The sequence below is a fragment of the Rhododendron vialii genome, chromosome 11a, assembly GCF_030253575.1.
Source record: "Rhododendron vialii isolate Sample 1 chromosome 11a, ASM3025357v1".
Lineage (NCBI taxonomy): Eukaryota > Viridiplantae > Streptophyta > Magnoliopsida > Ericales > Ericaceae > Rhododendron > Rhododendron vialii.
Genome location: NC_080567.1, coordinates 33839468 through 33983646, shown reverse-complemented (window position 1 = coordinate 33983646; position 144179 = coordinate 33839468). Strand labels below are relative to the sequence as shown.

General features: G+C 37.8%; 6 protein-coding genes, 2 long non-coding RNA genes and 3 pseudogenes across 11 annotated transcripts in view; 7 read left to right on the top strand and 4 right to left on the bottom strand.

Annotated features, from left to right (window-relative positions):
* LOC131307266 (disease resistance protein At4g27190-like) overlaps nucleotides 1-2836 on the top strand; it is an 11620-nt gene extending 8784 nt beyond the window's left edge. Inside the window, exon 3 of one of the 2 annotated variants that reach the window (XM_058333683.1) lies at nucleotides 1-2836. This exon is cut by the window's left edge and continues 109 nt beyond it. In XM_058333683.1, coding sequence (XP_058189666.1) covers nucleotides 1-2783 — 2783 coding nt within the window. In that variant the 3' untranslated portion in view covers nucleotides 2784-2836. The other variant, XM_058333684.1, reaches the window with a different exon arrangement.
* A 124-nt stretch (nucleotides 2837-2960) lies between these two features.
* Nucleotides 2961-4758, top strand: LOC131307274 (uncharacterized). Its single transcript, XR_009194061.1, has 2 exons — nucleotides 2961-3936; nucleotides 4453-4758. It is a non-coding gene; the product is annotated as an uncharacterized LOC131307274 (long non-coding RNA).
* A 6168-nt stretch (nucleotides 4759-10926) lies between these two features.
* Nucleotides 10927-12298, bottom strand: LOC131307273 (uncharacterized). The gene is made up of 2 exons (XR_009194060.1): nucleotides 12054-12298; nucleotides 10927-11870 (listed from the first exon to the last, which is right to left on the bottom strand). It is a non-coding gene; the product is annotated as an uncharacterized LOC131307273 (long non-coding RNA).
* A 4603-nt stretch (nucleotides 12299-16901) lies between these two features.
* On the top strand, nucleotides 16902-17874 carry LOC131307148 (probable WRKY transcription factor 46; annotated as a pseudogene).
* Nucleotides 17875-22675: 4801 nt separating this feature from the next.
* LOC131307270 (hydroquinone glucosyltransferase-like) lies at nucleotides 22676-24343 on the bottom strand (annotated as a pseudogene).
* A 17571-nt stretch (nucleotides 24344-41914) lies between these two features.
* Nucleotides 41915-43700, bottom strand: LOC131307147 (uncharacterized). The gene is made up of 4 exons (XM_058333555.1): nucleotides 43355-43700; nucleotides 43260-43313; nucleotides 43107-43169; nucleotides 41915-42981 (listed from the first exon to the last, which is right to left on the bottom strand). Exons 1-4 carry the CDS (start codon nucleotides 43698-43700, stop codon nucleotides 41915-41917), a joined length of 1530 nt encoding a protein of 509 aa, XP_058189538.1.
* A 1727-nt stretch (nucleotides 43701-45427) lies between these two features.
* Nucleotides 45428-70033, top strand: LOC131307272 (disease resistance protein RUN1-like). Of its 2 annotated transcripts, XM_058333693.1 has the most exons (5): nucleotides 45428-45555; nucleotides 50643-51192; nucleotides 52783-52852; nucleotides 53872-54197; nucleotides 69596-70033. In XM_058333693.1, exons 2-5 carry the CDS (start codon nucleotides 50708-50710, stop codon nucleotides 69921-69923), a joined length of 1209 nt encoding a protein of 402 aa, XP_058189676.1. In that variant the 5' UTR covers nucleotides 45428-45555; nucleotides 50643-50707; the 3' UTR covers nucleotides 69924-70033. The 2 variants fall into 2 exon arrangements, with proteins under 2 accessions (XP_058189676.1, XP_058189677.1); XM_058333694.1 differs by lacking the exons at nucleotides 45428-45555; nucleotides 69596-70033 and adding an exon at nucleotides 47839-48086 and having other exon boundaries at nucleotides 53872-54723.
* A 25-nt stretch (nucleotides 70034-70058) lies between these two features.
* On the top strand, nucleotides 70059-72111 carry LOC131307146 (disease resistance protein RPS2-like). The gene is made up of 4 exons (XM_058333554.1): nucleotides 70059-70316; nucleotides 70420-70632; nucleotides 70684-70943; nucleotides 71235-72111. Exons 1-4 carry the CDS (start codon nucleotides 70059-70061, stop codon nucleotides 72109-72111), a joined length of 1608 nt encoding a protein of 535 aa, XP_058189537.1.
* A 10135-nt stretch (nucleotides 72112-82246) lies between these two features.
* On the top strand, nucleotides 82247-98291 carry LOC131307145 (disease resistance protein SUMM2-like). Its single transcript, XM_058333553.1, has 7 exons — nucleotides 82247-83279; nucleotides 89386-89608; nucleotides 91383-91434; nucleotides 91661-91859; nucleotides 93967-96931; nucleotides 97417-97509; nucleotides 98141-98291. The coding sequence occupies exons 1-7, from the start codon at nucleotides 82247-82249 to the stop codon at nucleotides 98289-98291; spliced, it is 4716 nt and encodes a 1571-aa protein (XP_058189536.1).
* On the bottom strand, nucleotides 86319-87976 carry LOC131307271 (hydroquinone glucosyltransferase-like; annotated as a pseudogene).
* LOC131307267 (disease resistance protein At4g27190-like) lies at nucleotides 91064-140519 on the top strand. Of its 2 annotated transcripts, XM_058333685.1 has the most exons (5): nucleotides 91064-91176; nucleotides 119343-119892; nucleotides 121736-121805; nucleotides 130597-134397; nucleotides 140228-140519. In XM_058333685.1, the coding sequence occupies exons 2-4, from the start codon at nucleotides 119420-119422 to the stop codon at nucleotides 133438-133440; spliced, it is 3387 nt and encodes a 1128-aa protein (XP_058189668.1). In that variant the 5' UTR covers nucleotides 91064-91176; nucleotides 119343-119419; the 3' UTR covers nucleotides 133441-134397; nucleotides 140228-140519. The 2 variants fall into 2 exon arrangements, with proteins under 2 accessions (XP_058189668.1, XP_058189669.1); XM_058333686.1 differs by lacking the exons at nucleotides 91064-91176; nucleotides 121736-121805 and having other exon boundaries at nucleotides 119753-119892.
* Nucleotides 140520-144179: the final 3660 nt, after the last annotated feature.

Below are 144179 nucleotides of genomic sequence, written 5' to 3'. Positions count from 1 at the left end.
GACCAAAGAAAGAAGTTCAAGTTTGGCTCGCAAATGTGCAATGGTTTAAAGACGATGTGCAAAGGCTTGAGCAAGAAGTAGTTGGAGAAACAACGAATGTCTCCTCGCATATACGGTTGGGAAAGGATATCGCCAAGAAGATTCTAGAAGTGCAAGAACTCCAAAAAAAGGGCAATGATTTTAATAGTTTGATGATTGATGAAGATACAACTGGTAGACTGTTGCAACCACTAACGGAAGATTTTGTTAAATTCACAAAGGCAAGGAACACAGAGAACATTTGGGAATGCGTGATGAACGATGACGTTACAAAGATTGGTGTTTATGGAATGGGGGGCGTTGGCAAAACAACCACCATGAAGTACATTCACAATCGGCTCTTGGAAGAAAGAGGCAAGTTTGATTATGTGTATTGGGTCACTGTATCTAAAGCATTCGATATTACAAAGCTACAGAGCGACATAGCTAATGCTATGAATCTTGGTAATTGTCTGAATGATAAGGATGAAACAATAAGAGCATCAGAATTACATGCAGTGCATGACCGACAGAAAAGGTACGTCCTTATCTTAGATGATGTATGGGAGAGATTTGATATGGACATCGTGGGTATTCCCGAACCGAAGAGATCTAACGGGTGTAAACTTGTGCTAACTACACGATCGTTAGAAGTGTGTAAAAGGATGCAGTGTACACCTGTAAAAGTGGATCTTCTCACAGAGGAGGAAGCGCTGACTCTATTTCGCAACATAGTTGTTGGAAATGACACGGTGCTTGCTCCAGATGTGGAAGAAATTGCAGCTAAAATTGCCGAAGAATGTGCTTGTCTGCCACTTGCAATTGTTACATTAGCTAGAAGTTGTCGGGTACTGAAAGGAACCCGTGAGTGGAGAAATGCACTAAATGAATTGATCAGCTTGACGAAAGATGCCACTGATGATGTAAGTAAGGTTTTTGAGCGACTGAAATTTAGTTATAGTTGCCTAGGAAATAAGGTTCTCCAGGATTGTTTCTTGTATTGTTCCTTGTATCCTGAAGACCATGACATCCCTGTGAATGAGCTGATAGAGTATTGGATTGCGGAGGAATTAATCAGTGATATGGATAGTGTAGAAGCACAGTTGGACAAGGGTCACGCTATATTGGGAAAACTAACAAGTAGCTGCTTATTGGAGAAGACCTACAACAAACACGGACAAGAATGTTTTAGGATGCATGATTTGATCAGAGCTATGGCTATCAGAATAACAAGTAGTCCTCGATTCATGGTAAAAGCTGGCGAGAGAATAAAAAGTGTACCAATTGAACACTGGTCTGAGGATCTTGAAAGGATTTCCTTCATGTATAGTTTGATAAGTGCACTTCCAATTACACCACCTGACTGCCCTCGGCTTACCACCTTACTTTTGAATATCAGTCATCCGCCAATGTTAGAAGTGATTCCAAATTCTTTCTTCTCCAATATGCCTTGTCTTGGGGTATTGGATTTGTCCAGGAGGAGAATAATGTCACTGCCAGAGTCCATCTCCAACTTGGAGAATTTGCATGCATTAATTCTGCGTTGGTGTAGCCAATTAAAGAATGTGCCGTCACTGGAGAAACTAAAGGCTCTGAAAATGTTTGTACTGACTGATAGCAAAATTGAAGAATTACCGGAAGGTATAGAAGAATTGGTTAATCTTAGAAAACTCGACCTCTCAGGTAATAAAATACTAAGGACGTTTCCTAGCGGGAAGTTACGCAAGCTCTCAAAACTCCAATACCTTAGAATTGACAAGACAGGAGTAGAAGTGTCCACAAAAGGTCTCCTGTGCTTGCGTCAATTAAAAGTTGTCGCTGTCCACTTTCACAATGTACAGGAGCTTACCAGGTATGCGATATCTCAGCAATTCCAAGGGTTGCAGAAGTACCGTCTTATAGTGGGAGAAGAACGTCGTCTGTTAGAAAGAGGTCTGAGAAAAGGGTTTAGTATCAGTTATAAATCTGTACCTTTTCGAAGTGTAGTAGATCAGCTAGTGCTCCCCGCTGGCATAGAGTCCTTTGCGGTTGCTGGATTCCACGATCCCATTAGTTTATCAACTATTCCATGGTTCAAAGATGCCAAAGATTTACGTAAATGTTCAGTCAAATATTGTAACGGGTTAGAATCCATCTTTTCGTCATCTACCTTTTCAAAAGATGGCCAGATCTCTCTAGGAACTGTCGAGTCATTTGATTTGAAAGTGTTACCCAGATTAAGGGTACTCTTTGACGGGATTGCGCCACCACACATCATTTACTTCAAACTAAAAGAATTGTCCTTCTATAAATGTGGAGCTGTAAAGAATATTTTCCCTGTCCAGTTATTGCAGAACTTCCCAAACCTCGAGAAACTTGCTGTACGATGGTGTGAGAATGTGGAGGACATAATAGTCGAAATAGTAGAGATGAGTGATCGGGGAAATCATCAAGATTATAGCAACTCAATCAGTCTCCCAAAACTCAAGATCTTAGATCTAGATAACCTACCAAGACTGAAGAGCATATATAATGGGGTGATGGTGTGTCCATCTATAGCAAGAGTTCAATTTATCAAATGCCCGATGGTTAGGAGACTGCCTCTTTCGCTGCATATGGATGGCGAGCAAGCAACACCACCACCTGCTCTCAAGCGCATTACTGTACAAAAAAAATGGTGGGAGTCTCTGGAATGGGATGATCCCCTCACCAAAACAATTCTTCGGCCTTTTCTTGATAAAGGTAAATATCATTATGTCGTGTCTTATTTGAAAGTAGTTGCATAATTGGTGTAGTGGCCCCCATGCAGCTCTTTGTGTTGTGTTTAACCCAACATTGATTGGGCATTGTCAGAGTGATCTGATCAATGATTTTTCAGAATAGACTATTTTTGCTTTTGTTTTGGCATCAAAACCTTTGTAGTTCAGTACATTGTAGTAAAATTTATTTTTGCATGTTTTCGGTTGACCAAAACTTAGGCATGGCATGCAACTTGTAACTTTCCTTAAGAAAATACAAGTAGTTGATTCGTGCAATCCATGAGACTTTTTTTTTTTCGTCAGGTAATTTTACATGTTTATATGTAAAAATTTCTGCATGGTATTGTTGATAGTTGTAACTTGTGAGTCTTGTGATGTGACTCTACTTGATTTCTAGTTGATGTACTTTAATAAATCTTAAGCCACTTGTTTTATGTTTTACCTTACATGTCTTAGTCATTACACGTGAACTTACTACTTTCATATGTAAAATGAAAAAGATAATATTTATATTCTATCATAATTTCAAAAAATGCAGAATAACATTAATTATATCAAACACCAAAGTTGTTCAAAGTTATGAGAAAATCATAAATACACATACATGCATTTATAATGAACATGTGAACACATTCGCATATAATTCCTTATTCTTTTTAATTTATGCAGTTACAAATTAGTAAATTACTAAAAGGATTATTTATTGAAAATGTAATGACCAAAGACTAAATTTTAAGTAGTAAAAAGGTGCTTTGTTACGTGTATATAGATTCGATTGCTTGTGTTGCTAGAGTGTGTCTTGACTTGAACATATATTTTTATAGAATTAAGGTAATTTCAAAAGTATGGTTCAGTCACTGAAAGATGAATCAAGCATGATCTATACTTGTTTATACAAGTCCCATTTGTTTTTACCTTGTTATATATCATTTCTTGATATTGGCAATGAAATAGTAGCTCGTCTTAAATTATGTCTTGGATTTGTTAATTTTTAACTCTTACTGGATTCCTTTCCTAGGCTAGCTATGACCCTCCGGACTCTGATGACGATTATTCTGAGGACTGATGATGATTATTCTGAGGACTCTGATGACGAGTTGATTGATCTCAACAAAGTTCGACAAATCTGGTGATGCCCTTTCATCTATGTCTTCGGATTTGATTCATGACAACAAATGAGGTAAGTGACCTCTTACCACATCAGCCATAATCTCTTTGGAAAATATTTTGAATGTTTGAGGTGTGAAATCTCCAATGATGTGTTATGAGAATGAGGTGTCCTACTACTTTCTTGTGTTTATACTTTGTGAGGACGGAACACAAGAATCCCCTTAACATTGTGATTAGCATAATTATTTGTAAACCGGTGGATTCTTGCTACTTTTTTATCAAGACAGATGTAATATGATTTAGATCGTCCTTATCAAGTATTGACAAATAAAATTATTTCTTTTTCCCTTGAACAAATAACACTGTGGTTTTGACCCCAATCATGGGCTCATGCAGTTTGAAGAAATTTAGATACGCACGTCCAATAATGGAGTTTTGATTTGTATGTATGGAACTATTTAATTTGTTCTCTAATGAATATTGAATCCTCGTATTGATCCCAACTCATTTTTTCTTTAACTTGGCCAAACAAGTTCTTGTCTAAAGTTGCTTATTGAATTGGTGCTTTTGCTTATTTCTTAAACAGATCCAATGGATGGTGCTGCACGGGTTATATATTCTTGGGTTATAGGATTGAAAGAACAAGTTATTTCGAATTATTCAGTGGGGACAATAGTTTGTTTTTGAATCGCAGATTTCTAGTGTGCTATAATGGTGACAATTGATAATCATGATATTCGGTTTGTGCCAGTACTTCAATCTCCAGTTGTAGCATGTTCTAACTTTTGACTCCTCCTCTGCTTTGCATTCGGGTATTGTTTCTTAAAACTTTATGTAGTGTAAATTGTGGGATTATTCATTGAGTTTTTTTCACGATGTTTTCATTGTTTCCTCTCCATGTTTGTGGTGGCGCTCTCTGATTTAGTGATTTACTGAACGAGTGGCAATTAAAGGAGCTTTAATGTTAATCATATGAAGCAGAGCAGAAAATAATTATCAATCTCTTGTTTAGGAATAATAGATCTGTTTTTGTTTTGTTTATTTCTGTTTTTTCTTCTCGCGTGACAGATTTTACGGAAACATTTTTATACCCTATATGTGCTGCTAATGACATTCATGAAAAAAAAAATTGGGGATTGGAAGCCGTAGTTGTGAGGGTTGGCTGCCGGTGTTGCAGCTGGAACAGAGCAGGAAAATCAGAGCACGGAGGGCTCTTTGTCCATCTAGTACCTACGTGGTGCTTTGATGACAGGCTCGCCTTTTCGGACAGTAGTTATGGCTCAAACCGAACATTCCACAGCGGGTCGAGAACCCTTATGGTCACACCAAGGGGTTGCTACGCTGGTCGCCCCTTCTCACCTTTTTTACCATTCAAAAAAGGAAGAAGAAAGCAACTCACATATTATTGTCTTCCTCCTTTCTAGAAAGGTACTATGCAAAATGAGAACTTAAAGAAATGCCTTTTGACCAAAAAATTGAAAATTTTTTCTTGCAAATTGTTAAATATCAATGAGTTCTTTTTATTTTTTGAACAAAATTTAAGTTTTCCTTTATGGAAAAACCTTTTTAAAATCCCCGTTTGGTTAGTGAAAAATCTTTTTAAACGGGGGAGTGTTATCCATAGAAATTTTAGAAAGTAAAACAAAAATATACCCTGGCAGGGATAGACTACAAATTGCCGACTATATTTGGAATTGTGCTATGCGAAAAGCCAATGGGGCACATATCTTGCACAAATCTTTTGGCAGGATTCATCTCGGATCCTGCAAAGATTATTCAAATCGTTCATTTTTAAAAAAAAAAAATTACCGAGGATGAAACTTAAGAACTCCCATTAGCTAGCATTTGACCAAATTGGAGAGGCCTTGCCACCTCCCCGGAACTGGGGACTGTGCTGTGCAACTTCGTGCTGCACAGCGTGCTGCGCACCCACCGGCGAGGCCTTGTCAGTATCGGTCCGACGATCGGAGACGTTAACCACGTAGAGCTCGTCGAGTACTATAAGTGTACCAAAAATCAACTCGATCAAATATCGTTAAGTGCCTCATCGGAATACATATAACTTGAAAAAAAATAAATCCTAATAGATACAAAACACTGGATCAAAACCACTGAATCCATTTTTTTCAAGTTATATGTGTTCGGATGAGGCACTTAACGATATATGATTGAGCTGATTTTTGGCGCACATGTAGAACTCGACGAGCTCTACGTGGTGAACGTCTCAGATCGTCGGACCGATGCCGACAAGGCCTCTCCGAAGGGTGCGCAGCACGATGTGCAGCACGAAGCTGCACAGCACATTCCCCTAGTCCATATTATTCATTCAGTCTTCTGTTTTTGTCCTCTTAGTTAGATACATGCCAAGTCGGGCTGTACACCACAAATATACCCTACCCAATCTTTGTTTTGTTTTTTTTTTTCTTCTTTTTTTGCCCTTATATATTATCACCTTTTTCTTCTTGATTTTATTCGATACCCTTACACACCTTTTCAATCTTAATTTACGTGATTTCTGAATGATTCGAAACCGTTCAATTCGCAGGGTCGTTAAGAGGAACATGTCTATTTGAAAAACAACAACCTGATCAGATGTAGTAGCTCAATCTCCGTGTTCTTCGATGGCTTCTTCTTCAAACTCTGAATTTGATGTAGATTAGATTTTAGAAAAATTGTAATTTCTTAGTATTTTATTTTACAGTTTTAGTTTTAGTATTTTGTTAGGAATCTTATAATTTAGGATTGTTAACATAGAATTATTTAGTTTCTTAATTTAGGTTGAGTCAGTTTCCTATTTTATATTTTCTTATTTTACAAGAATTAGGGTTGCTGCCTAATATTTTTATTCCTTTTTAATTCTACGGTGGCTGCTACTATATAATAAGATTGTAGCCATTAGGGTTAGGGAGTAGTTTAATTATTAATGAAAAACGAGATTTATCTCATTATTGTGTGTTCGTAAAGAAAGTACCTTTAGTTCATACTTGTTCGTGATTGTCCTTGTTGCGCATTTTTCTATTCCAACACGCCTCCCTGCATCAGTTGGTATCAGAGCCTGTGCTCGATTCCGGATCATGGTGCTACAAAGAGTTCGTTATGGTCGTTATGCTGCTGCCGAAGATGTGTACGAACGAAGTAAAGCTGCACGAGAAGCACGAATGGAGGCGCGGTTCCAACAACTTGAGCAGCGTGTGATGGATGTGATTGGCGTCCTAACCAATCAGGTGGCTGCCATGGCTGTTGGGGGGAATCCACCTCGCTGTCGTCCTGGTCAACCTCGGTTTTCGAAAGAGGAGGAGGTATCGGATGATGTTTCTATCACCAAACCTTTGGCTGGTAACCATCAGTCAATGGGGAGGACAAGGGCGGTCAAGGTTGTTAATCATGATTCGCGACTTTGGGAATCTGGTTTGAAGATCAACTTTCCTAAGTTCCAGGGAGGAATGACACCGGAAAAAATCTTAAAGGTTAGTGTAGGAGAAAAGAAAGTCATAGAAGAAATTCTAGTAGAGGCAGACATATGAGACTTTCTCGACGATGTGTTAGAAGAAGAATTCGATAAAATATTTTTGGACAATAATTCGTCATCGTTTTAGCTAGAAATTGATTAGGAGTCACCTCCAAAATTTAATGAGTATGCAGATTGTTAGGACCAAATTACGAAGTCTTAATTGTATTGGCAATTGCGTATGACAAAACACATAATTTATATCAAATTGTAATTTTATTATTTTTAATAGGCTAGTAAGTCTGTATAGGATTAGAGTGGAAGGAATCTCTTTATTTGTAATTGAGAATGAGCGTATTGGATAAAAAATGAGATTGACTACACCGGGACGATTTTTGGCGAAGACAGGTCACTAGAGGAATTGATCTGGGTATCAATCGGATTCTACCGATTTTTAAAAGAAAAGTAATGTAATAAAAAAGGGGCTAAAATAAGAGGTCTAAATATGGACATGGCCTTTTCTTCCTAGGTTTTGGACTTTAGTCTTATAAAAGAGTAAGTTTCAGAAAAAGAAAAGAGGGCGACATACTACACATATATATTCACAGCTTATAAGAAAAAAGGTGGCCGCTGTACATGTACGAAGAAAAGATGGAAGCAACAGGTTTATTTGTGTGCTATTCGTGAAGGAATTTCTATGAGTTTATTGGAGGGCTTGTGGACTCAAGGCTGTTAGCGATCAAAATCATTGGGTGCGGTGTACGTGTGCCTCCGGAGGTAGTACTTAGAACGTTGAGAGGATTTACTTCGTTTGGATAGATATATCTGTAACTGCACAATAATTATAGTGATTTGATTCCTTCCTGTGGTGTTTACCCATTCTGGGGTTTTCCACTTATATCTCTGTGTTATGGGTTTGATTGCTTGCGTAGTTTTTGCTAGTAGCATTATTTTGTGATTCGCATTCATATTGTTAGGGTTTTTAAGGATTTTTAAGGAACCCTGATTTTTCACAGATGATGAGTTTGAAATTTGTCAAGCTAACGTTATTGAGGATGTTCATATTGCAATTCAAGAAGGTGAAACAGTTGGTAAGATCCTTGATGGTAGTGATGAAATAGATTCTCCTGATTCAAGTTCGTCAATTAGTAAGAATTTTGCAATATTGAAAATTTTTGGTTGGGTTGATAAGGTTAAAAATCCCATATCACATGAAGTTGAAATTGCTTGAGGTAATCAATTTGTGAATCCTTTTTGGGAATATATTGAATTTGTTGTGAAGAAGAATATTTGGATTACATACGTCGAGAAAATTGGGAAGAAAATTCTTTCATTTTATTTTTCAAGACTCTTCTTTACAGTTTGGATTCGGAAAAATTAATCTGAAGTACAAGATTGAAGCAGACATGATTCGGCGAATTCGACTTTATAAACTTGAGAACGAGTTTTTTCAAGCCGGGGAAAATGATGCAGATTAGATTTTAGAAAAATTGTAATTTCTTAGTATTTTATTTTACAGTTTTAGTTTTAGTAATTTGTTAGGAATCTTATAATTTAGGATTGTTAACATAGAATTATTTAGTTTCTTAATTTAGGTTGAGTCAGTTTCCTATTTTATATTTTTTTGTTTTACAAGAATTAGGGTTGCTTCCTAATATTTTTATTCTTTTTTAATTCTAGGTAGCTACTACTATATAATAAGGTTGTAGCCATTAGGGTTAGGGAGTTGTTTAATTATTAATGAAAAACGAGATTTATCTCATTATTGTGTGTTCGTAGAGGAAGTACCTTTAGTTCATACTTGTTCGTGATTGTCCTTATTGTGCGTTCTTCTATTCTAACATGCCTCCTTGCATCAGAATTTCAAGGTACATACAACATTTTCTTGAGCTTTAGGGGCTTCGACACCTGTAAGAAGTTCATTGACCACCTCTACGAGGCTTTGAAGCGAGAGAAGTTTCAAACATTCAGAGATGATGACGAGATCGAGAGGGGTGAGATCATCAAATCTGAGTTGAAGAAAGCTATTGAGAACTCAAGGATGTCGATCATCGTGTTATCCAAAAATTACGCTAGTTCGACGGCGTGCATCTTTGAAATCCAGACGATTAATCTCGAACAATGAAAGACGTCGGATCATATGATTTTGCCAGTGTTCTATGAGGTGGATCCATTGGACATTAAGGAGCAAGCCAAAAATCTCGATTTCGGAAAAAGAAAGTGATGACGGTTGAGAAAGTCATGGGATGGAGGGTGGGGCTTAAGGAGGTTGCGAGTATGGCTGTGATGGGTCTCGATTTCGGAGGAAAGAAAGTGACGGTTGAGAAAGTGAGGGGATGGAGGGCGGCGCTTAAGGAGGTTGCGAGTATGGCTGGAATGGTTTCCGGAAATCTGACTGACGGGTAATTTATACATTCAATCCTCTTTTCTGAGCAATGCCTTTTTCTTTTCTTTTTTTCTTTTTCCTTTTTAATTTAACGGAAAATGAATAAAACTTACTGTGGAATTTCTTCTCCATAGCATCGTGAATTCGTCATACAATGGCTGCAAAAGGCAGTTTTTTCTTTTTTCTTTTTCCTTTTTAATTTTCTTTTCTTTACAACAAAAGACAATTTCATTAATCTCAGATACGAAAATACAAAGATTAAAAGGACTCAAGGTAAGAAACGTATACCACCTAGAACCAAGAATGGCAAGACGCCAATTAAAAAATCTAATTAAGAACTCCATAGAAGAGAGAAGCCACAAAACTAACCGTCTAACCCAACACCTCAAATACCTCCAAAACAGAAAAACACCACCCAAACCTGAAAAAAATAAACCCAATTAATCCATTTTCTGCCCTCCTCTGTCCACATTGTTCTATACCGCTCATCATCGATTTCCTCCAATTGAGCAATCTTATAACTTCCCCTTTGTCACATCATAACCCATTCCTAGTGACTTGTTTATACTCCATACTGCTTGAGTCTTGTTGAGAATGATTATATTTCTATTATTGATCCCATTGGACGAAATAGATAAAGAAATTGCAGTCGTTGCTGATCTAATAATAGCTTCAGGTTTGTGTCTTTATATTTCTGCCCCCACCGACGATTTCCTTAATATATACCCATCACCTCATCAATTGAACGAACTTTTCTATTGCCTTTCTTCCCACCATTTTTGCTGGTTCTTGCTATCTTTGAACCCTCCACAGTAGATGAACCCAACACCACAAGATTGTCAATATCTTTGTCCCAACTTGGGCCGGCCCTTAATTATCCTGTGACTCTCTCTCTCTCTCTCTCTCTCTCTCTCTCTCTCGTGTGGAAATAATTTTCCTAAATAGATTGCATAGTTGTGATCAGTCGAGTTAATATTGGTACTCCTGACGAAATGCTTAAGTTCCTAGATCTTTTTGTGGGTAGTTGTGCACGGCATTTTTTGTTAATGGTCTTACTTTTTGTATCTGGGCAGTTTCCTCTTCGTACCTTCTTTTGTTTTTTTGATATACTCCTAACGTTAATTAGGAAGTCAGGGTAAGTAGTCATGTTTGGATATTTGCATGGTGAATTGACTGCTTCTTTCAAATCTTTTCTGCAATATATATACGATGCTTCATTTTCTATATGACTGAAACTTTCAGGTATGAAGCCAGGTTCATTGACAAAATTGTTGTTGTAATCAAACGAAGCCAACTGGCAACCATCTAGTAAGTATGGGGTCTTCAACAAAGCGTGTTTAATATTCGTGGCTAAAAGCAAAGGCGTCGATCTGCACTACCATTTGAGAGGGTGCAAGCGAACCCTCTCGCCTTAACAAATACACTTTTTTTTTTAATGTGGACCTGCTCAATCACCTGAATTATGGGTAGCTCTCTTGCTTCAAGAATCCAACGGTGGAACTCCTCTATATTTGAGGAGAGATGACCGTACCGTATTCCCTCAAAATATACTAACGCCCAACGGGGAGGTGAAAACTGTTGAAGCCACTTTGCAGCTTCAGAAGAAACCTCCTCAATTTCTAGCAATTTCTCTTTGAAACCACTTGTAGTGGTGGACTATGCAGCTTTCCACAAAAGATGGACAAGCCTAGAATTCTTGAACTCTTTCCCAATGCTTTCACTCAAGTGCCGCATGCAAAACGCATGAGAAGAAGGGAATTTCCTTTTTACAGTCTGCAATACCCTTCTGACCATCCAATAAAAACGTAAGCTGTGGGATCTTCTCCGAGTGCACCTCCAGGGCTTTGAGTAACTCTGACAAGAACCACATCCAGCTCTCATCAGGTCACTTTTCACAATACGCAGTTCAAAGTGTTGCGCAATTGCAGCTTCTTTAATTGCACTCCGGAAGGCCTTGACATCAGGGAACTCTTGGCCAACCACAAAATTGTGATCATCCATGAGCTAACACATCAATTGAAAGCTCCTTGTTTTCAGCACCACGGCCTCCAATTGTTCCTTGCCCAGACGACCAATGATGCTTTAAGAGGTACTTTTTAAGAAATGGATATGCAGGTCAGACCTGAAACCTTCTATATGAACTTGGAAAGATATATGAGCTGGCATAACACTGAAAATAAGCATAAAGGAAACGGGATTACAATCCGGCATGACGAACATGGTATGTCAAAATAACTTATCTGTACATTTCATTACCTTATCTCTAAATTTCATAACTTGGATCATCAAACTAATTTGGTAACACTCAGTGTCACAAGACCCAAAGTAACGTGCATACTAACAAATTTTATACCTCTAAAATCACGGGATACAAGGAAAATGATTCAATATTCTCAGGAATTGTCAAGTGGTGCTCCACTGGGCAAAAGCAAAACCACCTATCCCTCTTCTTCTTTTGAGCCTAGCAATGAAGTGTGATTGGTCAATAATGTGAGAACCATAACTTTTATGTTGGTGTTCTGCAAGACAAAATAACAAGCGGCACATAATAATGGTGACTGTATTAATGCCTGAAGGCCACCAAATGACTTCTCGCGCACGACATGTCACGACCCAAAACCTACCTTGGAAGTCGTGACCGGCCAAGCGGGTGTTAAGCCGCCGAAGGCCTGCACATATTCTAGTTTAGGGATTTCTCACTTATCATTGTCAATTTAAACCATATAAGCAAAGTATGCGGAAGCGTAGAATAAATAACATAATCCCAGAGCTTCTAAGTGTACAAGTATAAAAATTACAAACCATTAGACTACGCATGATTCCTCACGGTTATTCTAGCACCTCATTCAGTCCACAACTTGCTATCTGCCTTAACTTGAAAAATTGGAAAAGGTTTTCATAAGCCGAAGCTCGGGTGAGAAACGTATACTAAGGTTACAAGTTTGACCATGGAAATACCCCACATTATAAAATAGTTCAAAGCAACAATTCAAATATTTCGTTGACCATCCAGTACATGCATTTTTGTTTGAAAGCTCATTTCTTCAGTCCAAGAGATGGACCCTTTTTATTTCATTTTTCTTTCAACTTTTGCACATTTAAGCGATAATAGCATTCAACGGTATTTTTGCCAGTCGGTTGGGAAGCGACACCATTGAAGAGTGGTAAGATATCATTACCCAGTGATGCCTGGCTGTATCTCCTACCTTATTACTTCACGCCACTAGTATCTTTACCCATCCCCTAGCACTCGGGACACCGTTTGAATGAATCATATTATCACAAGCATGCACCAGTAACAATTTCAGTTTTCAAAACATATTGCCATGATCTAGTCTTTAACCGTAACAAGCAAGATTTATAAACAAGCCATCGCAAGGATTTCTATTTAACAACAGTAATTAAACCAAGTAAGAAGCTCAAATCCCACATTTTTTGCATATTCAAGCAATGGCATTTTATTCCAAAAATTTAGAAAAGACATGTAACTAAGGTATGCGTAACTCACCAAAAAAAAAGTAGCGTTTAGCTTAGCGTGCGCCCAGTACTAGCACCTAAACACAAAATTATATTGGTATTAATTATGAATCATACTCCAAAATTAATTAACTTAACACCTAATTAAAAAATGATATAGTGCTTTCAACTCACGGGGCCCAATCATGAATTAGCTCATTTAATTAATCTGAGTAATAGTATTACGAATTGGGGCTGTTCTTACATTAGTTTAAAGGTTGAGGTACGTACTTTTTTTATACCAGTTAGGGGTCTATCTGCGAACATCTGGAAACGCTGGACAATAATTCTCTAATTGATTTTCAAGGACCTAATTGTTTCTCTTACCAAATTTCTAGGGACAGAAGTGCAAACATCCAATTCGTTATCAAAACTCCATCGCTTCTAACAAGCGTCAACCAACGGCAACTGGGACCTTCGAAATAGATTCATTTTTGAGAGCTAATTTGCTCATAGCATGAATTATAAGGCAGCGACTCTCGAGCCCGAAACTTTTACTGGAAAGAGTAGTTTTGCTTAGTTTTCCAGTGGTGCGAGTGTATTTTGTTTGTGGGTGTGATCGAGTTAATATGAGTTTTATTTACTCAAATATAGTACAATGTCTACTACGAGTAGAAAACTGCTACTGTTATACAGATTAGAGGATGAGAAAGAAATTACCGAGAGAGGAAATTGCGGCGAGATCGAGCGGTACGTCAAGCGGTGAAATCGGATGGAAGGTATAGGTACAGGAGGCGGTGGTCTCTCTTTACCATTTCCTTTTTATTCTTTAGCTTTATTTGTCTTTTAAATTGTTAATTAATTCTAATGGGAATATATATACATCGGTGGGGAATTCAAAAGCTGAATCAGGATATCCATTTCACCCATGCGTGCCACATGTCACCACAAAGCACCACGTCGCACCACGTGGCGCTTCGCGCCCGATCGTCGCTATTCTGGTCCGTTCGCGTACAAATTCCGGTCTCCAAAAATTCTTATAATTTCAACATATAAACAAATAAAAATATGAGGATCATCATAGCGGTGTTGGATTTTTAAGGAAAAATCCTAACATAGAATAACTCGTACTATGTATCAGATGTAACTCAATTGTCCCTTAGTATTTACAAAATTAAATCAAAATTCACACATTCATTTGGATCACGATACACTTCGCGTAGCCTAACTTACTATTAGAATTAAATTAGAGTGTCGAGTTTCTCTTCAGATCACGTGACTAGAATTTTAAAATTCAGGATTTTACACAACACCAATGTCCATATGTAATCAAAGCCTAACACCTTCACTTCTTTCACTAGGCGGATTGTATTATCTCAAAACACATACGGCCGTCAGCCATATACACGTGCACAGTATAGGCACACAAATAAATCAAACCCAAAGGCCAAAACTCAAATTTACAGCACAGTTTGGTTTGCTGGAATGAAGCTAGAATTGATTAGTTATTCCCTCTGACCCTTGGAATAGTTCTGCCGTTTGATTCGCTCTAAACAAAAAAATAAACATATACTAACTCGTAGAATCATCCCTCAACAATTTAGGTGAATGGTCATTCAACAGGGAGGTCAAAGAATGACCATTCAATTCCTTCCCGAAACAAATACAAGGATTTCCTGAGAAAACAAAAGGTTATGCTTTCTCACCAAATCCCATCATTTTTAGGTGAGAAACAAAACTCGTGCATTTGCACACATTCCTCATCATTTCTCGCCTATTTATCCAAACAAGTCGTGAGGTTCTCCTTTCTATTCTTTTTCTTTTCTCACCAAACCCCTCGATTGAAGGTTACATGTCCGTGGGTTTCAAACACTGTGATGCAACACATCAGACAATTTCAAAAGAAACTCGCGTAATTAATCTGAACGGAAAGAAGCATTACAGCAAGTAAACGCACAAAATAGATCTCATATGATAGATCTCAATTAGTTTTATTATACAAAGTTTTTAAAATTTTTAAAGACATTGTAGATTGAAAGATATTAACATTTTAAAAGTTGTATTAGAGACAAAACCGGACTATTAATTTGGAACGGAGGGAGTAATTAACAGCTAAAATAAGTACAATCATTCGCTTCTACGATTGAGATAAGCTTAACATTTATGAAAACAGAGCACGCTAACCACAATTATGAAAAGATAATGACCACTGCTAAAGAGTGTATCGCATAAGAAACAGATTAGCACCGAAAATCTAGCGAGAAAGAGAAGTCGTCGGTGCGAATCTTGTACTGATCTTATAAAGAAGTAACACTAGAAGAGCCTGCGGTAGGGGAGAGAGAGAGAGAGAGAGGCCGACGGGGGATTCCGATCCGATGAAAGATTTGGGTTGATTAGGTCATATCGGAGTTCAAATTGTACTGTAGGGTGTTCCTGTCATTGACAAACAAATTAATTTATGCATATTGGATTTGGACCGCTGGTTCAGTCCAGACTCCAGATCACAACCGAGATTTCACTACAACTTAGTGGTATTTACTATAAAAAAAAAAAAAATTGATTTTCACATTCGCTTTTTTACATATATATTTTTTTAGTATTGAAAATGTTTGTGTAGTATTTTTTTATAAAAAAAGGAGGAGAGATATAAAAAAAGATTGTGTAAAAATTAGTTCCCTTACTATTTAGTGGGGTCGTTCACACTAAACTAATAGTATTTTTTTGTCGACAGTTAAGTTGATTTTATTAAAATAGAATATTCAATAGTATATTTTTTCTACTAATACAACAAATTTTCTACAACTTATAGTTTAGTGAAAATAATTTGGCATTTATAGACTATAAGAAATAGTTCATAACTTAACGCTTAATGGAAACGCTACGGAAAAAGTAATGAGTTGAATTCAGGAATGTGTTTTATGGAGAAAGTAATGAGATGCAAATATAATCTGCCTTATCTATGGCTGTATTTCCTTTATTTTTATTTTTTTTTTGAATGACCAAATGAATTTTTATTAATCTTTGAGTGAAGAGATTTTCCAAGGTGACAGAAGCTTCCGTTTTTGCTACTTTTTGTTTTTTCCCATTTTTGGAATCAGGAAAAGTTCGTCAGTTTGACAATTGACGAACTGTTCCTAAAAACCAAGCTATGACTTTTCGGGTTTCTGAAAATAACCCGCTTTCAATTGTCAAAATTTAAAGAACAAAACAATTTTCAAGAGTGCTTTCTAAGGACTGTTTGGTGGAATGGGTGATCACTTAATAACATATGGGACCTCTTCACTTATTGCCAATTGGTTTTGAGATGGATATAAAGTTTCTACATGGTATCAGAGCGGGGCCCGTTCCACTCCATATTTTAAAAATTAACAATCCACACCCCACGATGACAGACCAGCAAAAAGGCTGCACGATGATAGGAACCAAAAGTGGCCACACGTGACAGACCTCAAATGCGGCTGCACGTGAGGGGGGATGTTAAGGAAATAGAATCCCACATTGCTTGGGAGTGGAATGAGTGATCACTTAATAACATCTGGGACCTCTCCACTCATTGTCAATTGGCTTTGAGATGGATATAAAGTTTCTACAGTTATTATGGATCACTAGCTTATCCTGCTTTCTTTGACTTTGAATAAAGAACTAAAATACATTACGATGTAGATGCAAAATAAGCAAATAAACAGTGATAACCAAACGGATCCTCGTTGTGTTATTAATTTTGCTTTTAAAAACATGAAAGCTACCACAAATTTTATTTTCTCTAAAACGAAAATTGTTGTGTTGCAATTGCAGAGCATATTACCGGTGCACTCATCGCCACGTACAAGGCTGTTTGGCAACAAAGCAAGTGCAGAAATCAGATGCAGACCCTTCAATATTTGAGATAACATACAGAGGAAGACACACCTGCATCCAATCACCAGCCTTGGCATCAAGTGGAAAGGAATTTGCCAAACAGAAGAAAGATCAATGCCAGCCTCACCTACTAGAAGAAAATCAGATTCCATTATTTAACTTTGAAACTGGTTTTAAAACTGAGGATATGGGTATAATGGAGGAGACTTTTCCTTCATTTTCCTTTCCTTCTTCTCCCAGTAAATCCCAAAATGTTGAAACCATTTCCTTTCCAGAGCCTCTCAAGGAGAAGAATTTCTTCGGTAGTGATTCCCTGGAATTTCTCTCATTGTTGGAATTCCCCATTGACAACTTTGGATTTGGAGAGGATTTGCAGCATTCGGGAATCGGAATCTGATTTGAGTGAGATTATTTCAGCTCCCACTTCAGTCACAAATTCTCCCACTGGAAATTTGGACTTCTTCTCCCTTGATCAAGTGGACTTTGATCCGAATTTCCAATTCGACACTTCTGAATTCTTCAGTTGATGCCACGGAGATTCATCCTTCCAAAATACCCAGAAAGATAGAAATCAAGAGTGGCATCCACTTAACTTTCTTGATCCTAGCCGGCATCGAAAGAGAGAGGAAAGACTGTTCATACGAGTAATACTATGATGTTGGTTCAGAGAGTTTTACTTTGGAAGTTGTAGATGTAGTTGGGGATGGATAATATGTAATTTCTAAGTCTAGAAGTTTTGGTTTCTGCTTCTTAGCTGAGAAGATTAGAATCTCTGATAAACATTTTGGAGTGAGGGCCATTGCCCATTGTATGAAGTTCTAAGTACTCAATGTAGTGAACTCGTCTTGATTCTAGTTAAACTCATCACTCTAATTACACGGACTTCTAAACGAATAAAGTACATGTGTCAGATACTCAACAATCATATAGAACAAAGTTATGAGACACGTGTACATTTTTAGGTGGACATATAAATAGAAACATGTTTTGTGAGTTCAGTTTACCTTGTCAATGGTCTTAAAAATCTTGTACTATCTCACATGAAATGCTCCAGCTCCATAATACTTCACCCCGAAAAATAGAAGGAAATAAAGCAAAACAACCCGAGTAGAATCAGAAATCCAACACTTACGTATTCTGTACCTCATATATGTACTCGGGTTGTTCACTCATTATGAAGATAGATCATACCCAAGTTTCAAGCTAACCTAAGCATACCAACAGACCGGATTATGCATTCAATTTGCACCACACTACAACACCAAAGGGCTATAGCGAGGATTTAGTTTCCTCACAAAAGCACCTGATTTCCTCGCAAAATGTATTAGTGAGGAAAAATTTTGTCGCCAGTTTTCCTCGCTAAAACACTGTCGCAAAAAGTATTAGCGAGGAAAATAAATTCCTCGCCTAATTTGACGTGTTGCAAGGAATTTTTTCCTTGCTAAATGCTTAAATTCCTCGCTAAATGTTTTCCTCGCAAATACCATTTGTCGTCAAATAGGCTACGATTATCAATAGGCGAGGAAATTTTTTCCTCGCTAAACAAAAAGAATCCCAAAACAAAAGTTCTCTCCGCGCTTTTTGCAGCTGCTGGTACTCGAACCTTGGACCTCTCCCATAAGACGCGAAGCAACTACCAACCACGCTACACTGTACTTTCTGTGAAGTTGGTGAAACTTTATTTATATATTATCTCTTTCACCACTCCAAATTAATTTTTTCAACATTAATTTTGGCCTTTCTACTTTTTGTAGTTTTATAGTGTCTGAACTTTATTTGAACAAGTTAATTTTTTGCTAGCACAACAATTTTATCTGACAACTTTTGAAAAACTAATAATATGTGTTATTATTCTCATTTTTTTATGGGATAATCCTAACTTTTATGGAATGAGATTAATTTTGTCGTCATAAGCTTGAGATATATTTGAACGAAAAGTTAGGGACAAAGAAAATTTACCTCAGAGTGCCCCGAAAAGAGCAACTAGTGGTTGAGATTCAGTTTGATGTGTGGAACCTATATATCAAAGTGAATCTCAACCACTAATTGTTATTTTCAGGGTAAATTTTTTTTGTACTTAGTACTAATATTTTAATATCAGATTATGAATAACAAGAAGCATCACCCTCATTTTCTAATTTTAAAAGTGAGTTTGACCTTCTTTTTTGCCAAATACAAAGGGTATTATAGACTTGTAATTTTTTTCATCATCGCTATAATAATATGAACAAAATTTATAAATATTCATATAAGATCATCCTAAAAGCACTAAAGACAATACTTTTTTAATTTTTTAATCTTTAATAAATTTTTTAAAATTTTAAATTGCCCCTCTCTCTCTCTCTCTCTCTCTCTCTCTCTCTCTCTCACACACACACACACACACACAAAATATGTATATGTATAAATAAAAGTATCCATGATACTTACAAAATTGCATTTGAAATTAATACTTAACATATTTATCTGGTTATAAAGGAATGCCATTACAATCACCTAAGTTGGTTTAAATAAAAATCAACAAACTATTTATAGGGGGAAAAAAAATTACAGCATGAATGCACAATACATATGAAATAGTGTATTTTTTGTGAAATAGTGCATTTTTATGTAGATGTTTTGAAAATAGAATTGTGATGATCCAACTTTGAGATATTTTAAATACAACATCAGTAACTTAAAATATTTTTAACTTTATCTTCTGTTGAGTTTTTCACTATTATGGAAAAAATCATCGATACCTACACTTCAAGATATCTTTCATTGCTAATTAGAATAAGAAAAGTGACAAATACGAGGTTTCTTCACCAATTCAATGCGATTGGTGATGAAAACTATTTGTTCCCTTTTAACACTTTTTATTTTAATAAATTTCATAATGGTATAGTTTATTATGTCATACCGTCGTGATATTACAAAATACATAGGAATATAATTAATAATAACTTATATATAAAAAAAATGAATCCTAAAAAAGGTGACGAAATATTTTCTCGTTAAAAAGTTACATTTGGCGAGGAAAAATATTTTCTCGCAAAAAGGTTACATTTGGCGAGGAAAACAGATTTTCCTCGCCAAATGTAACCTTTTTGCGAGGAAAATTATTTTCCTCGCTAAAAAAGGCTTTTTGGCGAGGAAATTTGTTTCCTCGCTAGAAAAGGCGACGAAATTGAATTTCCTCGCAAATAATATACTTTTAGCAAGGAAATTCAATTTCCTCGCCATATTTCCTCGCTATAGCCCATTCGTGTTGTAGTGCCAAACGAACGGAAATATTGGTTGAGTGGCCAATCCAGTTGTGCTGGCTAACTCAATTGGAAAGGCCAATTATGCATGCTGGTGTACAAGTGCTATTCGAAAGCCCAAACCAGTTCCCAGTGGGCTAGGATGGTGCCTTGGCCACAGAAACTAACAGTAAAAGAGAGTCGCTATGACCCATCAATTTGAGCCCTTCTGTTTTAATTTTATTGGACCAACCCATCTATACAATATGGAGTAGCAATTTTTGAATGGAAAAATGACGGTCAAGGACATGTTTTGATAATTAATACCCGCCAAGGACATTTTACCCATTAACAAATGTTCTCAGCATGTCCTTGGCGGAAATTAATTATCAAAACACGTCATGGGCCGTCATTTTCCCTTTTTGAATTCTCTATATTTTGGACTATTGAATTTGTACATATTTTTTGTATAGCTGAGATTTACGGATAGTAAGACTAGAAATATACTTGGAAAGAATGAATATTTGGAAGAAATATTAAAGAAAAACTAAAATTAATGTTTCCTAATCTTATTCTGATTCCTTATTTTTGAATTTTCCTTACTTTCTTAACAGTTATCAATAAAAAACGATTACCATGATCTAGGGCTGTCTTTCTCTCAATCACACGTTAATTTCAAAACGGATTCCAATTTTGAATCCAAAACTACTTTCTCTCACACATACGTTTAGCTCTCTCGCTTTCTCGCCCTGTCATTTTTTGAAATGTATTCAAATTGCTAAATATTTAGTTGGTTGAGTGATTGAGGGGAAAAAACTGATTAATTATATATTTGGTTATTTGATTCATTGCAATATATTGGTGGTAGCAAATGTATTTATTTTGTTGCATCTTGATTCTAAGTCATAGTTTCACATTTGTCTTCATCAAGTTGAAAGTTGAAAGCCAACGAAAATATACATGTGCATGTGCTTCAGCATGGGAGTTAATTTTCTTATTTAACTTATTTTTCTATAGTACATAACACAAGTGTATAGGGCCCATCCATACTTAACAAAAGACAAATTGCAATGGAAGATTACTTTGATCCAACGGTTCAGGCTCATTCTCCTTCTTTCAGTAAAGTGCTCATATTTTTTGCACATATTATACAATTGCGGTATTAGGTGGTGTAGTGGAACACGGGGTGAAGGGAATACCCCCTCCACTTTTGACTGCCAAACGGGTTATAAGGGTAGGTCACAGGTGTTAAAAGGGGATAACACAACACCCCTTTACAATACCCCATCCAAACAGGCCCTCAATGTTTCATGCACAAGAACTATGTTCGCTTTGAGTCTCTAGATCCAAGCCTTTTTCTCTCTATGCACGGTCCCTGATGAGTCGGTTTCTGGCATGCTCGGTCTTGCGCACCTACAAGTGAGAACTTAACACTGGTGTGGTGTCGGCCAACACACCCTCTAATGCGATTTTGTGTCCTAATTTTGTTTGCCATTTTTGCATGACTTCAATTTGATGCTTAAGTTAGTTTTGGGAAATGCTTCAATATAACACCCACTACTTTTGAAAAATGTTAGGCCTATTTTTGCTGAATGTTATGTCTCCTTGTGTAAAATGGTAGCATAACTTATTTTGGTGAATGTTACTATGTCTTTTTAAGGTTAGGGGTGCATATGGTATGCATCTTTATAAGTGTTATGCCTATTGAGGCAAAAATGTCACGCCTCTTTTTGGTGAATTATTGTGCCTTTCTTTTATTCGAAATGTTACACCTCTTTGTGATGAATGTTACGCCTCTTTTTGGTAATCATTATGGGTGCATATCATATTGTGGCTTTGACCCGTGCATATCATATTGTGCCTCTTTTTGATAAGCATGTTTATAGTTATCAATTTGGCAACCGAAATATGGGAAATACAACAAATGCTTTTCTTCAAAAAGGGTCGCTACTCTCAGAATAGGAGTACATCATATGCCCAAAGCGAAGTCATGATTGGCTAAATTGATCATATGATTGTCATCATTTTTGTCTAAAGCTAACTAATACTTGCAAGCTTTTGGCAAAGCCTTTCAAAATCAAAACCACGATTAGTTATTTAAATCTTAAATACGAGGTATTTTGCTTCATGCTACAAATTTTCTCAGTGGATGATACATTGACATATACTCCCTCCGTCCCACTTTGTTTTGCCTGTTTTCTTATTGGAACGTCCCAAAAAATTATTTATATTTCACAATCTATAATATTTTATATTCAATATGAATCTTGTTTGATAGATCTCAATTTATTTTTTTAAACAAAATTTTTGAAATCATAAAAAACATAACAGATTGTGAGATATAAATAATTTTTTGGGACGTTCCAAAAATGAAATAGAAGCAACAAAGTGGGACTGATGGAGTATTAGATTTTGATTTTATAAATGCGATTTGCAATTTTCTTTTTCTTCCTATGTACTATCAAACTAAAAAAAATTCTAACAAATTAAAAGAATTCCAAAGAAGATTAAAGAGGTCATTTTAGAAATAGAGCCAACATGTAGACAGACACTAATGATTTAACCTAATCAATTTTCATTACTAATCTTGTTCTTCCACTTCTGTGCCAACTCAGCGAGTGACCTTGTCGAAGACCCTTCAGCGCTTAGAACCCTTTCTGCGGCATCTTTTAGGTCTCTCATTCGGGTTTGAACTTGCTTCCCTTCCTCCCCTTCCATTAGACCCTTCACGACTTTGGCAATCTCAACACGTCCAATTATACCGTTTTCACCAACCTTCGGCCTCAATGCCACTTTTACATCCTCAGTCAACATCGCAGCATTCATCTTCTGCTCCGCATAAAGTGGCCAAACGATTAACGGAATGCCATGAACCACGCTCTCTAATGTTGAGTTCCAACCACAGTGTGTTAGGAACCCTCCGGTCGAGCGATGGCTAAGGATTTGAGCTTGTGGTGCCCAAGATGGCACCAGTAGGCCATACCCCTTGGTCCTGTCTACAAACCCTTTTGGTAAAAATGCAAAAGGGTCAGTTTTGGTTTGGCCAGTGAAGAAAGTGGAATTAGCAGCTCTATCACTTGGACTTCTAACAACCCATATGAATCTTTGTTCACTCATTTCCAACCCCAAGGCAAGCTCATTGAGCTGATCATATGAGAGGGTCCCACCACTCCCAAACGAGATAAACAAAATAGAGCCAGGTGGCTGATTATCCAACCAACTCAAACAACCCGACCGGTCGTCCCCGCTACCCGAATCCATCTGTATGAGTGGCCCAACAGGATAAACGGGCGGTTTTCCGGGTTTTTTCTCTTGCAAAGCGCCAATTGCCCCACCTTCCAATTCCTTGAAGCTATTGACCATAATACCCTCAGCCAAACCGTACCGTTTTGTGTGACGAATACCCATTTATAGGCCTCATCCTTTGGGTCCTGAACCGGGTCCAGCAAGTCCTTCCCGTGGATCGGTATGCAACCCGGAATCTGAACCGGGCCGGGTAAATCTCTATACTGCAAGAAACAGAGGAATCAAGCTCTGGCAAGTAAAGGAATAATGACAAGGCCATGGCCGGGGATGGGAGGAAAATATAGGGAGAGATTTGGAATTCCATAGCTATGTCAAAAGCATCGGTACCGAATAGATCAACGACGAAGGCGACGACCCGGTGACCCAAAACGAGTGATTTTATCTGGTCGCGGAGGGAAGGGAGGGAGCGGGTCACGGAGAGGGAGATACGGGTCTCAATCCGAACGTCGTCGGGCAAGTCGTCGAAGTTGACCGGAGAAAGGAGAACGTGCGATATGCCGGCGGGGGTGAGAGATTCAAGAAAGGATTTCTGGGCTTCGGGCAACGGGCCGTCGGTTGGGATCAAGAAGGTTGCGGAGAAGTTGTGAGTCAGGACGAGTCGCTTGGCGAACACGGCGAGTGGGATGAGGTGACCCATGCCGGGTGAGGGAAGTAAGGCTATGTGGGGTTTTTGCTCCATTTTTGTTGGTGCTTCCCACCAAGAAAGATGATTTATTTTGTGTGTTGAAATGAAAGGTTTGTTGGAGGAGATGAAGTGGTGAGAGGGAGAGAGATGCAATGGTGGTTTATATAGGCATTATGAAACGGGATGATGCTATGGTGTTCTCGGTCATTTTGGAGATACCATAATTTTTAGCATAACAAAATCATTATGAACATAATTAAAACCCATTACAAGCATAACAGAACCCAAACAAGGCATAACCAATAAATATCCAAAAGACCAACTAAGGCATAACCAAGTTATGCCCTGTTATGGTTCTGTTATGCTCGTAATGGTTTTGATTATGCTCATAATGGATTTTGGTTATGCTCATAATGGTTTTGTTATGTCAAAAGTTACGGTGTCCCCAAAATGACCGGAGACACCGAAGTCATTCCCTGGAGCTTTTGATTAGACTTTTTTTTTTTGGTTTTGGTTTTTGCTTTGTTGTGGTGATTCATTGGGGAATGACTTCGGTGTCCCCGGTCATTTTGGGGACACCGTAACTTTTGAAATAACAAAACCACTATGAACATAACCAAAATCTATTATGAGTGTAACCAAAACCATTATGAGCATAACAGAACCATAACAAGGCATAACTTGTTTATTATGCCTTGGTTGAGTTTGGTTATGCCTTGATTGGTTTTTTGAATATTCCTTGGTTATGGCTTATTTGGATTCTGTCATGCTTGTAATGGATTTTAGTTATGCTCATAATGGTGAAGTTATGTCAAAAATTACGGTGTCCCCAAAATGACCGAGGACACCATAGCATCATCTGATTCATTGAAGGGGGTGTGTGGGGAAATGCTACGGTATCCACCCACTGTTAGGGGACACCGTAATTTTTGGCATAATTGACCATTATAAGCATAACCAAGACCAGTGATATGTATAACCAAAACCTTATAAAGGCATAACTCTCAAAATTTCTAAAAATTCTGGGGATTTTAGGGGTTATGCATTTATAAGGCCTTAATTATACATGTCATTGATTTTTGTTATGCTTGTAATGGTCAGTTATGCTAAAAATTATGGTGTCCCCAAACGGCGGGTGAATACCGTAGCATCATCCAGGTGTGTGTATGTATTTATGTAACTGAAATGGTGGTGGAGTATGTAGTAGTAGTTGCAAAGTGGGGAGATTTGGGTGGTTGGCATTGGGAAATGATATTGACACTCTAAAAATTAATTCAAGTATTTCGAAAAACAAAAAATAATAATTTTAAAATTACACTAATTTTAAAGTGCCTTAATCAATTTTTACTGCGTAAATGATTAAAAGTATCACATAAACAACCTTACTATAGCACTCCGGGAGAACTGAATAATTAACGGCAGTCGTATACCCAGGAAAAAAACAAACAGTTAGGCAGTCGTAGACTGGTCCTTAGAGCATCTCCAATCCAACACCCTCCAAATCTCTATTTGAGAGGATCAAATTAATCTATTTTATTTGAAAAGTAGATTTAGAGGATTGTACTATTTATCTCAATTTCAACCCAACACTCTATTTCTCAACTCCAATACATATTTGGAGGAGATCCTCTATTTTTTCCTTCATCCTCTATATTTAGAGGATCAAAGTTCATCCTCCCAAATGGAGGAGAGTTTTAGAGGATGGGTTGAAGAATATTTTTCCTCCAAAATGAAGAAATGGAGTATGGGTTGGAGATGCTCTTATAGCCTTATAGGTAGGGTATGGATATTCGAATCTCACGGTCACGGCTTGTAAACAGATTGGCATAAGGTTTGTTTATTTGCTTAAAATTTTACCGAATTTCAACTTAATTGGGTCCAGCTTCATTCCATTAACTGATAAATAAATAAAATATCATACTCCCTCCGTCCTTAAATAGGTGTCCGACCTAGATTTTACAAAACATGCATATTTTTTATTAAAAAATTTAAATTTTTTTCACAATTTAATAGAACTCATTACTATCTATTGATTTGTGAAAAAAATTTAATTTTTTTAACAAAACAAATGCATCTTTTTGAAGGCCTAATTTTGCGTGCCGGACTCTTATTTAGGAACGGAGGGAGTACCAAACAAGTCCTTTATTTTATTCAATTGTTGTGTCTATTTTATTACAGTATTATTCATAACAATACAAATTTTTCCTTCATATATCTTTTTCCACACATAAAAAGGATAAAAATGTAATATTATATGAACAAAAAAAAAAAGAAGGTAAATGCATTTGGATAAAAGAGGAGTGTCAAAATCAATTCTAAAAAATCTACAACTTCATTATGTTGAAGCTTTTGCTAGTATTTGTTAGCAAGGACGGATTCAGGAATGTTGTTTAGTGGGGACACCTTGTTAATCATAGTGACAAAATTTATTTTAAGATCGTATATAATTAAGGGATGCATTATAAACTACAAAAATATATAACACATACTTTCGCTTAAATTATGTAAAAATAAGTACAAAATCTCTGACAAAATTTGAGAGTGTGTTTTGCACGAGCATTGACAAGTTTTAGAATGATCGATATAGTTTTATTAATGATATTATTTTAAAATATTGCTATTATCAGCTCTCTCTGGTTTTAGGTATGAGGGTTTTAATTTCATTATCTCCCCCACGATATTGAAAACAATTTTGGATTGGGTTGCATATTATTCATGCAGTCTTCTGTTTTGTTTGGTACTCTGTAAACCTATTGTTTTGTATCTAACTTGGTGACAAAAAACACCAAAGTTTCTTCCTTTTGTCTGTTGCCCGTTCAGACAAATAAGCCACAATGGCTTATTTTTTGTCCTTATTCAAATTTTTTTCGTATCACTTGGCTTATCATCAATTTTTTGGGGATTATTGCATCCTCATGACAAAAAGAATCTAAAAAGTAAAAAAAATTTGATCGAAATCCAATTTTTTTTAATAAAGACGAAAAAATTGGCTTATTGGCTTATTTTTTGTCTTTATTCAAAAAAATTAGGTTTTGATTGAAATTTTTTACTTTTTAGATTCCTCTCGTCATGACGAAGCAATAATCCCCAAAAAATTGACGAGAAACTAACAAATGCGAAAAAAATTTGAATAAGGACAAAAAATAAGCCACTGTGGCTTATTTGTCCGAACGGAATAGTTACACCACAAATATACCCTACCCAATCTTTGTTTTTTTTTTTCCTTCTTTTTTTGCCCTTATATATTATCACCTTTTCCTTCTTGATTTTATTCGATCCCCTTACACACCTTTTCAGTCTTAACCTCTTTGGGTTTTAGTCCCCCATGCACACACACAACCACGTTAAAATTAGATACAAATCCAACGTCCATGAAAAGCTGCCATTCATACAAAAATATAATATACCACCGCCCTTTTCTCTCTTCATGGTCCATAAAGAAATCTAGAACAAAGAACAATTATTTTTCTTGAGACGGGGTGTTACAAAACTTCTGGATTGCAATCTCTCATTCTATTGAGAGATTGATAATACTCGATACAGTTACCTTACTCTCTAACTAACTCACATCCGCCAACATTGCCAAAGATTTCCTTTCTAACTAAGTCAGTTATTCCTATTTTCGTTTCATTTATTTATTTTTTCTTCTCGCGTGATAGATTTTATGGAAATATTTTTATACCCTATATGTGCTGCTAATGATATTCATGAAAAAAAAAATTTGGGGATTCGAAGCCGTAGTTGTGAGGGTTGGCTCACAAATTAAGGCCAACCTTTTCCTCTTTAGGCTGCTGGTGTTGCAGCAGGAACAGAGCAGGAAAATCAGAGCATCGAAGGAGTTCTTTGTGGCGTGTGCCTTATAAGGGTGAGTGGGGCTTAAGTGCTGCTCCCTCCCGTACATGATCCGTCTAAGTTCGAGTCCCACCAATCGAGGGATTAACGTGGAGGGCCCTTTGTCCATTTAGTACCTAGGTGGTGGTATTGTGACTAGCTCGCCTTTCCGGGCAATAGTTGAGGCTCAAACCGGACATTCCTCCACGGGTCAGGAATCCTTATGGTCACCCAAGGGGTTGCTACGCAAGTCAACCCACCAACCGAGGGATTAACGTGGAGGGCCCTTTGTCCATTTAGTACCTAGGTGGTGGTATTGTGACTAGCTCACCTTTCCGGGCAATAGTTGAGGCTCAAACCGGACATTCCACCACGGGCCGGGAATCCTTATGGTCACCCAAGGGGTTGCTACGCTGGTCGCTCCTTCCCACCATTTTTACAGTTCAAAAGAAGAAGAAGAAGGAGAAGAAGAAAGCAACTAAGATATTATTGACTTCCTCCTTTCTAGAAAGGTACAATGGAAAATGAGAAATTAAACAAATGCATTTTGACCAAAAACTTGAAAAAAAATTCTCGCAAATTGTTAAACAGAAAAATATGCCCCTGGCAGTGGTAGATTTCAAATTGCCGACTATATTTGGAGTTGTACTATGCGCAAAGCCAATGGGGCACATATCTTGCACACAATTTTTTGAGGGAACCATCTTGGGTCTTGCAAAGATGATTCAAATCGTTCATTCATTTTAAAAATTACCGAGGATGAAACATAAGAACTCCCATTAGCTAGCATTTGATCATATTGGCCAACCTTCAGTGATCACCCAAAATTCACCGTCAATGGAGGGGAATGCTAAAGCACTGATCGACATGGTTAATGGGCATTCAGTCATATACCAAGAGGTTGATGTTTCAGTCTATGATATTCAAGAATTTCGAGCAATGTGCAACTAGTTTGGATCGATTTTGTTCCAGTTTATTCTCGGCGCAACGGGGATAATGTTGCCCATGAGTTAGGGAAGAGGGGCATGGGGATGGGGAACGGTTCTGTTTGTTCTTCTGTTCCCCTTTGTGGTTGTGATTTTTTGAGAAAGAAGAAGCACGACAATGATTTTTGCGACCGTGGTTCTGCTTTGTTCCTTTTTCCTTTCGTTTCGTTTCATTCCCGTTAGTCCTCCATACTACCTTCACCCCTCTATAGCTAACCATGCAGGTGTGGTTTTGATGTTCTAGGAATCTATCGTAACTAACCTCAACATCACTATCAGAACATGCAGATAATACTGTTCTGCTCTTCACTCCCCTCAGTTCAAGCTCTAATACATTCCTGCTTCGTTTCCTTTGCTGATTCATAGAAGTTTCATTTTTCTTCATTTTCGTTGACTTGGCTCTTCAATATATAATCTAGGGTTTAGACGGCAAAGGAAGGTCTTCTTGGTCTGTAGCATCATTACCAATTATCTTACTTTCGTTATTCCTGCAACTAGTTAATCACTGAAAACCACCATCATTATTAATTATCAGATTTGCTAATGTCATGTTGATTTTCAAATGGTATCGATCCTAATTGGTTGAATGCTTAATTAAATTGACAATTCAACTCTATCGATTGTCTCTATCAATAATTTAGTCGTCTCTTCGGTTGGCATCGATTGATCGACCAATCTTTATTAACTACTACTATCTATCTTCATCACTACATAATGTCATTCGAATCAAATTGTTTATTAATTGTTTAGGATTCTTCACTGAATTGATCAATCTAATTTCGATAATTACCAATGTTAATCCAAAATCATTTAACCATTTTAGTCTACTTTATCATAACAACTATTTGGTGACACACACTTATTGATGAAAAACTGAAGTAGAAGGTTGAGAATAAAATCTGAAGGAAAAACTTGTAAAATTATCTTTTTTCATGGCAAGTGATTTTGTTTAGATTCTTGTTTTTCTTCCCCGCCCCTCAAGACTAATCACAAAAATAAAAGAATGAATTTCAACAAGTTTAAAAACACAAATAACCTAATTTATAAAATTTTATTGGGAGATTTAGTGGGTGGTCCAGTATAACAGTTTTCTAAACCTTCGGGTCCACAATGTAATTTTGTAATACATCCAGTCCCCACGCGAGTCGAAAAGACAAAAATACCCCCGTTTTTTTTTTTACAGCAATACACTCTGTAACTTTCTCAAAATCAATCGACCTACTGTTTATCTGTTCACATCGGAGAAGAAACGACTACGCTAGAGAAGAGACGACTACTCACATCGGAGAAGCTCAACGGATAAGCTCAACGGAGAAACTCAACAGTTGGTTAATCTCTGCCTAGAACGCAAACGTCTGGCCATTCTCTCTCTATTGTTCCTCAGAAATCGAGTTTTTCAAAACCTAGAGACAAGACGTATCAGGTAACAGTTAGTTTTTGAAAATCGTGATCTTTCTCCGTGAACTCATCAGCAACTCCTACGATTTAGGTTTTTGAGTGCCTTTGTAGAGTTTAGGTTTTTAGGGTCACATTTTAGGGGTTTTTAGTGCTTTGTACGGTTTTGAGTTCCTTCCTTAGGGTTTTACTCAACAACTGCTATTGTCAACAATGTAGATTACCTTTTGGCGGATTTGAAGCTGAAAAATTCATCGTGACATCTCTGAATTTCACATTGTGCAAACTCTTGCAAGCCTTGCTGTACTGACAGTCACAATGAAGAAGAAAAGTATGTATAATAGTTTTAAATTCAGTTTTCATTCATCATTATGTACACTATGCATCAGCAAAGTTTGTGTGTAGATTGGAAAGTTTATGTGTAGACTGCAAATTTGTGTCTAGATTGCAAAGTTTGTGTGTAGAGTGCAAAGTTGATATCTAGACTGCAAAGTTTGTGTGGAGAGTGCAAATTTTGTGTCTAGAGTGCAAAGTTTGCGTGTAGAGTGCAGAGCTTGTGTCTAGACTGCAAATTCCATCAGCTGTCCCAAAAAAACTTTGTTTGTAGACTGCAAATTTTGGAATTTACTGAAGTTTGTGCTGCTTTTTTATTCTTATGTTCTTCTTTGAGATACATAGCTTAATGTTTTTCATGAAGGGAGAACACACAAGGAAAACTCATATTCTGTCATTTAAAGCAGTTTCGTTGGAACGAACTTGTTGTGCCTTAAGGTGAATGAGAATGAAGGACTTTCACTTTGATTAGTCTTAGTATTGAGAGAAGAAGAGTTTAGATAAAAAGTGTAGATTTTGGCCCGATGAAGTATTATGATTTAGGGAGTTTAATGACTTTGAGGAGAAAGGAGAATGTTACAAGTTCTTGCTTACTAGGTGGTTAGTCTTACATTTCTACTTCCACAGGTTAAAAACCCATTTAATCTAATTAGTCTCTCCCTGATTCAACACTTTGAACTTGGCTTGGAAAATTTTCAACATTTGATGCCTGCCAACAACACAAAATATCAATATTGCATTTAACACTGCCAACAACATTTGATGCCTGCAAACAACAAAGCCGGTCATTTAACACTGTTAATCAATATTGCATTTACAAAGATACAAAACTACAATTGCTGCACAAGTATTCTTTTCATCGATTGAAATTTTGAACTATGGACCAAGTTTTACACATCACAATTTCTGTCGTGTCCTCAATGTGTGCCTAGAGTGTTCCCAAATCCCAGTAAAACAAGTACAATTAGAACCTAGACACTTAATTTGGCGTGTTTGACGTGTGTCAAGAGAGTGTCGTGTCCATATCCGACGCGTGTTAATAATTGAACAAAATTGTAGAACGTCATTTCAATCCTCCTCCTCCTCTGTTGGTTAACAGTGTTAATTGAACAAAACCGTAGAACCGTAGAGAAAGTATTATTCCAAACGGTATTATGAAATTTCATTAACCAGTGTTAGAGAAAAGGGGCAAGAGTGCCAGGCAATTAATACTGTTAATTAAAGGAGAAAGTTATATCATACTATTAATTAACAGTGTTAAATGACCAGCCTGAATTGATAGCCCTTTTTTTAAATGATCTGATCTTCTCTTTTGTAACCATTGGGATTGTGTTGCTTGCAGTTTCTGTTTAATCTTAACATTTTTTCTTTCAAAACTCTTGATTAATTTTTGAAAACACTTTGCGATATGCAGTGCTGTAATATGGAGTTCTGAAGCTGACATGCTACACATTGAAGTTGAAGACATACAAAATCTGTTATTTGAAGATGCAACATCTAACCGGGTAAAAATATTAAGACGCTTTTCTTTTTGTGTGTAGACTGTTTGCCTAAACTTGCTCTCCAATACAAAGCTAGATGTAAAAATCTTGACGCGCTATTCTTTTTGTGTAGATGTAAACTGTTTGCCTGAACACGATCAAGGGAAGCCAGCTGGTGGATTGCAAGCACAATGACCCGGTTCAAAAGTACGTATTTCAAAACATATTATCTGTAATTTTACCAAGTTGCATAGTTCTTTGAGTGGTTGTCGTTCGCCAAAAGACTTCTGCAATGTCGTTAATTTTAGGGGGTTTGCATAAGACATGGCGAAGATCATAGGCTTGTGAGGGTTTGTAACAGTGTTAATTAAGTTTCATTCATAAAAATGAGTTATATGCTATTTTGTTGTTCTATTTTCTCTGAACTCCAAATTGGAAAAAAATTTCTCTCCTTCATTCTCATCTATAAGAATAGGGATTTGCCTATGATATCAGGTTCCTATCAAACTTAAGAAATTCCCATTCAGTCTGTAACTTGACCTAAGGACTCTTGTTATGATCTCGGGTTTTTGTGTAGTCGTGGCATTTTTTTTTTTTTACGTACTATCGTTCATCGCATGGATCCCATTGATGGGCTATCCACATTTTTTTTTTCACAATGTGGCCCTGTTAATTGAAGTGATGGGAGAGGTAAGATTGGAGATATTAAGCGTTGAGAAAGGTAAGCTTCTTTGTAAAGGCATACGACTAGTGATCAAACTTACTTAAAATTGAGAGGATTTGGAAGACATAGAAATGGCTATGAAATGGTTAACATTATTACAGACTTGAATTTGATGTTTTAGTTTGGAATCTGTCTCATATGTTGAGTTATTAATTTGCACCTTGTGTTATTTGTAGCACTGTCATGCACCCATACCTGAAATTCGACAGGGCATGGGATCAATTCATCGATTTTTTTAACTGAGTTATGTTATGTTTCACCACTGATTTGATTTTGTGCGTGTAGACTTTTTATTATGCTCTCACAAGATCTCCTTTAAAACTATGCAGAGCGGGCAAGGAGAGATCTACATTCAAACAGTAAAAAACCAGCAGAAGGATCAGATTCACAACAATATGACTCGAACTTAGATACACCCGGTGTGATCAAAACCCCAACAACACAAGCACATGTGTACCAGTTGAGGCAAAGAAGGGGTACGCAGCAAGGCACACCAGTTGAAACTCAAGCAAACCAGCCCAAGTTAGTTCCATCTGTTACCATCAAAATCCCAGAAAAGTCTAGAGCAAGAGGAGCAACACAAACTCAATATGAACTTAGAGCAAGATCAGAAAAACAGTTAGGAACAAACATCGAAGAAGAAGGATTGATAAGCCGGTCACAACCGGTGAAAAAAAGGTCAAGAAATGTGGTTGAAAAAGAGAGCACACAACAACGAGTAAGCTTGAATAGGTCCAACTTGCAGGGTATGATTAGATTGATTGGAGATACTGAATTCAGTCCCAAACATATAGCTTGCTTCAAAAAAACACCTTTTTGGTTATTAATTGAAGCAATTGTGAGCAAGAAGTTGGTAAGTAATCATTGCAGAAAGTTTGATGAAGTTGTTGTGAAGGTTATAAAGTCCTATGATGAACGTACAAAGAGTTTTCGATTGGGTGACAAGAAAGTGAAGCTCAAGGATAATCATGTGAAGTTGATTTTGGGAATATGCTGTGGAAATGAAGAGATGGTAGAAACAAACATCAGCAAAGGAGACACTGCATTAGCTAAGAGGTTGTGCATCAAAGAACCAAGGTTAACAACTACAACAATGAAGGAAAAGATAAAAGAACTAAAGAGTAGCAACAAGCCAGAAGATATTGAAGACGTTGTCAGATTGTTCTGTCTTTTCCTTTGTTGCACATTGCTCTTTTCGACAAGTGGAACAACGGTGAATTGGTCGTTTGTTTATTACATGGAAGACCTAGCAAAGGTAAAACAGTACAATTGGGCTGGAGCTATTACGGATTATTTGATGAAGTCCATTCACAAAAATCATAAGGAGGTCAATGAATTGCATGGATGTTCTTTGCTTTTAATGGTATGTGCTGATCTTTACGATTTCATTATTATTATGGATGGTGCTATGTGATATCTGAACATGCATTACTAAATAATTTTCTATTTGTAAAGTGTATTAGAATATATCTGAACATGCATTACTCAATGAATTGCCTAATGTACTTTGATTATTGGAGCCCCTCTATTTGTAAAGGAAATTAGAATATATTTTTTAAGGTCATTTCTGTGATTCTGAATAATGCAGTTTTAAAATTTAGAACTTTCAGCTATTATGGATTTCTCAGTGCTAAACTATGGCATTTCTTTTTGCAGTTTTGGCTTTGTGAGCAGACTAAAGTTCTACAACAAATGAATGCAGATGCAGTTCCAAGATTACTTAAATGGAACATTTCAGAGCTTCGGGATGTACTTAGGGATTTTGATCAATTGAACCAACTTCCGGCTGATCAAGTAATACTTAGTTATTAATCATTATGTTATCACCATTAATTGTTAATTGTCAGTATTAACTCCTTTTCTGTCTGAAAACACTTAAAATTCTCTTTGACACAAGTTAGAATGCCAAATTGTGTTTCACAGGTAAGTGATACCAAGTTACAAGAAACAGATAAAGAACAAAAGATCTACAACGATCTTGGAAGTGAACAAGAATGTGGAGAAATAGAACCTCTTGAACTGGAGGTTGAAAAAGTAAGAATGAGTGTTGATGGTGAATCTCCTCAACAAGCTAAAGGTTCTAGAGAAGCAAGGGTTGAAAAAGGGGCAGATGAAGGAAATGGACAAGGGCTAGATGATTTTAACACTCCCTCCAACCCGTCATTGGAAGTTGATTCGCCAAGGTACAAGTCCACTATGGTGCATGACAGCATTGGCCTTGAATCACGAGAAGAAGCAAAGGTTGAAAAAGGGGCAGCACAACTCAAACAAGATGTCACATCAGAAAATGGACAAGGGCTAGATGATTTTAACACTCCCTCCAACCCTTCATTGGAAGTTGATTCGCCAAGGTACAAGTCCACTATGGTGCATGACAGCATTGGCCTTGAATCACGAGAGGATCATTTGTCACGAACAGATTCCGGTTCAACATTAGTTCCAAATACCTATAATGAGATATCGTTGGATAATATTTGTGGAACAATATTGCACCAATCAAAAAAGGATGCAATTGCAGTTATTGATGAACTGAACAAAAGGATTGAACTCTTGGAGAAGGAAAAGAAGAGCATGGAGAATGAAATCTTGGAACTTCATGAAGAAAAGCAAAAAACTCTTCAACATCAAATGGAGGAAATTGAAATTCTGAAGCGGGAACTTGAAGAGAAGGATTTATACATCTCCAAATTATGCAAGAAAAACGAACCCCTTGAAAAACTCTACAAGCAGTATGAGGAACAAGTTCAACATTATGAAACACATGAGTTAACACAAGGATATAATGTTGAAACGGAAAGACAAGTGCATCAAGTGACACAGAAGGCCACATTTGACACTATAAAGGAACTGCGGGAAGAGAGAGATCAGTTGGAGGGGGAATTGATAAACATTAAAGTTCATGAAGTGACACAACAAGTAAGGGCTGAAAAAGTGCTTCAAATTTCAAAGAAGAAAAGTCCACCATCAAAGTTTAAGAGAGTGAAAGAAAGAGATGATAGGAAGACAAATTTCTGCGAGAACTATGTGTATGGAAAGTTAAAGAGGAAAAGTCCGCAAGTAGAGTTTGTTGATGTAGACGACTTGCAAGAAACTTCTTTGGCAAATCAAGTGCGAAAGCCAAAAAAGAAACTGAAGGACTTGAAGAAGTGCAATACTGAGATGTCAAAACTCATTCGTGGAGAAACTTGGTTGGCAATTGAACAACTTTGGAAGACAGGAAATTCTAGGTAAATTTACCTTTAAAACTATTGCATGTTTTTAATTTGAAATGTTTATATTATGTTAATTGACAACATGACTAAGGCAAAGCTAAGTTGGTACCTTTTGTGTTCTATATCTATTGCTGGTGTCTTGTGTGTCCTATGTCCTATTCTACCTTTTGATCGAGCTGCTCTCATGAAGTGTACACCAAATGACAAAGTTAGTGTGTCTTGTATGTGTCCTGTTTCTTGTCCTATTATTAACAGTGTTAATAATTGAACAAAATTGTTGAACCTCATTTCAATCCTCCTCCTTTGTTGGTTAACAGTGTTAATAATTGAACAAAACCATAGAATTCGTAGATAAAGTATTATTCATCTGTTAATGACTTTTGAAAACAGTTTTCCATGGAGTTTCAAACCTGATATGGAGTCAGTGAAGCAGGGTCAGTGATCAGGGTAGTGAAGAATCTGATCACTACCCTTTGCTTTTGCTCTACTTGTTAGTGAAGCAGGGTCAGTGATCAGGGTAGTGAAGAATCTAAAAGGTTGTTGGGATTGTCATATGGCTATAAAGATGATTTCAGAATTGGAGGGGAGAGAGATTATTATTAGGGACAATAACAGATTGCATAGTTTTAGCAAAGGACAGTGTTCTTGCAATGACTACTGGTGAGGTTAGTGGTGTTAGTTTTTGACCTTTCAAGTTCTGCTATATGGCTAAACTGTTGTATAGTGACACAATTCAAATATAAGAACTTACTTTCATTTTAGTTAATGATGGGTGGATGGATCTGTTTAGGGATTCGGAAGTGGTTGGCTATGCTCCTGGGATATCTGATCACTGTGCTTTGGTCTTGACTATTGTTCACAATAAGTTTAAAGCTTGTCCTTTCAGATTTTTTAATTTTTGGATGAATAATAGTAGGTTTCAAGATATCCTTCACTCTTCTTGGAACATTACTTGTGGAAGGAATCTGATGGAAAGGCTCAGTCAGAAGCTTAGGGGCCTTAAGCCTGTTCTTAAGGCTTTTCATAAACAATACTATAGTAACCTCAGTGGGAGAGTTCAGGCTGCTCTGGTCAATCTATCTAAAATTCAGAGTTTGTGCCTCAGATTTGCTCATGATCAAGCTTTATGTGACCTTGAGAAGGATTTGGTTCAACAATTCTATGCTCTTTCTAGTGCTGAAGAGGCCTATAAATAGCAAAAGTATAAAGTGAATTGGCAGGCTTTGGGGGATAAGAATACAAAAAAAATTCATCAAAAAATGAATGCCCATAGAGTGAGGAACACTATTCTTAGCTTGGTAAGTGTTCAAGGTGTTACATTGGATAACCCTGCTGATATTGAGGTGGAAATTCTTGGGTATTATAAGCACCTTTTGCGGTCTCCATTTAGCTTTCCCCTTGCCTCTTTTTGTTAGTCATGGAGGCTTTTTCTGCAATTCTGCTTTCTAGAATAGCTCAAGGGGGGTTCACTTATCATCCTAAATGTGCTGCCATCAACCTCTCCCATTTGGCCTTTGCTGATGATATGCTTATTGTTTGTGGGGCCTCTAATGCATCTTTTGTGACTATAGACAGCGTGCTTAAGGAGTTCTATTTGTTTTCTGGGTTGCAACCTAATTTTGATAAAAGTGCATGTTTCTTTGCTAGAGTTGGGGATGAGTTGAAGCAGGGTTTGAGGTCTATTTTGGAGATTCCAGAAGCTTCCCTTCCTGTTAATTCATAATGGAATTTGGAGATGGCATGGAAGCAGATCTATAATTGTTAGAGATATCGTTGCTAATATAAGAACTTACTTTCATTTTGCAATTTTCCATGGAGTTTCAAACCTAACATGGAGTCAGTGAAGCAGGGTCAGTGATCAGGGTAGTGAAGAATCTGATCACTACCCTTTGCTTTTGCTCTACTTGTTAGTGAAGCAGGGTCAGTGATTAGGGTAGTGAAGAATCTGAGAGTTTGTTGGGATTGCCATATGGCTATAAAGATGATTTCAGAATTGGAGGGGAGAGAGATTATTATTAGGGACAATAGCAGATTGCATAGTTTTAGCAAAGGACAGTGTTCTTGCAATGACTACTGGTGAGGTTAGTGAGGTTAGTGGTGTTAGTTTTTGACCTTTCAAGTTCTGCTATATGGCTAAACTGTTGTATAGTGACACAATTCAAATATAAGAACTTACTTTCATGTTTCTTTCAAAACTCTTGATTAACTTTTGAAAACACTTTGCGATATGCAGTGCTATAATATGGAGTTCCGAAGCTGACATGCTACACATTGAAGTTGAAGACATACAAAACCTGTTGTTTGAAGATGCAATATCTAACCGGGTAAAAATGTTAAGACACTCTTCTTTTTGTGTTTAGACTGTTTGCCTGAACTTGCTCTGCTATACATTGCTATATGTAAAAATCTTGACATGCTATTCTTTTTGTGTAGATGTAAACTGTTTTAATCATGTTTCACTGATAAAAAAATAAAAACAGTGTCTAGATGCATATGTAAATGAGCTCATGAAAAACCATTCTGACGTTGTGCCGAAGTTTGACTTGAATACTCCAGTACCGAAATCATTCATCTTCAGCAGCTTCTTCCTGGTAACAAACTAAAAGTTTTTTTAAAGAATTGTATTTTTCACATACACATTGAATACTCCATTACTGAAATCATTTGTTTTTGTTTTTGTGTGCAAATAGGACACGATCCGAAACAAAGAGCAAAACAAAGTGAAGGCAATGCTTGGAAAAGTAATGAGAAAATCTGTAGGGGCAAGATTTCTTATTTTTCCAATACTCATTCAATTCCATTGGACATTGCTTGTTCTTGATAAAGATGAAGGACGTTGGAAGTTTTACAACTCTCTTAAACGTAGAAGTGCAAAAGATGAACATTGTAGTGCAACAATACTCTTGGTAAGCAAAACTTGCTAATGAAATATCCTACTCTTAACTCTAAAAGCACTTCTTAAGAGCTGCACATTGTTTGTTTTCTTGTAAAATAGAGGCAAGTTGTTGCGGCATATGTCAACATTGACCAAAGAGAACCCTGCAGAAGAAGTATTACTGATGAAGTGGAGATTCAGCAAAACTGCCCCCAACAACCAATGGGAAGGAAAGTATTGTTTATAGCTTTTTATCCAAAAAAACTCCAAATACTATTAATTCACAATGTTAGTTCCTTATCTTAATTAACTGAATTCTAAATTCTTGCAGTGTTGATTGTGCGATTGTCGTCTTTTCGATAATCAAGAAGTATCTATCAAATGAAGACCAAACAAGTAAAATAACAAAAGAAGAATGCAGGAAAATCAGAGCAGACTTGATACATTCATTCGTGCCCTGTTGAGTATTCTACTGGTGTATTAAGTCTCCCTTGCCCATTCCTTTTGACTTTTAATTTTTGGAACTTGCAACTGTTAGCAAGGTTAGAAAGGTTTAATTCCTTGAACTTTCAACTATTAGCATGTGTACTTCTGTTTCAATGCAACTTTACCAAGGCTTAGTAAGGTTTCAAGTTCTGCATATACCTTTTTGTCTCAAGTATAAAATGTAATGTACTATGTTTGTGTCTGCTCCTTCCAATGTATGGCAAAGCTAAGTTGGTACATATTGTGTCCTTGTGTGTCCTGTGTCTTGTGTCTAATGCACAATTGATGTGTAAGCTTGAATTTGCTGCAAGTTTTGTTTGGATTCATTAACAGTGTTAAATGATCAGCTTTCTTTTCGAAAGAATGGGTTAACACTGTTAAATGACCAGTGTTAAATGACCAACTTTCTTTTCGAAAGAAATGGTTAGATTTAACACTGTTAATTAAAGGAGAAAGTTATATCACAATATTGATTAACAGTGTTAAATGACCGGCTTTCTTTTGGGTTAGATTTAACACTGTTAATTAAAGAAGAAAATTATATCACAATATTGATTAACAGTGTTAAATGACCGGCTTTCTTTTCGAAAGAAAGCGTTAAAAAGCGTTTGGTGTGTAAGGAAGAATAAATTAAGAGTGCAATGCAACTAACACTGTTAATTAAAGAAGAAAGTTATATCACAATATTGATTAACAGTGTTAAATGACCGGCTTTCTTTTCGAAAGAATGGGTTAACACTGTTAATCAAACAGAGAATGGTATATGACCATGTTGATTACCAGTGTTAAATGACCAACTTTCTTTTCGAAAGAAATGGTTAGATTTAACACTGTTAATTAAAGGAGAAAGTTATATCACAATATTGATTAACAGTGTTAAATGACCGGCTTTCTTTTTGAAAGAATGGGTTAACACTGTTAATCAAACAGAGAATGGTATATGACCATGTTGATTACCAGCGTTAAATGACCAACTTTCTTTTCGAAAGAAAGGGTTAGATTTAACACTGTTAATTAAAGGACAAAGTTATATCACAATATTGATTAACAGTGTTAAATGACCGGCTTTCTTTTTGAAAGAATGGGTTAACACTGTTAATCAAACAGAGAATGGTATATGACCATGTTGATTACCAGCGTTAAATGACCAACTTTGTTTTCGAAAGAAAGGGTTAGATTTAACACTGTTAATTAAATGAGAAAGTTATATTACAATATTGATTAACAGTGTTACATGATCGGCTTTCTTTTCGAAAGAAAGCGTTAAAAAGTGTTTGGTGTGTAAGGAAGAATAAATTAAGAGTGCAATGCAACTAACATTGTTAATTGATGGAGAAAGTTATATCATAATATTGATTAACAGTGTTAAATGACCGGTTTTCTTTTTGAAAGAATGGGTTAACACTGTTAATCAAACAGAGAATGGTATATGACCATGTTGATTACCAGTGTTAAATGACAAACTTCCTTTTCGAAAGAAAGGGTTAAAAGCGTGCGGTGTTTGACCGAGGTTTCAATTGTCGTCCTCTGTGCTTTTCGAACAATCAAAAGTTAGGGAAGAATAAATTAAGAGTGCAATGCAACTAACATTGTTAATTAATGGAGAAAGTTATATCATAATATTGATTAACAGTGTTAAATGACCGGTTTTCTTTTCGAAAGAATGGGTTAACATTGTTAATCAAACTGAGAATGGTATATGACCATGTTGATTACCAGTGTTAAATGACCAGCTTTTTTTTCGAAAGAAAGAGTTAAAAGCGTGCGGTGTTCAATCACAGTTGCAATCATCGTCCTCTATGCTTTACGAGTAACAATCAGGTGCTAGGGAAAAATAATAGCTACAGAAAACCTTAACAAAGAAAAGGGGCATGACTGGTGTGTGAGGAAGAATAACTGAAGAATGCAATGCAATTAACACTGATAATTAAAGGAGAAAGTTATATCACAATATTGATTAACAGTGTTAAATGACCGAGAACGAATAATTGCACATCATTTGCACCAGAATAAATAATTGAAGTAACATCCACCATACCAATTTATACGAAGATAGCATAACCAAAATATACAGAGATGACCAACATAAAGTTTCATAAAACTGAAGACACTCATAAACTGCATAAAAATGAAGACACTCATAAACTGCATAGTACTAAAAATCTTCTCAACCAGTATCGCAATACTCGACTTATTGGAAACGCAATGTAAAACTAAACAAACTCCCAGTTTATAAACTTTTGTGAAGAAGAATGCAGAAAGACTTTAATGTGTCATTCTAAGAATCAACTAAGAAGAGGTTCCTTGCAAGTCTTTTTGTTGTGCTTCGCAATGGTCCCGCACCTAAGAACAATTAAGTAGTCTCTTTACTTGTATGGATATGAATTCCAACAAAACAATGTACTATTAAAAATGTAAAGAATCAATCATCCGTAGCCCCTTTGCATGTCCTGCGGTTGTGGTGAGAAAGCTTATGGCACCTCGCACATTTCATTGGCCTAGCAGAGGATTGTTCTTCACCCCTAGAACGAATGCGCTTTACGCAAGGTCTTCCAGCTTGCCTCCTATTTTTTGGAGCTTTGATAACCCGAGTACTTCCTTGTGTGAAGTCAGGAATATCCATAGCTAGAATTGGATGGATATTATCTTGATATGTGAGCCGATATGCCTCAACATGATAAAACGGATCAATGTAACCAGCCAAGGATCCTTCCGCTCCACAAGTCTTAACTAACACCGTTGCAGCATGAGCACATAAGAAACCATTGTATTGCCAGGTTCCACAAGAACATGTCCCTTCCTCAAGATTTACTAGAACAGCAGGTACAGATTTCACCTCATACAAGCCGGTTTTTGATTTATAAACCCTCCACGACCTCCCCTTGTCAATCCTCTTAGCTAACTTTGCATCCATGTCCGGACAAATCTGAGAAACCCAACGCGATGCTTCTTCTCTTCTACGCGACATTTGAATCATAATTTTGGACCTCAACTCTTCAACTAAATTCATTATCGGCATAAGCTGTGCATCAAGTATCCAGTTATTGAAGGACTCAATAGCACTAGAACTCATCTCTCCGTATCGATGCCCTTGAAAATAAGCATTAGTCCAATGTTGTTTTGGAACACTTGCAATAAATGTCTTGGCCTTATCTCCCCCATGCTCGTAGAACTTAGCCTCACATATCATATAAGCTGATACCGATGGAGCATAAGCGATAGCATTAAACAATTTAACCAACCTATTTCGATAACCCTTTCGAAACCGTCCAGGGAAGTGATCCTTCAAATTGAATTGAAGATGATACAAACAGTAAGCATGATGACAATCAGGAAAAACAGTTGGTATGTTACTCACGAGACCATGGTTGCGATCACTAATGAAAGTAATAGGCCGTGTAGACAAGATAGTTTTTAAAATCCGAAGAAACCACAACCAATTACAATCATTTTCTGCATTCACAATAGCAAACGCCAGGGGAAATAAACCTGTAACACAAAAAAGAATCCCAAAACAAACAAAAATAAGATGGAACTCCACTTAGATGTAGTTCTAGTTAAAGAAACATTAATCTACTAAATAAAAATAAATACTGATACAAAATTTGACCAACCCCAAAATGTCACACAAAGTGCCTGTCTAGAGACAAGGTGCTCACTTCTCAGGCCAACCATTACTAGAATAAAACAAAAACCGCGACCTTTTAAAACTATGGAAAGCTGACTGATATGTATGAAAACAAATAGATATGGATATATATGGAAACCTAGGTTCTGTCTTATACCAATCATAGAACAAGCAGATAAATAGATATGAATATCTAAGGAATACATTCAAAATAAAAAATAACACAAAAAGTACCTTGATCTGCATCTTTTCCTGTGGCAGCAAAAAGACACCCCTTGAATCTGCCTTTGAGATGTGTCCCATCAAGGCAAAGGAATGGTCGACAATGATTAAACCCTGTGATACATGCATTGAACGACACAAAGAGCCTCGAGAATTCCTTGCTGACAGGATCAACTTCAAGCTTTAATAAGCTCCCTGGATTTGCAATTTTGGCAGCTTCAACGTACCACCTCAACTTATCAAATGAACTTTCATAGTCTCCAAATATTTCCCCCCTAGCCTTTTCCACTCCTAACCATGCATGGTGGTATGATAAATCCAAACCGTACTTGTCCAGAAATAAATCCAACAGATCCATAGGTGATGTGTTATTCTTTTTCTAAACCATACTAGTAACCTCACTAGCAACTAAACTAGATGTCACCCGTTTATGTTTATTCGTTCGATAGGTTGAACCACAACCATGCTCGTTTACCAATTTCTTAATCCAAAACTCTCTGCTTGAGCGATCCAAAATGGCATGCACATACCATCCACAGCTAGAAATCGAACACTTTGCAGTCACACGATAATTGTCATTTTTAACAAGATCATACATAAAACCATTTTCAATAGCATATCGCTGCAAAGTTGCCCTAAACTCCTTCACACCACCAGTAAATACTTGCCCAACCTCATATATCAAGTTGGCCCAACCCGTTGTCAAGTACCTAGTTTCAGCATGGCGACAAAATTCCTCCAAAGGTTCTTCTCTTTCAACAACAGCGACAGCACCACTAGAACTACCAACTTCTACTCCACTACTAATACTTCCAAGTGTTCCTCCACTACTAATACTTCCAACCGTTTGTCCACTACAATATTTAATCACCTCAACCTTAGCATCTATTCTATCAGTAGTAGGATACAAATACAACATATTATCAAAAGATTCTTCATTGTCAAGCTCACAATCACTCCCATCCAACACATATGACAATGAGAAACTACCAATGCATAAGCTGTTCCATCTATCACAAATCTTTCTTAAAACATGCTCCAATCGAATGCCACCAGATATCCTCACAACAAGAACCTGCGATACATACCTACACAGCAATATTTTGGTTGTATCCATCGCACAAAAAAACACACCTACAATGATATTTGTTTGATATAATCAGTCGATTTGTAAACTATCTAATGCCTCAAAAACACTATTTATACTCATAATATTCAAACAGATTTCATAAACAGCCTGGTGTGTGTTTAATAATCATTTACAGTCTAAATGCAAAAAGTGACCATGTCCAAAATCCTTAAAGCTGCAGTGTGAATTCTCCAATCTGCAGTCTAATTTTTTTTCAAAAGTGCGTAAGCCCTAGGTGCTTAAATTTGCAGTTTATATTCTCCTTGGTGTTTGTGATCATCTAATCTAAACTCTGTCAACATTGAAAGCACATACCGAACATTCAACTCAAAGGTACAATAAAACTTACATTATCATCAAAGGCATAAAACAAACGTTATCATCAAAGTCACAATTGAACATTTAATTACAATCAAAACATTTTCTGTAATCGATTAGAACAAATTAGAACAAAAAGAAATCATCAAAAAACGAACCTTTTCGCAGATCGATTCAGTTCGAGCTCGGATCAACAGAGAAAAGGATCCTGTGTCTTGATCTAGACTGCACGAAAGAGGTTGAACAAACTGGTGAGAAATCCTGATCGATCTACACTGCGCGAACTCTATCGCGATCTCTCTCTCTCTCTCTCTCTCTCTCTCTCTCTCTCTCTCTCTCTCTCTCGTAATCGTCGTTTATGAAGTTGGACCCGAGGAGTTTATTAAAGAAGGGGCAATTTTGTCCCACTAAAAAATGAAGTTGGACCCGAGAACTTAAAAAAAAGGATGGGCTGGACTAGAAGTGTTGTGGAAAAATGAGATGGACTGGGCCTGTTACAACAATTTTTTAAATTTTATTACTCCAAACTAGTGTTGACCAACAAGATGAGCATAAATCGTCATTTGTTGCTTCTTTGACTCAACAACTCTTCCTTCCTTCCTTCTTCCAACTAATTTACATTTCCCATCTCCTCTGTTCAAACACATTTCCCTCATACTTTTATTTCCCTTTCCTTAAATTTTTTTTTTCACTTTCTTCATCCGATATTTGCAACCACGTACCAGTACAAGTTAATTGCATCGATCTGTTGCTATTTCGCGACCAAGTAAGACAACTCTTTATTTTTCACTTTTGGGTTCAGTTTTTCCCGCATCCCCTTAATTTGTCTATGTGCTTGACTTGTGTCAATTGTGTGTTGAATTTTTTGAGACGTTAATTTACGTGATTTCGAAAACTATATGCATTTTTTTGGTAAAAATGTCTTCCTAGGTTTATCTTTCAAATTTTATTAAGCTTAGTTATTTTTTTGCAGTTTGATGTTTGAAACTAAATTTGCAATTTGGGTTGATCAATTCTCATGTTGTGTATGTTATAAGGATCTAAATTCTGATTATGAGGATTTTCATGCTTGTTTATTTTATTTTATTTTATTTTATTTTCAATCGATAGAATACATCATTTTATACAAAATATGAATAGTACAAATCCGGGACACTAGATTGTTATATTTTTCTCCTCAAGACTAATCGCAAAAATTAAAGAATGGATTCCTTCCTCCTTCCTTCGTTTTTCCAACTAATTTACATTTCCCCATCTCCTCCTTTCAAGCACATCGTAAAGTCAATCTAAGTTGCAATCCTCATCTCCTCCAGCACAATTTAACTGCATCTGTTGCTATTTCACCACAAAGTAAGACAACTTTTTCTTTTTCACTTTTGGGTTCAAGTTTTCCCCCCTATTCCCCTTTGTCTATGTGCTTGTTTTGTGGTGAATATTTTGAGAGAAATTTGCTTAGATTTTTTTTATTGATCGGCAAAAATGATATTTTATTAGAGGGAAAGGAGAAAGGGATTTCAACCAAAGGTTGGAAAATACATCCAGTTGGGATGAAGCGTAATCTCTTAAAGGGTCAAAGCCCAAACTCCTGAGGGGCTACAATGCCCATATATTGTGCTTAGTTATGTTTTTGCAGTTTTAAACTAATTTTGTGATTTGTGTTGACTTCTTCTGTTAAGGAATCGGGATTCTGATTATGAGGATTTTCATGCTTGTTTAGTTTAGACTTAAATTTGTTTTATGTTTGTGGCAGAACATATCTGGCTATTATCAACTCTCTCTGGTTTTAGCCTTTAGGTACGAGGGTTTTATTGTCATCCCCATTTTATTGAAAACAATTTTAGGATTGGGATGCGTATTATGCAGTCTTTTGTTTTGTTCTGTATACACTGTAATTTGCCGCAGGTTCATTGTTTCTTCTTTTCCTTTTTTTTTTTCTTGTTCTCTTGCTTGTGTTTTCCGAAAGCAATATAAAATTGCTCTCTGTTTGTGGCATTACCAAAAAGTAGATATTGTGCGAGAAATTAAACCACGAGGTGAAACCAAGTGCTTAGCGTGGTTCGGTCCAATATGGGACGGCCTATTTATACACCTCTGGAAGGTTTTGTAACTTCCAGAAATGAATTTGGGCCTTCAATTCACAGCCTTGAATAGGGTAATTCAATACACGAAATTGCCAGAGTGAATTGGTGATTGAAATCTGTCATAAACAACACTTTAATTTATGGGGCAATAACTTGCTGAAAAATACTGGAAATTAGATCGAGGAAGTCGTCCAGGTACAATGAACCCGAAATCGGGATCCTTCGGTTGCCTCGGTGACCCTCCGTGTGCCCCAATTTCCATTCACTAATCTGGAAATTTCCAACACCACATATATTTGATGTTTCGGAATAGATTTTGTGTATGAATCTTTACACTTCCATATGTTTTCGTAGTAGCCATTTTTTAGTTTTTATCGACATCAGACTCATCTAAATCGAATTGGCCATAAAAATTCCGTTATTCCCACAACTAGTTAACTGGTTATCTCTAATTAATCACCGAAAACTACCATCATTATTAATTATCAGATTAGCTAATGTCATGTTGATTTTCAAAGGGTATCCTAATTGGTTAAATGCTTAATTAAATCAATATATCAACTTTCATCGATTGTCTCTATCAATAATTTAGTCGTCTCTTTGGCCGGCACCGATTGATCGACCAATCTTTATTAACCACTACTATCTATCAGTACGCAATGTCAATCGAATCAAATTGTTTAAGCATCTTCACCGAATTGATCAATCTAATTTCGATAATTGTCAATGTTAATCCAAAATCATTTAACCATTTTAGTCTACTTTATCATAACAACTATTTGGTGACACACACATATGGATGAAAACTGAAGTAAAAGGCTGTGAAAATCTATCCTTTTTCATGGTTAGTGATTTCGTCTAGATTTTTGTATTTTTTTTCCCTCAAGACGAATCATCACAAAAATAAAAGAATGAATTTCAAAAAGTAATACTACTACAAGTTTAAAAAACACATGCAAATATCCTAATTTATAGTAAATTTATTACTCTAAACTATGCTGACCAACAAGAGGAGCAGAATTCGTCATTTGTTGCTTCGTTGACTCAACAACTCTTCCTTTCTCCTTCCTTCCTTTTCCAATTAATATAAATTTCCCCATCCCCCCCCGTTCTACTAACACATTTCGTCATTTGTTACGGTTTTTTTCACTTTCTTCATCCGATATTGGCAAGCTCCGGTACAATTTAACTGCATCTGTTGCCATTTCGCGACCAAGTATGACAGCTCTTTCTTTTTCACCTTTGGGTTCAGTTTTTCCCCCTCCCCTTAATTTGTCTATATGCTTGACTTGTGTCAATTGTGTGGTGAGTTTTCTGAGACGTTAATTTACATGATTTCGAAGACTATATGCACTTTAGTCGTAAAAAGCGTCATTCTAGATGTAGCTTTCTAATTTTATTAAGCTCAATTGATTTATTTGCAGTTTGATGTTTGAAACTAAATTTGCAATTTGGGTTGAATTCTTCTGTTATGTACGTTGTAAGGATCAAGATTTCGTTTATGAGGATTTTCATGCTTGTTTAGTTTAGATAAGTTCGTTTTATGTTTTTTGGCAGAACATATCGGTCTATTATCAGCTCTCTTTGGCTTTAAGTAGGAGGGTTTTAATGTCAATATATATATCCCCCATGATATTAACAACAATTTTGATTTTTGGATTGGGTTGCATATAATTCATGCAGTCTTCTGTTTTGTTCTGTACTTTGTAAACCTACTGTCTGTATCTAACTTGGTGACAAAAACACCAAGAGTAGGAAGAGCTTTGGTGTTTAATTTTGTCAATAATTGTTGCCTTAGTTAGATCGATACATGCCAAGTCCGGACTATTGGATTGGGATGCATATTATTCATGCAGTCTTCGGCTTTCATATAGTATGATTTTTCCTTCTAAACCTACTGTCCAAAAGTACCCTTTAATTCAAATTCCACTTGTCACTTGAAATCAAGATATAAGGGTAAAAAGTATTCCATAGGACATTATTCTTGGGGTTTTCAAAATAGACAATAAATTTGGGACATTTTCATAGTCCAAAAGTAGACAAATACCATGGGACGTAGGGAGTATGATGTGAACCTATCAATTCCACCATTTATTTATTTGCACCCACTAGAGTTTCTGTGGCGCCGTGGCAGTAAACACCCAGTTTCACTCTCTTCCTCAATACAGGATCTAATTTTCTTAAATCCGAGGATAATAATTAATTAAACCTAAGTTCTAATATCAATTTGTAGCACCCACCATCAAATTCTTAGATCCACACCAAAAATATATCCTTCCCAATTTTTGTTTTTGTTTTTTTTCCTTTGAATATCATCACCTTTTAATTTCCATCTTGATTTTATTCCCCTTACATGTCTCTTCACCACATTAAAATCAGATACAAATCCAACAACCATGAAAAGTCGGCATGTGTCCATTTCAAGCAAAAATATATAATATACCAACAGTGTACCCCTTTTCTCTCTTCATAATTAATAAATAAATCCCCCAACACAAAGAACAACCATTTTCTTAAGAGAGGGGTGTTACAAAAACTCAAGGTTGCAAATATCTCTGTTAGATTTCTTGGAAGTTTCCAACCTAAAACTAATTAGCAATAGGTTGAGTAGCCTCTAAATTATATTAACTAAGTTTGGATGACTTAGATGAGCGATGTGGGACAAAGTCTAACACTCTCATTCAATTGAAATCAATGACATCAATGCTAGCTAGCTCCTTAAAACAGAGAATGCTCGATATAGTCACCCCGACTCACCTTACTTCCTAACTTAACTCAGGTGTTGCACCTGTAACTGTAACGTTGATATCCTTTAATATAGGTGACAAGTTCAAGTTCAATGATCCTTAGGGTGCGTTTGATTGGATGGAATGGAATGTGAATAGGAATAAAATTAAGAATGGAATAGAATTGGAGGAATTGAGAATGGAATAATTATTCCTATTCTCATGTTTGGTTGTACTTAGGAATAGTCATTCTCATCTCCAATGGAATATTATGATAATAGCAATTTTTGGAGTGACAACAGTAATTTTTAGAGTGATAATAGTAATTTTTGGAGTGGCAATAACATTTTTTGGAGTGGCAATAGTAATTTTGGAGTGGCAATATTAATTTTTGGTGTGGCAATAGTGAATGTTGGAGTGGCACTAGTAATTTTGGTGTAACAAAGAAATGGAATAACAATTCCTTAATTTTTTTTGGATAGAATGACAATTTCTTTACGAAGGTGAATAGAGATTCCATTTGGAATCATCATTTCATTATTCAATGGTGAACCAAACATTGGAATAAGTAAGTCATTAGAATGACTATTTCATTCCAATCTTGATTCCATCCAACCAAACATACCCTTACTTAATCTCTTTTCTTTTCTTTACTCCACCACCTAACCACCTCAAACTAATGGAAATGCAACTTCCCATTTTCTTTCCTTTTGTCTAAATCTAACACCTTAATATAAACAAAATTTGTACAAAACACAAAGTTCAAAGTCTCATTTTCTTAATTTTGACCTCATGCTTCCTAAAAATTTCATTCTACTCATACATTTGGCATTGGATTATGTGTTTTGGCCTCCTTTATCATAGCAAAAATAAGAGGAGTAAAAACTCTTTATATAAAAAAATATAATGAATAAAACCTCTTGGTGGTAGGTGTATATAAACTTTCTTCCCCCTCTCTTCCGTCTCTGTTGTTGAAGTTTTTATGAGAATTTTGAGAGATTAATTTACCTGATTCCTGAATGATATAAAAACCGTTCAATTCCCAGGGTTGGTCAAGAAGAACATGTCTGTCTGGAAAAAAACATCCTGATCGGATGTCGTAGCTCAATCTATGCGTTCTTCGATGGCCTCCTCTTCGAATTCTGAATTCAAATGTAGTTACGACATTTTCTTGAGCTTTAGGGGCTCAGACACCCGTACAAAATTCACCGATCACCTCTACGAGGCTTTGAAGCGAGAGGGATTTGAAACATTCAGGGACAATGAAGGGATTGAGCAGGGTGAGAACATCAAATCTGAGTTGCAGAAAGCAATTTGGAACTCCAACATGTCAGTGATCGTGTTATCGGAAACCTATGCCACTTCGAAATCGTGCTTGTTTGAAATCCAGACGATTCTCGAACACCGCAAGAAGAAGTCAGATCATGTTATTTTTCCCGTGTTCTATGAGGTGGAGCCGTCGGAAATTAAGGAGCAAGCAAAACATCTGGATTTCAGAGGAAAGAAAGTGACGGATGAGGAGGTGAAGGCATGGAGTGCGGCGCTTAAGGAGGTTGCGAGTATGGCTGGGATGGTTTCCGGAAATCAATCTAACGGGTAATTTATACATTCAACTCATTTTATTACTCCATTAGCGATCTTAGTACACATATTTGCATACACCCATCCGGATATAGAGATACGCTCATTCAAGGCAAGTGAATCTCTTTTATTTTGTGGGATTCATATGTATTGAATGAGGGATCAAATCTCTTGTACAAACTATGTACACAAGTTATCGAGCTATCTGTTCACAATATTGGATGCCCCTAATGCTAATGCCAATGCCACTCCCAAGTCAAAGCATGCATCCCATCTTCCCAAGAATTCAATTGGAGCAGTTAATTAATAATTACCCATGCATCTTTCGGTCTACAAGGCACCACACCATCGTGTCTTTCGTTTACGTATCTGTCTTATGGGAGAGCATTTCTCCAGTCCTAAGTGATTGATATCTGATTAACATGAATTATGACATAGTCGATAGATTCAATAATATCTATAAAATGAGAACTGCACATAATCAAAATGAGTAGAAAGGCCCGAAAAAGGGCAAAGTTGGACTTCAAAACAAAGTTGATTTTTTGAACTTTTTGGTCTTCAGAGGGCTTTTTTTTTTTGGACTAAATTTGTATTGTTCTCTTAGATGAGAGGATCGGAAAAAAGCAAAAAGAGAGAGAGAGAGAGAGAGAGAGAGAGAGAGAGAGAGAGAGAGAGAGAGAGAGAGAGACCAAACTTAATGGAAAGCATTAAATATTAAAACAAGCAAAATAAACTTGTAATTAAATTTTGATTTTTTTAATTGATTGGTTCTCTTATATTTTCTATACAATTAATAAAACATATTTCTATACTTATTACAAACTTGATACTGCAGCAACATACAAAGAGAAGATGCTAAAGAAATTTATACAGTATTAGTTATTTTGGAGGTAATGGTAGATTTGTATGCTTGTTACATTAATTAGGACTTTTTGTACTCGAAGTAACGCCATTTGGCCTAATTTCATGGGAATTAATGCAGAATCAGCTTGATAATAATTTCAAAAGTAATGTCAGAGCATTTTCCTAAAGAACAGGAGAGGTTAATGTATTTGTCCGGACCTCTGGGAAATCACTGTAATTTACCTATATCAAATTATATACGTTCGTCTAGATATAACAGGAGAGGTTAATGTATCGTGTGCGCTTAAATTCTTATGTGACTAACTGAATCATTCAATTCCAATTTACCTCCCCTAGCTTCGACGTGAAATTATAACAACTAATTATGAGCAAATTGCCGAGATTAATCCAGGATAACGACGAAACTACTGTTAGCTTCCCACACAACACTAAATTAATGATTGGGGCCCAATATGTTAAATGTTGTATAGATTTTTTTAAATATAATTATTGGTTTTCCTAAATTGGAGGTGGCCATAGCCCACCTTTGGATCCGTCTCTAGTTGGGAGTTGAGGGAAAGTAATGCTACTCTTGACCAAATTCTTGAGTTCATAGTAGATCTTCTTGACATGCGTGGTTGTGTGTGGGGACCTTATATAATTTGTGTACTAGTTTTGGTATGTGCATGGAAATTTGGTTTATTCTTTCAAATCTTTTCTAATATACTGAGCTTCATTTGGCATATTAAATTGAAATTTTAGGTCTGAAGCGAAGTTCATTGAGGAAATTATTGGTGTACTCAAAATCAAGCGAGCTGACAAGCACCTGAGAGTAAGTATGGATATTATCAAACAAAGTGTGATTGTTTGTAGCTAAAAGATAGGTTAATCGGTGGTTGCATTCTTTCCTATGTGGCAGTGGTGGAATAGATACGAGGGCAGTTGCTAAAGTTGTATACAATTCGAAACATATTAATTAATAAGTCAAATAGCGTAGCAAGGATTTTTATCACAAAGGGGTCGAATTAAGAAATATAGATTCTTATTGACAAAAATACACTTTCATTATATACATTCTTTTCATCCGTGTATAATACTCTAGCTACATAAAGTGTTGTGTGTTTTCTAGTAACTAGAACAATCAAATATCTTATACTCTATTCGATTATGTCTTGTTGAACAATTTGGAGAAATTGCTAAAGATCAAGGTAATAAGTTGAATTAAAGACCAAACTTAATTTGAGACTAATCACATACTTATATCCTTAGTGTTTAAGTATACAAAATTTGTTATCGGGTCCCTTGTTAGCCTTAACACACCTCTCCCCCTGGATATCATGCGCTGCTTGTTTTAATCCAAATGTTGAAGACGTTGCCAAATGACCAATGGACTAGTTTTTTTTTTGGAAGGATAACTACTTTAAAATGTTTTTTATGGAAAGAGAGCGCTAAAGTAAACAATGTTGATGATGGATGTTGGAGGTTGGAGGTTTCCTCTTGTCCTTGATGATAGGGATTAAATGGTACCAATGTTTGCATTAGCTGGCCAACAAGATTGGTTTTTTTCAAGAATTATCATAACCGTCAAGAAATAAAATTCCACTCATGTTTTGGGAGTATGCAGCTCTGTGGTTTTATTCTTTTAAAGCTAGTGCTAGAAGGGAAGCAATCAATTGTAAGGAAAATATGGATGAATTTTCAAGCAACATAATTGCTTCAGGGTCATCGTTACATTTTCTTTCTCTTTGATTTCTTTTGCAAAATAGAATGAAACCATCAGAATATTAGTGGAGTACTCTACATGCAGATTTCCTCGTGACCACAATCCTTTGCTATTTTTTTTGTTTGCAGGATCTTGACGAAAACATGCAAAACCTCAAAAGAAAGGTAGAGTACTTGAGCGGTCAAAAGAATGACATAAATTCACAAATCAGCAATAAGAAGTGCTGGCTAGGGATAAGACCAAAGAAAGAAGTTGAAGTTTGGCTCATAGATGTGCAACGGTTTAAAGAAGATGTGCAAAGCCTTGAGCAAGAAGTAGTTGGAGAAACAAATGTCTCCTCACGTATGCGGTTGGGAAAGGTTATCGCCAAGAAAATTCTAGAGGTGCAAGAACTCCACAAAAAGGGCAGTGATTTTAATAGTTTGATGATTGATGAACTTCCAACTGGTAGACCGTTGCTCAGGTCATTGCTCATGTCATTGGTTTATTTGGGTGTATGGTGCTTTGTTATCTATAAGATTGTGTCCCTGTCTGTTAAGGAAAATCAAGTGGACTGATCGACAGTTGATATTCAACTGAACACGTTTCAGAGTAAGCGTCATATACTGATCGTGGGCAAAACAGTTAATGCAAGCAGGCAGTTGAAGCAATTACAACATTGGAAACATGTGAGATCATGGGGAAGTAACCGCCTCGTGCAGATAATGGAGCAATAATAGGGAGCATGGAACCACCTAATTTAAATCGAAGGAGGGAATTCCATCTGATTTGAATTGCAAGTCGATGACAGCCTATAAATACAAGAATAGAAGACATTTAGAACCCCCAAATCAATCGCCCAAAGGCTTCTACTTTTATCTGTACTTTACATTTCTTGCTCTAGGAGTAGCTTGTAATTTAACTGTCTGTTCGATTGTGTTCTCACCGTCGATCGATTTCTACCTCGAAGGATAGTAAAGTCCATTTTGTTGTTCTTCTTTCATCTCCATTCACTTCATTAAGTTTGCTTCCAGAGAAGTCCTGAAATACGGCAAGGAATCAAACTCCACCACCACAAACATCCACATTCCAGCACGCTCAACAATCCTTAGTCGATTAGTCGACTACAAGTAAAAAATACTCCCTCCGTCCCAATTTACTTGTCCCAGTTCTATTCTAACTGGATTAAAAAACTAGTTATATCTTTAAATTGGTAATGAATTTTATATCCAATATGGATCTTGTTTGATAGATCTCGATTTGTTCTATAATAAATATTTTCAAAATCACCTAAAATATTATAATTTACAAGATATAATCAATTGAAAAGTGGCACGAACTCCAAAAAGTGACAACTAAATTAGGACGGAGGGAGTAGACAAACAATTTTGGCGTTAGAAGGAGGGCCCTTACTAATTTGGAAGTAATGGCACCAGTAACAAGGAAACAAGGCGACCGACCCGCAGAGTCTCAGAACGAAGGCCTGGAAACCCAAAACGATGTGATACATCCTGAACAAAGGATGCCAGAAAATAGCCAAGGGAATGGCTTGAATGCACCAACGGATATACAGAGCCTTTCCAGGCAGTTGGCACAGGTTTTGTCTAACCCAGAAGACGAAGCGGCACAGGAATTGATTACCCTAATGAGAAGGGTAGTTACGCCCCCATCCGTCATAGATGTTGATGCACATGGTGTAGTCCATGAACAATTACAATCTGGAGATTTGCCTAGACAGGTCCCTCAACAGGTATATTCAAACCCAGCATTTGACTCAAATATAAATGTGCACAGCCGACCATTTGTAGGTTCAGCTGCTCTACGATCCACAAGAAAGCCAACTAGTTTTTATCAGAATGTTCCATCTATATATGAAGTTGGAAACAGTAGTGGAAATGGTCAAAATAATGGTTTAAATCCTAGTCAAAATCCTCAGACTGGTTTCACAGGAGTCCATGTCATGAACAATGGTCAACACATATACAGTACTGCACAAACTTTGCCAAATCATGGCAATTATACATATCATACTATGCCAGTAGGGTCAAATAATGGAAATGGTGGTCAGTACATTCACAATATGCCAAATATTGGCAATGGTAACGGTCAGAATGTCCCTCTCGCACAACCTCACGTACCAAATGTTCTTAGAGCCCCAGATCCCATGAATGTTAACAGGGCACAAATATTAGAAGTCATCCAAGATGTGTACGGACCAGGGCTACGCAGGGTAGAGAAACCTATGTTTAGAAAGCCTTACCCACATTAGGTTGACAATGTTCCTTTGCCAAGGGGGTACAAATTGCCTGAGCTATCACTTTTTAGTGGTACAGAAAACCAGTCAACGATCGAACATGTAGGTCGGTTTTGCCTGCAGTTAGGCAAACTGGGCTCTTATGATGTTTTTAAATTGAAATTGTTCCCGCATTCATTAACTAAAACAGCATTCACGTGGTTCATAAGCTTACCTGCAAATTCTATCCATACATGGCAAGATATGGAAGAACAATTTCATGCTCAATATTTCAGGCATGAACCAGAGGTTTCAATTGCCGACTTGGCTAAGTTAAAGCAGAAGCCAAATGAAACAGCAGAACAGTTCTTAACTAGGTTTAAGAGATTAAGAAACCAATGTCATTGTAATGTGCCAGAGACCGAGATAGTTCAAATAGCTCAGGATGGTCTCGAGTTTAATTTTAAAAAGCAGTTTAATGGATCTAATTTCAAAGATCTGTTTGAGCTTTCTATGAGAGCATCTCAATTTGAAGCTATTCTACAGGAAGAAGAACAATTGAGGAATACGTCTCTGGGAACATATTACCAAGATGTGGAAGGAGATATTGAAATAGATGTAGCACAAGTTGTCGGAAAGACCCCCATAATTTGTGACACTCTGGTTAAAGCAGAAAAACCAATGAATATGCCTTCGTCCCAACCCAATAGGCATGGGGGGCAAGCAAATTATAGACAGTATTCATTTGACTTGGCACAGGCTGATCAAATATTTGATGAACTGTTGAAACAAAAGTTTATCACTTTAAGTCCTGGGCTTATTATCCTTTCTGATAAAGATAAAAAAGGAAAAGAATACTGCAAATGGCACAATTCATTTAGGCATAATACTAATAATTGTGTTACGTTTTGGAATTGTGTACAGGATTTGATCCAGAAGGGGTTGCTGCAGTATGCTAAAGGTGACAAGGACCCGATGGGAATCGAATCGAATCCTTTTCCAAAGATTGAAGTGAACATGGTGACGGCCGGCCTAGCTAAAAGGCTGGGTTCCAATATTGCGAAACAGAAGCAAGGAGATGAAGAGCAAATGCAGACTGAAGAAGAGTCAGCAAAGTCTCATACCTCCAGATTCCCAAACGATTACCTCTGTATCAGGTGTGGACGTGAAGTCCAGTATGGGGAAGCAATTATAGCAGAAAAGGAGCAGAAAAGTGCATTCTCCAAATCCGGAATCAGGTTCAACACAATTGGAGGAAACGATCTCCAAATATATGTTGGGGCCAAACTGATCTATGAAGGTATAGACCCAGGGCTTTTCAACAGGATCGAGTCAGAGCATTGCTATGCCCCAGATGATGGACCATTCTTATTCAGAGGACACCCGGTGGTGCCTGCAAGGCCTGGGGTGCCTTCTTGCCAAGACCTTGAAGCAGTGGGATACCAATTTCCCAATTGAGGGAGATACCCTAATCAAAGGGGTGTTGGTTTCAGAAGAGATACTGGACCACAAGGTGGAGGACCTTATGGACGTGGACGGCACCAACCTAGGATGGTAATGCCGCCTAGTCATGATCATGAGGATTGGAGTACGCTTAATCACCCAAAGTTTCCAGCAGAGGGTTGGTACACTAAGGTATCTAGTTCACAGAAGAGAAGGCTTCAAAGGAAATTTGTAGCCAGGGCTTATGGTGACCCATGGGATCATGTGTTCGAACCAAGAGAGAGATTGGAACCATCAAAGGTTTCAAACATGGTATGGACTCGAGAACAAGGAGAAACCAGTGGTCCAAAACAGCCAATTCTCAAGCATGGGGGGCAAGAAAGTAATGCCGCAGTTCCTCCCCAGTCGGCTGCCCAACCAAAGGGTATGAAAGAATTGAAGCAGAGCTTGAAGAAGAAGATGGAGGAATTCCATAAACTCATGGAAGCAGACGATGATGATCTCTTTGACGAAAGGTCAGAACAGGAAGACCTGATCAAAGATGCTTCCCCATCTCCACAGAGATCTGCAACATTTGGAGAAAGTCTGGCCGCAATCCAATTCGGGTCAGTACCTATAAACTATCAGTGTAATATGATTTTAGTTCTGCCAAAGCAGTTCAAGGCAAAACCAAATCAGCCTATGAACTTGGCAGGTGATGTTGAAGATACCACCTAATCGATTGTAAAAATAATGGATAAAGAGAAGCATTCTCAGTCACAGCCCATTAACTTCGAGACGGATGAACATGGAAACAGTATTGTAGTTCTTAGAACACCTAATGATGCCTCAATAAGGCATTTGAGACCATTATATATTAAACTTCATATGAATGGCCAGCCTATCTCAAAAGTGTTGGTCGACAATGGGGCAGTAGTCAATATTTTACCCTCTAGAATGCTGAAAGTCTTGAACAAAACCAATGATGATCTGATCCCAACAGAAGTTACAGTTGGCAATTTCGCTGGAGGATGTTCTCCTGCTAAGGGGGTCATATCTTTGCAACTACAAATTGGGAATAGGAGGATGAATGCAACATTTTCTGTAATCGATTCTTCATCTAATTACAATGCCTTACTAGGCAGAGATTGGATCCATATAAATAGTTGTGTGCCATCTTCTTTGCATCAGGCTTTGATCTTTCTGAAGCAGGAAGAAGCAGCGGGAATAGAGGTCTTTTGGGCAGACCGACATCCATTCAAAGCAGAGACTAACAATATCGAAGCAGATCTCTACAATGAATATTTGTGGCCAACGAGGATAGAAGACTCAAAAGTCAGGTCTAATCAAGTTGGGGTAACTGAGAGTCAATTTCTCACATACATTAAGGAAGGATTCCAGGAGCTAAGCAAGGATTTCATCAGGCCTAATATTATATCAAGGCCTGCCAAAATTGATCAACAAGTTTTTAATGTTTAGAAACCTATTAGACACAGGAAGTGAAGAGTTGGCTACTGTTAAAGCCACTTTTAAGAGATTGTTTTCTTTTCTTGTTGACAGAAAGTTGCAGGCAGATGAGCCTATTTCGTGTAATTGGGCTGAATGTGTTTTTGATGATAGCCCATTAAACATGAAAGAGTTAGGTTTAGCAGACTTGAAACCAGCACCGGCTAAGCTAGACGATGATGGGGCCCAGGTAAAGGATCCCACGAAAGAGGTAAACTTGGGAACTCCAGAAGATCCTAAGATCACATATGTAAATGCTACTTTGCCTGATGAAATAAATGAAAAGTTTAAGTATTTGTTGCGTAAATTTAAAGATTGTTTTGCTTGGAGTTATGATGAAATGCCAGGTTTAGATAGATCTTTAGTCGAGCACAAAATACCTATAAAAGAGAATTATGTACCTTTTAAACAGGCACCTAGGAGAATGAAGGATGACGTCCTTCCTCAAGACAAAAATGAAATGGAACGTTTATTTGAGGCAAAGTTCATTCGACCGGTCAAATATGCTGAATGGGTCTCAAATGTTGTCCCAGTATTAAAGAAGAATGGGAAAGTTAGGGTTTGCGTTGATTTCAGAGATCTTAATACCGCATCACCAAAGGATGAATATCCAATGCCTGTTGCTGATTTGCTAGTCGATGCAACGGTAGGATACCAAATGCTGTCCTTCATGGACGGTAATGCTGGTTACAATCAAGTATATATAGCTGAAGAAGATACACATAAAATAACATTTAGATGTCCTGGATACATAGAGACGTTCGAATGGGTGGTTATGGCTTTCGGATTGAAAAATGCAGGAGCAACCTATCAAAGAGTTATGAATTTGATTTTTCATGATTTTCTACATAAATTCTTGGAAGTTCATATAGATGATGTTGTTGTAAAGTCAAATTCAGTTGATGAGCACTTACATCATCTTGAACAGACTCTGGAAAGAATGCGGCGTTACAATTTAAAAATGAATCCTTTGAAATGTGCGTTTGGTGTTACAGCAGGAAACTTTTTGGGATTCTTGGTGCATCAAAAAGGGATCGAGATTGATAAAACTAAGGCTGATGCTATCTTGAAAGCACAAGCCCCAACCAATAAAGAAGAGCTCCAAAAGTTCTTGGAAAAGATTAATTTCCTTCGAAGATTTATTGCCAATCTATCTGGGAAAATAATGGCATTCTCCCCATTATTAAAATTGAAGTCAGAAAAGGATTTCAAATGGGAACAAGAGCATCAGAAAGCTTTTGATATTTTAAAACAATCATTGGTGACGCCTCCTGTTCTGATGCCTTCAATAAATGAAAAACCATTGAAGCTATATATATCAGCAACACACCATTCGATTGCAAGTCTGTTTGCTCAGGATAATGAACAAGGCCGAGAGCAATCAATTTACTACCTAAGCAGAAGGTTAAATGATTGTGAAGGTAGGTATTCATGTGTTGAAAAGATTTGTTTGGCATTATATTTTTCAGCAATTAAGTTAAGGCATTACCTTCTGCCAGCTAGGGTAAAGATCATTTTCCAAACAGATATAATAAAGTACATCTTGTCTAGGCCCATTTTAAGGGGGAGACAGGGGAAATGGATATTAGCCCTAATCGAGTATGACTTTGAATACGTGCCTCAAAAGTCAGTAAAAGGACAAGCTTTGGCGGATTTCCTATCTGAGCATCCTAATCTACCTTTGGAAGAGGACACCTTTGAGGTGCATTTTTTGGAGCTTAGACCTTGGCAATTGTCTTTTGATGGTTCAAAAACAGACAATGGAGTTAGGGCAGGTGTTGTTTTGACATCTCCAAAAGGAGAAATGTTCCAGTTTTCTTTCCAACTCGACGAAAATAGAATTCTGACAATAATCAAGCAGAATATGAGGCCTTAATCATAGGTTTAGAAATAGCAAAAGATTTAAATATACGATATTTGAAAGTCTCTGGGGATTCACAGTTGATCATTCGACAAATTACAGGGCATTATAAATGCAATCACCCTTTTTTAAGTTTGCAGCTCGAAAAAGTTCGACGTCTTGCTCGAAACTTTGATGAGATATGTTTTCAGCATATCTTGAGACTTCAAAATAGTGAAGCCAATCAAATGGCTCAAGCAGCTTCAGGAGTTGAGATTCCTGAAGGGGACACAGAGAAAATAATCAGAATCCAAAGAAGGTTTTTACCCTTCTCAATGTAGAGGGAGGAGAATCGACTGGATGTATTGGTAATTGATGTTTCTGATGATTGGATGGTTCCAATAAAGAATTATCTTCTAAATCCTAATAAGAAAGTAGAAAGGACTGTCAAATGCAGGTCCATCAATTATGTTCTGTTAGGACATGATTTGTATAGAAGAACTTCTGATGGTTTACTACTGTTGTGTGTTAGCAAAGACCAATCGATGAGAATCATGGGAGAGGTCCATGAAGGAACCTGTGGTGCCCATCAAGCTGGTGATAAAATGAGATGGTTAATTAAGAGGCACGGGTATTATTGGCCAAACATCCGAGCCGATTGCATTCAATATGCTAAAGGTTGCCAACAATGTCAAAAGCATGGACCTATCCAAAGGATACCTGCTCATCAATTGCAATCGATTGTTAAACCTTGGCCGTTCAGAGGTTGGGCAATCGATATGATAGGAGAAATCCACCCAGCATCTTCATTACAGCACCAATTTGTTGTAGTAGCAACTGATTATTTCACAAAATGGACAGAAGTAATACCTTTGAAAGGTGTTTCACAGAAACAAGTGATTGATTTTATTGAGGAATATCTTTTATGTAGGTTTGAGATTTCTGAAATCATTACTGTTGATCAGGCATCTATATTCAATGGTAGAGAAGTTGTCCAGTATGCACAAAAATATGGAATACAGATTTTAAATTCTACTCTGTACTATGCCCAAGCCAATGGGAAGTCGAGTCGACTAACAAGATTATAAAGAATACCTTGGCAAAGGTAATCGATGATAATCCAAGAGAATGGTATGATCTGTTGCCCAGAGTTTTGTGGGCATATAGAACATCACAAAGAGAGAAGATTAGGGTAACTCCGTTCGAATTAGTTTACGGACACACAGCAATTTTGCCAGTCGAAATTAATGTTCAGTCTCTAAGGGTGGCACGTCATTATGATCCGGACTTGCAATATGAAGAAGCAATGTTTTTGGACATCGATGGGTTGGAAGAAAAAAGGTTGCATGCCCTAAACCAAATCCAAGCCCAAAAGAAAAGAGTAGAAAGGGCTTACAACAAAAGAGTGAAACAAAAATCCTTTGCAATTGCAGACTTAGTTTGGAAAACAATTCTCCCGATCGATTCAAAAAGGAAGAAGGAGAAATTTGGGAAATGGTCTCCAAATTGGGAAGGCCCTTTCCGTATTGCTCAAATCTTAAGAGGAGGTGCATATCATTTATCATCAATCGAAGGGGTTCTTCACGAAAGAACCATTAATGGTAAATATTTGAAGCATTATTTTCCGTCTATGTGGGAGAGCATGAGTTAAAACATAATATTTCATTTCACGATTAGAGGCTGCCCATGGGTAGGGCAGCATTACAAGAGGCAGTCCAAACAAAAGCAAAAGTTCCCAAGAAGGATCTAACAGAACAAAAAGGGAGCCCAAAACGAAAACCCAAAAAGAAAAGACCCTGTAGGGACCAACCTACAAAGAGAAAAGATCTCAAGTGAGATCTAACCAAAAAAAAACACCAGGACTCCCCCACAAAAGAAGGCCTATTCTTTAGGCCATTCTTTCCACTGACCAGAGGTGCCAGCCATGGAGGACCTGATGTCAGCAGGATCGATCGGAGGAGGCTTGTAGTCGATGGTGTCCCAGTTGGCCACCACAAGTTTGATGGCAGACTCCATCTTTTCCAGTCGAAGCGCCATGCCCTCCACTCGATTGTGAATAGCCTGAATCCTTCGTTTGCACTCATTGTGATTTTCCATGAGTGCCCACGAGAGCTTGGTGGCCAGTTGCTTGATGTGAGCAGGAGTGATTTGTGAAGAAAGAGGAGTAGAGGGGATGTTGGTGGCCATAGTGTAGAAACACAAGTGCTTGAGCTTATACTCAGTGTTGGTATTTATAGGCCAAGGAAGCTCAAAAGACGTGGGTCATGGACAGTTATCCCGAGGTAAGATTAAGAGACGTGACAATTGATAGGGTTAGTGGGCTCTCAATTGTTTGTTTCCCAAAGTAAAGCGGCTGGATTACTGCGGCACGGCATCATTTGCTGTACTTAACCGTCATTTATTACTGTGCATGTTCCCTAAAAGTAGAAGGGAAACGTCATCATAAATCATGACATGGCGTTGCCATGATTATAGGTGCCCATGATCCGGATATATAGGGATCAAGGGTTTTGATCGTGTGACATCACGTTTGTAAAAGGATACTAACCAATTATATGAGGTTTATTCCTCAATTTGAACAGTTATGTGAGTTTAGCCTTTAATTCAAACATGTGGGTTTATATCTTGATCCAAACATTTACAAAGTTTGTAAATCATGACATGGCGTTGTCATGATTAAAGGCGCCCACGATCCGGATATATAGGGATCAAGGGTTTTGATCGTGTGACATCACGTTTGTTTTATATGAGGTTTATTCCTCAATTTGAACAGTTATGTGAGTTTAGCCCTTAATTCAAACATGTGGGTTTATTTCTTAATCCAAACATTTACAAAGTTTTGTAAAAGGGAAGTCATACCAAACAAGAAGTACGAAAAGGGCCATGGAAGGCCTAACACTCGTTCCAATTGCCATTCATAATTTTTAGCATGCCACATGCTGATAGGTAATAAACAAACAGTACTTATAATTTTGTGCTGATAAAACTAGTCGATTGACTGTAAAACTAAAGTCACTCATGAAGAAAAGAGGACTTAAAAGCCTCCCATTTAATTACAAGTTCATCACATTTAACTCTGTTTCTCTGCAAGTCCTCACGGGCAGCAGAGACATGAACTGAAACTCCTTTGCCTTCCTCTGCTAAGTGTTTGAAGTCTTTGTCAAGTTGGTTTGCTGTTACCAGAAGGTTTTCTTTCTCAGTTTGCAGTTGACCCAATCGATGTTACAATTCCCGTTCTTCCTGATCAATAGCCACAAGTCTCGACTTCAAAGTCGAAGCATCAGTATGCATAGTCGATAACTTCACTGTCAGGTTGGAAAGGTTACCGATCAACTCCTGCTTTTGGCTTATTTCTTGCTGGTAATATCGGAAAAGGCTAATGTTGTCACCCAGTGATGATGCATAGTTGTCCAAGATGATTTGTTCCCTAAGGGGAAAGACATGCCTTTGAGACAGGGATTCGACACAAGCACTAAATTCTGTAGACTTCACTGTCATCAATTCCTCAAAAGGAAGCTTTAGGAAGTCAAAGAAAACTTGGATTTCTTTCTGGGTTTCTGCACTGAATTGAAGGAAAAAGAAAGAGCTGCTGGATTCAGAGACCTCAGTTAGAGATCGAAAAGCTTGGGAAGTTGACTCTATCTCTTCCATCAGATGGTCCAATGAATCACTTGAAGACTTAACCTGAGTCGAGTCCTCCATGCCTACAGGGTTTACTGCAGCCTTGTTCACTGAACGGGGAGATGTGTTTAAAGCAAGGACCCTTGGAATACTTGCAGGGATCACACCTACTGGTGATAGGGCTTGATTCCCAGATGGATTACCAAAAGGACTAGAGGCCACATCCTCTGCACCTTGTCCACTTCCTTTGTTAGGATTGGTTTGGGCGATGTGGGCAATCTGGACAGGACCCTCTGTTGGTCCCTTCTTTTCCATTTCCTTTTCATTTGGTGCTGATGGAGCCTCTAGAGCAGACACATTCGCCATCCAAGGAGAAGCCAATTCCTCCCTACTATCACCCTTTTGATTTAGGTCAATCTTCTGAGTTCGTTGAGGAGTTGGGGTAACAATGACGTTCCTCCCTGGTACAGCATTGGCTGAGTCCGATGCAGGTTGGTTTGTTGTGACAATGAGTTGTTGAGTGGAATGTACACCAAGCTCAGCACCATCTGGCATCAGAACCGAGCCCTTACCAACTTGCAGAAAAGAACTGTCGTCCTGCAGCAAAGGATTTTCTTGGTGTAGTAGTTGTTCTTGTAACTCTGGCAACCAATCAGCTTGATCCAAAGGGTCTGATATTGTTGTATCGAAAGACTCATATTGATCAATTGCCAATTCAGTGTCAACTGTCTCTCCTACTGAAAAGGAAAACTTCTGAATTTGTGAAGATTTTGAAGAATTGTCCTCTTTCTCCATTTCTTCAAAAGTATCTACAATTTTTGTTCCCTTGCCTTTCTATAAAAGAAAGAGAAACTTATGAAGAGTATGAATCAATAGGGGAAGGAATAAGGTGAGAGTGTACCCTTGAAGTCAATCCTTTATCGCTCAAGCTCTGTTTCTTGGTGAGCTTTCTTGTTGGTTGCTTTGTGGGGGTAGATACTTCACCAACTTGTCTTTTAGGTATACCAGTGGAAGGACTTTTAGAAACTTTCTGGCTCACACCTGACGTGATCTTGAGAGTCTGCATTCGTGGCTTGGTTTCGGAGTCTTTGATCAATTCAGCTTTTCTTTTCCTGGTGTTCCCACTTGGCACAGATGATATGGGAACTGCTCCTGCATGAGGCACAATGGCCTTGGAAGGTTCATCAGGCAGTCGAGCTGTTACCTCTATCAAGGAAACAATATCACAATGATTAGTAGAAGCATGACTAATTGAATTAAAAACCAATGAATAGCTGTGCTTACCAGCCTTATCCTGGAGGTATTTGTATTCAGGGTCAAGCCTATATAGGCAGTCCGAAAGTGGAGCATTGAAATAAAGGGCTCTCATAGTCGACCACCATTCATCAAAAACAGGCAGGGTCACATTATTGGTCTTGAAGTCAATGAACTGAAAGGCTTTCACACGATGTTGAAAATTGCTAACCATCAAGGATATCATTTGCGAGTCCTTGGCCTTAATCGTTGGCCTACTTAAAGCCATCTCAGCAATGTTTGGGTGAACGAAAGGCATTGGAATGCCTTGTGCAAGGCCAAATTGTCTAGCACATTGACAAGGAGAATAATTTTCGAAACCACAATTCCCAAAAGGAGTGTTATTTAGGGCAAAGCCAACTGGGATAAGTCTTGGAAGAAGATTGCTGGCCCAGAATAACCGTTTGGACTGAGTCATTTTCTCCACAAGTTGAGGAGAGGTTGGTGGAATGTCCTCAAAGCATGGCCTTAATCTTTCAGATGCAAATTCAAATTTGTCGAATGGACAGAAAACAGGCCAATTCTTTTTGCTATCTTCATAGAAAAAGGTGAAATACCTTTGGAAAGAGGATTCCTCTGTCTGAGTCAGAAAACCTAAGAGATGTTCAGCATAACTACGACATGTTTGCAAGGTTTCATCTGATCGAAGAGGATTATTCAGCTTAGGTTTTAGTTGAGGAAAGTATGCATACAACCAAGCTTGGAAAATCCAAAAAGGACCACGACAAGAATCTGCTATCTTTTTGTCAACAAAGGTAAATAGGCCCTTATACAAGGATCCTAGAACAAAGGGGGCGAGGGCCAACCTTTTTACTTGGGCCATACAGACGGCCAAGTTGAGATATTCTTTGGTAACCCTAAGCCCGGGAACTGCCACAAGAAATCGACAAATCCAAAACAGGTAAAATGCAACTTTCTCATGAAAGCAGGGTCCAGATGCTTTGACTTTGAAGTGAATCTTAAGCCATTTCGAATAACTAACCCCAGATGATGGAACAATGAATGGGGGATCATATGGATCAGGAGAAAGTAGGGCATTTACCTCACGGCCTAAGGAAGGAAGGCCGGTCAAATGAGAGATATCCAAGACTGTCGGAGACAATAAGCCACAATGCAGAACTAGGGTATTGGATGATTTGGACCAGAAACAAGCTGTAGCAGCTAAGAGTTCAGGATCATGTCTAAGGGGAATTGTGAGAGCTCGATTGTCTCACGAATCTCCATTGTCTTCCAATCCTTGAGAAGAAACTTCATCATACGCCTTACCCAGTCTACCCATCCCATTTCGACGGTATAAGGCCAGAAACGAAGGCAGGTGTTCTTACCCCAGCCTGACCATTCCAGCGACGGAAGCTGTAGGAGGAGTGGATCACGTTCCCCCACTAGGTAAACCTCTGGAAAGCCATCCGGAAGAGCTGACGAAAAAACTGGACCCAATATACAGTGAGAACTGACGTTATCATCAGGAATCAAGACTTGGGTGTTCTGATTAACCCCATTTTGGTACGACTCGAGAAATCGGAAGGAATCCTCCGTCACTGACTCGGTAGCCGGATCTTCAACTGGATCACTGGCAATCTGTAATTTGGATTTGGGTGCCATTTGGGTTTGAGAGCTATTTTAGGGTTTGAGAGCTGTTTCAGAGTTTTGGTGCGAGAAGAAACTCAATTCGTGCCCTAAAATTTGAAGTGCTCTGCCTTATATAGGTGGTAAGTTACTAAAAGAAATATTTACCAAAGTTAATCTTTAACTCAGGTAAATAGGGGGGCATTGTTTACACCATAATTTAGTATTTTAGTATAATGTGATCGATTGGGTCAAAATATTACACGTGTCAGCACGTTTTAGACTAATTAATGAAAATGCAATGTGAAGCCTGTTAAGGAAAATCAAGTGGACTGATCGACGGTTGATATTCAACTGAACACGTTTCAGAGTAAGCGTCACATACAGATCGTGGGCAAAACAGTTAATGCAAGCAGGCAGTTGAAGCAATTACAACATTGAAAACATGTGAGATCATGGGGAAGTAACCGCCTCGTGCAGATAATGGAGCAAGAATAGGGAGCATGGAACCACCTAATTTAAATCGAAGGAGGGAATTCCGTCTGATTTGAATTGCAAGTCGATGACAGCCTATAAATACAAGAATAGAAGACATTTAGAACCCCCCAATCAATTGCCCAAAGGCTTCTACTTTTATCTGTACTTTACATATCTTGCTCTAGGAGTAGCTTGTAATTTAATTGTCTGTTCGATTGTGTTCTCACCGTTGATCGATTTCTACCTCGAAGGATAATAAAGTCCATTTTATTGTTCTTCTTTCATCTCCATTCACTTCATTAAGTTTGCTTCCAGAGAAGTCCTGAAATACGGCAATAAATCAAACTCCACCATCACAAACATCCACATTCCAGCATGCTCAACAATCCTTAGTCGATTAGTCGACTACAAATAAAAAATAGACAAACAGTCCCACAATTTATGATCAGACCCTTGGATGTTCCCGGCCACTACAAGAAAAAGTGGAATACGCGGCAGTTTGATTTCGGCGTCGTACAAAACCCCAGGTAAAGTCCAAATGTGACTGTAGCGGGGCGGAGGCCTCGGTGCTAAAATTACACTATCCTCCTTTATCTAAAGTCTTCACACTAAAATTACACTCTGCCTCCCAAGTCCCAACTACTCGTACAACAAAAAACAAAGGTTTCTCTCTCTACCCAGCCTAACCTCGCATAGCTTCCCTTTCACGCCTCGTTCTTCATTCATCGGCCAGCACCGGCACCACCTCCGTCGACCTCACCAGCGACTTTATATCCTATGTCGGCCGGCCGATCTACTGTTTTTGCCGTTTGAATTGCTGGAGTTGTAGCTTTAACTTATCAATTTGTCACTTTTTGTTTGTTTGTGATGAGTTAGTGTATAGTATTCTTCTGGCAGCTGCAGGCCAAACATGAAGAAGGTGCAACTAGTGGGAGAAAACCAGAGATTGAGGTGGGTCTGATTTCATTTTAAGTGGAATTGTGGTACATCTCTGCAACATAAGGAAGTACATTCTTTGCTTTGGTACCGTAACATTTATTTGTTTATTTTCATGTTTCAAGACAAGGTTACATGAAACTCTTCTACAATGCTAGGTGATGAACTACTTTAGTGGTTGGAGGTGAGTACCTATTGTAATGCCCTATTTCATAGTTTCATTCTTTGTTGCTTTCATATTATTTATTCTCCAGTTTTCAATTAATATTACTTCTTTATTTGCAGATGCTTGAGAAAAAGATGATTGGAAGAATGTGTTTCATAAAGGCGCGCGGGGCACTGTTTATTTTGGGGACTTAGTGTTTACTTTCTTTGACTTGTTTGTCTTTTTTTCCCTTGATTGTATTTTATTGAGTATGGTAAATATGAACATGAATTTGGATTGCAAAAGTATGAATTATTTTTTCTTTTTGCTAGTATATGAATTCTAAAGTTTTGTTGTTTGGATAGCAAGCAGCATTCTTGTAGATTTAAAAAATAATAATTCTCGTCATTTTTTAAACACCGGTAAAATCCACCTGTCGGAATCGGACAAGTCACGACCTTGGACTTTTCCCGGCGTTTTTGTAAACGTTGGTAAATCTCTGCCGGAATCGGAAAAAGTCGCTGGCCTTGGACTTTTCCCAGGATTTTTGTAAACGCCGGCAATAGTAATAAAAATGCCGGCAAACATTACTGGCGTTTATCGAATGCCGGGAACTATTCCCGACATCGGCAGTCGCGGCATTCACTAAAAACGCCGGGAAGACTTTTGCCGGCGTTTATTTCACTTTTGCCGACGTTTATAAAACGCTGGGAAAGCCAAGATTTCTTGTAGTGGGCTATCCCCTTTCCCCGTTTTTAATAAATTTTATTTTTCTGATCAAAATAAAATAAAATCTGGTCGACTATTTTTTTTTTATCGGCAAAAATCTGGTAGACTGTTGCAACCACTAACGGAAGATTTTGTTAAATGCACAAAGGCAAGGAACACAGAGAACATTTGGGAATGTGTGATGAATGATTACGTTACAAAGATTGGAGTTTATAGAATGGAGGGCGTTGGCAAAACAACCACCATGAAGTACATTCACAATCAGCTCTTGAAAGAAAAAGGCAAGTTTGATTATGTGTATTGGGTCACTGTATCTAAAGCATTCAATATTACAAATCTACAGAGCGACATAGCTAAGGTTTTGGATCTTCCTCTTAGGGAGGATGAGGAAGTGACAAAAAGAGCTGCAAAATTACATGCAGTGCTCGACTGATAGAAAAAGTACGTCCTTATCTTAGATGATGTATGGGAGCCATTTGATTTGGACAGCGTGAGTATTCTGGAACCGAAGAGATGTAATGGGTGTAAACTTGTGCTAACTACACGATCGTCAGAAGTGTGTAGAAGGATGAAGTGTACACCTGTAAGAGTGGGTCTTTTCACAGAGGAGGAAGCACTAACTCTATTTCTTACCAAGGCTGTTGGACATGACACGGTGCTTACTCCAGAACTGGGGGAAATTGCAGCTAAAATTGCCAAAGAATGTCCTTATCTGCCACTTGCAATTGTTACATTAGCTGGAAGTTTGCGGGGATTGGAAGGAACCCGTGAGTGGAGAAATGCACTAAATGAATCGATCAGCGTGACGAAAGACACCTGTGATGTTGTAAGTAAGGTTTTTGAGCAACTAAAATTTAGTTATAGTCGCCTAGGAAATAAGGTGCTCCAGGATTGTTTCTTGTATTGTTCCTTGTATCCCTGTGAATGAGCTGATAGATTATTGGATTGCGGAGGAATTAATCGCTGATATGGACAGTGTAGAAGCACAGTTGGACAAGGTTCACGCTGTATTGGGAAAACGAACAAGTAGTTGCTTATTGGAGAGCGTTCCCGACATACACGGGATGATGGGATACATTAGGGTGCATGATTTGATCAGAGATATGGCTATCAGAATAACAGCAAATAGTCCTCGATTCATGGTAAAAGCTGGCTAGAGAATAAAAAGCGTACCATATGAACACTGGTCTTAGGATCTTGAGAGGATTTCCTTCATGGATAGCTTGATAAGTGAACTTCCAATTACACCACCTATCTGCCCTCAGCTTACCACCTTACTTTTGAATTGCCGCTATAGGTCAATGTTTGAAGTGATTCCGAATTCTTTCTTCACAAATATGCCTTGTCTTGAGGTATTGGATTTGTCCTGGAGCAATATAACGTTGTTGCCAGAGTCCATCTCCAACTTGGAGAATTTGCATGTATTAATACTGGATAAATGTAAGGAATTAAAGTATGTGCCAATCACTGGAGAAACCAAAGGCTCTGAAAAAGTTTGTACTAGCTTAATTATAGCAAAATTGAAGAATTACCGGAAGGTATAGAAGAATTGGTTAATCTCAGAAAACTTGACCTCTCACACAATTTTTCAATACAAAGGACATCTTTCCCTAGCTAGAACTTACGCAGGCTCTCAAAACTCCAACACCTTAGAATTGACTAGACAGAAGTAGAAGTGTCAGCAGAAGATCTCATGTGCTTGAGTCAATTAAAAGTTGTCGCTATCCATTTTCACAATGTACAGGTATGCGATATCTCAGCAGTTCCAAGGGTTGCAGAAGTACTGTCATATAGTGGGACAACGTCTTTTGTTCAAAAGAGATCTTGGAAAAGAGTTCTGTATTAGTTTCAAATCTATACATTTTGGAAGTGGAGTAGATCAGCCAGTGCTGCCCGCAGACATAAAGTCCTTTGGGCTTGATGGATTCCACGATCCCATTAGCTTATCAGCTATTCCATGGTTCAAAGATGCCAACGTTTTACGTAAATGTGTAGTCAAATGTTGTAACGGGTTAGAATCCATCTTTTCGTCATCTACCTTTACAGAAGATGGCCAGATCTCTCTAGGAACTGTCGAGTCATTTGATTTGAAAGAGTTACCCAAATTTAGGGCACTCTTTGAGGGGATTGCCCAACCACACAGCATTTACTTCAACCTAAAAGAGTTGTCCTTTAGTGGATGTAACGCTTTGAAGAATATTCTTCCTATCCAATTATTGCAAAACTTCCCAAACCTAGAGAGTCTTGGGGTGGAGAGGTGTGAGAATGTGGAGGATATAATAGTCGAAAGAGCAGAGACGAGTGATCGGAGCAATCATCAAGATTATAGCAACTCAATCAGTCTCCTAAAACTCGAGTGCTTAACTCTAGTTAACCTACCAAGACTGAACTATAATGGCGTGATGGTGTGTCCATCTATAGCAGAAGTTGAGGTTTACATTTGCCCGATGGTAAGGAGATTGCCTCTTTTGCTGCATATGGATGGCGAGCACGCAACAACACCATGCGGCCTCATCCATATTACTGCACAAAAAGAATGGTGGGAGTCATTGGAATGGGATGATCCCGTCACCAAAACCCTTCTTCAGCCTTATGTAGATAAATATCATATCATTATGTAGACTTGGGTAACAGGTCGTGTTGGGTAGTGTTCGTGTCATGTCAGTCGGATTCGTGTCACAAATCACCCAACCCGAACCCGACCCATTTAGAATTCGTGTTTCTCGAGTCGTGTCATTTTCTTGTTTCGTGTCAGAAATGCTCAACCCTAACCCATTAACTTTGTCTCCGGTTCCTGTCGTGTTATCGTGTCTGTTGCCCAACTTTATATAGAATTATAGATATACCATATTATATATATGTTTGTGTGTGTGTGTGTGTTCGTGTTAATGGATGACACAGATTAGTAACTGTGTTGGTCGTGTCAATTTCGTGTTTCGCATGTTCAACCCGAACCCGACCCATTTAGAATTCGTGTTCTCGAGTCGTGTCATTTTCGTATTTCGTGTCAGAAATGTTCAACTCTAACCCGTTAACTTCATGTCCAGTTCATGTCGTGTTATCGTGTTTCGTATCCGTTGCCCAACTCTATCATTATGTCGTGTCTGATTTGAAAGTAGTTGCAAAATATTCAATTCCAAGTGGTGTGGCCCTAATACCTGCATTATTGTAGTTGATTCGTGCAATACATGAAACTTTTTTTCCATAAGGTAATTCCACTTGTTTTTATGTAAAATTGCTGGTAGTGTTAGAGAAAATCATATATACATTTATAATGAACATTTGAACACACATAAAATTCCTTATTCTTTTTAATATATGCAATTACAAATTAGTAAATCACAAAAAGGATTATTGATTGAAAATGTAATGATGAAAAAGTAAACTTTAAGTAGTAAAAAGGTGCTCGGTTACATAAATATTATAGATTTGATTGCTTGAGTAGTTAGAGAGTGTCTCAATGTGAACATATGTATATAGAATGTAATTTCCAAAGCTTGGTTCAGTCACTGAAAGATATTGAATCGAGCATGGTCTTTACTTATTTATACAAGTACTCCCCCCCGCCCCCGCCCGCCCGCCCGCCCTTTTTTTACCTTGCTACGTATCATTTCTTGATATTGGTGAATGAAATAATACCTAGTCTTAATTATGTCTTGGATTTGTTATTTTTATACTCTTGTGGATTCCCTTTCTACGTTATTATCCTGAGGACTCTGATGACGATTATTCTGAGGACTTAGATGATGATTGATTGATCTCAACAAATTGCCCGACGAATCTCGTGATGATGTCCTATCATCTATGTCTTCGGATTCGATTCATCTCGACAAATGAGGTAAGTGACCTTTTACCACAACAGCCATATTCTCTTTGGAAAATGTTGTGAATATTTGAAGTGTGAAATCCCCAATTCTGTGTTATGAGAATGAGGTGTCTTACTACTTTCTTGTGTTTATACTTTGTGAGGATGGAACAAAAAAATTCCATTAACATTGTGATTAGCATAATTATTTGTGAATCGTGATCATCTTTTTAGTTTCTGTCAAATTGTCTTGTAAGCCGGTGGATTCTTGGATCTATTGATCAAGATAGATGTAATATGATTTAGATCGTACTTATAATGTATTGACAGATAAAATTATTTCTTTTGCCCTCGAGAAAATAACAGTGGTTTTGACCCCAAGCATGGGCTTGTACGGTTTGAAGAAATTTAGATACGTATGTCCGATAGTGGAGTTTTGATTTATATGTACAGAACTATTTAATGTGTTCGCTAATGAATATTGAATCCTCGTCTTGATCCCAACTCATTTTTTCTTTAACTTGGCCTAACAAGTTCTGGTCTGTAGTTGCTTATTGAATTGGTTGTTTTGCTTCTTTCTTGAACAGATTAATTCAATGGATGGTGCTGCACGGGTTATATATTCTCGGGTAGTAGGATTGAGAGTACAAGTTATTTTTAATTATTCTGTAGGGAAACTAGTTTGTTTTTGAATCACAGAACTCTAGTTTGCACTTCAGTCTGTGGCACTTCTATCTCCAGCTGTAGCATGCATGCTCTGACTTTTGACTGCTCCTCTGCTTTGTTTTCGGGTATAGTTCTAAAACTTGGGGTGGTGGTGATTGAGGGATTATTGATTGAGTTTTTCTCCCGATGTTTTCATTGTTTTCTCCCCATATCTGTGGTGGTGCTATGTGATTTACTGAATGTGCTCCCGGTCCGGTCGACCCTGACCTAATAATTGATTTTCCTTACGACAAAACAAGGACCAACTTACTTACTTCTCGAACGAGAGTTAATATTTGTGTTTCATGATCATCTGTTTAAGTTCCCACAAAATTGTCTTGTAAGCTCGGTGGATTAATGCATCTTTTGATCAATATAGATGGTATATGATTTGGATCCCTTATCAAGTGTTTGTTGGGTTGAGACCCCGACCCCGATTCACACCTCCAAGCATAAGCACGAAAATAAACCAAGCACAAACGAGAGTTATCCGAGGAAAAACTCCACTATGTATAAATCACATATACAAGTATGAAAAAATCTCTCCGGGATAGCCACAATCCGGCTTCCCCACTCCGCTCTCTCTCTCCCTCACTCCGGTGACTCTCCGACGGAGTATCCGAGCATCTCCGAGGAGCACCACTCCCCCGGACGGGGGAGCCACAAACCGGCTCACTCTCTACTCTCTCCCTCACGTCTTGCACACACACACACTGCCAAAGGCAGTCCACAAAAGGGAAAGGGGACCAAGGGGTTTTATCCCCTACAACACACACCCACGCCACTTGGGTGTATCCCAACAGTGTTGACACATAAAATTAGTCTCTTTTGGCCTTGGAAAAACTAATTGTGTTTTGGCCCCTGTCATGGGTCTCGACGCCATATCTAAGAAAGTTAAAATATGTGCGTCAAATAAGGAGTTATGAATTGTATGTATGGAGTCATTTGGTAATATGTTTCTCTGTTGAATACTGAATCTTAGGATGGAACCCAAATCCGTTTTTCTTTTACTTGGCCAAAAGGACGATAGTTGCTTGTTGAATTGGTTGTCATGCTTCTTTCTCAGTGACAGATCCGAGGGATGGTGCTGCACGGGTTATTCGCGAGTACGAAAGGTTGAGAGTGAAGATATTTTCAATTGTTCTGTTTTTGAATCACAGAACTCTAGTTTGCTTTGGCCTTTGATGGTGAAAATTGATGCTCATTATATTCAGTTTGTGGGGCTATAGTCTACAGTTGTAGCATGTTCCGACCCTTTTAACTCCTCATCTACACTGTAACTGTGTATAGTTCCAAACACTTCGTGTAGTGGCGATTGACATTCAATGGATGGTCAAGATTAAAATGAATGGTCAAGATTAATATGAAATATATAAAAATATATATAAACACATAATCGGTCAGTTCGGTGTGATTTCGGTTCAGTTTACTTTCGGTTCGGTTTGGTTCAGTCCACTTTCGGTTCGATTCGGTTCAGTGGGTCAACAATTCGAGAAAACCGAGACCAAACCAAATTCCGTTCAGTTCGGATCGGTCCACCCCGAACCGGGAAAAGTCAGCCGGAACCCTGACCAAAGACTGAACCGATCGGTCGGTTTTTTTCGGTCTCTCGGGTTTCGTAACACCCCTATACGTTAGTATCTGGCTTGTTGTACCTCTCACGTTATTCAATACTGGAATTGATACAGAAAATATTAAGCGAAATATTTAAGGATACCAACCGAGGCCTGTGTTTCACACAGTGCCCTTAAAACAGATTCGCCGCCTCACCGGGGTGCTAGAGGTTGAATTCGACATCTGTCTCCCAGGGTAGCTTGGTTGAAAGTTGAAGCGTGCACCACACTTGAACTTACGGTAAACAGAATTTATGTGCTTAGTACTCTCTTGGAGGAAAAACGTTTGAGCTAACAAGTATGAAGAAAACTCTGGTTTTTTGGAATTTTGGAACTATCTTTCAACTCATGCAGAGGAGCCTATTTATAGGCAAATGAAGTTGGAATGGGTACAAGAACAAAGAGGTCATGCATGACCTCTTCTTCGGTGGGGAGAGTTAACACCTATTGTTGCCAACTTGCATTTCGAATTTTGCTGCTACATTGTATGGTGCCACCCCATGCAGCTCACGAGCCCCGTCCCTCGGGTCTGTGGCCCGGTTTTGATTGACAATTTCTCATTCAATCTTTAATGAATTTTGTTCATTTTTTTTTTTGGATTAATCCCTACGCATAAGAGATTTTAAATCCATTTGAACCCACCTCTCGAGGTTTCCGGGTCCCACATTATTTTTTGCTCGAAAATGCCCAAAAATGTTGTGTACAAAATCCATTTTTTCAACAATTTGTGGGTATGAAGGTTGAGAGTGAAGTTATTTTCGATTACTCTGTTTTTGAATCACAGAACTCTAGTTTGCTTTGATGGTGAAAATTGATGCTCATTATATTTAGTTTGTGGGACTGTAGTCTACAGTTGTAGCATGTTCCGATCCTTTTAACTCCTCATACACTTGCAGAGCCAGAAATTTGGTATAGAGGAGCCACTTATTATTCATGTTCTCTATCTTGTTTTCACAATCAAGTCCAATGTTATTTTTGGTCTCGTTCAAATTGAAAACTCTTAAGTTCTAACATGCAGTTTACATATAAATTAAAAAAAAAATCAGAAGTATGTATTGTTACTAATTAACTTTGGAATAAAAAACCATACCTTTCAAGAACACTCTATAAGTAATAAATTCGACATGAAAATCGAGCAAACAAATCCGTAATTATTAGATATAAGAATATTGTACAACAAGACAAGAGAATTTTTTCCCTAATGTGAAAACGCAAATACTCTTAAGGGGTCCGACTGGAACGCGGGGTCCACTCCGGATTCCGCACGGATCATTCAAGGTTTTAATAATTTAAAAAAAAATGAATGAGCCATATAAAAATTAGCTCAATCCGATATGTGTAAGTACTCAATCCAATCTTCTATTTTTTCATTCAAATTTCAGTTTCAGTCGGTTAACTCCCCCTCGGGTACGTATAGTGGGGTTATGTGAAAACGTTGGGTGGGGTATGAGGAATCTCATCAATTTTGTTCAAAAAAAGCAGTCTAAAGTGGTAGATAGTGGAGATCACCTGTTTGCATCGGAAGAAAACTGTGCCCTGCTGCCTTTCTACGCGGAGCAGGGCCCCTCAATCCCATCCACAGTTGCCTCCTTGATTCGACGATTCCTCCTTCCTTCTGGTTTCCATTTGCTTTCTCTCTTTCTTCATTTGATTCTCGTCCTCCTCCTCACTTGTGGGTTCAGCTTTTTTTACCCCCTTTCCTCTTGTAGCTGTTCTTAAAGTTTTGTGAGAATCTTGATAGCTTAATTGTTTGCATGGGAAGAACATATTTGTAGAAAAGAAAAACCCACCTGATCGGATGTCGTAACACAATCTCTGGGTTCTTCTTCGATGGCTTCCTGTTCGAACTCCAACTTTCAAGGTACATACGACATTTTCTTGAGCTTTAGCGGCTTAGACACCCGTAAAAAGTTCACCGATCACCTCTACGAGGCATTGAAGCGAGAGGGGTTTCAAACATTCAGAGATGATGACGGGATCAAGAGGGGCGAGAACATCAAATCCGAGTTGCGGAAAGCTATTGAGAACTCGAGGATGTCGATCATCATGTTATCGAAAAACTACCTGAATTCGATGGCGTGCTTGCGTGAAATCCAGACGATTCTGGAATACCGTAAGAAGAAGTCGGATCATGTGATTTTGCCCATGTTCTATGAGGTGGATCCGTTGGACATTAAGGAGCAAGCCAAAAATTTGGATTTCGGAAAAGTGACAGTTGAGAAAGTGAAGGGATGGAGTGCGGCGCCTGAGGAGGTTGCAAGTATGGCTGGGATGGTTTCCAGAAATCAATCTAATGGGTAATTTATACACATTCAACTCATTTTATTGCTACATTAGCAATCTTAGGTACACATATTTGCATACACCCATCTGGATAAAGTGATGCGCTCGTTCAAGACAAGTGAATCTCTTTTATTATGTGGGGTTCATATATATGTATGTATTGAATAAGGGATCAAATCCTATCTACCGGCTTTCTTCTGTATTTCGGTTCCCATACATTTTTAACCGTTAGATTAATTACATGGTGGTTTTAAAACACAGAAATTCAAATACATGATCTAAATGCTCAAAATCTATGGGTACACGGGAACGTACAGGAGGGATTCGGTACAGAGGAACTGGTGTGATTCAACGAATCCGAACACAGTGTATCGGGAAAAAGCAAGGTTAATTTTTGATGAACTTGTATTGTTCTCGAGTTAGATGAGAGGATCGGGAAAAAGCCAAAAAAGAAAGACCAAACTTAAAGGAAAGCACTAAATATTAAGGCTGCGTTCTTGTAAACTTATAAGTCTTAACTTATTTCACTATTTTTTATTTTTTGTAACTTTTTGTTTAGTTTTTCGTCGTAATTTATGTGGTTAATCGTTCGTTGAGACAAATCGAAAAAGTATAAAAATATGGACTGATGTTGAAAAAATTCAAATAAGACGGTACTTTAGACAAATATGACAATTGTTTGATACTTTTTTCGTCTTTAGTGAATTTTTTTTGCTTTCGGTCATCATAAATTTGTACTTTTTAGACTCCTTTCGTTGAGACGGATGATTAATTAAAAAAAGATCACTCAAATCTAATAAAAATTCAAAAAGATGAACAAAACACACAAAACAAAGATGAAAAATAAGTTTACTAGAATGGAACCAAGAAAAATAAACTTGAAAATTTTGACCTTTTTTAATTGATTGGTGCTTTTATATTTTCCATAGGAATAATAAAAGAGAATGATTTCTATACTTGAGTTCATAATCTTCTTGACAAGTGTGGTTGGTGTGTGGGGACTTTTTATTTGTGTTCTAGTTTTGGTATGTGCATGGAAATTTGGTTTTTCCTTTCAAATCTTTTCTGATATACTGAGCTTCATTTGGCATATTAAATAAGTATTTTAGGTATGAAGCCAAGTTCATTGAGGAAATTATTGGTGTACTCAAAATCAAGCAAGCTGGCAAGCACCTGAGAGTTGGGGATTATCTAGTAAGTATGGATATTATCAAACAAAGCGTGATTGTTTTTTATTTTTTGATTAGTGAAAATAAAATTCAATAACCCATAACACAAATTTACAGTTATAATAGGATCTTCGATACACCAACTTGACCATCAAAGACCCTCATCTCCAAGCCACACAGAGGAACTAATTTAGGCCCAATAGGTTGAACCCAAACCAAGTTATTCACCCACCCTTAACAGAACCCAAAACACCAAAAAGGGCCAACACCTAATACCCAACCCATACCCTAACCCTAGCAGACAGAGCCCCTCACCTCCCACTGCCGCTGCCCGCGCGCCTGCCAACAGAAACACAGCCACAACACCTCCCAAACACCTCCTACCACCATCTGCCGCCATTGTCGCCGCCTGGGATGAAACCAGCTGGTTTCACACGCACGCTCCTAACCATCCGATCATACCAAGGCAGAGGGCAAAAGAGAAGATTTGAGGCAACGATGAGAAGCAGCCCATGAACGTCACCAATGATGAAACCCAGGCCGTTAAGCACGCGACTGACTTGCCCAAGAGATACCAGCCGGCGGTTGTTTGTGGCTAAAAGATTGATCAATTGGTGATTGCAGTCTTTTCCAATGTGGAAGGGGTGGATTAGAGAAGATGGCAATTGCTAAAGTTGTATACAATTCAAACCATAGTAGATAAGTCAATAGCGGAGCCAGAATTTTTATCACGAAGTGGTCGAATTGACAAATATAGATTATAATTAACAAAAATACACTCTCATTAGGAGAAATTGTTAAAGATCTTCTTAATTAATTGAATTAAAGACCAATCTTAATTTGAGACTAATCGCCTATTTATATCCTTAGTGTTTAAGTACACAAAATTTGTTAGGAAGAATTTAGTATTCAGGGGTTGCCGGGACCCTTGCCTGCCCCAACACACCTCTGCCCCTAGATATCTACTTGTCTTTACCCAAATATTGGAGAAGTATTTTTTTTTGGTAAGTAAAATTTTATTACACCAAAGAACGCAGGAACCTAAAAAACACTTACAGGGGCATACCCCTGGTTCAACTACACATGAGTTTTGAATAAAAAATAGACCCTTATCGACAAGTATTTATCCCAAAAATCTGAGAATCCAGAAGTCAGGCATCACACAATCCCCCATTCTGGGCAGTAAACTTCACCGCAGTCCAAGAGCTTAGCCTTGTTCGAATGGCATCAAAAATAACATGAACAACCTCGGGGACACCCCTGGACTGGCCTTGAAAAATCCTGGAATTCCACTCATCCCAAAGAAAAGAAACTGAAGCAGCCATAGACAGCTTATAAATGTAATTCCGGAACCCTTGCTTGCACAATTTTGCACAGCTCATTCAATTTCTTGAGAAAGAGGGAAAACAGCCTTGTAAATGCCATTGCAAGTCAGAATTTGCTTCCAAATGTCAGCAGAGAAGTGGCACTCAAAAAATATTGGAGAAGTTGCCCAACGACCCAATGGACTAGTTTTGTTTGGAAGGATAATTTCTTGGGCAAATTTTCGTTGTCGTCCCTCTAGTTTTAAGGTTGTCTCAATTTCGTCCCTCTAGTTTCAATTGTCTAAATTTCGTCAATGTACTTTGTTTTATGTTCCAAATTGGTAAAATCATTAACACTGTTAATGAAACTAACGGAAAAAATATGATTAAAAAATTAAGTGCTCTAATTTTCAATCCGGTTGAACCGGTGCAAAGATTTTATTTTTTTGATTATTTTATCCTAGATTGTCGTAATGAATTTTTGACTCTAAGGCCTATCAACAAGCACACGAAGACTTGTTATTTAGTTTCAAGGCTCTCGTACCGGTTCAACCGGATTGAAAATTGGAGCACTTAATTTTTTAATTATATTTTTTCTGTTAGTTTCATTAACGGTGTTAACGATTTTACCAATTTGAAACATAAAACAAAGTAGAGGGACGAAATTGAGAAAATTGAAACTAGAGGGACAAAATTGAGACAACCGTAAAACTAGAGGGACGACTACGAAAATTTAATTTCTTTAAGGGTATGATTGGTTCGTTGGAATGGAATGGTCATTCCAATGGCATAGGTATTTCCATGTTTGGTTCCCCATTAAATGAAAGGAATTGTCATTCCATTTCGATGCCACACCAAAATTACTAGTGTCACTTCAAGATTCACTATTGCCACTCCAAAAATTACTATTGTCACTCGAAAAATTATTATTGTCACTCCTAAAATTACTATTGCCACACCAAGAATTACTATTGTTACACCATTCCATTGCGGATGAGAATGGCTATTCTTAAGCACAATCAAACTTGGGAATGAGAATGGATATTCCAATCTCATTTCCTCCAATTCTATTCCAACCTCAATTACAATCCATTGTCAATCCCATTCCATCGAATGAAAAGAAGAGCGCTAAGTAAACAATGTCGATGATGGATGTTGGAGGTTTTCCTCATGTCCTGGATGATAGGGATTAAACGGACCAATGGTTCCTTTAGCTGGCCAACAATATTGGTTTTCTTCACCAAGAATTATCATAACCACTAGGTTCGGGAGTTTTCTTTTTGTTAAGATAATAGAATTCCACTCATGTTTTGGGAGTATTCAGCTCTGTGGTTTTATTTTTTTAAAGCTAGTGCTTGAATCTTGGATTTGTGAAGGGAAGCAATCAATTGTAAGGAAAATATACATGAATTTTCGTGCAACATAATTGCTTCAGGATCATCGTTACGTTTTCTTTCTCTTTGATGTCATTTGCAAAATAGAATTAGACCGTTAGAATCTTAGTGAGGTACGCTTCATGATTCTCTCGTGACCAAAATCCTTTGCTATTAATGGAAGATATTGAAGTACATATAGTGATCATCTTACTCTTGCTAGTGACGGGGGATTTGAGAATTGGCAGAGTTTTTTTTTCCTTTCTGAAAGGGGGAGAGAACAAAGGAAAACGGGTCGGGTCGGGTTTGAGTACTGCTTGACGCATATTTGACCCGGCTCATTTCAACTTGCATATTGACCCATTCATATTCAACCCGCAACCCATTTCAACCCGTCCAAACCCGCCTATTTGCCTCCTCTATCTTTTTGCAAAATAGAACTTTATGATTTTCTCGTGACCACAATCCTTGCTATTTTTTTGTTTCCAGGATCTTGATGAAAACATGCGAAATCTCAAGAAAAAGTTACAGAAGAAAAAGTTAGAGTACTTGACTGATCAAGAGAATGACATATATACCGAAATTTGCAATGCAGAGCGCCAGCCATGGAAAAGACGAAAGAAAGAAGTTGAAGTTTGGCTCACAGATGTGCAACGGTTTAAAGACGATGTGCAAAGGCTTGAGCAAGAAGTAGTTGGAGAAACGAATGTCTTCTCGCATATGCGGTTGGGAAAGGATATCGTCAAGAAGATTCAAGAGGTGTCAGAACTCCAGAATACGGGCAGAGATTTTAATGGTTTGCTTATTGATGAACTTCCAACTGGTAGACTGTTGATAGCACCAACGAAAGATTTTGTTGAATCCACGAAGTCATGGAACGTGGAAAGAGTTTGGGCATGCTTGATGACTGATGACGTTAGACAGATTGGCGTTTATGGAATGGGGGGCATTGGCAAAACAATCATCATGAAGCACATTCACAATCAGCTCTTGGAAGAAAAAGGCAAGTTTGATATTGTTTATTGGGTCACCGTATCTAAGGCATTCAATATTACAAAGCTACAGAGTGACATAGCTACGGTTCTGAATCTTAGTCTTAGGGAGGATGAGGAAGTCACAAGAAGAGCATCGCAATTATATGCAGCGCTCTCCCGACAGAAAAGGTACGTCCTTATCTTGGATGATCTATGGGAGCCATTTGCTCTGGAGAGGGTGGGTATTCCAGAACCGATGAGATCTAACGGGTGTAAACTTGTGCTAACTACACGATCGTTAGAAGTGTGCAGAAGGATGGAGTGCACACCTGTAAAAGTGGATCTTCTCACAGAGGAGGAAGCGCTAACTTTATTTCTCAGCAAGGCTGTTGGAAATGAGACCGTGCTTGCTCCGGAAGCCGAAGAAATTGCAGCTAAAATTGCCAAACAATGTAAGCGTCTGCCGCTTGCAATTGTTACTGTAAGGTCCATATTTCATGGTCTCTCTTATTTGGCAATTTCACGACAAAACACATATTGGCGTGTATCTCATTTATCAAGTTGTATTTTATTTTTGTTTCTATAGTGTGTTTAGAAAATGGAAGAAAATCAATACAGTGTAATATTTGAAAGATTGAACTTCTGAAAGGAAAGAAAAATCTAGGAAATCGGTTTTTGGTATATGGTAACTTCAAGGAATATGCAAATCGAAGATTAAGGAAAAATCAGGCATCCTTTATACAAACAAGTCTGTGAAGATTGTTTTTTCGATGACGGAAATACACACAGCCACTCCATATCACATTTGAGATGGTGAGAGTATTAAAAGGAGGGTTTTGCTTTTGGGTCTTGGAGGACAAATGAGGTCTATTGATCATTGAGATACAATGATAACTCCAAGAAGTTCATTCATCTTTGCTTCAATTAATTGAGTCATCTTCCGGTGGATTTCTGGAAGCATCTTGGAAGGCTTGTGGATTCAAGGCAATGACAGTCAAGCACTGGGTGTGGTGAACGTGGATTCGGCAAATAGGTCTTAGGCTCGATTGTGAGGATTCAAATCGTAGGGTAAGATTACTTGTAACTACACAATGTTTATAGTGCTTGATTTCTTCCCGTGGTTTTTTCCCGTTTAGAGTTTTCCACGTATATGTGGTGTTCATCTTTTTATTGCTTCTCGTTCGTGTGATTAGCTTATTTATAGATTGGTGGATTGTTTTATTAAAAAGATAAAAATAGCAAATATTTATATACCTAGACAAGCTAGGACTTTTCAATTGGTATCAAAGCGGGTTGCTCGTGATATTAGGTTTATTCCTAGAGCGGATCCTTATTTTTTTTTAATTTGCTATTATGGATTCACCAAGAGAAGGAAAATTTATTATCAAAGCTCCGATTGTAGCATGTGCTACAACTATGTTTCCCGGTGGTAATAGTGTTCTATCTGACAGTGAGAGTACCGGTAATATTTTTTGTGAGGTTGAGACTAACCGTACTAACAATAGAGAAGATAACTATGATACGGAAGCTATGGCTTTGGTTATGAAAAGTTTTAAACGTTCTTTTAAGAAAAAACCTGATTTAGGGTTAGCCACAAAGCTAAAACAATGTGAGAAAGAGAAAATTGATGCGTTGCATGAACTTGATGTGCTTACGTGAAAACATATGAATGGTTTTTTGAAGAACAGGAATAGGAATGCCGTGCACTATTGTCCTATATTATGGTACGATAAAGGTCGGGTTATATAAATTACACAAGCAGAATCCATATAGGGATCTGTTCTTGAGAGCTTAGGCAGTTGCTAACGCTTCTTTTCCGAGACGAGCCATAGTGTCGGAATGTGACTGTGTGTGAATGTTTGTGTTTTAGTTTGTGGTTCTTGACTTTTTGACTCCGAATTCCACCGACACCTTACCATCCCTTTCAGAATATGGAAATAATAGGAAATTTTATCCTCCTACTCTTTGACGCTGGCCAAGACCTACGAGAGATTATGATAATCCCAGGATGTCATTCGACCGGGGGTAGCAGATGCCACTCCACGCAACCAAGACACACACTTGATTGTAAAAGAAATTACTTACTCTAAATAAGACACAGTTGTACAATATTTAATAATCAGCTCAACTCTCTTTCTTGGATGATGCTATGGTGTCCCTGATCATTTTGGGGACACCGTAATTTTTGGCATAACTTTACCATTAGGAGCATAACTAAAATCAATTACAAGTATAACAGAACCCAAACAAGGTATAACCAAGGAATATTCAAAAAATCAATCAAGGCGTAACTAAACCCAACCAAGGCATAACAAATATGTTATGCCTTACTATGGTTTTGGATATGCCTGGCTATGGTTCTGTTATGCTTGTAATGGGTTTTGGTTATACTCATAATGGTTTTATTATGTCAAAATTTACGGTGTCCCCAAAATCACCGAGGACACCGAAGTCATTCCCTTTGCTGAATGTTATGTCTTCTTGCGTTGATGCTATGGTGTCCCCGGTCATTTTGGGGACACCGTAATTTTTAGCAAAACTTTGCCATTATGAGTATAACTAAAACCCATTACAAGCATAACAAAACCCAAATAAGACATAACTAAGGAATATTCAAAAAATCAACCAAGGCATAACCAAACTCAACAAAGGCATAACAAATAAGTTATGCATTGTTATGATTTTGTTATGCTTGTCATGGATTTTGGTTATGCTTGTAATTGGTTTTGGTTATACTCATAATGGTTTTGTTATGCCAAAAATTACGGTGACCCCAAAATGACTGTGGACATCGAAGTCATTCCCCCTTGCGTAAAATGGTAGTATAACTTATTTTGGTGAATGTTACTGTGTCTTTTTAAGGTTAGGGGTGCATATGGTATGCATCTTTATAAGTGTTATGCCTATTGAGGCAAAAATGTCACGCCACTTTGTGGTGAATTGTTGTGCCTTTCTTTGGTTCGAAATGTTACACCTCTTTGTGATGAATGTTACGCCTCTTTTTGGTAATCATTATGGGTGCATATCATATTGTGGCTTTGACCCGTGCATATCATATTGTGCCTCTTTTTGGTAAGCATGTTTATAGTTATCAATTTGGCAACCGAAATATGGGAAATACAAAAAATGCTTTTCTTCAAAAAGGGTCGCTACTCTCAGAATAGGAGTACATCATATGCCCAAAGCAAAGTCATGATTGGCTAAATTGATTATATGATTGTTATCATTTTTGTCTAAAGCTAACTAATACTTGCAAGCTTTTGGCAAAGCCTTTTAAAATCAAAACCACGATTAGTTATTTAAATCTTAAATAAAAGGTATTTTGCTTCATGCTACAAATTTTCTCGGTGGATGAGACATTGACATATACTCCCTCCGTCTCACTTTGTTTTGCCTATTTTCTTTTTGGAATGTTCCAAAAAATTATTTATTTTTCACAATCTATAATATTTTATATTCAATATGAATTTTGTTTGATAGATCTCAATTTATTTTTTTAAACAAAATTTTTGAAATCATAAAAAACATAACAGATTGTGAGATATAAACAATTTTTTGGGACGTTCCAAAAATGAAATTGGCGCAACAAAGTGGGACTGATGGAGTATTAGATTTTGATTTTATAAATGCGATTTGCAATTTTCTTTTTCTTCCTATGTACTATCAAACTAAAAAAAATACTAACAAATTAAAAGAATTCCAAAGAAGATTAAAGAGGTCATTTTAGAAATAGAGCCAACATGTAGACAGACACTAATGACTTAACCTAATCAATTTTCATTACTAATCTTGTTCTTCCACTTCTGTGCCAACTCAGCGAGTGACCTTGTCGAAGACCCTTCAGCGCTTAGAATCCTTTCTGCGGCATCTTTTAGGTCTCTCATTCGGGTTTGAACTTGCTTCCCTTCCTCCCCTTCCATTAGACCCTTCACGACTTTGGCAATCTCAACACGTCCAATTATACCGTTTTCACCAACCTTCGGCCTCAATGCCACTTTTACATCCTTGGTCAACGTCACAGCATTCATCTTCTGCTCCGCATAAAGTGGCCAAACGATTAACGGAATGCCATGAACCACGCCCTCTAATGTCGAGTTCCAACCACAGTGTGTTAGGAACCTTCCGGTCGAGCGATGGCTAAGGATTTGAGCTTGTGGTGCCCAAGATGGCACCAGTAGGCCATACCCCTTGGTCCTGTCTACAAACCCTTTTGGTAAAAATGCAAAAGGGTCAGTTTTGGTTTGGCCAGTGAAGAAAGTGGAATTAGCAGCTGTATCACTTGGACTTCTAACAACCCATATGAATCTTTGTTCACTCATTTCCAACCCCAAGGCAAGCTCATTGAGCTGATCATACGAGAGGGTCCCACCACTCCCAAACGAGATAAACAAAACAGAGCCAGGTGGCTGATTATCCAACCAACTGAAACAACCCGACCCGTCGTCCCCGCTACCCGAATCCATCTGTATGAGTGGCCCAACAGGATAAACGGGCGGTTTTCCGGGTTTTTTCTCTTGCAAAGCGCCAATTGCCCCGCCTTCCAATTCCTCGAAGCTATTGACCATAATACCCTCAGCCAAACCGTACCGTTTTGTGTGATGAATAACCCATTTATAGGCCTCATCCTTTCGGTCCTGAACCGGGCCCAGCAAGTCCACGGTATGCAACCCGGAATCTGAACCGGGCCGGGTAAATCTCTATACTCGCAAGAAACAGAGGAATCAAGCTCTGGCAAGTAAAGGAATAATGACAAGGCCATGGCTGGGGATGGGAGGAAAATATAGGGAGAGATTTGGAATTCCATAGCTATGTCAAAAAATTTTATCTGGTCGCGGAGGGAAGGGAGAGAGCGGGTGACGGAGAGGGAGATACGGGTCTCGATCTGAACGTCGTCGGGCAAGTCGTCGAAGTTGACCGGAGAAAGGAGAACGTGCGATATGCCGGCGGGGGTGAGAGATTCAAGAAAGGATTTCTGGGCTTCGGGCAACGGGCCGTCGGTTAGGATCAAGAAGGTTGCGGAGAAGTTGTGAGTCAGGACGAGTCACTTGGCGAACTCGGCGAGTGGGATGAGGTGACCCATGCCGGGTGAGGGAAGCAAGGCTATGTGGGGTTTTTGCTCCATTTTTGTTGGTGCTTCCCACCAAGAAAGATGATTTCTTTTGTGTGTTGAAATAAAAGGTTTGTTGGAGGAGATGAAGTGGTGAGAGGGAGAGAGATGCAATGGGGGTTTATATAAGCCTAGGCATTATGGAGCTTTTGATTAGACTTTTTTTTGTTTTGTTTTGGTTTATGTTTTGTTGTGGTGATTGAAGGGGGTGTGTGTGTATGTATTTATGTAACTGAAATGGTGGTGGTTTTGTAGTGGTAAATGAAAATAGGGGAGATTTGGGTGGTTTACATCAAAAAATGATATTGGCACTTTAAAAATTGATGGAGGCATTTTAAAAAATAAAAGAAAGTGACTTTGAAATTACACTAATTTTAAAGTGTCTGCATCAATTTTTACTGCATAAATGATTGAAAGTATCACATAAACAACCCTATTATAGTAGTACTTCAGGAGAGCTAAATAATTAACCGCAGTCGTATGCCCAAGGAAAAAAATAAAAAAAACAGTTAGGCAGTCGTAGACTGGTCCTTATATCCTTATAGGTAGGGTATGAATATTTGAATCTCACGGTCACGGCTAGTAAACAGATTGGCATAAGGTTTGTTTATTTGCTTAAAATTTTACAGAATTTCAACTAAAATTATTTTGAATTTCAACTTAATTGGGTCCAGCTTCATTCCATTAACTGATAAATAAATAAAATATCATACCAAACAGGCCCTTTATTTTATTCAATTGTTGTGTCTATTTTATTACAGTATTATTCATAACAATACAAATTTATCCTTCATATATATATCTTTTTCCACACATAAAAAGGATAAAAATGTAATATTATATGAACAAAAATAAAAAAAGGTAAATGCATTTGGATAAAAGAGGAGTGCCAAAATCAATTCTAAAAAATCTACAACTTCATTTTATGTAGAAGCTTTTGCTAGTTATTTGTTAGCAGGGACGGATTAAAGAATGTTGTTTAGTGGAGACACCTTGTTAATCATAATGACAAAATTTATTTTAAGATGGTATATAATTAAGGGATGCATTATAAACTACAAAAATATATAACACATACTTTCGCTTAAATTATGTAAAAATGAGTACAAAATCTTAGACAAAATTTGAGATTGTGTTTTGCATGAACATTGACAAGTTTTAAAATGATCGATATAGTTTTAAAAATTTCTCGCAAATTGTTAAATATCAATGAGTCCTTTTTATTTTTGGAACAAAAATTAAGTTTTCTTTTATGGAAAAACCTTTTTCAAATCCCCGTTTGGTTAGTGAAAAATCTTTTGAAACAGGGGAGTGTGATCGATCTATAGTAAGTAAAACAAAAAATATGCCCCTGGCAGTGGTAGATTTCAAATTGCCGACTATATTTGGAGTTGTACTATGCACAAAGCCAATGGGGCACATATCTTGCACACAACTTTTTGAGAGAACATTCTCGGGTCCTATAAAGATGATTCAAACCGTTCATTTATTTTAAAAATTACCGAGGATGAAACATAAGAACTCCCATTAGCTAGCATTTGATCATATTGGCCAACCTTCAGTGATCACCCAAAATTCACCGTCAATGGTGGGGGATGCTAAAGCACTGATCGACATGGTTAATGGGCATTCAGTCATATACCAAGAGGTTGATGTTTCAGTCTATGATATTCGAGCAATGTGCAACGAGTTTGGATCGATTTTGTTCCAGTTTATTCTCGGCGCAACGGGGATAATATTGCCCATGAGTAAGGGAAGAGGGGCATGGGGATGGGGAACGGTCCTGTTTGTTCTTCTGTTCCCCTTTGTGGTTGTGATTTTTTGAGAAAGAAGAAGCACGGCAATGATTTTTGTGACCGTGGTTCTGCTTTGTTCCTTTTTCCTTTCGTTTCGTTTCGTTCCCATTTTTCCCCCCTCCGATGACAGATTTAGCAGAAATATTTGTACACCATAGAAGTGCTGCTAATGACATTCATAAAAACATAGTACTGCAATTGTTAGGGCTTGTTTCACATCGGTTAATTTAACCTTCAAAAACTAGTATGAGAGCCCGAGAGACCTCTCTACTCACTATCAATTGTTTTTGAGTTGAATGTTTTCACGATTTTTTTTCTCTTGGACTAATCATCATGGGTATAGATAACGCAAAAGCAAAGCTGCAAAGGATGGGGCAACGTCGGATGCAATTCATGATTAGTCCTCCATACTACCTTCACCCCTCTAACCATGTAGGTGTGGTTTTGATGTTCTAGGAATCAATCGTAACTAACCTTAACATCACTAACAGAACATGCAGATAATTCTGTTCTGCTCTTCACTCCCCACAGATCAAGCTCTGATACATTCCTGCACCAGACCGAACCTTCGTTTAGTTTGCAGATTCATAGAAGTTTCATTTTTCTTCATTTTCGTTGACTTGGCTCTTCAATATAATCTAGGGTTTAGACGGCGAAGGAAGGTCTTCTTGGTCTGTAGCATCATTAACAATTATCCCTAACAATTATCTTACTTTCGTTATTCCTACAACTAGTTAATCACTGAAAACGACCATCATTATTAATTATCAGATTTGTTAATGTCATGTTGATTGTCAAATGGTATCCTAATTGGTTAGATGCTTAATTAAATCAATAGGTCAACTTTCATTGATTGTCTCGATCAATAGTTTAGTCGTCTCTTCGGCCGGCACCGACTGATCGACCAATCTTTATTAACCACTACTATCTGTCATTACATAATGTCAATTGAATCAAATTGTTTACTAATTGTTTAGGCATATTAATCGAATTGATCAATCTAATTCTGATAATTACCAATGTTAATCCAAAATCATTTAACCATTTTAGTCTTCTTTATCATAACAACTATTTCGTGACACCCACTTATGGATGAAAAACTGAAGTAGAAGGTTGAGAATAAAATCTGAAGGAAGAACATGTAAAAATATCTTTTTTCATGGCTAGTGATTTCGTTTAGATTCTTGTTTTTTTTCTTTTTTTCCCTCAAGACTAATCACAAAAATAAAAGAATGAATTTCAACAAGTAATTCTACAAGTTTAAAAACACAAATAACCTAATTTATAAAATTTTATTACTCCAAACTAGTGCTGACCAACAAGATGAGCAGAAATCGTCATTTGTTGCTTCTTTGACTCAACATCTTGCTTCCTCCCTCCTTCCTTCCTTCCTTCTTCCAACTAATTTACATTTCCCATCTCCTCTGTTCAAACACATTTCCCTCATCCTTTTATTTCCCTTTCCTTACATTTTTTTTTTCACTTTCTTCATCCGATATTTGCAACCACATACCAGTACAAGTTAACTGCATCGATCTGTTGCTATTTCGCGACCAAGTAAGACAACTCTTTCTTTTCACTTTTGGGTTCAGTTTTTCCCCCATCCCCTTAATTTGTCTATGTGCTTGACTTGTGTCAATTGTGTGGTGAATTTTCTGATACGTTAATTTACGTGATTTCGAAGACTATATGCATTTTTTTGGTAAAAATGTCTTCCTAGGTTTATCTTTCAAATTTTATTAAGCTTAGTTATTTTTTTGCAGTTTGATGTTTGAAACTAAATTTGCAATTTGGGTTGATCAATTCTCCTATTGTGTATGTTATAAGGATCTAAATTCTGTTTAGTTTTTTTTTTTTTAATCGATAGAAGACATCATTTTACACCAGATATGAATAGTATGAATCCGGGACGCTCGATTGTTATTTTTTTCTCCTTAAGACTAATCGCAAAAATGAAAGGATGGATTTGAAAAGGTAACACTAAATGTTTACAAAACTCAAAATAACCTAACTTATTAAACGATGATATTACTCCAAACAATTACCGACCAATAAAGTAAGAGGAGCAAAATTCATCACTTGTTGCTTCCTTGACTCTACAACTCTTCCTTCCTTCGTTTTTCCAACTAATTTACATTTCCCCATCTCCTCCTTTCAAACACATCGTGAAGTCAATCTAAGTTGCTACCGTCATCTCCTCCAGCACAATTTAACTGCATCTGTTGTTATTTCGCCACAAAGTAAGACAACTTTTTCTTTTTCACTTTTGGGTTCAAGTTTTCCCCCTTGTTCCCCTTTGCCTATGTGCTTGTTTTGTGGTGAATATTTTGAGAGCTTAAATTTGCTTAGTTTTTTTTTCTTTTATTGATCGGCAAAAATGACATTTTATTAGAGGGAAAGGGGAAAGGGATTTCAACCAAATTAAAGGTTGAAAAATAACCAAAGATTGGAAAATACATCCAATTGGGACGAGGCCTAATTTGTTAAAGGGTCAAAGTCCAGACACCTGAGGGCTACAATGCCCATATATTGTGCTTAGTCCTGAGGGCTACAATGCCCATATATTGTGCTTAGTCATGTTTTTGCAGTTTTAAACTAATTTTGCGATTTGTGTGACTGTGTTGACTTCTTCTGTTAAGGAATCGAGATTCCGACTATGAGGATTTTCATGCTTGTTTAGTTTAGACTTAAATTTGTTTTATGTTTATGGCAAAACATATCTGGCTATTATCAACTCTCTCTGGTTTTAGCCTTTAGGTACAAGGGTTTTATTGTCATCCCCATTTTATTGAAAACAATTTTAGGATTGGGATGCGTATAATGCAGTCTTTTGTTTTGTTCTGTACACTGTAATTTGCCGCAGGTTCATTGTTTTTTTTTTTTTCTCTTGCTTTTGTTTTCCCAAAGCAATATAAAATTGCTCTCTGTTTGTGGCATTACCAAAAAGTAGATATTGTGCGAGAAATTAAACCACGAGGTGAAACCAAGTTCTTAGCGTGGTTCGGTCATATTTAATTTTGTCAAACTAGCCTAACAATGTTGCCTATTAGTGTTAAAATATTAATAATTTACATATATCAACTTACGTCAAATAAATTATAGTACTTGTGATTTACAAAATTATTCCAATAACGGATTTGCACACTAGCGGACCAAGGCTTGGATATATCACCCTTTGAGAAGATTCAAGCCCTATGTGATTGCCTATATTTCTTTTCTCCTATTCCCTATTCTCCGAACAAAACTTCTCATATAGCCTGATACAACTGCACAATATCACATCGTGTTAGCTCAAATTAGCTTTCATTAGTAGATTAGAGTTGTTTCTTGGTTGACATCTTGCCAATCAGAAGTTTGGGTCTCGGATAGGCACTTGTTGTATTTCTCCTTGTCATTTTAGTCTTTGTAATCCTTCAAAGATTAATAAAACTTTTTCACCCTGTTCAAAAAAAAAAATGTTAGATTAGAGCCCAGAACAGCATGAGAGAGGCATGATCACACTGTCTTAGACTCTCGAAATGACGAAACCTTCTGTTTTATTGCTTCTGTTCTGTCATGGTCAATTCAATTGAATGGAGAGCATAAATTGAAAAATGTGGAAATAAATAAGAGGGAGAGATGGTGACAAAACATGGTGATCCCCCTCTATGGTTTGAGGGTCCATTTCGGTTAAGTTGTACAATAATGGTGATAAAAAAAAAAATCCACGAGTATCGATGAATATATCCGTCACATGGTGCTGCGGTGCATGTCAGACCGTAACAACCATTAATAGTAACCGTTAGGGTAAATTATATTGACCTACAATGATGTTTCTGAAATGACACTGACCTCCCTTGTCAACCATTACAGTCAAACGGCATTAACGGAGATTTGTGTTTTACAATCTTACCCCTGCAAATAAATGTTAGATAGACACCTCACGAAATTGCCGCCAAGTAGTATTGTCTGATCCAACTAATTTGCATGTGCCTCAAACATCAATAACAACATCTCTCTCTCTCTCTCTCTCTCTCTCTCTCTCTCTCTCTCTCTCTACGATATGCAGTGAAACTGTGAAAGTCATCACAGATGGCCATTTCCATCATCATCTGACCAATGTCGGGCAGTAAACATACTAGCACACACTTGACCCACATTGGATTTCTACAATCAACTAAATTTTAGCATTTCAGGAAATTGGACCCAACGACACCTGCCACCTCTATCGCCTTTCATGATCTATCCCAAAATCCATTAACACGACCACCTGCAATAAGTATATATACATGTATGTATGTAGCCACAAACACCTAAAATACATGCACCGTTTTTATTTCAATTTTCTGCTATTTCTTATTTTTGTAGGAACTGAAAAAATGATGGAATCCGTGGTTTCAATGTTCGAAATTGTGAAGAATATTGGAGGTTGGGTTGGATACCTCAATGGCCTTGAAGGAAACATGCAAAATCTCAAGACACAAATAGAGTACTTGAGTGCTCAAAAGAGTGACATGGAGGCAGAAATTAGTAGTACTGAAGACAGGCCACGTAAAAGACCGAAGAAAGAAGTCGAAGTTTGGCTCAGAGATGTGCCACGGTTGAAGAACGATGTGCAAAGACTTGAGCAAGAAGTTGGAGAAGGGAGTGTCTTCTCGCGTCTCTGGTTAGGAAATCATATCAGCGCGAAGATTCAAGAGGCGACAAAACTCCAAGAAAAGGGCAAAGCTTTCGACGGTTTGCAGGTCGATGAACCAATTGGTCAACTGTTGATGCCACCAACAGAAGATTTTGTTGAAATCACAGAGGCAAGGAATGTGGAGCGAGTTTGGGAATGCTTGATGAATGATGAGGATAGACGGGTTGGCGTTTGGGGAATGGGGGGCGTTGGCAAAACAACCATCATGAAATACATTCACAACAAGCTCTTGGAAGAAACAGATGAGTTTGATAGTGTTTTCTGGGTCACAGTATCTAAAGAATTCAACGTTAGAGAGTTACAGAGGGAAATAGCTAAGGAGCTAAAAGTAAGGATTTCAGATGACGGGGATGTGACAAGAGCAGCGGAATTATATGCAGTGCTCTCCCGACGGGAGAGGTACGTCCTTATCTTAGATGATCTATGGGAGGCATTTCCTCTGGGGACGGTGGGTATTCCGGAACCAACCAGATCTAAGGGGTGTAAACTAGTGCTAACTACACGATCGTTCGAAGTGTGTAGAAGGATGGGATGCACACCTGTTCAAGTGGAGCTTCTCACGGAGGAAGAAGCACTAATGCTCTTTCTCAGAAAGGCCATTGGAAATGACACGGTGCTTGCTCCAATAGTGGAAGAAATTGCAACTCAAATTGCCAAAGAATGTGCACGTCTGCCGCTTGCAATTGCTATAGTAGGTGGAAGTTTGCGGGGATTGAAAGGAATCCGTGAGTGGAGAAATGCATTAAATGAATTAATCAGCTCGACAAAAGAGGTCAACGATGGTGAAAGGAAGGTTTTTGAGCGACTGAAATTTAGTTATAGTCGCCTAGGAGATGAAGTGCTCCAAAATTGCTTCTTGTATTGTTCCTTGTATCCTGAAGACCATGAAATCCCTGTGGAAGAGCTGATAGAGTATTGGATTGCTGAGGGATTAATCGGTGATATGGACAGTGTAGAAGCACAGTTGGACAAGGGTCACGCTATATTGGGAAAACTAACAAGTAGCTGCATATTGGAGAGCGTTACTGCGATAAACGAACAAAAATGTGTTAGGATGCATGATTTGATCAGAGATATGGCTCTAAGAATAGCAACAAATAGACCTCGATTCATGGTAAAAGCTGGTGAGAGACTACAAAGCATACCATACGAAGTCTGGTGTGAGGATCTTGACAAGGCTTCCTTCATGCACTGTCACATAAGTGAACTTCCAATTAGACCTCCTGTTTGTCCTCGGCTTACCACCTTACTTTTGCGTGACATTGACACAGATATTCCTGTGATATTTCCTAATGCTTTCTTCATCAATATGCCTTGTCTCACGGTGTTGGATTTGTCCAGATGCGGAATAGAAAAGCTGCCAAAGTCCATCTCCAACTTGGAGAATTTGCATACTCTATTACTAGAGAATTGTGCTCAATTAGCGGATGTGCCATCACTGAAGAAACTGAAGGCTCTGAAAGCGTTTAAACTGACTCGTAGCTTGATTGAAGAATTGCCCAAAGGTATAGAAGAATTGATTAATCTTAGAAAACTCGACCTCTCAAATAATATTTTTCTAAGGCCTTTTCCTAGCAGGAAGTTACGCAGGCTCTCAAAACTCCAATTCCTTAGAACTGATGGCACAGAAATACAAGTGTCAGTAGAAGATCTCCTGTGCTTGAAGCAATTAAAAGTTGTCGCTGTCAATTTTCACAATTTACAAGAGCTTAACAGGTATGTGAGATCTCAACCGTTCCAAGGGATGGAGAAGTATCGTCTTATCGTGGGAAAAGATTGTCTGATCATATTTGATCTACGAAAAGAGGTTGGTATCAGTCCCGCCGAATCTGTACCTTTTGGAAGCGTAGTAGATGATCTAGTGTTCCCTGCCGACATAAATTACTTTCAGCTTGAATGGGTCCATGATCTTGTTAGCTTATCAGCTATTCCATGTTGGAATGGTGCCAGAGATTTACGTGAATGTATGGTCAGGCAGTGTAACGGGTTAGAATGCATTTTTTCTGAAGATGGCCAGATCTCTCTAGGAACCGTCGAGTCATTGACTTTGGCAGAATTACCCAGATTTAGGGTACTCTTCGACAGGATTGCCCCACCACATAACATTTACTCTAACTTGAAAGACTTGACGTTCGAGGGTTGTCCCACTGTGAAGAATATTTTTCCTGTCCAATTTTTGCAGAACTTCCCAAACCTCGAGAGTCTTGCGGCACGGAGGTGTGATAATTTGGAGGATATCATAAGCGAAACAGCAGAGATGAGTGATTGGGGCAATCATGAAGATGATAGCAACTCTATCCGTCTCCCAAAACTCAAGACATTACGTCTAGCTGACCTACGTAGTCTGAAGAGCATATATAATGGCATGATGGTGTGTCATTCTATAGAAGTAGTGAAGGTGAGAGAATGTCCGATGGTAAGGAGACTGCCTCTTTCTCTGCCTATGGATAGCGAGCAAGCAACAGCACCGCCTTCTCTCAAGGTCATTCAGGGAGAAGACGAATGGTGGGAGTCTTTGGTCTGGGATGATCCCCTCGCCAAACAAATTCTTCAGCGTTTTCAGCGACATACAGGTAAATATCATTGTGTGGTATCTGATTTGAAATATCATATTAGTGTGTGTGGGCCACACATGTATGTGAGGGGTTATGTTTGGTGTCGTGTTTGGATTGTTGTGTACGTCGACTTTTTTTCCTTGAACGGCAAGCTCCTTTAAAGATTTGAGACAAGAATAACATTAATTCATGGGGTTGGTAAAAGTTAGAGAACTTCATGATTCATATTCTGTAACTGTAATTTTTTATTTTGGGCATACTAAATTTGAGTATTTTTTAAATTCCTTGAGTTTGAGTCCCACACAAGGCCTGTTACTATTTGCAATCTTAAGAAGAAAAAAAAAATCAAGGTATCATATTCACCTTTTATCACACTTTTGTCTTCCAGACTTCCAGTTTAAGAAATGAATAACAAGACTTACCGTGTATCATCTTAACAACTTCGGGATTTAGGAGCTAAGGTTGTAATAATCGTTTACTTCAATGTTATATGTCATATGTAGAGTTTTTTTTTTTTTGTTTTTTCGATAAGTGTCATATGTAGTGTCAGTAAATTTTTTTTAGGGAGACGATCGGTGGTAGTGATGGTGGTGATCGTGGGGCGGTGACGGAGAGAGAGGACTGTGAGTTTTTGTTTTTGAAGAAGGCGAGGAGGTTGTATGTATAAATGGAGGGCTGGAAATTACAATAAAAGGAAGGGTATATTGGTAAAATATATACAGTTTTCTCCTTTCTTTTTTCACCTATATTTTGTCCATCCAAATGAGATGGTGAGAAACCACACTCCTCTCTTTTCTTTTTTCACTAATAAGGGATACCACACCCTTTTTTTTTCTTTTCTAACTTATGTAGCCAAACGGGCTGTAGGAGAGTATGAAATACTATGCATGTGTAAACCATCGAAGGCGCCACTCCATGCTTATTTGAAATTGGATATATCTTTCCCTTGTTATTGTTCTTCGTATCATCCGAACTTTGTTTTCCGTAAAAAAGAATGGCTTCCACAAACAATTAGTAGTACACTTCTATTGGCAGAAAAGCTTACAATTGTCAATGTTGTAACGTAGGAGATGAAGTTGTTCAACAAGCATGCTAGAGTTGTGCTTCTTAATTAAAACATTGAGAAGTTTTTATGTGATAAGCGCGTAAATATTCACATTAGTGTTCCCTAATTTATCTTTGTTAACTCTATTTATATTGTTAATCGGAGCTTAATGCTTAGTTTATGTATTGTAGATTTTTGGAAGCTTAATACATGAAAGCCGATTAAGTTAATGTACGTGGCTAGAGTTGAGAGAATTGAATCATGGATTGGCCATATTAATTTTGCTCCTACTGTGCACGTAAATGTTGGATTTGAAATTGCTGAAAGCAAATACAATTTATATGGCACATGTCTTGGTGGGCCAAACCCAATTGTTTTTACTCAGCTGGACTAAGAGTTGGACCAATGAAAAGTGGGCTTCCTAAGCTAATTGTCGGCTGGGAATAAAAAGAGGAAAATAGGGCTTTTACAGGGGCCATCAGCAGCTTATAAAAGGAATCACGCTATTAGAGAAAAAGTGGGACCGAGAGCTGCATAGCCAATACCTTAAGAGTTAAAAGGACTATCATCTACTAAACAGTCTACCCAATTACAAGAAATAGGCCCATCAATTTCTAATTTCCTAGATACAATGAAAGAAAATATCCTCTTAAAGGTAGCTAACTCTTCATTCACATGACTCAAATTGTTACTAAACATCAGAAACCTTTGATTCAGAGCTACTAGAACTCAATATTATGTTAGGTCTAACAAAATCCCTACTTAATTAATTCCTGGAAACCATCTTTAATGTATTTAAGGCTTACCCCAGCTGACTTCACCTACGAACCTTCAATTTTGATTGGCCATAAGTCTTCATCATATAGACCTGTCTCCACATTGTTAGTGTCTGCTTTGAATGGATGCTTATCTGCCCAGAAAATCTCCATCTCTGCAGCTTCTTTATTCTGCCCTTGCTTCAGAAATATTAATGTCTGATGTAAAAAAGATGGAACACATCCATTTATATGGATCCAATCTCTGCCTAACCAGGCATTGTAATTGGAAGAATAATCAATAACAAATAAGGTAGTGTTCATTTTTTTATTTCCAATTTGCAATTGCAAAGAAATCACACCTTTAGCAGGTGAGCATCCTCCTGCAAAGTTTCCAACTGTTACTTCTGTTGGAATCAGATCCGACTCATTCTTATTCAATACTTTCATCATCTTTGAAGGCAAGATATTCACTATAGCCCCATTATCAATCAAAATCTTATTAATATGTTGACCATTGATATGTATCATAATATATAACGGCTTTAAATGTCTAACCAAGGCATCATCAGGAGGTCTTAATACAACAATATCTTTTCCTTTAATATCTTTCTCAATTTGTATAGACTCATGTTGTAAGTCTATCTCCTGTTCATTTATTCTCACTATAGCATCTGTTTTATCTTCAACATCTCCTTTTAAACTTGTAGGTTGATTAGGTTTTGCCTGAAATTTTTTTGGCAAAACTAAAATCATATTGCAGTGAATTTTAGTAGGTGAAACTGACCCGAATTGGATAGTATCCAATGCCTGGCCAAAAGGGGTAGACTTCATCCTTATCATCTTTGAAATCCTCCTTCATCATATCTGAACTATTAACTGACAGCAGATCATCATCTTCATCATCTTCCAGCAGTACTTGTTGAAATTCTTCCATCTTTTTCTTTAAACACTTCTTGAATTCTGCTTTTTGTTCCTTAATTGACAGAACAGGAGTTCCAGATGAACGTGAGTTTTGCCCCCCAAGCCTTTGAGCAAGGGTTGGTTTGATTGTTTGCCCCCCAGATTTTTCTATCTCCTTTGCCTTTTGTTTAGGCACAGTTGGCACAACTGGAGCAGACGACTCCCGAGTCCAAACCATAGGGGCTGCTTGGTTTGGAATTGCTTTGGCCTTTATTTATGGCCACTGCATAAGCTCCATCATCATTTGTGGACCTCTTCTTTCTCTTTCTGAAATTTTCCACTGTAATCTCCCTTTCTGAGTGTTAGTAATAGGAACAAATTCCCCAACATTTGGGAATTTGGGATGCCTCACCTTATCCCACCTGTGATGTTCAATGTTTGGTGGAACTATCATCCTCCCTTGATAACTGCCTCTGATAAAAGGCATTTTTCCTCTTGATCTCATACCTCTTTGGTAAAAACCTCTACCTCTTTCATTCATAAATGAAGGTGGATAAATCAAACTTGCATCTGTTTTTCCTGGTAATGCTGGGATCATAGAATATCCTTTAAGTAGGAATGGCCCATCATCTTCTCCATACCATTTGAGTGATTCAGAAGTTATAAAAATTCCAGGATCTTCACCATCAAAAATCAACTTTGGTCCAACATAAATCTGTAAATCATTACTTCCTATAGTGTTGAATCTTATGGAACCTTTAGCATAGGTACCATTGTATTCTTTTTCTGCAATAACCTCTTCTCCTAATTTGATTTTCTCATCACATCTCAAACAGAAATAATTTTCAAATTTCTGCCTCACTTGTGACTCCTCTTCATTCTCCATAATTTCTTCTTCTTCTTGAATTCTTCTTTCAATTTGGGATGCCATTTTTCCTTTCTTTAATCTGGCAGTCACCATATTGACCTCTACTAAAGGGAAAAGGTCAATATCAATCCCCATCACTTCTTTGTTTCCCTTAGCATACTGTAGCAATCCCTTTTGAATTAGATCCTGTACACAATTTCAAAATGTAACACAATTATTAGTATTATGTCTAAAAGAATTATGCCATTTACAATAGTCTTTTCCTTTTCTATCCTTTTCAGGAGGAATCATATGTCCAGGTAACAAAGTCAAGAACTTTTGATTTATTAGTTCATCAAATAACTGATCAGCTTTGGACAAATCAAATGAATATTGCCTAAAATTTGCTTGATTTCTCCAATTTGGATGAGATGAAGGCATATTCACAGGTTTCTCGGCCTTTGTTGAAGTATCACATACAATTGGTGCTTTACCAATTACTTGGGCAACATCTATCTCTACATCACCCTCTATATCTTGGTAATATGTACCAAGTGACTTGTTCTTCCTATATTCTCCTTCCATAAGAATAGCTTCATATCCTATGGCTTTGGAAGTAAAATCGAATAAATCTCTAAATTCTATTCTAGTAAAGTGTTTCTTAAAATCGTAATCAAGCCCTTCTTGGGCTATTTTAACTATTTCAGATTCTGAAATGTAAAAATGACATTGGTTTCTGATTTTTTTGAACCTATTCATATACTGTTCAACAGACTCTGAAGGCTTCTGTCTAATTTTGGCCAAGTCTGCGACTGAAATTTCTGGTGCATGCCTAAAGAATTGAGTATGAAATTGTTCTTCCATTTCTCTCCAAGAATGAACAGAATTCGGAGGCAAACTTATGAACCACGAAAAAACAATTGTAGTAAGAGAATGAGGGAACAATTTTAACTTTAAAGCCTCATCCAAATCTGCTTCACCAATTTGTAGGCAAAATCTTCTAACATGTTCTATAGTTGACTGATTTTCTTCTGCATTGAAAAGAACTAAGTCTGGTATTCTATAATGCCTAGGAAAAGGCACATTATCAACCCAATTTGGATAGGGTTTCCTAAAAATAGGCTTTTCAATCCTCCGCAATCCAGGACCATACATATCCTGCATAAAATTCATAAGTTGAGCCCTTAAATAGGGCTCCTGTATCCTTCCTGTTTGATTAGGAAGAAGAGGAATTTCAAGCCTAATATCATACCCATATGGGTAATCTTGTCTCCTTATGTTTGGTGGATCATACCTATAAAGATTTGGATCACCATTAGCCATATTTGGAATGTGTCTGTTATCATTCCTATAAACATTTGCATTAATATTTTGCCCTCCAATCCCTATATTTGGGATATTATTTCCAGTGTTTCCAACCTCCATCCCCATAGGGATTGTGGTCGGTCAGTATACTTTGATAAAAACTTTGACTTTGACCATTTTGACCATGGTTAAAATTATTTGGGACTCTATTAATTCTAGTAAAAACATTTTCAAATGTTGGATTATCAAATACTTGCGAAGAAGGTACTTCAGTAGTGCGGTTGGCATACCCACTGTTCTGCCCAGGGTTAACATTTACGTTAACTGGGACTTCCACCGTTGGTTGATTTCGCGCCATTGTTGCTTTAAACATAGCCATCAGTGTCCTGGCTATTTCACTCTCTGGATCATTTAAGACCCTTGCAAATTGTTGAATCATCAAGTCAGAAGATTCAATCTCTGAGCCATTTAGTTGGCCACCTTCTGGAATCCTCTTAGTTGGATTCACAGCATTTGCTTCATTCACATCACTTCCACCATCAGTATTGGTAGAATTGTTGTCATTGCTACCATCCGCTGGCAGTTGATTCCTAGTCTTTGGTGTCATTACTCACTTCCAAATTAGTAATGAGCCCTCCTTCTAGCGCCAAAATTGTTATCTAAATTTTTGATTTCGATCCAATCGACGGGGAAAACGTATCGTAAATTGCTGGAATGTGGAGTGTGAAAGTGGAGTTTGGTTTCTTGCCGTTTTTCAGAACTTCTTTGGAAACAAACAATGAAGTGGATGAAATATGAAAGAAGATTAACAAAATGGACTTTATTAATCCTCAAAGTAGCAGAAACAATCGATCAAGATAATCGAGTGAACAATTACAAGTTACAACTACTCCTAGAAAAGAAAAGATAAAGGCCTGTTGCCGTTGTTTTTGTGTCCCTGAAACTGTCTTGATCTTGATTAGAAATAGAGGCCCTCTCAAGTTTGAATTCAAATCTTCCCTCCGGGCTGGCAGTTGAAACTCTTTCGGATTCTGGAAAAATAACTTCCACAACTGTAGAACGAATCCACGTCTGGAAAACAGCCTCTCTAATCGTGGTTAACCGCCCCTTTGATCGTGGAATAATGGGAAATAGTCTCTTTTGACATATGTCGCTTGATCGACGGGCCAAATAACCTCCATAATATTCAACGTATAAAGAAAGCACGCCATGTATTGGCCAATCGACGGGTAAAATGATCTTTAAAACTTTCCGTAGTTTCATTATCATTAATCAACTTATTTAATTCAATCTTACTTAATCATGGTGAATCAATGTTACCTTTCACCTTTCCAATTTTACCTCTGCCACGTGTCGTCCAATCGACAGGTGAAAGGAAAAATCACAGTAATGGAGCAAACAGTGTCCTCGAATAAATCTCAGAAGTTCTATTCAAATACTTGCAAGTATTTGCAATTAATCTTTCAAAGCTTCCATAATTTGGTGCTTTGGAAAACTTCATATGGCCAAAGGAACTACAAGAGAGGGATATGGTCATTTTATCTAGACAAGCATATTTATTTATTCATTTTCCTTCAAAATTCTCTTGCTTTTTGTTTTGATGCAGATATGGGTTGGTTAGACGATTGATTGAAGATTCGGGTACCGGTATTCTAAGGGGGAATGGTCTACTTCACCTATGATCGAGGTACTCTTTTATTTATGCTCGGCGTTTGTATTTTTATTCTTTTTACATCTGAATACTATTTGGGTTTTGATTATTTGTATTTTATGTCATCCCTTTTCCTTTTCATTCTCTTATTATGTGTTTGTATGTTGAATTGTACCGGTGAAAAAAAAGGAAAAGACAAGGACGGGAAAAAAAATTAAGCAAGAGAAGTCATGGGACTTCAGGTTGGTGTTGTGCACCTTTGAGCCGTCAGATCGTGCATCCAATGGCTCGGATCTTATCTCGGCAATGAACGACTCTCGATCGTTCATTGCCGAGATGAGATCCGAGCCATTGGATACACAATCCGACAGCTCGGAGGTGCGGTGCTGTGCACACCACTACACATCGTGCTGCGCACACCACTGCACGTCACCATCTCCCAATTCAGTTTAGTGTTCCAAAGTTAACGTGTTTCATGTTTCCTATGGGTGTGCTTGTCCTCCTATTCTCAACTTGGTATTGGGACAGTGCTCATACTATTCTCAACTTGATGCTGTGCACACCACTGCACATCGTGTTGCGCACACCATTGCACGTCACCATCCCCCAATTCAGTTTAGTGTTCCAAAGTTAACGTGTTTCATGTTTCCTATGGGTGTGCTTGTCCTCCTATTCTCAACTTGGTGTTGGGACAGTGCTCATACTAACGTTACAGACCTTTTTTTGTTGTTTTAGTGCCCTTATAGTGTCCTATCACAACCTTCTGGCTTTCTCAATGACATCCCTCAACATAATTTCATGAAAATTGTTGTAATCTGTGTCCTTATTTGTTGGTCAACATGTTTTTTCATGATTTTTTAAAGCAATTTAATGAGATCAGCCTAGGTGAAAGATAAACAAGTTGTGTCATTTTCAGGTCTTGGCGAATGCTGAAGAATAGATACACTATTAATCCTCCCTAGGTTCATCACTCCTTTTTGAAATATCCTAACTTCTTAGCGGAACTCATTTATCTTGGTTCCTTGATGAATGGTATTCTAGAGGAAAGAGGGAAAAAAAATTTGCACTCCCAGTTGTTTAGTTAGGATCTACTAGGGGTTCCTATTAAGTGGTTGAAGAAGTTGGCACCGTGAGATGGGAAGCATTTGATGGAGATCGTTAAAAAGGAAAAAAACAGAATACTAGGCTAAGGCCGGAAATTGGAGGCAAACTAATTTGGTTGGGGTTGGAATTAATGGATAGTCGTCAAAACATCTATTTTATTTTAAATACAATAAATACATGCACGCACAAGATATTTCATTTCCGTACCGTTTTCCTTTCCCCTAAATTTGAAGATCTATACTTGCGGTCCCGATATATAAGCGTCACCTTTCCCCTAAATTTGAAGATCTATACTTGGGGTCCAGATATATAAGCGTCAGAATACTAGGCTGGGGGCAAGTTAATTTGTTGAGTTAGGAAAATGGATAAATTTTCATTGAAACATCTATTTTAGTTTACTTATGCAAAATAAGTGTGTGCACAAGCGGTTTCATTTCAGTATCAGTTTCCTTTTGCCTGATATATTTGAAGATCTATACTTGGAGTTAGGTTCCGGTGAGGGATCCCTCATTTTATTAAAATGCGGGACTCCCCTTCCCGATTGAATTTCGATGATCCGAGCCGCTCAAAGTGATCAGAACGTGATTTTAAGGGTCCTTGTGTGAAATCAGCAAAAAAAATGACCGGGAAGGGCTTCATCCGAGCAGTTTTCATTGAACGATTCAAAAAAAACTGCTCGGATGACGCCCTTCCCGGTCTTTTTTTTTGCTGATTTCTCGCGTGGACACTTAAAATTACGTTCTGCACACATTGAACGGTTCGGATTTTCAAAATTTGATCGGGAAATGAAAGTCCCTCATTTTAACAAAATGAGGGATCCCTAACTTGAAAATTCCTCTATATTTGTTCATAGATATACACATTTGTTTTTTTGAAAGAAGATATATACACGGAGTAGCATTATAGTATAATGTATTTGGAGAGAACTTTTGTGAGAGAGAAGCCGCAGTCAAGGGTTCAATTCGTTGGTGATTGATTGAGTAAGCGATTCTTGTTCCCTTATTCTTGCTTCCCTTTCACTCTTTTGTTGTAAATGGGTTGGAGTGAAGTTTGATTTTTATTGGGTGGTGTACATGTAGAGTTTTGCAAAGTTTCACCAGCACCGATTGTTTTCTTTTAATGCTATTGGACGTCCGTGGAGGGTTGGAGGTGATTTGGTTTGGCGGTTTGTGTGGGGTGTGTGTGCGTGGCTGTGCTTGGTGATTCAAAAATGCTACTGGTACAGCAGCTGCTGTACAGCAGCTGCGTACAGATTCCCTTTGCGCCCGCCTCGGGTCCCGCAAAGATGATCGGAGCCGTTCATTTTGTTCAAAATACATCGTTTAAGGAGCCTAAATTTTGAAGCAAAGTTGGATGATTCGTAAACACCCTTCCCGATATCGGATTGAGGTGATTTTTTTTAGGGACCTTAAACGATGTATTTTTTTCAGGGACCTGAGGCGGGCGCAAAGGGAATCTGTACGCAGCTGCTGTACCAGTAGCACTACTCTAATTCAAAAATGCTACTGGTACAGCAGCTGCTGTACAGGTGTGGTGGTGGTTGGTACTAGTGTTGACTAAAGTGTACAAGTAATCTAGTTTTCATGGTACATTAAATAAGGGTTATGATTTTGGGTGGCTTGGGAATATTGGAGAGCAGGTATTTGTCTTAGGGGTTCGTAGGAGTATAGAGTTTTTGGACTTGGAGATGGAAATTTGGGTTAATTGTTAGTTGTTTGACTTTGGGTTGATTATAGGTTAGGATTAGTTAATTATTTTTATTTACACTGTAGTCCTAACTATTTTATAGGATACTACTTAGAAACTGTACTTGTAGTAACTATGTGTGATTTAATTTTGTTCAGTTAACCTCATTTTGCGTTGTTTGGTTACTTTATTTTTTGACCCTGATAAGTGGTTAAGCATGTTGCTCTCTTTCGAAACTTCCCCTTGTCCCTAAACTTATTCCTGTGGAAAATTCCCAACTGTTAATTGGAATCTCATAATTATTTTATTTGGTTCTTGAAATTGGCTTGCGGTTTGGTGAAACCATTTATTGTTCGAATCATCTTTTTGGTGAGAAATTTGCTGATATTGTTGGGAACATATTTTAAAAGTTCAAGGAAATTAATCCTCTGTGTGTAGGGGACTTTGACCATTAGAGAAAAAACACGGGTTAGGCCGGTGACCCTAATGCTTAGTGGATGATTTTGTTTGGATTGTTCTTAGGAAAAGTTCCACGAGCTGCCTACTCATGGTGAATTTGAATTTTGATATTGGATCCAATTATGAGATATTTATTCACTAACACTTGGTACTATTTGGTATTGGTTGTTGTTCCCTATTGATGTTGGATATCACATTGTAATCACCATTGACATCATTATTTGTTAAGTGGTTCAATAGAGTAATTTATTATTTTGTTGGATGACGCATATGCCAAATTATATTGACATGATAAATTATTGATCTCTGTTTTAGAATTTTATTCTAATACGGAGTAGACATGTTTTGTCATTCACTGAGCTTGTCAGCTGATGGGTTTATTCTAACTTCTTTTTTTCCAGGCAAGTTGGGGAGTTAGAGATGGACTTTGGCAACATCTTGGGCGCCGCATTTCTTTTGTTTGACCTCCTTAGAGTGCCTTATCCTAGTTTAATTTTAATTATTGCTTCTGCATTTAAAACATTTTGTTAGATATTTGGATTTCTTTTATTATTGTTGGTTCATTGGTATTATTTGGTTCATGAGATGTTTGTACCTTATTCTTTTGACTAAACCTTTTTGGTTGGTGTTGTTCTTAATAAAAAGATTCCGGATTGCATGGTAATCCACAGCTTTGGAGTTTAATTTAATTTTTTGAGGTTGCATGTTTTGTAAGTTTGGGTCCTGTGGTTCATAGTCGGTCACTATCTTTTTTGGGTGACAAGCATGGTCTGGCTTTTGACTCCTCTTCTGCTTAGTAGGGTGTAGTTTGCTTGATGATTTCTTAGTCCTAAATTAATGGGTTGCCCCAAGCGTAGCGCGGAGACCGACGTAGCATAATATCTGGTAAGTCCGGAATCGAATCCACAAAGACGGTGATGTGTGCTTACTAAAAACTCGGGTTGTTACTTATTTAAACTGGCTCTTAGGTAGCCACCCCTTGTCGTTTTGATTGAGATTAACTAAAACTAAGAAATAACTATTCTTTTTAAATAATTAAAAGGAGGTACAGTCGTAGGGTTCATAGTTCTCGTAACCAGTCCGGATTAACCTGCTCCAATCGGTGTTCTTAAAAACATTCAATTTTTGATTGAAAATGATACTCCACAAGATGTGAGACCCTATGGTCGCCATTTACCCATGCGCAACGGAGAATGAGTTTTGGACCCCCATTCCCCTGTTCACATGGGCTCCGACAATGCCCAGCTTCGTCTGCAGAAAGCATTTTTCCAATCTAAAATTGTCTATTTCATTGTTTGAAAATAGGAGCAGTGTCCGAACTGGTTATGACGTGCTAATTACCCCGCGACCCTACCTATACAACTACTCACTACTCATTGCACAAGAAACAGAAGATCCCTAGTTTGAAACATGTTTCTATTATGCGAGATGAAAAATAAACAAAAAAAATCTAAGTTAAACAATAACTAACGAACAACTTTAATGAAAGATGAAAATTAATACGAGTTATCAGAGTGCGAATAATTAAACAAAGTTTCAAATAACTTGAAATGAACAAAACACGAAATAAAAACTATCAAAAAGATCTCGGCAGCCCCCGTTCTCTTTCCTCTCGGCAGCCCCGTCCATCCTTCTATAAGTGAGAAGTGCCGACAAACAAAACCCTTGTGGGCCGAGTTTATTAATTACTTCCTAATTGCAGTTGACCGGTTGACCCGAATCCCTTCTTCGGTCCACGTTGCAAGTTCCATAGGCTTGGCCCAAACAACCAATTTATTCCCAAGGGAATTAAACCCATAAAATATGAATGGACCCATCAATTAAATTAGTATCATTGGCCGTGCTGGAACTCCAGGTACCAATCTGCCAACTTATATGCCAATTTTGCCATAGTAAAGCCCATTAGAATGGTAAAAACGAAAAATTACAGGCCGGTCCCATTTTTTTAATGAGATTCTGTGCCAACCCTCTTTTGTGAAGACCTCCCGTCCAAACCCTTTTAAAAGATGTTTTTATCATTTTGCCCTCAAATGCTCTCTCTATGTTCAGGTCATTTCCTAAACCTCACCCTCCCACCACCATCGCCCTTCTCTCCCGTCCTTCCCGTCGCTGATCACCGTCGATCTGAGCGTCGTCGCCATTGGTGGATCTTTTCTAGTCGTCTTTGTATCCCGCCAAACATCATCGATCCACGTTCTGTGCCCCAGAATAAATACATATAGTTACTGAACTGACAATTTTATTCTCCTATAAAATTGAAATCGTCTAGTGGAATAAAAATACATGTCAATCATAGAGAGTACCAGCCCGGGACGGAGGGAGAGGCTTGGACTGAGCGGCGGCGGAGGGCTGCGCCCCCGCCGGTGATTTCTTCGGTACCGCCGCGATTTTCTGTTGCTAAGCAGCGATAAGCTGGCTCGGGTCCCCTAGTTTTTGCTTTAACTACATAATTTTATATATCTTACAACTGGTGTAGCTTAGATAGAGAAAGTAGATAGGTGAATTGTGCACAACATGAGTTTAGGGGTGTGATTAATAAGTAGGTTTTGTGATTTTTTGCATAGAGATGTGAATTGTGCACAACATGAGTTTAGGGGTGTGAATTTTTGCCCGTGCAATTTTAAAAGTATTACCGCTTCACATTTTCTTATATCAAAAGTATCGGGGGTGTGAATTCTATGAGGTACGAATTTTTGGAGTGTGTGAATTCTTTGGGTCCAGGGGTGTGAATTTTTAAGGTGTGAATTTTTTCTTGTATTTTTTCATACCTTTCAAATACACAATTTATATCTTATCCACACTATTCATATCCCAAATTACACAATTCACACCCCTAATGAGCTTGCTACTTACAAAATCTGAAACGAATTACTGTAATTTCTAAATGTAGAATTCGACCCAAACCCAGGTATGAAACCAGGACATACCCAATTGAGATGAATCTAGATTAAAGCAAATACATTAAAGAAGAAAATAACATAATTCAATCAAGGTGGGTTTTTACTCGGATAATCCCGAAACTGATAGAACCTGAGATTTAGAATCGGAGATGGGTTATGTGCAGAAAAAAAAAAAAATTTCGAGGTGTGAATTCTGCATTTTAATGGGTGCGAATTGTTTTATTTTGGTGGGTGTGAATTCTTTCATTTTGGTATATGAATTCTGTATTTTGGGGAGTGAGTTGTGTAGATTATGTATGAATTTTGCATTTTGGTGTGTGAATTCTTTTATTTCGCAGGGTGTGAATTCTGCATCTAAGGGATGTAAATTCTCTCATTTCGGTGCATGAATTTTGTATTTTGGGGATTGAGTTGTGATGTGTGAAAAGACAGAATTCACACTCACAATTTAACAAATTTAAAGAATTCATACCTTAGAAAAAGAAGGAATTCACATTCACAATTTAACAATTCACACTTAGGGTTTAAGCACTTTAATAGGGGTACCCCTAGGGTTTAAGCACTTTACACTCTCAAGAATTCATATCCGTTTACAAAATTTACAACCCTCAAAATTCACACTCATTTGCAGAATTCACACCGCTTTGCAGAATTCACCACCCCTTTGCAAGAATTCACACACCCCAGCAATTCACATGCCTTTGCATAATTTACACCATTTACAGAATTCACACTTATCTGCAAAATTCACACACCCCTTAGGTGAATTCTTGGTGTGTGAATTCAGCCCTCATACACATCTGGCGAGTGTGAATTCTTGGGGCTACAAGCCTACAAATAGCCCTTTTCACACCATTTGCAGAATTCACACCCCTATAATTTTACACCCTTTTTGCAGAATTTAAATATTTAAAAAGACAGAATTCACATTACAAATTAAGAATTCATATTTTCGAAAAAAAGAATTCACACCCTTAAAAAAGATAGAATTCACATCACCTAATTCACACCCTCATAATTGTTCCCCCCGCCCCCCCCCCCCCCCCCCCTCTCTCTCTCTCCCCCTTTTTTTCTTATTAGAATCGACTCCACACCACCAATTAACCCCACAACCAACCGTCAAAGCCTTAGCCACAATTTCAGAAATTCAAAAGTTTTTTTAACCTCCTCTTTGTAACCTTTTCTTTTTTTTACTACTTTTACTTCCAAAAATTACTTTTAACTCATTCTTTTTTTAGTCATAAATAAATATGCAATAAAGTTCTTTTTTCCTTACTCTTTTTCAAAAATTATTCACCCCCATTTTTTAACTATTTACGAAAATTATTTTAACACCCCCCTGCTTCCCCGCACCACGCCCTGTTCTTTTTTTTTTACTTTCAAATTTAACCCCACAACCAACTGATAGAGGAATTTTGGGTTTCTCCAAACTGATCGGTGGAGAGAGAGAGAGAGAGAGAGAGAGAGAGAGAGAGAGAGAGAGAGAGAGAGAGAGAGAGTATCTGAAAGTAAAAATGGGTCTTAAAGTTATTATTATAAATAGTAAAGATTAGAGTTAAAGTAATTTTTGATAAATAGTAAGAAAAAAAACTTTATTTCATATTTATTTACTAGTAAAAATAATTTATTTACTAGTAAAAATAAAGAGTTAAAAGTAATTTTGGAAGTAAAAAATATAAAAAACAAGAATGCTAAAAAAAAGGAGGTTAAAAGTAATTTTGAATTTATGAAATTAGAGCTAGAGCTTTGGCAGTTGATTGGTGGAGTGGGGTTAAAGTTCTAAAAAAAAAGAGGGAGAGAGAGAGAGAAGAGAAAAGGTAAAATTTGAAAGTAACAGAAAAGATGGTGGTTAAATTTACTTTTGTAAATAGTAAAAAATAGAGTTAAAGTAATTTTTGATAAATAGTAAGAAAAAAAAGAACTTTATTACATATTTATTTACCAATAAAAAAAGAAAGAGTTAAAAGTAATTTTTGAATGTAAAAAGTAAAAAAAAAAAAAAAGTTAACGCCTTCCGTTAGCTCCATCCGTTAGGACTGGACGGAATTGGATGGCAGGGGCCTAATTGTTAACAGAATGCTAAGTTTAGGTGTTTTTTTGGTCAATAGTGAAAGTCCAGATGTTTTTTTGCAAGTTGTCAGAAAGTTCAGAGGTTTTTTTGAAATTTTCCTTATTATAAATTAGTATATATGCATTTATACTGAACATACATGTGCACACATGCGCATATAATTCCTTATTCTTTTTAATTTACGCAGTTACAAATTAGTAAATCACAAAAAAGATTATCGACTAAAAATGTTATTACGAAAAACTAAACTTTAAGTAGTAAAAAGGTGCTTTGTACGTGAAAGGAACGAATACAGGTGGGGGGCTCATAGGGGTGCCCCCAATTTTGTAAAATTATATTAATTTTTTAGAATATTTCAATTATATCAAATAAATATGTGACAATGTTCCAATAAAATTACTCTAGACTTCTATTATGAGGATATTTGTATGATTCATTCCTTTGAGTGCCAAATTTTCATACCATCTTTTTGTTCAAACACATTCCTTTCTTCTAATCATGATATGAAATTATAAATATATTCATCAGTTTGTTATTTTACCGTCAAAAAATATATTAATTGAGAAATTATAAACGTATGGGTTAAGTTTACTAATTTGTGTGCCTCCACTAATGCAAATTTATGAATCCGGCCATCCCTGATTACATGTACATAGATTAATTAGATTGCTTGAGATTAATTAGATTGCTTGAGTTGCTAGAGTGTGTCTTGACTTGAACATAACATAAGTATATAGAATGTAATTTCCAAAGCATGGTTCAATCACCGAAAGATGAATCAAGCATGATCTATACTTGTTTATGCAAGTCCCATTTGTTTTTACCTTGTCATATATCATTTCTTGATATCGGCGAATGAAATAGTAGCTAGTCTTAAATTATGTCTTGGATTTGTTATTTAGATCTCGAAGAAGAAGAATGGTGGGAGTCTCTGGAATGGGATGGTCCCCTCTCGCAAGAACAATTCTTCAGCCTCTTTTTTCAGAGATCCAGGTAAGTATCTTCGCATTGTGCCTGATCTGAAATATGGCTTAACTATATCATAGTAGTTGCAAAATTTTCAATTCCAAAGTTGGGGCTCTGGAGCCATTTCCAAGTGGTGTAGTTCCAATATCAACTTTATTGGTGTAGTGGCTCCCCAGCTCTTTGTGTTGTGTTTAAACCAACATTGATTGGGCTCTGAAAAAATGATCTGATCTGATGGATAACCCTGGAGCAATCAATATTTACTCATAATCGAGTATTTTTGTTTTTTGCAATCCTTGGTAATTTTCCTTCATAAGGTAATTTCAAATGTTTATATGTACAAATTACTGAAAGTGGTAGTTATTGGTGTCGTTGTGAATCCTATACATTCCTACTTGATTCAACACTGATGTACTACTTTCATTTGTGAAACGAGAAAGATAATTTTCTATTTTACCAAAATTTCCAGTCATGCAGAATAACATGATCTATGTCAAACGTCAAAGTTGTGCAAAGTTATAAGAAAATCATACATAAATACATGCATTTATGACGAACATGTACGTACACACATGCGCGGATATAATTCCTTACTCTTTTTTTGAATTATTTAAACAGTTACAAATTAGTAATCAGTCACTAGAATTATTGATTCCAAATGTAATGACAAAAGATTAAACTTTAACTAGTAAAAAGGTGCTCTCTTACATTTATATAGATTCGAATGCTTGAGTTGGTAAGTATGTCTATATTTGAACATGTATATACATATAATTTTCAGATCTTGGTTCAGTCACTAAGAGATAAATCAAGCATCATCTATAATTGTTGATACAATAACCTTATAAAGCCAGTCCCATTTGTTTTTACCTTGTTATATAAAATTTCCTGATACTGGCGAATGAAATAGTAGCTATTTTTCAATAATGTCTGGGATTCATTATATATGTACTCTTGTTGGTTTTTTTTTTCCTAGATGAGGACTATGATGACGAGCTTTAGCATGTGTACGTCTTCTGATTTGATCGATCTCAACAGATTGCCCGACAAAATCTGATGTTGACCTTTCATCTATGTCTTCCAATTGATATTCGATTCATCTCAACAGATGAGGTAAGTGACCTACCACATCAGCCATATTCTCTTTGGAAATATGTTTTGAACATTTTTGGTGTGAAATCTCTAATTCGGTGGTATGAAAATTAGATTTCTTAATACTTTATTGTGTTTAGACCTAGTGAGGATGAAACAAAAAAATTTCCGTTAACATTGAGATTGGCATAAGAAATTTGTGAACCGTGATCATCTGTTTAGTTTCTGTCAAACTGTCTTGTAAGCTGGTGGATTCATGCATCTTTTGATCAATATAGATGTAATATGATGTACATCGTATTGTAGTTATCAAGTATTGATACATAAAATTAGTTTCTTTTGGTCTAGAACAATTAATTGTGGTTTTGGGCCCCAATCATGGGTTCATGCGGTGTGAGGAAAATTAGATACGCATGTCCAAATGTCCAATAGTGGAGTTTTGAATTGTATGTGTCGAATTATGTTCTCTCGGTTTGTAGGGTTGAGAGTACAAGTTATTTTGGATCATTCTGTCAGAATTCTAGTTTGATTGACGTCAATCTCCAGTTGTAGCATGTTCTGACTTTTGACTGCTCCTCTGCTTCTTCCATTGGTTTCTCCCCATATTTGTAGTGGTGCTATGTGATTTACTCAATGAGTGGCAATAAAAAGAGCTATTATGTGAATCATATGAAGCAGAGAGGACCCTAACTATCAATCTCTTGTTTAGCAAAGATTCTATTCGAAAGAAGCAGCATAACAATGGTTGTTGTGACCATGGATCTGCATTGTTCCTTTTTCGTTTCGTGTCTTTTTCGTTCTTTCTTCTTGCATGACAGGTTTAATAGCAATATTATTATACCCTATATGTTCTGCTGTTGTCTACATTCATAAACAAATTTAGGGGATTTGAAGCCATAGTTATATGAGGTATGATGTGAGTCGGGACTCATGATTTTCCATGTTTCCCCTTTCCCTTTTTTTTTGGTTTGGGCAGATGGATTTCTTTGGAAAAGTTCTGAAAATGGTTAAAGGTAAATCCAACGGCTAATATTTATTTGAATCAAAATTGGAAGCATGAATTACTAAATTGTTTTCACACATGCCTCTCCAAAGCATGGTTCAGTCATTCTAATTCAGGATCTGTACTTGTTTATTTCAATAACCTCATAGGACTTGAAATTGCCAACTATATTGATTTCGCAACCCAATCGGTTGGCCTGATGATCAAGTCTTGGGATTCAAGGATTTGCTTCTTTCGAAGTTCTCGAGTTTGCTACCTCCTAAGGTTCAGCTATTTTCATTAAACTAAAAACAGTTAAGTTTTTTGGTAAGCAAATTTTATTAAACCACCAAAAGTGCAAAAAACTACAAAAGAACAAAGGGGCATTCCCCCGAAACAACAAAAGCAACAAAGTCTACAACCGGCCTAAGAAAACTAGGCAACATGCACAGAATTGTTAAATGCAAAAATACTAGAGTCCAACAACCAAGTATCACAAATCTGACGATTCTGGGCAAAAAACTTGATGGTAGACCAAGAGCTTGCTTTAGCTCTAATTGAGTTGAAAATTTCGGAAATCACCCCATTCATATCCCTAGATTTGTTTTGGAAGATCCTAAAATTTTGCTCCCGCCATAAGACATAAATGGAAGCTGCTAATGACAACTTATAAATTGTATCTCGAAGACTTTTACCCTCCCTATTCTGGGCAGCCCATTCCAACTCTTGAGATAATGGCAGAAGAGGCCTATCCAAACCATTCCGAGCTAAAATTTGCTGCCAAATCGTAGAAGAAAAACAACATTCAAAGAAGAGATGTGTATGAGACTCCATCCTATTTTGGCAGAGAGAGCATTGGGGAGAGACCTCCATACCCCGGCTTACTAATTTGTCTTTGGTAGACAATCGTCCCAAGATAGCTATCCACGCAATAAAGCTCCATCTAGGCACCGCTTGGCCAAACCACACAAAAGCATGCCAAGGCTGAAAGACATTTCTATCCCTACAAGCTTCCCAAGCCGACTTGGCTGTAAAAATACCATCCTTTGTAAGAGTCCAAATAGCCTGGCCTTGTCAGAGCTGGATGGATTAGGAAAAAAATCAATTGGGGTTTTCCTAATAATCTCCATAATAAACCTGTTGTGTTGCACTGGCCATTTCCAGAAACCTTGATCAATAATGGAGTCCACTTTTGTTCTTAACGCTCTCCCCCTTTGAGCCACAACAGCCTCACCATACCTCTTGTACAAAGCACCCAAAGGATGCCAATTATCTGTCCATAGAAACGTCCAAAGGGGGAGAAAAAAAAAATTGGACCAAATGGTAAACAGTTGAAATGGTTCAATTATCTGTCCTCTTGTAAACAGTTGTTAAGTTGTTTCAATTAACATATAGATAGGTTTTTTATTCTACACTAAATGGACCAAATGGTATTCCACTAAACTAAAATGGGCTGGTGGTGAAAAAAAATTATAGGGAAAAAAAATACTTAGAATGATTCACTTTAGTTGAAACAAGTTTGCGAGAGATAATAAGTTGTACCAGTAAAAATTTAAGGAAAACACCCAACTTTGTGCATCAATTCCTTTGGGACCAGTACATAGAGATTAGAGAGTTTTGCTATGGCTGTTAAAACTGTCATATCGAGATAATTTCACATATACACGTCTTAAAATCAGTTTTTCACAAGGAGAAGTTTCTTAACTCTGTTACATTGTCAATTTCTCAGATTTGCCCAGCAAATTTAGGAGTTGCCAAACACATTCGATGGGTATGATGAGATGGTAGAACATGGATTTGAGGTGAGATTGAGAGAAACCTGTGGCTTCGGAGCTTGATTTGGTCATACTCTGCAATAGAGAAAGAGAGAGAGGTGGTGGCTGCAATTTGTCTAGGTTCGGTGTACTTGAGAGCCATCATTGTCGAGTTCCTCACACCTGCTGAGCAAGAACGATTATTCACCTCATGCGATTATTTATTCCAGGATGCCCCAATTGTCGAGTTCTGCACCCTGACACCTAATACGATTATTTATTCCAAAGGAGAAAAACTTCTTTACGGAACTTTTCGTAAAGAAGGATTTACGGAGTCCGATCGTCCACGTTTAAAGTGTTTTTAGACGGTCTGGATTGAAAATCAATTTTGACCTGTCAAAATTAAAAACTAATCTTAACTATTAATTGCACGAATGGACAGCTGTGATTGTGCTGCTCTGTAAACAAAGAGCCTCCGTGAATAAGTTTCTCTCATGATTCCAAAGATGTCCCAATTGTCGAGTTCGCGCACCTAAGCATAGAGTTGCAAAGCAGAGTTCACTGCATTGAGTGGCAAAGCTGAGTTCACCACCTGCTGAGCACTGAGCAAGAACTATCATTCACCTGACGCAATTATTTATTCTAAAGATGCCCCAATTGTCGAGTTCCGCGCACTTGCTGTGCACTAAGCAAGAACAATCATTCACCTAACGCAATTATTTATTCTAAAGATGCCCCAATTGTCGAGTTCCGCGCACCTGCTAAGCACTGAGCTCCAAAGCAGAGTTCAACCCTTGCGTTGCGTCGTCTTTTTTTAATCATCTTTCAGTCTACTACTCTTCCTCTCCTTTTTTTTTTTCTTGCATGGTGTCGTCTTTTTTTAATCATTTTTCACTCTGCTACTCTTCCTCTCCTTTTTTTATTTTTTTAGTTTTTCCTTTTTCTCTCACTACTCTTCGTCTCCTTCCTTCGCGTTTCCAACTGATTTACATACATGTCATTTTGTCATCTGTTGCTTCATTGACTCAACAACTCTTCCTTCCTTCGTTTTTCCAAACTAATTTCCCCATCTCCTTCGTTCTACTAACAGATTTCCCTCTTCCTTTTATTTTCCTTTCATTTAATGTTACGGTTTTTTCACTTTCTTCATCCGATATTTGCAAGCTCCGGTACAATTTAACTGCATCTGTTGCCATTTCGCGACCAAGTATGACAACTTTTTCTTTTTCACCGTTGGGTTCAGTTTTTCCCCCTCCCCTTAATTTGTCTATATGCTTGACTTGTGTCAATTGTGTGGTGAGTTTTCTGAGAAGTTAATTTACATGATTTCGAAGATTATATGCATTTTAGTTGTAAAAAATGTCGTTCTAGATGTAGCTTTTTAATTTTATTAAGCTCAGTTAATTTATTTGCAGTTTGATGTTTGAAACTAAATTTGCGATTTGGGTTGAATTCTTCTGTTATGTACGTTGTAAGGATCAAGATTTCGATTATGAGGATTTTCATGCTTGTTTAGTTTAGATAAGTTCGTTTTATGTTTTTTGGCAGAACATATCGGCCTATTAACAGCTCTCTCTGGCTTTAAGTATGAGGGTTTAATGTCAATATATCCCCCATGATATTGAAAACAATTTTGGATTGGGTTGCATATAATTCATGCAGTCTTTGGCTTTGGTGTTTAATTTTGTCAATAATTGTTGCCTTAGTTAGATACATGCCAAGTCGGGACTATTTGCTTGGGATGCATATTATTCATGCAGTCTTCGGCTTCATATATGACTGTTCCTTCTAAACCTACTGTCCAAAAATACCCTTTAATTCGAATTCCACTTGTCACTTGAATCAAGATATAAGGGTAAAAAGTATTCCATAGGCCATTATTCTTGGGGTTTTCAAAATAGACAATAAATTTGGGACATTTTCATAGTCCAAAAGTGGACAAATACCATGGGACGTAGGGAGTATGATGTGAACTTATTAATTTCACCATTTATTTATTTGCAACCACCAGAGTTTCTGTAGCGGTAAACACCCAAATTCACTCTCTTCCCCAATACAGGATCTAATTTTCTTAAATCCGAGGATAATAATTAATAAAACTTAAGTTTTAATACCAATTTGTAGCACCCACCATCAAATTCTTAGATCCACACCAAAAATATATCCTTCCCGATTTTTGTTTTTGTTTTTGTTTTTTTTGCCTTTGAATATCATCCCCTTTTAATTTCCTTCTTGATTTTATTCCCCTTACATGTCTCTTCACCACATTAAAATCAGATAACCATGACAAGTCGGCATGTGTCTATTTCAAGCAAAAATATAATATAATATACCAACAGTACCCCTTTTCTCTCTTCATAATTAAGGAGTACATAAATCCCCAGCACAAAGAACAATCATTTTCGTAAGAGAGGGGTGTTACAAAAACTCTGGGTTGCAATCTCTCATTCAATTGAAATCAATGACATCAACGCTAGCTAGCTCCTTAAAACAGAGAATGCTCGATATATCCTTTAATATAGTTGACAAGTTCAAGTTCAATGATCCTTACTTAATCTCTTTCCTTTTTCTTTACTCCACCACCTAACCACCTCAAACTAATGAAAATGCAACTTTCCATTTTCTTTCCTTTTGTCTTAATCTAACACCTTAATATAAACAAAATTCGTACAAAACACAACGTTCAAAGTCTCATTTTCTTAATTTTGACCTCATGCTTTCTAAAAATTTCATTCTACTCATAGATTTGGCATTGGATTATGTGTTTTGGCCTCCTTTATCGTAGCAAAAATAAGAGGAGTAAAAAATCTTTATATAAAAAAATATAATGAATAAAACCTCTTGGTGGCAGGTGTATATAAACTTTTGTCTCCCTCTCCTCTGTCTCTGTTGTTGAAGTTTTTATGAGAATTTTGAGAGCTTATATAATTTACGTGATTTTTGAATGATACAAAACCATTCAATTCGCAGGGTTGGTTAAGAAGAACATGTCTGTCTGAAAAACAACATCCTGATCGGATGTCGTAGCTCAATCTCTGAGTTCGTCGATGGCCTCCTCTTCGAATTCTGAATTCAAATGTAGTTATGACATTTTTTTGAGCTTTAGGGGCTTAGACACCCGTAACAAATTCACCGATCACCTCTATGAGGCTTTGAAGCGAGAGGGGTTTGAAACATTTAGGGACAATGAAGGGATTGAGAGGGGTGAGAACATCAACTTTGAGTTGCAGAAAGCAATTTGGAACTCCAGCATGTCGGTGATCGTGTTATCGAAAACCTATGCCACTTCGAAATCATGCTTGTTTGAAATCCAGACGATTCTCGAACACCGCAAGAAGAAGTCAGATCATGTTATTTTTCCCGTGTTCTATGAGGTGGAGCCGTCGGAAATTAAGGAGCAAGCAAAAAATTTGGATTTCGGAGGAAAGAAAGTGACGGATGAGGAAGTGAAGGGATGGAGTGCGGCGCTTAAGGAGGTTGCGAGTATGGCTGGGATGGTTTCCGGAAATCAATCTAACGGGTAATTTATACATTCAACTCATTTTATTTCTCCATTAGCGATCTTAGTACATATATTTGCATACACCCATCAGGATATAGAGATACGCTCGTTCAAGGTAAGTGAATCTCTTTTATTTTGTGGGATTCATATGTATTGAATAAGGGATCAAATCTCTTGTACACAAGTTATCATGCTATCTGTTCAAAATATTGGATGCCCCTAATGCTAATGCCAATGCCACGCAAATTTATTGTCCATTGTGTTACAGTGACTCTCTTACCCTCCCAAGTCAAAGCATGCACCCATCTTCCCAAGAATTCAATTGGAGCAGTTAATTAATAATTACCCATGCATCTTTCGGTCTACAAGGCACCACACCATCGTGTCTTTCGTTTACGTGTCTGTCTTATGGGAGAGCATTTCTCTAGTCCTAAGTGATTGATATCTGACTAACATGAATTATGACGCAGCTGATATGTTCAATAATATCTATAAAATGAGAGGTGCACATAATCACAACGAGCAGAAAGGCCCAAAAAAGGGCAAAGTTGGATGCTCTAGTCCACTTCAAAACAAGGTTAATTTTTTTAACTTTTTGATCTTTAGAAACCTTTTTTTTTTTTTTTTGACAATTTATATTATTCTCTTAGATGAGAGGATCGGGAAAAAGCCAAAAAAGAGAGAGACCAAACTTAATGGAAAGCACTAAATATTAAAACAAGCAAAATAAACTTGAAATTTTTTATTTATTTTTAATTGATTGGTTCTCTTATATTTTCTATAGGAGTAATAAGATTTCTATACTTATTACAAACTTGATACTACATTAACATACAAAGAGGAGATGCTAAAGAAATTTATCCAGTATTAGTTATTTTGGAGGTAATGGTAGATTTGTGTGCTTGTTACATTCAGGACTTTTAATTCGTAACGCTGTTTGGCCTAATTTCATGGGAATTAATGCAGAATCAGCTTGATAAAAATTTCAAAAGTAAGGGATGTCAGAGCATTTTCCTAAAGAACAGGAGAGGTTAATGTATTTGTCCGGACCTCAGGGGAAGCCACTGTAATTTACATATACCAAATTATATAGGTTCGTCTAGATTGACCATGTTGGTCATGAATTTTTTTCATAACACTTCGTTCACTCCTTTTTTTTTTTACTAGCAAAATTGTTTTAATTAATTTTTGAGAGAGATACAAATATCAAAAGGAGCAAGGAAAAGGCAACAAAAACCCATCTGAAACCCAATCTCTTGATTGGCAAGATGACAACCAGGGAGAAACCCCAAGAGACAAAGCCCAACACTTAAGGGGCCTAAAAGCCCAAATCAAACAATGAGCACAAATGGGTCATAGCCCAACACCTGAAATAGACCTAAAAGTCCAAATACAAGGAACAAAGCCCAACAGATTAAGCCCATTAAAAACAAACCCTAACCCTAATCCAAATCAACACCCAACCCACGACTCCTCCCTGCCACCCACCACCTGAGCAGCCGGCCAAAGCAACCCGCCTCCTCGTTTCGTCGTTAGGACATCGTTCACCCCATAAAAGGTAGATATAACACACCCACTTGTATATACTATAAAAGGTAGATATAACACACCCACTTGTATATACTACAAGGGAGGCACACGCTAATCGTGCGTGCGCTTATATTCTTATGTGACTAACTGAATCATTCATTTCCAATTTATCTCCCATTGGAGGTTAAACTATAACAACTAATTATGAGCAAATTGCCGAGATTAATAATTTGTGTACTAGTTTTGGTATGTGCATGAAAATTTGATTTTTCCTCTTAGATCTTTTCTGATATACTGAGCTTCATTTGGAATATTAAAATTGAAATTTTAGGTCTGAAGCCAAGTTCATTGAGGAAATTATTGGTGTACTCAAAAGCAAGCAAGCTGACAAGCACCTGAGGGTAAGTATGGATATTATCAAACAAAGCGTGATTGTTAGTGGCTAAAAGAGATAGGTCAATTGGTGGTTAAATTGCATTCTTTCCTATGTGGAAAGGGTGGAATAGATATGAGGGCAGTTGCTAAAGTTGTATACAATTCGAACCGCACTCGATAAGTCCAATAGCGGAGCCTGGATTTTTATCACGAATGGGTCAAATTAATAAATATAGATTCTTATTAACAAAAATACACTCTCATTATATACATTCTTTTCATCCGTGTATAATACTCTAGCAACATAAAGTGTTGTGTGGTTGCTTTTAGTAACTAGAACAATCAAATATCTTATACTCCATTTGGTTATGTCTTGTTGAACAATTAGGAGAATTTGTTAAAGATCAAGGTAATAAGTTGAACTTAATTTGAGACTAATCACATACTTATATCCTTAGTGTTGCTTCATCCAAAACCTAACCGTTGAAACAGGTTGATTTACCCCGAGCGCAGGGCTAGGTCGTTGTCAGCATAAATACTAGAAAGTTCGGGATCGTACCCACAGAGATAATCTTTATAGCTAATTCAGATTTGTAGATGTAAGATTTTGCGGCGTTTAGACGGCCAACTTTTAGTTTTCCTTTGAAGTGTGAGAAATACTCTTATGAAAAAGACTAGAAAATGAGTTTTTGCTAAGCATTAAAAGCGGCTGGGCAATGGACTTACTAACACCCGTAACTTAAGCCATCCAACCTTTCTCAACGAAAACACGGTTGAATCACACAGCAAAGGTTATCAATCGGAAGATTTAGCGGTGAAAACGGTTAGACTTGAAAGAGAGTTTGAATAACAAGCTACAAACAAGACGTGACATCGCTCTCGGAACCATGTGAGCAAGCACATGATCACCGGAGATTAACAACACCAAGACTTGAATTCAAACCAAATACCAAGGTCAAGAACTAGAAGTATAGTTTGGAAAGCGAGCAAGTTCTTTGGTTCTTTTGGCAAACACGAGACGAGACATAGCTCTCGGAACCATGTGAGCAAGCACATGATCACCGGAGATTAACATCGGCAAGTTTTGTTACATAAAAGGCGAACCACGCACATTTCCAAACCAAACCTCAAGTCTTAAGTTGAGAAAGACAAGATTAACCAAAGTCACAAGGTGTTAATCACCCCGATGCCAAGCCTAAATGACTACTCACACATAATGAAAAGACTAGAAAGCTTGCTTAAGGAAGAAAACATGATTAACCGATAGAAATAAAAATAAACTTGATTTATACGAAGATCCAACAAGTAGCTACAACATTTATGAACGAGAATTTAACATACAACTAAGACTTACCAAGGTTCTTGAAGGAAATAACTTAAAACTTGAAAGACATTAATGGAGTTCTCATCTCCTAGAGAGAGAACTTAAACTAGAACATAAAGTGGATAAGTGCTAAGGGAGAGAGATGGGAGTATTTATACAACTCAGCCTTTCCTTTCCACAAAATACCCCTGAACTTGCCAAAAGTGGCAAGTGTTCCATAAATGGAAAGTCCAAAAAGCAGTAAAAATATCTATAGGAGACAAAAGTTATCGATACCATAGGCTAAAGTATCGATAACATCCTTGAAATGATCCCCTGGAGAAAATTGGTATCGATAATTCCAACAAAATGTTATCGATACCCTCAGGTCTGGACAACTTGTGGACCAAAATGGAGCAAATGGTATCGATACCATTGAGGATGTTATCGATAACATTCTTTAAAACTGCAGATTTCAGGATGAGGCTTCAGCTTCAGCAAACAGCTCTCAGCACTTCATAGCTCTTCAGCATCTTGATTTCATTCTCTAAACTTAAGTAAATGCTACATTTTAAACCTTTCTTTTACCTTTCCTTTATTTTAATTCATTTAATGAAAATAACAAAGTACCCCCCATTTGGAAACAATGGCATTACCAGAATTTCAAGATTCCATTTAAATCAAAATGTCAACCCCCCACTTTTAGTACAAAACAGAAAACTGCACATTTTTCTCAAGAGAAAATGGCTCAAAATATGACATTGCTCTTCAAATAAAACCTTGCAACTTTGTAGTTACTCTTAGAAAAATTCAAGGATCAATTACTGTCATTTTTTATCTCCAAAATTGAAACTTTTTCAGAAAGTCATTTTTTCATTCTTAGACAGATTTTAAGGGTCCGACAGGGTCTTCGGGTACTTGGAAGCATCCGGAGCATTCCTTGGCGTCAAAACACGCCTTATTTGCATGTTTTTCCTGAAAACACACAAAAACCTACCTTACGTGTAATATCGCTATAAAAGCTAAATAAACGCAAGTTAAAACAACAAAGAACGGGACTAGTCGCACCAAATATCTGCAATATTGGGTGCTCATCACACCCCCAACTTGAACTTTGCTAGTCCCTAGCAAACTAAAGCAAAAACATATTTAACTAAGCAAAACAATCCTCCCAAAACGAAGATACGAAAGCTATGCTCAATAACTACAACTTGGCAAGAGTTCAAATCCGATCATATGCAATCCACGCACAAACATGCCATGAACTAGGACTAACAAACTATGTCATATTAGAGTAGTCAAGCGTGAATGCACCACGACAAGTTTTGACTCTAAAACTCACAAGGATACGCTCTTATTCGACTTTTCACACATTAAGATGCAAGATACATCCCATGATAAGCGATAGCGAGTAAATGCAATAGCCAGAGGCAAAAAGCAATGCATGCTATCAAAAGAGCGCTAGGAAAGAAAGGAAAGCTAATTATTCACAACTATGCACAACAAGGGACAAATCATACTCAAAAAGTAATAGATATCAATCATGCATCAAACGGAGTTAATTAGCGTACAAAAGATCAACGGAGGACTTTATTAGCTTATAACGACCTTGGATACAAAGGAAAAAGGACTACAAAAAATGTAGTGCCATATACTTGCATGGTTCATCTACCCTTGACCACTACCGACCCTACACTACCCAAGGTATTGCCACATGCCGACCAAACACCAAACAAAATTATGAAGAAGAAATAAAGAACAACTACTAGATAAGCCCTACTAAAACTACTACCACCGACTCAACCACACATAGTCATCATCCACATCCGGCTCCTCATGGTATTGAGCATCGAGCTCCCCCTTTCCATTGGACTCTTTTTCATCCAGAATGTAAGTTAGCCCGGAGGCACACAAATCCTCTCATCATAATATTCAACCCTCTTTCTAATATGACTTTGCTCTTTCATAGCATTTCTTTGATCTTTCTTTGAAGAATTGGGTCATTTGAATTGAGACTTGTAGTGAGAGAGATTGAGCCAAATTTCGCGGGCTTTGGAGAGGGAGATGAAAATTTAGGGCTTTAGCATTTGTAGTGGGAGAGGAACGATAGGGAATCACGTACCAATTCTTCGAATTTTTACATCCCAACCACTTCTATCATATTCACACCACCCCCAAACTTAATTCCTTGAAACTTTGAAAACTATAGACACATCCTTCCAAACATCCGGTTACCTAGGTTGGAACAATGGAAGAGACTCGGACTATGGTTCAAAATAAGGACAAGGTGACTCTTATGTGGTTTAATCAAGCAAAAATGCCTTGAATCATTTCCTATGTACGCTAGCAACTCCAATAAGATGCATGAAAGATATATACACTACTCAAGCATAAACAAAAGATGTATTTACGCAAGTGCGGAAAATGAGAACAAAAAGCATGGGATGCTAAAGAATGAATCTCTACTCTAGCGATGCACACTACTTGACTTAACTTTTAGGCTCAACTTGTTCATCAATGTTCATGTATATGCATGCGACATGGATTCAAACACATAACCAAATTTGATGGGATACACGACTCTTGTCATTGACACAATTGAGCATAATTAAAGTATCTAGGAAGCAAAATCACTACTAATAAGGGAGGATTGCATAAAAAATTTAAAAATTTTACCAAAAGGAGAAAAATGAGACAAGTCTCATGAACTTTTATATGCCATATAAATCCCTCCCCCCAACATAAACGATGCTATGTCCTCATAGCATGAAGACAAAAGTACTAGAGAGGGGAGAATAAAAAATTGTACCTTTGGGGGGAATGTCAACCCCCGTATACCTCGACCAAGTTGGAGGCTTTCTTGTCATTGCTTCCCTTCGTCATTGGAACTGCTTCCAAAGCTTACTCTTTCGGCTCCTCCATCGGAACCACAGCTAGTCACGCAAGGTCATGGTCAAAGCTTTGTTGGACTAACAACCGCGACACATAATCGCACCCATGCTTAGGGCTCCTGAATGCCGCATTCACCTTAATGTTAGACCCAAACCGCCAAGACTGGTGTGGTAGCATGTTAACCCTGCAAAAGACTTAAGAACCAACTACCAACTAAGAAGCAAGTGACATTAGTATCTCCCGGCTCGTGTTATCCGGGCCCCAAAAACTGAGAAAGAAAATTTAATCCACCAAATCGTCACGTGATTGCACGGGTACTACTTTTCTCCGCATTCCTCACTCAAAGTGTCATAGAGCAAGTCATACAACAACTTCAAGCTCGAAACAGGTGGCTATACCGGACCATCAAAAAGGAAAAAAAGAGAGACAAAGGAAAAGAGAGAGAGTGTGTTCTGCCACACGTGGGCTTCGAATATTTATCACACTATCAAAAGTGATCACAATGAACATGCCACCCAACTTTAAACTCTTTGTCAAGAATTGAATTCAACCATGCCACAAAAATAAATACTTTGAGTAAAGCAACTGTCGAATTCGTGTCATAAACTGGAATTCCACCAAGTGCATATGCCAAACTAAATCAATTTTCAAATTGTTGAGAAATTCTACTATAAGAGGATTGTAAACCATGTCAACGTCCTCAACACCAAGAAAATCAAGTAGTTCTATGATTGGTAACTTCTCAAGATTAGGCCCACATGCATTTTGTTTTTCAAACAAAGAGTGTAAGGAATTTACCTCGTCATCCATTTCCTTAGCAATGAGAAGACCAAAGCACGAAGAATTCGAAGGGACAATTGTAGCTTCCATGGGCTCCAACTTTTCAAAGATTGGATCATAAACATCCTGTTTAGCCAATAACAGATACAAGTAGTCCACTTCGGCATCCATTTCTTTAGCAATGAGAGGTGTTGCCAACGGATCTTCATAGTAGATGCCCGATGTGTCAGGCATGTTCATCTCATGAGCAAGGAGTAATTCCTCCGGGGAAGGATCAAGATACGGAAGATCAGAAGAAACAACCTCAGCGGTGAGGCATTTCTCCCCCGGATCATCACAAAGAGGGGAATCCATAAGAGAAGAACTCTGGACTTCAGTTTCATTAATAGGCTCATCATTCCATGCAGACTCTGAGAAGCTGTCACAATCTAAACTAACATTTTCAACAAAGATATGTGTCTCAATTCCCTCTTCCATGGCATTTGAGTTGGACTCTTGACAATGTTGAGCATAAACCCGAGATTGTAAAATTGCGGCCAAATGATCAAAGAAATCTAAGGCTTGAGCGGGTTCTTTTCAAAAAGTTTGCCATCACATATCATGTCTAAGAATCGTTGACTCTTTCGAGAAAGTCCATCATAAAAATAGTTAGCAATTTGAAAATTTTCATAGCCATGATGTGGGACCGCAATGAGCAAGTCCTTGTACCTTCCCAACATACATAAAATGACTCATTCTCTCTTTCAACAAAGGTTTGAATTTGTTGCTTGAGAACCCCCGTATAATACATGGGAATGAACTCTTTGTAGAATTCATTCAGCAAATCAACCCAAGTCAGCACAGATTGAGGGTTTAAGGAATTGAGCCAAGTTTTGGCACTATCCCTTAAAGAGAGAGAAAATAAATTCATCCACGCGGCCTCTGATTTCACAATGGCCCCAAGGGTACTAAGTTTGCCCTTGAAAGCTGCAACATGTTTGTAAGGGTGTTCGTGATCCATGCCATGGAAGTGGGGCAACAAATTCAAAAATTTCATTTGTAACCTAAATAAATTAACGGTAGGAGAGGTGGGGGCAACTATGCAAGAAGATGGATAAGCATGATCGGGATAAGAGTATTCCCACATAGTCATGGGGACTATTTCCCCATTTGCCGCCACCAATCTAGTAGATAGATAAGACATAAAGTAAACGGGCTAGAGGGGCTATGCCGCCACCTCTTTTCTCAAAATAGTTGCGTGGGGTTATGCCACCACCACGGCTATATAAGCAATAAAAACATTAAAAAGGCAAGTGATGCTCAAGTTAGCTTCGTTACACCTCAAGTCGAATTGGTGGCTCGGTTAGAGGTATCCGCTAAGTTGAGTTCAAATTACACAAAGAAAAAAAAATAAACGGAGTACTTACAGCGGTTTGTTGAACCTCCAAATAAGCTATATTAAGAATCCCCGGCAACGGCGCCAAAATATGCTTCATCCAAAACCTAACCGTTGAAATAGGTTGATTTACCCTGAGCGTAGGGCTAGGTCGTTGTCAGCATAAATACCGAAAAGTCTGGGATTGTACCCAGGGATCGTACCCACAGAGATAATCTTTATAGCTAATTCGGATTTGTAGATGTAAGAGTTTACGGCGTTTAGACGGCCAACTTTTAGTTTTCCTTTGAAGTGTGAGAAATACTCTTATGAAAAAGACTAGAAAATGAGTTTTTGCTAAGAATTAAAAGCGGCAAGGCAATGGAGTTACTAACACCCGTAACTTAGGCCATCCAACCTTTCTCAACGAAAACACGGTTGAATCACACGGCAAAGGTTATCAACCGGAAGATTTAGCGGTGAAAACGGTTAGACTTGAAAGAGAGTTTGAATAACAAGCTACAAACAAGACGTGACATCGCTCTCGGAACCATGTGAGCAAGCACATGATCACTGGAGATTAACAAAGCCAAGACTTGAATTCAAACCAAATACCAAGGTCAAGAACTAGAAGTATAGTTTGGAAAGCGAGCAAGTTCTTTGGTTCTTTTGGCAAACACGAGACGAGACATAGCTCTCGGAACCATGTGAGCAAGCACATGATCACCGGAGATTAACATCGGCAAGTTTTGTTACATAAAAGGTGAACCACGCACATTTTCAAACCAAACCTCAAGTCTTAAGTTGAGAAAGACAAGATTAACCGAAGTCACAAGGTGTTAATCACCCCGATGCCAAGCCTAAATGACTACTCACACATAATGAAAAGACTAGAAAGCTTGCTTAAGGAAGAACACATGATTAACCGATGGAAATGAAAATAAACATGATTTATACGAAGATCCAACAAGTAGCTACAACATTTATGAACGAGAATTTAACATACAATTAAGACTTACCAAGGTTCTTGAAGGAAATGATTTAAAACTTGAAAGACATTAATGGAGTTCTCTCATAGAGAGAGAACTTAAACTAGAACATAAAGTTGATAAGTGCTAAGGGAGAGAGAGGGGAGTATTTATACAACTCAGCCTTTCCTCTCCACAAAATACCCCCTGAACTTGCCAAAAGTGGCAAGTATTTCATAAATGGAAAGTCCAAAAAGCAGTAAAAATATCTGCAGGAGACAAAAGTTATCGATAACATAGGCTAAGGTATCGATAACATCCTTGAAATGATCCCCCGGAGAAAATTGGTATCGATAACTCCAACAAAATGTTATCGATACCCTCAGGTCTGGACAACTTGTGGACCAAAATGGAGCAAATGGTATCGATACCATTGAAGATGTTATCGATAACATTCTTCAAAACTGCAGATTTCAGGATGAGGCTTCAGCTTCAGCAAACAGCTCTCAACACTTCACTGCTCTTTAGCATCTTATTTTCATTCTCTAAACTTAAGTAAAGGCTACATTTTAAACCTTTCTTTTACCTTTCCTTTACTTTAATTTATTTAATGAAAATAAGAAAGTACCCCCCATTTGGAAACAATGGCATTACCAGAATTTCAAGATTCCATTTAAATCAAAATGTCAATCCCCCACTTTTAGTACAAAACAGAAAACTGCATATTTTTCTCAAGAGAAAATGGCTCAAAACATGACATTGCTCTTCAAATAAAACCTTGCAACTTTGTAGTTACTCTTAGAAAAATTCAAGAATCAATTACTGCCATTTTTTATCTCCAAAATCGAAACTTTTTTAGAAAGTCATTTTTTCATACTTAGACAGATTTTTTAGGGGCCGACAGGGTCTTCGGGTACTTGGAAGCATCCGGAGCATTCCTTGGCGTCAAAACACACCTTATTTGCACGTTTTTCCTGAAAACACACAAAAACATACCTTACGTGCAATATTGCTATAAAAGCTAAATAAACGTAAGTTAAAACAACAAAAAACGGGACTAGTCTCACCAAATATCTGCAATATTGGGTGCTTATCAAGTGTTTAAGTATTCAAAATTTGTTTCAAAAAATATAGAGTATTTGGGCTTTACCGGGACCCTTGCCAGCCACAACACACCTCTGCCCCTGGATATCATGCGCTGCTTGTTTTTATCCAAATGTTTGTTTGGAAGAATAACTACTTTAAGATTATTTTTTTTATGGCCAAAGAAGAACGCTAAGTAAAGAATGTGGATTATAGATGTTGGAGACTTAGAGGTTTTCCTCTTGTCCTTGATGATAGGGATTAATGGACCAATGGTAAGATTGGTTTTCTTCACCAAGAATTATCATAACCACTAGGTTCGAGAGTTTTTTTTTTTGTCAAGAAAATATAGCAAAATAGAATTAAACCGTCAGAATACTACTAAAGTACTCTTCATGATTTCCTCGTGACCAAAATCCTTTTCTTTTTGTTTGCAGGATCTTGACGAAAACATGCGAAATCTCAAGAGAAAGGTAGAGTACTTGAGCGGTCAAGAGAATGACATAAATTCACAAATGAGCAATGCGGAGCGCCGACCAGGGAGAAGACCAAAGAAAGAAGTTGAAGTTTGGCTCACAAATGTGCAACGGCTTAAAGACGATGTGCAAAGGCTTGAGCAAGAAGTAGTTGGAGAAACAATGAATGTCTCTTCACGTATGCGGTTGGGAAAGGATATCGCTAAGAAGATTCTAGAGGTGCAAGAAATCCAGAAAAAGGGCAATGATTTTAATAGTTTGATGATTGATGAAGATACAACTGGTAGACTGTTGCAACCATTAATGGAAGATTTTGTTAAATGCACAAAGGCAAGGAACATAGAGAACATTTGGAAATGCATGATGAATGATGACGTCACAAAGATTGGTGTTTATGGAATGGGGGGCGTTGGCAAAACAACCACCATGAAGTACATTCACAATCAGCTCTTGGAAGAAAAAGACAAGTTTGATAATGTGTATTGGGTCACCGTACCTAAAGCATTCCATATTATAAAGCTACAGAGCGCCATAGCTAAGGCACAGAAACTTCGTTTTTTGGATGATGAGGACGAAACAATAAGAACATCAGAATTATATGCCGTGCTCAACCAACAGAAAAGGTACGTCCTTATCTTAGATGATGTATGGGAGAGATTTGATCTGGACAGCGTGGGTATTCCGGAACCGAAGAGATCTAACGGGTGTAAACTTGTGCTAACTACACGATCGTTAGAAGTGTGTAAAAGGATGAAGTGTACACCTGTAAAAGTGGATCTTCTCACTGAGGAGGAAGCGCTGACTCTATTTAGCAGCATAGTTGTTGGAAATGACTCGGTGCTTGCTCCAGATGTGAAAGAAATTGCAGCTAAAATTGCCAAAGAATGTGCATGTCTACCGCTTGCAATTGTTACATTAGCTGGAAGTTGTCGGGTTTTGAAAGGAACCCGTGACTGGAGAAATGCACTAAATGAATTGATCACTTCTACGGAAGACGCCAGCGATGATGTAAGTAAGGTTTTTGAGCAACTCAAATTTAGTTATAGTCGCCTAGAAAATAAGGTGCTCCAGGATTGTTTCTTGTATTGTTCCTTGTATCCTGAAGACCATTTCATCCCTGTGAATGAGCTGATAGAGTATTGGATTGCGGAGGAATTAATCGTTGATATGGACAGTGTAGAAGCAAAGTTGGACAAGGGTCACGCTGTATTGGGAAAACTAACAAGTAGCTGCTTATTGGAGAGCGTTACCGACAACCTCAAACACGAATGTGTTAGGATGCATGATTTGATAAGAGATATGGCTCTCAGAATAACAGCAAGTAGTCCTCGATTCATGGTAAATGCTGGTGAGACAAAAAAAAGGGTACCATATGAACCCTGGTCTGATGATCTTGAGAGGATTTCCTTCATGGATAGTTTGATAAGTGAACTTCCAATTACACCACCGAACTGCCCTCGGCTTACCACCTTACTTTTGAATATCAGCTATTGGTCAATGTTAGAAGTGATTCCAAATTCTTTCTTCTCCAATATGCCTTGTCTTGAGGTATTGGATTTATCCATGAGGAAAATAACGTCACTGCCAGAGTCCATCTCCAACTTGGAGAATTTGCATGCATTAATTCTGCGTTGCTGTAACCAATTAAAGAATGTGCCATCACTGGAGAAACTGAAGGCTCTGAAAATATTTGTACTGACTGATAGCAAAATTGAAGAATTACCGAAAGGTATAGAAGAATTGGTTAATCTCAGAAAACTCATCCTCTCAGGTAATAAAATACTAAGGACGTTTCCTAAACGGAAGTTACGCAGGCTCTCAAAACTCCAATACCTTAGAATTGACGAGACAGGAGTAAAAGTGTCCACAAAAGGTCTCCAGTGCTTGTGTCAATTAAAAGTTGTCGCTGTCCACTTTCACAATGTACAGGAGCTTACCAAGTATGTGATATCTCAGCAGTTCGAAGGGTTGCAGAAGTACCGTCTTATAGTGGGAGAACATCAGCTGTTCAAAAGAGATCTGGGAGAAGAGTTTAGTATCATTTTTGAATCTGTACCTTTTGGAAGTGGAGTAGATCAGCCAGTGCTCTCCGCAAGCATAAAGTCCTTTGTGGTTGATGGATTCCACAATCCCATTAGCTTATCAGCTATTCCATGCTTCAAAGATGCCAAAGATTTACGTAAATGTAAAGTCAAATGTTGTAACGGGTTAGAATCCATCTTTTCGTCATCTACCTTTTCAGAAGATGGCCAGATCTCTCTAGGAACTGTTGAGTCATTTGATTTGTCCGAGTTACCCAGATTAAGGGTACTCTTTGACGGGATTGCCCCACCACACAGCATTTACTTCAACCTAAAAGAATTGTACATCAGTTCATGTGACGCTGTGAAGAATATTTTCCCTGTCCAGTTATTGCAGAACTTCCCAAATCTCGAGACACTTAATGTACGAGTGTGTATGAATGTGGAGGATATAATGGTCGAAATAGCAGAGATGAGTGATCGGGGAAATCATCAAAATTATAGCTACTCAATCAGTCTCCCAAAACTCAAGAACTTAGCATTACGTGACCTACCAAGACTGAAGAGCATATATAATGGCGTGATGGTTTGTCCATCTATAGAAGTAGTGGGCATAGTAAGGTGTCCCATGTTAAGGAGACTGCCTCTTTCGCTGCATATGGATGGCGACCAAGCAACAACACCACATGCTCTCAAAAACATTTGGGCACAAGAAGGATGGTGGGAGTCGCTGGAATGGGATGATCCCGTCACCAAAACAATTCTTCAGCCTTATGCTAGGTAAATACTGTAATAAATATCATTATGTCGTGTCTGATTTGAAAGTAGTTGCAAAATAGTCAATTCCAAAGTTGGTGTAGTGGCCCCCATGCCAGCTCTTTGTGTTGAGTTTAACCCAACATTTATTGGGCTTTGAGGCTGCCAGGCTGGAGCATTCAATAATTTTTTAGAATAGACTATTTTTGCTTTTGTTTTGGCATCAAAACCTTTTGTACCTAGTTCAGTTTGTATATTTTGTTTATGCATGTTCCGGTTGACCAAAAATTAGGCCTGACATGCAACTTTCCTTAAGAAAATACAAGTTGTTGATTTGTGCAATACATGCGACTTTTAGCCATAAGGTAATTTCACATGTTTATATGTAAAAATTGCCGGTAGTGTTAGAGAAAATCATATATACATACATACATGCATTTATAATGAACATGTGAACACGTGCATATATAATTCCTTATTCTTTTTAATTTGTGCAATTACATGTTAGTAAATCACAAAAAGGATTATTGAATGATCAAAATGTAATGACGAAAAACTAAACGTTAAGTAGTAAAAAGGTGCTCTGTTACATGTATATATAGATTTGATTGCTTGAGTTGCTAGAGCCTAGAGTGTGTCTCGACGTGAACACATGTATATAGAATATAATTTCCAAAGCATGGTCCAGTCACTGAAAGATGAATCCAGCATGATCTATACTTGTTTATACAAGTCTCATTTGTTTTTACCTTGTTATTATATATCATTTCTTGACATTGGCGAATTAATGAAATAGTACCTAGTCTTAAATTATGTCTTGGATTTGTTATTTTTGTACTCTTGTTGGATTCCTTTTCTAGATTCTTGTTACCCCGATGCCCGGGAGAAGAAGACTATATTTGGAGGAGATCAGTCTGCCAGGCGATGATGAAAACCAAAGAAGAAGAAGAATTGTCTTCGAATTCGATTCATCTCAACAAATGAGGTAAATAACCATTTACGACATCGGCCATATTCTCTTTGGAAAATGTTTAGTATATTTGAGGTGTCAAATCTCCAATTTGTTGTGCGGAAGAGTTAACAAACACAGAAACGGGCGTGATTATTGCTATGTAATTGAATAAACCACAAAAGAGAGAGAGCACAATACACAGAACACAGAGATTTTACGTGCTTCGACAAGAATACCTATTCCACGGGTAGTCAGACGATTGAGGGTTTCACTATATGGAAGTAATCGGATGCCCAAAGGACTACAGATGAGATCTCTTATAGTTCCTCTCTTTTCCTATCTCAGAAAAGCTGCTGTGTATGCAATCCATTCAGCTAAAAACCCTAAAAATGGCTTAAATAGGTTTTTGTTCTGCGCCCGACTACCTGGGCCAAAACTTCGGAGAGTAAAAATTGATGGCAAGAACACGGGCCGCTTGGGCAGGGAAATTTTCACCCGAGCGAAATAGGCTTTTTGCCCGGGTTGGAATGATTTCCACCCGAGCCAAAAATTCAAACAACTCCGAAAATTTCAAACAGTTCTAGATAGCCTCAGAATAGCCCCAAATAGCTCCGAACGACTCCGAAAACAAGCCAAAACACTTCAAATCTCCACCTCCTAAGTGAGATATCGAACTGTTAAACCAAAAATGACTATGCAGCAACCAGAAAACCAGATAACTAGATAACCAGATTACTCAACCGAATCGTGCTCTAACTACCATTAGAGGGCCCAACGGCGTATGCACCGGAAGGTGCTCAGATTTGTTGCATATGGATCAAGTCCACGCAATGCTGGAACTTGACCCCAGCAACGACCTTAGTCATCATATCAGCCGAATTGTTCGCAGTACCTATCTTCTCCAACAGAATATCCCCCTCATTAATGATCTCACAAACAAAGTGAAAGCGAACATCAATATGTTTGGTTCGAGCATGATGCACCTGATTCTTCAAAATATGAATTGCACTATGGCTGTCACAATGAACGACGACGTAATCTTGCCCAACGCCCAAATCAGTCATCAACACATGCAACCAGATCGCCTCCTTTATGGCTTCAGTCGAGCCATATATTCAGCCTCAGTAGTGGGCAGCGCGACCGTCGATTACAAAGTACATCACCAACTAACCGGCCCACCAGCCATGGTAAACACATACCTAGTTGTTGAAATGCTTATCCAAATCACTCGCATAATTTGAGTCCACAAAACTAGAAACCATATCACAAATTGGTGCGCACCTCTCGAACTTCAAACCCAATTCATGGTTCCCAGAACATACCACAAAATCCACTTAGACTCTTGCCAATGCACCTTACCAGGATCATGCATATAACAACTAACCATACTGATGGTTTGTGCCAAATCAGACCTCATGCAAACCATGACGTACATCAAACTTCCAACCAAGTTCACATACGGAACAGTCGCCATGTATTTTTGTTCCTCATCTGTAGTGGGAGATAGCGGAGTACTAAGCTTAAAATGTGGAGCCAATGGTACGCTCACCGGTTCTGAGCTACCATTTATACTGAATTGCTCAAGCACCTTCTTCAGATATTGTTGGTGAATTACGTGAATGGTGCCCTTCACTCTATCCCAAGTTATCTTCGTCCCTAAATCTTATGTGCCTTCCCGAGGTCTTTCATCTCGAATTCCCGACTCAACTGAACTTTCAACCTGTCTATCTCGGTCTGACTTTTACATGTGATCAGCATATCATCAACATATAAAAGCAAATGAATAAAGGATTTATCCGTAAGCTTTCTAAAATATACACAATGATCAAATTGGTTCCATGTGTATTTCTGACTCAACATGAAGCTATCAAAATGTTTATACCACTAACGTGGCGATTGTTTTAACCCATAGAGAGACTTATGCAATCGACAAACCAACTTCTCCTTACCAGCAACACAAAAAATCAGGTTGAGACATATAAATATTTTCCTAGCATGTTTCACAACAGGAGAAAATACCTCATTGTAGTCGATTCCCTTCTTTTGTGCGTAGCCCTTAGCTACTAGCCTAGCTATGAAGCAAAAACCACCCTTCCTTGTTGACTCTTTCTTCTTGGTGTAGACCCACTTGCAACCAATCTCCTTCTTGCCTTTCGGAAGTGGTACCAAAAATCCCAAGTCTAATTCTTGTGAAGAGAAGCAATCTCCTCACCCATTGCTTTCTTCCACTCTCTAATTTCTAAACTACCCATAGCTTCTTTGAAAGTGGATGGGATATCGGCATCAATAACCGGCAATGAATAGGCAACCATATTAACATACCTTGCGGGTACACGAATGACCCTTCTGGGTCGAGATGTTATAATGGAATCTTTCTGTTGTTGCTACTGCGAAGAACTATCTATTGAAACTTCACCCTCAAACGTATCACTGTCATCTAATTCAACCTCATTGTCTTCTTCAACTAACTTAACCGGATCTTGAGGAACCACCGAGGTCTCTAACTCCACCTGTTTCTAAGCAACTCTATTACCCACAACCTGCACATGCAGCTTGATCATCTTAAATTCATTGAAGGTCATGTCGCGGCTAATGACCGCTCGGCTAATGACTGCCTTTGAATCGAGACACCATAACTTGTACCCATTAACACCTTCCGTAAAGCCCACAAATAACTTCTTGGCTCTAGGATCCATCTTTGATTCCCTAACATGATAATAAGCAGTGCAACCAAATATGTGCAAGGAATCATAATCTAACGCAAGTTTACCTAACCATTCCTCCAACAACGTTTTACCCTCAAATGCAATGGATGGCAAACGGTTAACCAAATGACATGCATACGTCACTGCTTCAGCCTAATACTATCTACCCAAACCAGAAGTTGATAGCATACACTACACCTTATCCAGTAAAGTACGGTTCATCCTCTCCGCCACACCATTTTGCTGTGGTGTGCCTCTCACCGTAAAGTGCCGCGTTATATATACCAAATTCTATACACATATTGAACAGAGGATCGAATTGATATTCTCCCCCATTATCTGGTCTAAGGCGCTTGATCTTTCTACCTATTTGGGTCTCAATCAACTTTTTCCTCTTAAGGAAAATATCATGCACCTCATCTTTATGTTTCATGATATAAATCCAAATACGGGGAGAGAAATCGTCAATGAATGAAACAAAATAAAACTTACCACTAAGAAGCAACCATAGCTGGCCCCCAGACATCTGAATGAACATAGTCAAGTGTACCTTTCGTTTGGTGAATAGTAGTGCTGAACTTGACTCTAGTTTGCTTCCCCAAGACACAATGTTCACAGAAATCCATCTTGCAGGTCTTAGCCTTTCAACAAATTCTGCTTTAGTAGGCCTTGCATGGCCTTCCCTCCAGCATGACCCAAACGCATATGCCACAATTTGGTAGTGTCTGAATCATTCTCACCGATGTTGCTACAGACGGTGGCTGGCCCACCTACAACTGCACTTCCCTGAAGGTAATACAAATTTTTCTGCCAAATGCCCTTCATCACAACCATAGCACCTTTCAAAACCTTTAGAGCTCCACCTTCAATGGTAATCTGGTAACCTATGGAGTCTAAAGTACCCAGCAATATCAAATTCTTCTTTAGATCTGGTACATAGCGACCATCAGACAAAATACGGACGGACCCATCATGTAGCTTCAACCTAATGTTTTGTACCCCAATTGTTTACAGGCATGATCATTGCCCATAAATACTGCTCCACCATCAACCATGTCAATGCTGGAAAACCACTTCTTGTTAGGACACATATGGTAGGTACAGCCAGAATCCATAATCCACTTATCAGACTGACAAACTAGAGACAAACCCAACAGAGCTAAATTAGAATCATCATCTTCATCGGAATGTACCATGTTGGCCTTGGAACCATCATTGACCCAACAGAACAATCTTTCTTCCAATGGCCCTTCTCACGACAATAGGAGCATTCATCGTTAGCAATTCTATCAAAAGTTGAGGTCCCTCTCCCCTCAAACTTTAAGTGACCCCGATTACCGCTATTCTTTCTGCTTTCAAACTTGCCCTAAACAGATAAGGCTTCTCCAGAATCTCCATGTGCTTGCATATCCCTCTTGCGATACTCATTGTTCACAAGAGCATTGGAGACATCATCAAATTTAATTGTTATCCTTCCCATACATTAAAGTGGTAGACAGATGAAAAAAAGCTTTGGGTAAGGAATTTAACAAAAAGACTTTATCCTCATCTAGAATCTCAACACCTAGATTCAACAAATTAGCAAGTATTTATTATAATCATTCAAGTGCTCGGTCATCGATATACCTGAATAATACTGAAACCTGAAGAGCTTCTTCTTCAGATAAAGGCGATTCTCCACGCTCTTGGTCATGTACTTGTCCTTGAGCTTTTTCCATAGGATCTTCGCATTCGTTTCCCGCATAACAAAATACTTCTGATCCTTGGCAAGACACATCCTGATAAAACCGCACGCCTGGCAGTTGATTCAATCCCAATCCTTTGCATCAAGGTCCTCAGGCTATCTTCCAAAGTAAAATCTAACTCCTATTTGATCAGAACATCCATAACTTCGCATTGCCATATACCGAAGTTATTTTTGCCATCAAATTTTCCACGTCAAACTTCACACTCGACATAATCGGTCCGAAGCTCTAAGCCGATAACTTGATTCAGTTTTGGAGGATTCATCCTTCGAAGTTTTAATGGAAACAAATTTACTAGATTCTTTAGACATCATTCTTCAATAACAAAGCAAAAATCACCATAAGCAAACTCTAGATCGAAAACCTAGGGCTCTGATACCAGTTTGTTATGCGGAAGTGGACGTGATTATTGCTATGTAATTGAACAAACCACAAAAAAGAGAGAGAGAGAGAGAGAGAGAGAGAGAGAGCACAACACACAGAACATAGAAATTTTACGTGGTTCGACAAGCATACCTATTTCACAAGCAGTCAGACGATCAAAGGTTTCACTATACGGAAGTAAGGATGCCTAAAGGCTACATGAGATCTCTCAGAGTTCCTCTCGTTTTCTCTCTTAGAAAAGTTGTTGTGTATGCAATCCAATCAGCTGAAAACCCTAAAAAAGGCTTAAATAGGGTTTTTGTTCCATGACCGATCACCCAGGCCGAATTGAGGGCTGCCTAGGCCCAAACTTTAGAGAGTAAAAACTGATTGTAGGAACACGGCCCCCCGGGCAGGGAAATTTTCTCCTAGGTGAAAAGGCTTTCCGCCCGGGCCAAAATTCAGACAACTCTGAAAATTGTAAATAGATCTAGACAGCCTCAGGAACAGCCGCAAACAGCTCCGAACGGCTCCGAAAATGAGCCAAAACACTTCACAATTCTGTGTTTATCAAAATGAGGTGTCTTACTACGTTCTTGTGTTCTATACTTTGTGAGGATGGAACAGAAGAATCCCATTAACATTGAGATTGGCATAATTATTTGTGAATTGTGATCATCTTATTAGTTTCTGTCAAATTGTCTTGTAAGCCGGTGGATTTATGCATCTTTTGATCAAAATAGATGTAATATGATTTAGATTGTAATTATCAAGATGGACACATGAAATTATTTCTTTTGCCCATAACAACTAAACTGTGGTTTTGACCCAATGATATATGGGCTCATGCGGTTTGAAGAAATTTAATTAGATACGCACGTCCAATAATGGAGTTTAGATTTGTATGTATAGAATTATTTAATTTGTTCTCTAGTGAATATTGAATCCTCGTATTGATCCCAACCATTTGTTCTTTAACATGGCCAAACAAGTTCTGGTACTCTATAGTTGCTTATTGAATTGTTTGTTTTGCTTCTTTCTTTATTACAGATCCAATGGGTGGTGCTGCACGGGTTATTCATGGGTTGCTGCAGGTTTAAGAGTACTACAAGTTATTTTGAATTATTCTGTACGGACGATAGTTTGTTTTCAAATCGTAGAATTCTAGTTTGCTCTAATGGTGACAATTGAGGATTATACTCATGATATTCAGTTTTTGGTTGTACTTCAATCTCCAGTTGTAGCATGTTCTGACTTTTGACTCCTCCTCTGCTTTGTATTCGGGTATTGTTCTTACAACTTTGTGTAGTGTGGATTGTGGAATTCTTCATTGAGTTTTTCACCACATGTTTTCTTTGTTTGCTCTTCATATTGGTCGTGGTGCTCCCCGATTTAGTGATTTACTGACCGAGTGGCAATTTTTTATTTTTTACAAAAGAGAGAAGTTATACTGATATAGGCTCAATGACACTTACAAAACAGAATTTATTAGAAAGATCATCTTTACGAGACCCGAGGTGGACCTGCAGAGAAAAGATTTGTGCTTCAATGTCTGTGCAAACAAAGACTTTCTGTATTAGAAGCATGAATTAGTAGGACTACAAATTGCCAACTATATTGATTTTGCAATACTAAGGGGTTGGCCTGGTGGTCAAAATTTGGGATTGAGTGGTTTATTTTAACCTAAGATCTCATGATCAAAACCTCTCACGTGCAGCAGCTTCGAATCTTTGGGACCAATCCATAGAGAGTTTTGCTTTGACTTTAAATGAAGCTTTCGCTAGTAGAATGTGATCGGTCTCTTGGGATTGGTGAGAGATATAGGTAAGCTAAACTATATTCATCTCGCAAATGAGATTCCCAAATAGGTACGAAAAAAAATAAGCCCGTTCAGTTTAAAGAAAAAATAAGCCCACATGGATAGGTTCTTATTTTTAATTGATCAAGCACTTTCTTCGCTTAAGACTGGGTTTGGAAAATTTCAGAAATATGTGCAAACTCAGGTTTTTGTTTGATGTGAAAAGTTACATTCTACTCCAAGTGATGAATGTTTGAATGTGCCAACTTTAAAACACTAGCTAGGGTGGCTTCCGATATTGATGCCATCACAAAGTGATGGGATTTTGTTCACCCTCCACTTAAGAGGGTGAACCTTATCCTCTTTATTATTGATCGAAATGATATGGATCTCACCACAAAGTAATGTTATGCTTATCAAAAAGTGTATTGCATGATGAGTATGACATCGCTTTGTGGTGGGGTCCTCACCATTTTAACTAATAAGAGAAATGGTAATGTTCACCTTCTTTTAAGGAGGGTGAACAAAATTACACTCGAAAATCTTCAAAGTTGGAAGTCTTGAAAGACTATTAACCAAGAGGGAAAAAAATAAAATAAAATGCTCAATTATTTGAGATCAATTGGAGTACTCACGATACAATTGTTCCCGGAGAATAGAGCTACTTTTATTTGTTCGATTATGTCACGAGAACGGTTTGAAATGGTGGGTTAGCTATGACATCCAATGATCAGGATATGGCGACAAAAATGAATTATGCTAACGTAATTACTACTTTTGTTGTTAAAAATGCAAAAAGAGTGATATTTCGTCAATATGTCATACTTGTAAGTTCTTATAATTATCACTACTTCGGAATTTAATCTACTTTACAGTGATATGTTATTTTAAAGTTGATTTACTCCTCTCTTTTTTCCTCGCAAAGTGCATAAGGGGCGCAATTTTAAAGTTCGCCTTGAACCTTCAAAATGTCGGTAACGACTCTGGTACACAATGTATTTAAATTTAAACTCAGCTTTCTTGACATTCTTGTTGTAGCAAACCAAGATAAAGACTTTGGAAATAAACCAAGATAAAGACTTTGGAAATAAACCAAGATAAAGACTTTGGAAATACAGTAATCGAAAGTTCTCTAATTATGTGAAAACAATTTCTTCCATGATTTTTTTCGCCCACAAAACATGTTTCACTTGTAATAGACCAAGTGTTCGTTAGACATTTTCATGGATAATTTTCATGTATTCTAGTAATATTTTTGATAAATAAAGGAAAAAATGGAGAAATTGTAAGTACTACTAGAAATGAAATTGCAAATATGCCCCTAGATTCCGCTTCATACTTTCCGTCCGGAGAGAGAGAGAGATTGTAACGGCTACTTGCAGGGTCAGGTGTTCAAATCTCTCTCTCACTCTCTCTCTTCAATTGTCTAGGAAAAATGCAAATCAGAGCCTCTAGTTTAACCAATTAACCAAAATCCACCATCTATCTCCCCACCCTTCATCACCACTCTCTCTCTTTCTCTCTCATCGCCCATAATGGATCAGAAACCTGAACTTCCGACCCAGTTGAGCATCAAAAACGAAGAAGAAAGAGGAGGACTCGAGGAGGAAGAGTTCTACGAGAAGATCGAAGCCCCCAAGTTCGTTGACTTCACCGCTCCAGATCCCTACCGACCCGACGACCGCTACTGGTTCTGCCTTCGAGTGGGTACGTCCAATTTCATTCCCAAAATCTTGAACGATAATTAGGAGAAGATGAACGAAAACCTCCTTGATTAGGTAGGTTGTATATTGTTCAGTTCATATAAGGATTACAACAGCTAATTACAAGGAAATCAAGTTACACTAATTAGGCAACCAATCATGGGCTTGATTGAATTTCTTAGTAATTGGAATGACTAAAATCATGGGATCATGATTTGCTTCCTTCACGCCCCCTCAAGCGAGACGGAACAGAGTGCAGGTTGAGCTTGACGGCAAGATAATCAAATTGTGCACGAGTGAGCCCTTTGGTGAATATGTCAGCCAGCTGATTATTAGAAGGAACGTACTGAAGCCGCAATGCTCCTCAAGCAAGGAACGCCCGTATAAAATGATAGTCGATTTCTATATGACGGGTCCAGGCATGAAATACGGGATTAGCGGCCATGTGAAGAGCTGAAATGTTGTCACAGAAAATACACGACGGGGAGTGAAGTGGAATCCCAAGTTCACGAAAAAGGTAACGGAACCATTGGAGTTCAGCAGTGGTGGTAGCAAGTGCGCAGTATTCAGCTTCCGCGCTAGACCGTGAGACGGTGGATTGTTTCTTTGCGTCCATGTGAGGAGATTAGGACCAAGAAAAATACAAGCGCCTGTTGTGGAGCGTCGATCATCAGGGCATCCGGCCCAATCTGCATCTGAAAAAGCTCTCAAAGTATAATCACTCGAGTAGTGAAAAGATAGACCATGTTCAATGGTGCCCTTAACATAGTGGTAAATTCTCTTAACGGCTTGAAGATGAGAAGTTCTGGGAGTTTGCAGGAATTGGCAAACATGATTGACGGCAAAGGCGATATCCGGTCGAGAAAGAGTAAGATATTGAAGACCACCAATCATGCTACAATAAAGAGTGGGGTCCTCCAAAATATCACCATCAAGTCGAGAGAGCCTAGAGTGGGCAAGAAGTGGGGTGGAGCAAGGCTTGCAGGATGCCATATTAAACTTAGAGAGACAATAGATCAGTAGCATATCGGCATTGCGAGAGATACAATGTGTCAGTAGTACGAGTGACCTCCATGCCAAGGAAAAAACCAAGATTGCCCAATTTGCGGCTATCGAACACTGAACATAAGAGTTCAATAAAATCATTAATGGCAATTGTGTCACTACCTGTGACAATTAGATCATCAACATACACCAAGAGAAAGAGAGAATGGGTTGATGAATGCTGAATAAAGAGAGACGCATCTAATTGACTGTTGAAAAATCCATTGTCAATAAGAAACGAGTGGAGATGATGAAACCAAGCACGGGGAGCTTGTTTAAGTCCATAAAGAGCACGATGGAGTTTACACTCATGCTGAGGGCTAAGAGGATCAATGAACCCTGGGGGTTGTTTCTTGTAAATTTTTTCCTGAAGAAAATCATTGAGAAAGGCATTCCGGACGTCAAGCTGCTTTAAAGGCCATTTTCGAGAGATGGCAAGAGAAAGAATAGTGCGAAT

Coding starts and splice junctions, on each gene's coding strand:
- LOC131307147 (XM_058333555.1), bottom strand. CDS start 43,700: ATGGATCTGTTGGATTTATTTCTGGACAAGTACGGTTTGGATTTATCA. Junction 43,314..43,354: donor AGGAAAAGATGCAGATCAAG/GTACTTTTTGTG, acceptor TGTATTCCTTAG/ATATTCATATCTATTTATCT. Junction 43,170..43,259: donor TGGTATAAGACAGAACCTAG/GTTTCCATATAT, acceptor GTTTTATTCTAG/TAATGGTTGGCCTGAGAAGT.
- LOC131307267 (XM_058333685.1), top strand. CDS start 119,420: ATGGCCTCCTCTTCGAATTCTGAATTCAAATGTAGTTATGACATTTTT. Junction 119,893..121,735: donor TCCGGAAATCAATCTAACGG/GTAATTTATACA, acceptor TTGAAATTTTAG/GTCTGAAGCCAAGTTCATTG. Junction 121,806..130,596: donor AAGCTGACAAGCACCTGAGG/GTAAGTATGGAT, acceptor TTTTGTTTGCAG/GATCTTGACGAAAACATGCG.
- LOC131307145 (XM_058333553.1), top strand. CDS start 82,247: ATGCGAAATCTCAAGAAAAAGTTACAGAAGAAAAAGTTAGAGTACTTG. Junction 96,932..97,416: donor AGTGTGTGTGGGCCACACAT/GTATGTGAGGGG, acceptor AATTTTTTTTAG/GGAGACGATCGGTGGTAGTG. Junction 97,510..98,140: donor TTGAAGAAGGCGAGGAGGTT/GTATGTATAAAT, acceptor GTACGTGGCTAG/AGTTGAGAGAATTGAATCAT.
- LOC131307146 (XM_058333554.1), top strand. CDS start 70,059: ATGAAGTGTACACCTGTAAGAGTGGGTCTTTTCACAGAGGAGGAAGCA. Junction 70,317..70,419: donor CGAAAGACACCTGTGATGTT/GTAAGTAAGGTT, acceptor CCTGTGAATGAG/CTGATAGATTATTGGATTGC. Junction 70,633..70,683: donor CAAATAGTCCTCGATTCATG/GTAAAAGCTGGC, acceptor CACTGGTCTTAG/GATCTTGAGAGGATTTCCTT.
- LOC131307272 (XM_058333693.1), top strand. CDS start 50,708: ATGCGTTCTTCGATGGCCTCCTCTTCGAATTCTGAATTCAAATGTAGT. Junction 51,193..52,782: donor TCCGGAAATCAATCTAACGG/GTAATTTATACA, acceptor TTGAAATTTTAG/GTCTGAAGCGAAGTTCATTG. Junction 52,853..53,871: donor GAGCTGACAAGCACCTGAGA/GTAAGTATGGAT, acceptor TTTTGTTTGCAG/GATCTTGACGAAAACATGCA.